Source organism: Mesoplodon mirus, assembly GCF_964341445.2.
Source record: "Mesoplodon mirus genome assembly, chromosome: 19".
Taxonomy (NCBI): Eukaryota; Metazoa; Chordata; class Mammalia; order Artiodactyla; family Ziphiidae; genus Mesoplodon; species Mesoplodon mirus.
This window is the reverse complement of record NC_138995.1, coordinates 49,799-178,215: the sequence shown is the minus strand read 5'-3', so window position 1 is coordinate 178,215 and position 128,417 is coordinate 49,799. Positions and strand designations below refer to the sequence as shown.

Below are 128,417 nucleotides of genomic sequence, written 5' to 3'. Positions count from 1 at the left end.
AAAAACACTGGGAGAATTTTAAACCTCAAAGTAGAAGGGGCATTTAGGAGTAATCTGTATGTTTAAGCAATGTAGGTCTAAAAAGGCTTCAGAAATGAGATATAAATAAAACCAAAAAGACCTGCAAGTGTTTTCCATTAAAATGAGGCATCAAATTCGAGGACACTGGATCTGCAGAGGGGGCTTCACAAGATAAAATGGGGAGAGTGTTTCTGCCCCTTACCTAGCTTTGGTCACAGAAACATAACATGATTTCCATGTATTGGAAGCAAGACAACTGACTGTAGAATTATTGTCAAGGTGGGACCACGAGTGCTGGTTGGGGGTCTGGATGGAGAGATGTTACCAGAAAACTGGGTTTGCCTCTTGGTGGGTGTCGAGCCAAAAGACACAACCCAGCCAGAGATTGGGAGAAGGAGGGATTTATTACTTGCAGCAAGTAAGGAGAACACCAGGGATCTTGTCAAAACAGTGTCTCCCCAAACCCCCAAACTGGGGAAGTTTTAAGCTATGGGTACATGCATGTTCATGGAGGGCCTTGGGCAGTAGGCAGAGTCCAAGCTTTAGATGATTGAAGTCTTGAGGGTCAGAAGCGGTCACCATCGGCCTCCCTTAGGTTACATTTTATCTGGCGTTGATAAATGATGTAGATGTAGATATATATTCTTTTTCAGATTCTTTCCCCTTATAGGTTATTACAAAATATTGAGTGTAGTTCCCTGTGCTATACAGTAGGTCCTCGTTGGTGATCTATTTTATACATAGCAGTGTGTATGTGTTAATCCCAAACTCTTAATTTATCCCTCCTCCCTGCCTTTCCCCTTTGGTAACAATAAGTTATAAGATTTTATACTTCTCAGAAATGGGGAAACTGAAAGAGAGGTATCATTTTCAATGGAAAAGCATTCAAAAGAAGATTGAAGCTTCAGCCAAGATTATTAGTTGTACATCCTTGGAAAAAAATCACTTAATTTCTCTAAACTTGACCTGACAAATAAGACAAAAACCCTCCACTGAACTTGCTTATAATCAAGTGATGGAAATATCAAATGGAAGTCTTAGAAACATCTTATTTTACCCGAGCCTTATACACTGCTCTATGTTAATTACAGTTTGGCTCACACGTCTGTTCACTGAAGTTACGATGTTCTCAATTTCTGTTACTGATCCTCCAGAGCGGACCCCAACAAGGGTCCCCCTGCCCAGTGTCGTTGGAGCCAACAGAACGAGACTGAGTTTGGTTCAGAAGCAAAGGAAACTTTATATTTTGATCAGAGAATGGACAGGTGAGAGCGTGCACTCCCCCGCGGGCTGTGGGCGGGGCTCCTGTGTAGGGATCCCGGCAGCCTCAGCGGGAGGGAGGGGGCGGAGCTCTCGAGGGCCGGGTTGGCTGCAGCTCAGGCTCTATGTCGCGGAGTCTGCACGGGGCCCCGCGAGCCGAGGTGTTGGCCCAGCCATTCTGCACTAGGAAATCGGGTCTGAAGTGCCGGGTGTGGGACCTCTGCATGCGGAACCCTAGGAGCACGTGAAATTAGACAAAGCACAAAGGAAAAACAGGTTAGACTTTATTTTGTTGCCCAGATTCTAATTTTATCTCCCAGGAATTTTGAATGGGCTTTGCCGGAGACAAACCCCTCCTCTGCCTTTTGTCCCGTTCCTCATTCTTGGGGTGCTGAGGGTGCAGACCCCTCTTCTGTAAGTGCTTCGTGCTGAGTTGGGAGTCCTCATACCCGGGGGGAGGGGCAGGACTTCTCCCCAGCAGCCTCCAGGTGAGGTCGATTGTCCGCAGGCCTCCCGCCTCACTGCTCGTCCGCCTGAGCACCAGCAGTGGGAGTGTTATAGATTGTAATGACCTCTAAGGGTCCAGGAAAGAGATGCGCAGAGACGCTGGGGGGGGGGCAGGTTTCACCCCGCCCCACAGTTGTTCGGCCACCTTAGGCTGACGGTTTCTGCCAGCCTAGATGCTCTGGCCAGTAGTCTGCGCTTTCTTCAATTAGGTCCCTCAATTAACGTACAAACAGCACCAGGTGTCGGAGCCCTGCCTGCTCAACTCCCAGACAGTCCAGGGCCGGTGGTGATCCAGGACCATGACGGCCACTGAGTCAACGGCCTTTTGAAGTAGCCAGGAGTCCAGCCGGACTCATTGGCCGCCGTCACCGCGGTGTCTGTAGGCTTTTCTATGGTGACAGCGTGATATACGGTTCCCCCGCCAAGCTTATTAGCTCCCCTCTGGGTGCAGTAAGTCCTGCAAGCAGTAGTCTGCTCTTTCGGGGCACACTCTTGTTGTTTTCTGAGAGAAACTCCAGGTCAAGTGATGGTCACACGAGTCGTCATGGGGGCCCGTTGCCCCCGTTTGTCTCTCTGGAGGTTGGAGTTGGAGGGCCTCCTCACTCGAGGTCAGTGTGTCCACGGAGCGACCCCTGCAACTTCAGGGCATGATGGGTGGTTAGGATCACCACGTGGGGTCCTTTTCCCTTAGGAGGGAGCTGGCCTTGCAGGCTGCTGATTTCCAGGTTTTTAGATACCCCCAGTATCCTGGCTTGATGGGGCGGCGGGCCAAGCCCTTGGTGACCATAGTTTATCCTACCTGGAGGGCATTCTTGCGTTGCTCCATTTCAGGTGGTCCCAGTTTTTGCACTAATGCTCCAAGGGCGATTCACCTTCTGCCGGGAATGTAAAGGTCAAAGGGTTCAGCTAAATTAGGGAGTTCCAGGGCAAGGGCCTGAATTAACTGCTCTTTTAGTTCTTGAAAGGCTGCTTCTGGATTCTATTCAAAAGGATCATCCTCTTTTTATGTCAGTGTTTCATATAGAGGCCCAGCTATTAGACTGTAGTTAGGGATCCAGATGCAGCAAACCCCGGCCTCCCCAGGAACCCCTAAGCCGTCTTCTAGTTTTAGAAGGGGTAAGGCTGCAAATGGCTTCTTCCCTTTCCTGGGATGGGCTTCTCCGACCTTCTGTGAGAATGAAGCCCAGGCAGGTCACCTTAGTCTGTGATATTTGAGCCTTTTTCTTGGACACCTTCTATCCTTTCTTGGCTAGATAGTTCAGAGGCCTGCTTAGTAGGGCTGGCGATCAGAATGTCGTCTGCATATTGAAGGAGGGTTCCCTTCTCCAGAGGTAGAACTTTTAGGTCTTTAGCTAACGTTTCCCCAAAGATGGTGTGGGAATTTTTGAACCCTTGGGGCAGGACGGCCCAGCAGTATTGATTTTGTTGTATGTTGAGTCCTGTCAATTACAAGCCAAAATTTCTTGTGACTCTGGGACTAATGGAATACAGAAGAAGGCATCATTGAAGTCTAATACAGAATACCATGTCCTGGTGGATGGTAGAATGACCAGCAGGGTGTAGGAATTAGGAGCTACTGGATGTATATCCTCGGTGGCTTCACTGACTGTCCTGACGTCCTTTACCAGGTACCCAGCAGCTCACGGGGCTCTCGTGGTCAGGCCCCTCCCAGGATATGGAGCTCACCTGGGCAGGTACCCAGCAGCCCACGGGGCTCTCGTGGTCAGGCCCCTCCCAGGATTTGGAGCTCCCCTGGGCAGGCACCCAGCAAGTCTGGGCACACAGGAACCGTGCACATAGCCCTCATTGCAGGGCACCCCCAGCTCACCTGTCGCTCAGAGCTGACACAGAGCACCTCAGAGCAGGACCTGAACTAACAAACAGCAGCTCCGACAGGTCTGTGACCCTGGGCTTCACTCTGTGCGGCCTCCCTCTGCCTGGTCTTCCAGAGGCTTCCACTGCAGCCGGGGCACCAGGCCTCTGTCTCCACCCACCACCCCTCCTCTCCCTGACTCCTGGGTTCTTCTCATTAGGAGAGGGTCTTCTTGAGGTTGTCTCCCACTCATGGACCAGATAAAATGATTAGAAAACAAGCCAGGGCTGCAGCCCCTTGTCTATGCTGACTCTCAGGAGCCCACACCTGTTCCTTGGACCTGGCTGGTGCAGCAAGGCCCATTTTCTGCAACTGTGAGCCCCTGATGGGGCGAGGATTGGCTGACCTGGGCAGCCTGACCCTGCCGGCCAGCCCTCCCCAGGTGTGCCTGGGTTGAGGTCAATATAAACACCGCTCCAGGCAGCAAGAGCCCCTGCAGCTGTGCCTGACGCCATATTCTCTGCCCCGTCGGCAGTCTCGGGGCTGTGCTGGTGGGAGGGAGTGAGGGGCCATGGCTTTGTGGGTGGCCCGGTGTGAGTGGGGCTCTGCTGGACTTTCTGCAGGAGTTGCCAGGCTGCCACCTGCTAAAGAAGAGGATGTGTCACCCATACCTGCCACTGGAATTTCTCCCCGGACAGAGGTGAGGAAGGAAAAAAGCAGTGGGGGCCGGGACAGGATGGGTATCTAAGGCAGGGAAATGGAAAGCTTCCAGAAGAGCGTCTGGGGCCAGGACCATCCTGGCTGGCCTGCAGGCACCAAGTCGGCCTGCCCGCTGTCACTGGTGTGGCTCCACGGCCCTTCCTCTAGGCTTTCAAGTCCTTGTACATATTCAGGTGTTTTACCTGGGAAGGGTGGGAACAGTTCAGCAGCAGCTGGCCTGGGGCTCAGCTCACGTTTACTCACAGCCGCCTCGGCACGGTCCCCCAGCTTTGCAATTAGGACGCTCCTTGCGGGGTGGGGGGGGGCTGCTGGCTGCATGGGAGACGGTTCCCCACCTCTGACCAACTTAAGAATATTTTACCACTGGAGCAAGTGCCCTGATAGGGTTTTCCTCTGTATAACTGGTGGGTTCTGGTTTTTTTTTCTTTTCTTTTTTGGTTCAAGGTAGGTTTTATTCCTCTTTTTTGTATTTATAGATAAAAACATGGAAATAATTCATTCATATAAATATGCCTATGGGAAGGGAAGAACTTTTTTTCTGTGTTTTTAAAAAAATGTTATTTATTTAAAAAAATTTTAAATTAAATTTAATTTTTTTATACAGCAGGTTCTTATTAGTTATCTATTTTATACATATTAGTGTATACATGTCAATCCCAATCTCCCAATTCATCCCAACCCTCCTCCCCCACCACTTTCCCCCCTTGGTGTCCATATGTTTGTTTTCTACATCTGTGTCTCAACTTCTGCCCTGCACACTGGTTCATCTGAACCACATTTCTAGGTTCCACATATATGCGTTAATATACCGTATTTGGTTTTCTCTTTGACTTACTTCATTCTGTATGACAGTCTCTAGACCCATCCATGTCTCTACAAATGACCCAGTTTGGTTTCTTTTTATGGCTGAGTAATATTCTATTGCATATATGTACCACATCTTTATCCATTCGTCTGTGGGCATTTAGGTTGCTTCCATGACCTGGCTATTGTAAATAGTGCTGCAGTGAACATTGTGGTGAATGTGTCTTTTTTTTTTGCGGTACGCGGGCCTCTCACTGTTGTGGCCTCTCCCATTGTGGAGCACAGGCTCTGGACGCGCAGGCTCAGCGGCCATGGCTCACGGGCCTAGCCGCTTTGCGGCAGGTGGGATCCTCCTGGACTGGGGCACGAACCCGCGTCCCCAGCATTGGCAGGTGGACTCTCAACCACTGTGCCACCAGGGAAGCCTCCCCGCAATTGATTTCTAATCTCATAGCGTTGTGGTCAGAAAAGATGCTTGATATGATTTCAATTTTCTTAAATTTACTGAGGCTTGATTTGTGACCCAAGATGTGATCTATCCTGGAGAATGTTCTATGAGCACTTGAGAAGAAAGTGTCATCTGTTGTTTTTGGATGGAATGTCCTATAAATATCAATTAAATCTCTCTGGTCTATTGTGTCATTTAAAGCTTGTGTTTCCTTACTAATTTTCTGTCTGGATGATCTGTCCATTGGTGTAAGTGAGGTGTTAAAGTCCCCCACTATCATTGTGTTACTGTCGATTTCCTCTTTTATAGCTGTTAGCAGTTGCCTTATGTATTGAGGTGCTCCTATGTTGGGTGCATATATATTTATAATTGTTATATCTTCTTCTTGGATTGATCCCTTGATCATTATGTAGTGTCCTTCCTTGTCTCTTGTAACATTCTTTATTCTAAAGTCTCTTTTATCTGATATGAGTATTGCTACTCCAGCTTTCTTTTGATTTTCATTTGCATGGAATATCCTTTTCCATCCCCTCACTTTCAGTCTGTATGTGTCTCTAGGTGTGAGGTGGGTCTCTTGTAGACAGCATATATATGGGTCTTGTTTTTGTATCCATTCAGCGAGCCTGGGTCTTTTGGTTGGAGCATTTAATCCATTCATGTTTAAGGTAATTATCGATATGCATGTTCCTATAACCATTTTCTTAATTGTTTTGGGTTTGTTTTTGTAGGTCCTTTTCTTTTGTGTTTCCCACTTAGACAAGTTCCTTTAGCATTTGTTGTAGAGCTGGTTTGGTGGTGCTGAATTCTCTTAGCTTTTGCTTGTCTGTAAAGCTTTTGATTTCTCCATTGAATCTGAATGAGATCCTTGCTGGGTAGAGTAGTCTTGGTTGTAGGTTCTTCCCTTTCATCACTTTAAATATATCGTGACACTCCCTCTGGCTTGTAGAGAAATCAGCTGTTAACCTTATGGGAGTTCCCTTGTATGTAATTTGTCGTTTTTCCCTTGCTGCTTTCAATAATTTTTCTTTGTCTTTAATTTTTGCCAATTTGATTACCATGTGTCTCGGCGTGTTTCTCCTTGGGTTTATCCTGTATGGGACTGTCTGTGCTTCCTGGACTTGGGTGGCTATTTCCTTTCCCATGTTAAGGAAGTTTTCGACTATAATCTCTTCACATATTTTCTCAGGTCCTTTCTCCCTCTCTTCTCCTTCTGGGACCCCTATAATGCGAATGTTGTTGCGTTTAATGTTGTCCCAGAGGTCTCTTAGGCTGTCTTCATTTCTTTTCATTCTTTTTTCTTTATTCTGTTCCGTGGCAGTGAATTCCACCATTCTGTTTTCCAGGTCACTTATCTGTCCTCCTGCCTCAGTTATTCTGCTATTGATTCCTTCTAGTGTAGTTTTCATTTCAGTTATTGTATTGTTCATCTCTGTTTGTTTGTTCTTTAATTCTTCTAGGTCTTTGTTAAACATTTCTTGCATCTTCTCAATCTTTGCCCTCATTCTTTTTCCAAGGTCCTGGATCATCTTCACTATCATTATTCTGTATTCTTTTTCTGGAAGGTTGCTTATCTGCACCTCATATAGTTGTTTTTCTGGGGTTTTATCTTGTCCCTTCATCTGGTACAAAATCCAGTGCCTTTTCATTTTGTCTATCTTTCTGTGAATGTGGTTTTCATTCCACAGGCCGCAGAATTGTAGTTCTTCTTGCTTCTGCTGTCTGCCCTTTGGTGGATGAGGCTATCTAAGAGGCTTGTGCAAGCTTCCTGATGGGAGGGACTGGTGGTGGGTAGAGCTGGGTGTTGCTCAGGTGGGCAGAGCTTAGTAAAACTTTAATCCACTTGTCTGCTGCTGTGTGGGGCTGGGTTCCCTCTCTGTTGTTAGTTTGACCTAAGGCAACCCAGCACTGGAGCCTACCTGGCTCTTTGGTGGGGCTAATGGCAGACTCTGGGAGGGCTCACGCCAAGGAGTACTTCCCAGAACTTCTGCTGCCAGTGTCCTTGTCCCCACGGTGAGCCACAGCCACCCCCACCTCTGCAGGAGACCCTCCAACACTAGCAGGTAGGTCTGGTTCAGTCTCCCCTGCGGTCACTGCTCCTTCCCCTGGGTCCCGATGCGCACACTACTTTGTGTGTGCCCTCCAAGAGTGGAGTCTCTGTTTCCCCCAGTCCTGTCGAAGTCCTGCAGTCAAATCCCACTAGCCTTCAAAGTCTGATTCTCTAGGAATTCCTCCTCCCGTTGCCGGACCCCCAGGTTGGGAAACCTGACGTGGCGCTCAGAACCTTCACTCCAGTGGGTGGACTTCTGTGGTGTAAGTGGTCTCCAGTTTGTGAGTCGCCCACCCAGCAGTTATGGGATTTGATTTGATTGTGATTGTGTCCCTCCTACCATCTCATTGCAGCTTCTCCTTTGTCTTTGGATGTGGGGTATCTTTTCTGGTGAGTTCCAGTGTCTTCCTGTCAATGATTGTTCAGCAGTTAGCTGTGATTCTGGTGTTCTCGCAAGAGGGAGTGAGAGCACATCCTTCTGCTCTGCCATCTGGAACCAATCTCCACTGGTGGGTTCTTAATTAGCAATGTGAATGGTAAAGTTGAAGGTCCTGAATCGGGATTGAAATACTCACTCCCCACATGGACAGGTGTAACAACCTGGGGAGGCCGCGTGCACACAGCACCCTTAGGGCTTCTGACTTGACCCCTCAACAGTCTGGTGTTTAGCCACTGCTTTAGGATTTCTGGGGGCCAATGCTGGCTCTAAGGGTTCCATAATCCAGCCTCTGTCTGCCTTTAGTGAGATCACATCTCCAGGATCCTACAGAGCAGGGTCTGTGTGACTGTTCTGTGGCTTCTGTAACAAATGACCACAAGCTGGGTGGTTTAAAACAACAGGAATTCATCCTCCCCAGTCCTGGAGATCAGACATCTGAGATCAGGGTGTTGTACGACTGAAGTCCCTCCAGAGGCTCCAGGATATGGTTCTCCCTGCCTTTTCCAGATTCTGGGGGCTCCAGGCTTCCCCAGGCTTGTGGCTCTATCCCTCCTGTCTCTGTCTTCACGTGGCTTCTCCTGTGTCTGGGTCTCTCCTCTTTTGTCTCTTACAAGGACGCTGTCATTAGATTGGGGGCCACCCTAACCCAAGATGACCTCACCTCGAGATCCTTAACTACATGTACGAAGACTCTTTTCCCAGATATGGTCCTGTTCACGTGTTCTGGGGGGACACATCTTTTGGAGCCACCATTCAACCCATTATCTGTGTATAAAATAACCCTCATTTTAGGAGATTACCAAGGTCTCATATAGATTGGCACAGACAACAGCCATGTGGGTGGGGGTCTGGTGACGATGAGGACCCTAGAATCACCAGGAAAGGATCAAGGCCTTGCTTCATCAGAAAGTGAGCTCTTCCACCATAGGGCCCGTGGAAACAGCCACTCCACTCTGTCCGTGGAAAGGGACCCAGTGCCAAGTCCAGAAGTGGTTACCTTGCAAAGCTGGCTCTTCATCAATAGCATCATGTAACCAATAACTGCGGGCTTGGAGGAATTGCTTTCTGGTACGTGATGACAGCACTGTCACTTTAGACACAGCAAGCCTAGAATAGGAATGTTTGAAGGAGAAGAGTTTGGGAGATTGCGAAGCTTGGTTGTCAAGGAAACAGCAGGTTTTTCAAGGTTGTCAGAGAAACTTCTCTCTTAAACTGAAGGCAGGGCTGGGAGAGCTGAACTCCAGGGATCTTTTAAAGGGGCTGCTCTGAAGCACCGTCACCTGAGTGGTGGTCTCAGCATGAGCTGGGGTTTGCAGAGTGTGAAGAGATTAAGCCTGACTTTCTGTGACAGCTGGGGAGGGGTTTGTAAAGCACCTTGGCTTTCAAGGTAAAGTTTGTTGCTGGAACAAAATGTCTCCCAAAACTGGGCTGAAGCTCAAGATGTCTCTGTCCCCTTCTTGTGAGAGTCCAGGGCAGGTGGGTGTCAGGTCCCAGGCTCTGTCCCCCTTGTTTCTCCTCCCTGCTTCCAGGTGAGGGCTCTAGCCAGCAGGGTGGGGTGACCACGGGGGCATCATGCCCTCCATCCTAGGATGCAGGCTGGCCAAGCCCCTCACCACCTCCACCTCTTCCCCTTGGTAACACGAGACACTGGGTCCCAGCTGCAAGGGATGGGAAGGCTGGGAGGTGCAGGGTAGCCGTGAACAGGAAAAAGGGAAATGGGTTCTGATGGGCAGCTGTGCGGCTCTGCTATGAGCGTCACCTGGATGCTAGCACACAGACTCTGGGGCCTGTGAAGCTTCGATGCTTTGTGGTTCTGGAAATGCTATAGGAGATGGTCCACAGCAGGTGAAGCTAATGCTCTCAGTGGAGGTGTTGAAGCCAAAGACCTGCAGTTCAGACTACAGTTGCTGATGTACCTACAGGACAAAACCATCTCGTGTGAATGGACTTCAGGCACATTTAACATGGATGCAGTCATGTTAATGCCTAGCATCTTCTATCTCATGCCTCCCCGCAGGGACCCCCTCCTCAGGTCCTGAGGCTCCTGTAACTCATGTACAGGGGAGTGGAGTGTGGGCTCCGTCCAGTCTGAGCCCTGAGTTACCCTGTGTGTGAGTCTGTTCGGGGCTGCCATAACAAATACCACAGACACGGCAGCTTGAAAAACAGACATCTCCCAGTCCTAGATGCTGTCTGAGATCAAGGTGTTTCTTTTGAGGCTTCTCTCCTTGGCATGTAGACAGCCCTCTTCTCCCCAGGTCCTCACATGGTCTATCCCTCTGCCTATCTGTGTCCTCATCTCTTCTTGTAGGACATCAGTTCTATTGGACTAGGATCCAGCCTAGTGACCTCATTTTTACCTTGATCTCCTCTTTAAAAACCCCGTCTCCCATACAGCCACATCCTGGGGTCCTGGGTATTAGAGATTCAGCATGTGAATTTGTGGGGGACGTGGCTGAGCCCACACCATCCTGCTTAGGAACCAATATGTGCCTCGGTCCCTCCTTCCCTCAAGTCTCACGGGGATCATGCGATGGCTCAGGAAGTGTTTGTGCAGAGTTTGTGTCCCAGCTGGGGAACCCTTCCCTGCTCTCTTTGATCAGTCAGTGGCAGTGCCAGTCCCCTCCGGAGGTGAGCAGTTCTGGGGTTTCCTGCCGTGTCTCCTGGCCTGCTGAGGTGCTCATTGTCAGGGAACCCAGGAGCCAGCAGCCTAGTGGGGATGCCGGGGAATCTCAGGGCCATGATGGACGCCTCTCCCACCAGACAGCCCAGCAGAAGTGGGGAAACGTTTGTGGGGGTGTACAGGTGGGAGAGAGTCAAAATCTCGTTTATGCTTCAGAAAGACCACTCTTTGGGGTGGGATGTGAGATGCACTTTGGGGGCAGGGAGCTTTGTCAGGGCCTGATGCAGGGATAGGGCTTGGGCCAGGGCGGTGCGTGTCGAGGGGAATTAGTGTGGGGTCTGGCCACAGACTCTGGAGGAGGAGCTGCCAGTCACTGGGGCACAAGGAGAGTGGGAGCCTGGGAGGCGCCACTGTTACCGAACCAAACGTGGGTCCATTTGCCCGAGTGCAGTAAAGCCAGTCTACTGACACCGGGTGTGGTGAAGGAAAGTGCAGCTTTAATTGTACAAGTGCCCATACGAGGAGGCCAGGTGGCCTGTGCTCTAAAACCCCGAACTCCCTGAAGGATTTCAGCAAAGCAATTTTAAAGGCCGAGTGAAGGAGGGGGGTCGCAGGGTACGTGGTCAGCTGGTGCACAATTCTCTGGTTGATGGTGAGGTAACAGGTGGTTAACATTGTAAATTCTTAGGCCCCAGAAGCTCCGGGGCTACCTGTTCATGATCATCAAGTGGTTAATTTCTTCCACTTGGTGGTGGAGGAAGCGTGCGTCAGACACTGTTATCCGGGTACTTCAGAGAGGACCTACAGCAGAGGATGTGGGGGAGGGCTCTGACCTGGGAAGGCCCCGTAGGGTCCTGCTCAGTTACACCTGGCGCCTGGGCTCAGCAACCTGGGAAGGTGGGGCTGCTCCTGGGTGTGGGGAGCTGCGGGATCCCAGTCCTCTGAGGGCCCTGTTAGCCCCCAAGGTGAGATGGGGATGCAGTGGCTGGACAGAGACGTCTGGCCTGGGGGAGGGGTCCAGGCTGGAAATGTCATGGGAATCATCCCAGGGAGGGAGAGGAAAGGCCAATGGGGGCAGATGGGTCACAGCAGACTACGTGCAGGTGACTGCGGTCCTGGTGGAATCAACTCAGAGCCAGAAAGGAGTGGCTGTCAGGGGCTCAGCTCCATTCTCTTGTTCCTTTGTAAAATCGCTGTGTCAGAGTTTGAGACACCGCCAGGAGATGTCTGGGCCCAGTGCTGCCATGGCTTCATCAAAGGGGCCCAGGGGGAACACAGGACCACTGCAGGCCCCGCCCATGTCCTCACTGGGAATGAACCCCATCGGGGCTCCTGGGATCACAGACTTGAGGGAACCTCTGTCCTCAGGACCAGTCTTCCTCCTTCCTCTCACCTGCTGGTCAGAGGCCCAGGAACCCCCATCCTGGCTCCACCCTCAGGGCCTGGATTCAGAGGCCCAGGAACCCCCAACCTGGCTCCACCACCAGGGCCTGGATTCAGAGGCCCAGGAACCCCCAAACTGGCTCCACCCCCAGGGCCTGGATTCTGGGACAGCTTAGGGGTAAGCAAGACCCTCATGCTCCTTTATCTGCCTAGGGGTGAGAATGTCTTAAGCGCTGCAATTGACTGATTATGGAGGGCTGAGTGTTTCCAGCAGGTATGGGTGGAAAGATGGGGTGTGAAGTTCCTATGTCTGCAGGGTCTTCCCAGTGTGAAGATTTGTCAACATCGCAGCCAGTCAGCATCCTCTCGGGAAGCCCAGATCCAGGATTACGAGGGCAGAGGCTCTTCCCTTGCTTATCTGTAACTTCCCACGCCCACAGCAAGGAGCCTGGCTCCCACCATCTGCCATTTATCTGTGCATGGCTCCTTTCCAGGTTACATGTGCAGAGGTTTCAGAATTGTTAGCTACTACACCCTGGAAAGAACTTCGTAAGATAAAGCCCACTGTTTATATACAGTGCATTTTGCCTTTAGTCTACAGATTCCATTCATTTCCAAAGGTAACTTAGGTCAGCACCTTTTACCCCATCCCCTACAGTGAGTTGTTTCCATATATTTCTAACACAGTTAGACTCTGTGACATTATGTATTCCATCCTGCAACACTCCTACATCCTAAATAACTAAATTTGAATAGATTATGATTGGCCCCTTAGGCTATGCACATCTGTGGGCTTAGACAACTGTATAGTGACAGGTATCCACCCTAGAGTATCACGTGGAACACTTCAAACCCCCCACCCCATGATCTGCTATCATCTATGTAGGTTTGTCTTTCCCAGAATGTCATCAATGGGGTCATACTGTGTGCAGCCTGCTCAGACTGGATTCTTTCACTTAGCAGTATATACTGAAGATTTATCCATGTCTTTCCATAGGTTTATGGTGCATTCCTTTCTGCTGAGTAGGATTCCACTGCATGTGTATGGGAGGAAAAACAGTTTTCCCTCTACTTTTCTAGGTTCTTGGTTGAGACCCCCTGCCCCTGTAATAAAAGACAGATTACCAGGAGAAAAACAGAAGTTTAATAACATGTATACCTCCTGCATACAGGGGAGATACCATGGAAAACTGAGTCACTCCCTGACATGGCCAAAACCATCCCCTTAAGTACCGTTTTCAGCTAAAAACAGAAGAAAGATGCTGGGGAAGGGGGGGAAGCGAGTTAAGTCAGGTTATTGTGCAAAACACAGTAAACAAGGGTATGACTGCACATCTAAGTCAGGACTTCTTCACTGATAAGAGTTGCTTGAGATTTCATTATTCTTCTATATCTGGTGCAAAGAGGGACATACCCTTATAAATGGACACTTCTCTATTGTAAATGTCCTTCACAAAAGGGCAAACTCTACTCTGTTTTCTGAGATTCTTTTTTTAAAAATCATACTGAAATAATCCTTATGCCAGATAGGCATATTTTGGGATGGCGTATTCTACTCGCCTTGACATGGATGTACCCCGGTTTGCTTATGCATTCATCTATTGAAGGACATTCTGATTTCCTCAAGTTTTTAGCCATTATGAGTAGAGCAGCTGTGCATAATTGCATCTTTGTTTGCATTTAGACATAGATTTTCAAAGCAGTTGCCTAAATACTGGAAGCACGATTGTTGGATCCCAGGGTGAGACTTGTTTAGCTTTGGAAAGAAGTGACGAACTGTCTTAAACAGTGGCTGTAACTGCATCCCACCAGTAAGCAGGGAGAGTTCCTGTTGTTCCTCACCCTCTAGCAATTGGTATTGTCATTATTTTGAGTTTGGCAGTCCTGAACTTGGAGAGGCAGCAGTGAGTGGTGGCGTGAAGTGAGATCTTAATTCCCTGCCCAGGAATTGAACCTGGATGAAAACTAGGAATGCTAGCCACCACACCCCCTGGCTCTTGCCCCCAGTGAAAAATGCATTTCTTACAGAGGCAAATCTGTAAAAACAGGTGCAAAGTTTATGATTAGAGACATAGCACAACAACAAGTGGGAGAGCACACAGAGAAGCAGTTTGTTTAGTTAAGATAGAAGCAGGGCAGAGGCGCACACCCGGAGAGAAAGGGTGTGGGCGTCCCCCCAATGAGGAGGAGCGCAGTAAAGAGGCGGTTAAGTCACTTATATAGGGCAGTTCTTCCACGTCTCTGTTCACCTCTGGCCAATTATCTGGTTTATTTTTCCACACCTGCCCTGCCCTAGGACCCTCCCCAACACGACGTGTGCAACTTTTTTCCAAGATGGATTACAGCCCAGAGACCTATGGGACGGCCTTAGCATCACCTATTATCGGGTGATGCCCCTTCTGTTTTGACCTCCAAGGAGCCTTTCTGCACATGTGCAATGTCTCCCTTGCCCCAAGGATGGGAAATGTATGACCTCTTGATCTTTTAACAGGGTTTAGTCTCACTCTGTCCTTTCCATAAAAATGTCCAGTGTCCAGTGTCCAGTTATTTACCCTGTTTCTGTTGCTGGTTTTTATACCGAGGTGCAGGTCTCGAAATATAGACAGGAGTCCAGTCATAAACATGTAGTCCTGGAGCCCGTTTGTTTCTTGCTTCAGGAAATGGAAACAGGGAGCTGGTAATGAATGTCCGGCTTGGAGCCCATCTTCCTCTCACCCCAGGAAGTGTGAACAGGAGGCCAGTTGTAAATGTCTAGCCTGGAGCCCATCTATCTCCTGCCTCAGTCCTAATAGGTGTGCTGTGATATCTCATGATTTTAATTTGTAATTCCCTAATGGTGTATGATGTTGACCATGTTTTTGTATGACTTTTACTATCTGTATATGTTTTTTGGCTGGGTGTCTGTTCAGATACTAACCCATTTTTCATGGGGTTGTTTTAGAGGTCTTTGTCTATTTTGAGTCCAAATCCTTTATCAGATACAAGTTTTGCAAATATCTTTCTCCTAGTCTGTGGCTTGTCTTTTGATTTTCTGAATAAGGCCTTTGAGAGTAGAAATTTTTAATTTCATAAAGTCCATAATATTGCTTTTTTCTTTTGTGGATTGACTTTTTGGGTTGTGTGTTAAAACTCAAAACGCATGATCTCCAGACCAAACCAAAGGTCATGTAGATTTTCTGTGTTTATCTCTGTAATTTTTATAGTTTCACATTTTAAATGTCTGTTAATAAATTTGAGTGAGTTTGGCGTATGTTTTAAAGTTTGTGTCTACAGCCATTTCATTTCATACAGTTTCCAGTTAATTGTTCCCTAACTATTTTGGAGAAGTCATGGGATACTTGACTGGATTTCAGTTTGAATTTCCACAGTCTAGTGGATGCAGCAGAAGTGCCCTCAGGGGGCGGGGCCTCCACTGAACTGGGAGGTGGCTTGGTCTGCACGTTCCCATTGGCTGGCAGGGAACGCGAGCCCGCCCCGCTGACCCTCCGCGGGAAGGCGCATTCAGCCTGCGGACTTGGCGCCGCGCGCAGCTGACGGGAGTCCCGCCTCCTCAGGACCCGCTGGGGCTTTGGCTTCCGGGACACGCGGGCCCGAGTCCATACTGACAGCCGGGCTCCGGGACAACCCGGCGTCAAGTCCACACTAACCGAAGCCGGGTCTTCTCAGGACCCACTGGGGCTTCAGCTTTGGGACACTGTGGGGTCCAGTTCATGCTGACGGGAGCCTGGTCTCCTCAGGACCTGCCGGGAGGTGACGCCGCTGAAGGAGAAGGTGAGGAAAAGTGGGGAGAAGGTTCCTGTGCGTGGCTGACCGCTGAGGGTGTCTGTCTTCAGAGGACCCAGGAGAGGAGGGGCTTGATGTGGAAAACTGGGTCTTTGGCCCCTTTTGTGTGTGTGTGCAGTGTTCTTTGGCATGTGGCGTCTGGTTTTCCCAGCACCGTTCACTGAGGGGACTGTCCTTTCCCTGGTGTATGTTCTTGGCGCCTTTCTTGTGAAGGAACTGACCACATACCTGTAGGTTGATTTCTGGGCTCTCTGCTCCGTGTGCCTGTTTTTGGGACAATTCCACACTTTTTTGGGACTGTAGCTTCGTAATGAAGTGTGGAGTCGGGGAGCGAGATGCCTCCAGCCTGTTCTCCTTCCTCAGGGTCGCTTTGGCTCTTCTGGGTCCTTTGTGGCTCCACACAGATGTTAAGATTGTTTGTTCTGTTTTTATAAAATGTCATTGAAATTTTGGTGGTGGTTGCGTGTATGTGTACATTGCTTTGGGTAGCATGGCCGTTTTCACAGTATTTTCACCCATGCGCACGGGATATCTTTCCACTGATTTGTGTCTGTTCAGTTTCTTTCATCAATGTCTTAGTTTTCAGTGTGCAGGTCTTTCAAGCCCTCGGTTGAATTTATTCCTAGTTTTTTGGGGGCTGAGATTATAAATGGAATTGTTTTCTTAATTCCTCTTTCTGATAGTTCATTAGTAGTGTACAGAATCACAAATGATCCTGCGGTTTTACTGAATTCATTTTCTTAGTTCTGACAGTTTTTTTGGTGGTTTTATGTAGAAACCTAGAATTCAGAAATCCCACTGTTTTCCACTCCATCCAGGTCATCCACAGCACCCAAGACCTAGTGGCTCCTAATATTATCCCCCACGCTGCCTCTCAATACCATGTGGACAAAGTGATTAGCATCACCACTTTGCTTGAATTTGGTCTGGGTAAGTCTTGGCCTCTCTAGCAATGTTTGATGTCGTCTCTGATTTTCTGGCATGTTACTGACATGGTTGCATTGAAAGGTATTTTCTAGTAAATTTCAAATGTTTAAACTTTAAGTAACAGTACAAAGTTTTCTACATTCACACCAAATACTGCAGTGTGTTTTAGCCAAAACAGGGCCAGTCTCCCAGGGAACCAGGACATAACCCCCAAATGAGGGATAAGTATGGTCTCCACATTATAATCCTACCCACAGGACCACTTCAGCTTTCACCAGCTGCCCCAACTTTGTGGAAATGTCTTTTTCCATTCTAATCCAGGTTTCTTTTTCTGGAACCATCACTGGGGTTTCCCTCATTTTAAAAACCTTCATGGATTTAAAGTGTACAAGATGAGTATGACCTCGGTGGATTTTCCTGTATGGCTTCTTTCACTTAGGATGCTTTCAGTGTTTATCCATATTGTAACATGTATCATTTTTCTTCATTGTGATTGAAAACACATAGAATTTATCATTTAAGTCATTTTAAGTATACACTTCTATAGCATTAAATACATTCACATTGTTGTAAAAACATCCTCACCACCCATCTCCAGAACTTTTTCATTTTCCCCAAGTGAAACTGTAACCATTAAACACTTATTCCCCTCAACCCCTGGCAAACTTATTCTACTTTTTGTCTTTGAATTTGACTTATCTGGATACCTCATACTAGTGGAATCATAGAATGTTTGTCCTTCTGTGTCTGGCTGGTTTCACTTAGCATAATGACTTCAAGGTTCATCCACATTGCAACCTGTGTGGGAATTACCTTAGTTTTAAAGGTTGAATCATATTCCATTGTGTATATACTACACTGTACTTATGCATTCATCGGTTGAAGGACACTTGTGTTGCTTCCACCTTTTGGCTATTGTGAATAATGTTGCTGTGAATATGGGGTACAGATATCTGTTCCAGTCCTTGCGTTCTAATATTTTGGGTGTATACCCTGGAGCAGAATTGAGGGATCATATGTTAATTCCATGTTTAAGTTTTTGAGGAGCCGCCATACTGTTTTCCACAGCAGCTGCACAATTTTACTTTATTCCTTTATATGACAGAATAATGCAGCTTATGGATCTACCTTATTTTGCTTATCCATTCACCCGTTGGTGGACATTTTAATTGTTTCTACCTTGGGCTATTGTGAACAGTGCTGATATGAATATTGCTGTGTGTTTGTTTGTTTGTTTGTTTGTTTGTTTTGCGGTACGCGGGCCTCTCACTGCTGTGGCCTCTCCTGTTGCGGAGCACAGGCTCCGGACGCTCAGGCTCAGTGGCCATGGCTCACGGGCCCAGCCTGTCCGCAGCATGTGGGATCCTCCCGGACCGGGGCACGAACCCGTGTCCCCTGCATCGGCAGGCGGACTCTCAACCACTGCGCCACCAGGGAAGCCCATTGGTGTATAAGTTTTTATTTGAACACTGTTATCCGTTCTTTGGGTATATATCTAGGAGTGGAGTTGTTGAAACATATGATAATTACATTTTTATATTTTTGAGAAAATGCCGAAGTTTTGTACACATAGATTGCACCATTTTACATTTCCATAAGTAAAGTTTAAGGGTTCCAATCTCCCTACATTGTTGCCAACATTTGTTATTTTTATTTATTTTTAATATAACCATTCTAGTGTGTGTGAAGGGCTATCACATTGTGGTTTTAATTTGCATTTCCATCATGACTACTGACGTGTGACATCTTTTCATGTGCTTGCTGACCGTTTGTATGCCTTGTGTGGAGAACAGTCCATGCAAGTCCTTTGTGCATTTCAAAAATTGGGTTGCCCATTTACTGAGTGGTGAAAAGTTCTTGATATATTCTGGATAAAGACTCTTATTAGATATATAATGTGCCTATGTTTTCTTCCATTCTGTGGGCTGTCATTTTACTTTCTGGATAACCTCTTTTGATGTACCAAGGTTTGTAATTTTGAGGAACTCCAGATTATCTGTTTTCTTCTTTCATTGCTTGTGTTTTAGTGTCAGACCTGAGAAACTATTGCTAAATGCAAGGTCATGAATCCCTTGGTTTATTCCAGAGTACCATCATCCCTCGGTATCCACTGGGCTAGGGTTTAGGTCTGGGGTTTGAGTCAGGTCAGGGTTTAAGGGCCAGGGGTCAGGGTTTGAGAGTCAGGGTAGAGGGTCTAGGGGTCTGGGATTAGGGTGTTAGGGTTAGAGGTTAGGGTTCCTTAGGGTTAGGGTGAGGTTTAAACATAACTGGGCCCCATTGCCCTTCCTTTCTCTTCTCTGAGGTCTCCCGGATGGATAGGATTTGCCCAGGGTCACACATGAGTCAGGGAATTGAGCTGGACCACTGTCTTTCTACCCCCCAGTCCTGGGCGCTGAGAGAAGAATGAAATGTCTGTACTGTCTCTGAGTGTTTCACATTGAACTCGATGTCAGTCATGGGTTGTGGAGGGTATCTGGAGTCATGCCTGGTTCCTTCCTGCCCTCCCATCTGGGAAAGGTGGTATTGGCCCTGCTCTGCCTGGGCAGGCCCAGTTCCAGCAGAGTGCCCAGACAGGAGGGTGCTCAGTGGACATGTGTGGATTAATGCAGGACTGGGTGTAGCAACCTGCCAGCCCCCTGACTACTTGAGGGCTGGTGGGGCCCTCCTGGGGCTCAGGCATCCTTTGTCCCATCTGAGTGGGTAGCAATAGACAATCAAGTCTCAGGCAGGACAGTCCTTGACCTCTGACCATTCAGGCAGGCATCTGTGGTCCTCTAGCTCAGTTCAGCCTGGGCCCTGTCAAGACCCCACGGACAATTAGTGAGCTGACCATGCTACTGAGCAATGGAACAGCTACCTGGGCAGTGTAGACATTCCTTTGAGATGTTTCAACTACCAGCATCCATGTGGTTGAGAAAAGGGCCTCCCCTTCCCAGCCTTCACAGCCTCATAGCCTGCCAAGAGAGGTAATAACCCTCTAAATATTTGAGTGTGTCCCTGACGCAACAACCATACAGCACACCATGGCCCTTTAATCCTTTGTCCTTTTAGGTGTTAGAAAAATTTTTTAAAATTATAATGGAATTTTATTAAGAATTTATGTTCATCAAGACAATCATAATAGTGTCTAAAAGCAGCCCATGGGCAGAAAAATATATTTATAGTATATTTATCTGACAAAGAACTTATACCCATGATATATTAAAAAAAACTCTTACAAATCAGTAATCTCTTGCAAATTACACAACACATAAAAAACTGTACAAAAAGAGTTGAACCCTTCACATAAGAGAATGTCCAAATGCTTACTAAATATCCAAAGATGTTGAACTTCATGGACCACAAAGGAAATGAAAATTAAGACACCCACAATGGAAGATGATATATTTGTAATATAGTTGCATGGCACAAAACTAGTACCCAGAATATAATACAGTATTTCTTAAAAGCAAATCAGTAAGACAGACTACCCAATAGAACAACTGGCAAAAGACTTGAACAGGCTTTTCACAGCGAAGAAAATCCAAAGAACCAATAAACCAGTAAAGGTGTTCAACTTCCCCCATCATCAGGGAAATACAAATTAAAAACCACAATGAAATATTATGACATAATGACTAGGTCAAGTAAAGTCTACCAATAAAAAATGTGTGTAATAATTTAGAACAAGTTGTTAGAAATTTTGACATTCATATTCATTAAGAATCAAAGTTATGGGAGAAACTGGGCCTCCCAATGGGAGGTTTACACTGACACTGCATTGTCTTGGAGAGCCATATGCATCCATGTGGCCTCTGGAAAGCCTGCCAATTATGGGTTCCATGGCATGGAATAATTCTTGAGCCTCCCGTTACTTCATTGCACAAGAGTTTCCTTACCACCCTAGCATTTGGTTTCTTCCCTTAGAAAAGGAGAGAGAAGAAACTGGAAAAGGAACAGTATTGTTTTTCAGGGATGGGTAAGTTAACATGGCCAGGGAGGTGGCATAGCTCAAGGGCTCCCACCTCTTAGGGGCAGGAATGAGGTCTGTGTATGTTCTGAGGGCACATGGGCTGATCTGGGCCAGCCTCTGAGATGTGAAGGCCTGATGCCCAAGGCAGGAGACTTGAGTTTACCAACAAAAATGATCCTGCCTTTTCAACAAGTGAGAGAACTTCTTGCAGTCTTGGGAGGACAGTAAGAGCACTGGATGAGTAGCTGTAGCCCCTGAACCTAAGTGAACCCCTTTCTTCCCTTTGTGTCAGATTCTGTGTTGTGCTGTGAGCTGTCATGGACATAGAACCTGCTGCTTTCTTCCAGCCAGCATCTGTCCTCATGTCCAAGTCTAGTGCCTCAGTTTTCCTTTGGGAATTACATCTCACCTGCTTCCAGTCCAGATAGTTCCAGAAGGATGAGCCCATGTTCCACCCAGCTCGAAGATGGGTTTACAACCCACATCTAGCCAGTCCCATTTTCCATCTTCTGGTGATGGGTCAAGGATGAGAGTGAAACCCAAGCCAGGTCAAAGGTATTCAAAACCATGACTTTTCTTAGAACCCAAGAAAAGGAGAAACTTTTTCTTGGAAAAAGAATGGTGAGTGGTTGTCAGCCTAGAATTGCTGTTGGCCCGAGGACAGTGAGAGAGCCTGTGCCTGTGAATGGGGTCCCCCAAAGGCACTGAGCAGGACAAAGGTTTGGAGAGAAATAAGGTCACCCTGAGACAGTGTGAGACACTGGACCTGCCAGGTCCAAACCCATTCTTCAACTTGCCACTTGCAAGTATTAAATTATTTCTACCCTTACAATAAATACTAATTTATTTTACTTCAGTAAGTGTGTCCAGTCGCTGAGAATAAAAAAAGTCCTAGTTGAAACATCGAAATCAATAATCCCTGACCCTTCCTCAGGTGTCCTCACTGGGTAGGCGTGGCTGGGGGAGGTGAAGACACTGGGTGGGGTCATATACTAAGGGAGCTGCCAAACAGCTCTGTCCCTGCTCCTTCCCTGTCCCGGGAGAGGGAAAGCCTGGAACAATGATAGGATAACCAGTAGGGGAAGAGGTTCCTCAGTGATTAATTGGCCTTTTTGTGTTTTCCTTAATTTAGGGTCCATTTTGGTAATGTGTTTTTACAAAGAAATCACCCGTTTCCTCTAGATTTCCAGTTTGTTACAATAGGTTTCTCTTATTTGACTTTTAATTTTTCCAGTCTAATTTTCTACAGAATCATCACAAATAATGAACAAATATTGGTACTTTATTATTAACTGAAGTCTCTATTCTTGTTCCCTTTGTTGTACCTTTCCTTGTTCCAGGGTCTCATAGGACATGGGGTCATCATGTCTTTTTAGTCTCTTCTGGGCTCTGACAGTTGCTCAGACTCTCCTTGTTTCCATGACCTTGACAGTGTGGAGGAGGACTGGTCAGGTATTTTATAGACTGCTGGGCACTGGGATTTGCTTGGTGTTTTTGTTGTGGTTAGACTTGGCTTTGAAAAAGCAGATCACAGAGGTGAAGTGCTTCCTCTTTGCTATATATCAAGAGGACAGGCTCTTAAGGAAACTTCTCACTTGTATTCTTAACTTTGGTCACCTAGCTGAAGTAGTGTTTGTAGTGTTTGTCAAGTTTTCCCACAGGTTAATTTTTTTCCCATGTCCATCCTGTGTGTCTTATTTAGGAGGAAGTCATAATGCAGAAGCCACACTTGAGGAGAGAGGGGTTAGCTTCACATCCTTGATGGACAGCTGAGTGTCTATATGAATTGTTTAGAAGCTTTGTGCATAGGAGATTTCTATTTAACACCATTCATCGAAAACTATGTAATTTATTTTTACCAGTTTGGACACGTGAATGATTATTGTAAACTTTTGTTTATAATCCAGCACTACATTATTAGACTGCTTAGTTCATTCTTGCTTTGGCTGTTGAGAGCTTTTTCCATTTGCTCCTGTTTTCATTTTACATAATTTTCCTTTTGTGGGTTTTTAAAATTTTGGGTACTTCTTTACTTTCTGATATTTTAAGATTATCCTGTTTCATATATTTACTGTCTCAGTCCTAGCATCAGCCCTTTCTTCAAAGAGCCCTTGTTCCTTTTATTAGAGAATGGTATTAAAAACTTACATGTGGGAGCTAAATATGCTCAGCTGAAGGTGCATGGAATTATATGCATGTATCCCAGCCTCTGCATATACACATAATTATAAAGATTTCCATGTGGATCTATGTGTATCTCTGTTAGGCTAAAGATAGTTTATACTGATGTCTCCAACCTGATCTGTTATGACATGGATATTGTAACCTTCCTTTGTTTGTGACTTCTCACTCCAGTGGTTAAGAAACCTGGCTTCCACCATTTGTCATTAAGTTCAGTGCTTGTTCCGTTCCATTACTGATATAGTAGTTTCAGTACTGTGAGCTGCTGCTCCCCATGGGAAGGAGCTTACAGAGTCCTCTGTGTATGTCTGGCATATTTCGCCTTTGGCCTACAGAGTCCTCCCATTTCCACAGTTGACTTAGGTCAACCCATTCTGTCCCACCACCAACAGTGAGTTTTTTTCATACTTTTCTAAATCAGTTAGATTGTTTGTTACATTCTGTATGCCAGTCTTTGACACTCCCATATCCGAAGTAACTAAATTTGAATAGATTATAATTTACTTGTTGGGCTGTAAAAAAAAAAAAGTCTGTGGGTGTAGACAAATGCATAGTGACAGGTATTCACTACTAAAATATCATACGGACCTTTCAATCACATATTCCATAAACTGCATACCATGTCTGTTTTGCCTTTTCTAGAATGTCATATAAATGAGGTCATACAGTGTGTAGCACTTCAGACTGGATTCTTTTACTTAGCAATATAAGTGTTAGATTCATCTATTCTTTTTTGCACGGGTTGATGATTCATTCCTTTATATCTCTGAATATTTTTGCATTGCATGTATAGGAGAGGAAAAATCATTTTCCCTCTACCCTTCTGTGTTCTTCATTGAGATCCCCCTTGTAATGAAAGGGAGATGAACTGGAGAAAAACAATCAGAAGATTAATATATACCATGCATACCTCCTGTATACTTGAAAGATACCCAGGAAAACTTAGTCTGGCCCAAGCCATTACCTTAAAGGCTACCTTCAGCTAAGAACAGAAGAAAGATGTTAAGGAATGGAGGAAGCCATTTAAGGGAGGTTTTAGGCAAAGCACAGTAAACAAGGGTATGGTTGTTATGCAGATTTACATCCAGACCTATTTCATTGACAAGCTTTTTTTAAAAATTTTAAATATTTATTTATTTGGCTGCACCAGGGGTTAGTTGCGGCATATGGGATCTAGCCCCCTGACCAGGGATCGAACTGAGGCCCATGCATTGGGAGTGTGGAGTCTTAACCACTGGACCACCAGGGAAGTCCTGACAAGTCTTTCTTGATATTTAGTCATCATTCAATTCCTGGTCCAGAGAGGAACATACCCTTACAAATGGAGATATCCTTAATAAATGTAAATTTACCTCATAAAAGGGCATTTTCTACTTGGTTTTCAAAAATTCTCCTGGGTCTGCTCTTCTTAAAATTAATCAGTCCAAAATAATCCTTTTGTCAAAGGGACATATATTGGGGTGGTGTATTCTGCTCCCCTTGACATGGATGTGCCCTAATTTGTTTATGAATTCATCTACAGAAGGACATCCTGATATCTTTAAGCTTTTAACCATTATGAATAGAGCTGCTGTGCATTACTTGATCCTAGTTTTTGTTTGAACACAGGTTTTCAAAGCAGTTGTCTAAATACAAGAGGTACGCTTCTTGGATCCTAAGGTAAGACTATTTAGATTTGAAAAAAACTGCCAAACCGTCTTCCGAGCTTGGTTGTACATGCATTCCACCAGCATCTTGAGTATATTCTTGTATGCTTTTTTAGTATCTGTTTATCTTCTTTGGTCACGTGTGTGTTTCAATCTTTACCAAATTTTAATGGCATTGTTTGGTATAATTTGAGTACAAACCTTTTATCAGATATGTGTTTTGGAAATAGTTTCTTCCAGTTTGTGGTTTGTCTTTTGGTTTTCTGAATAAGTTCTTTCATAGAATAGAAAGTTTTAATTTTATAAAGTCCACATTATCAATTATTTTTCTTTTGTTGATTGACTTTTGGTGTTGTGTGTTTAAAACGCATCACCAAAAGAAGATGTGGCACATATATACAATGGAATATTACTCAGCCATAAAAAGAAATGAAATTGAGCTATTTGTAATGAGGTGGATAGACCTAGAGTCTGTCATACAGAGTGAAGTAAGTCAGAAAGAGAAAGACAAATACCATATGCTAACACATATATATGGAATTTAAGAAAAAAAATGTGATGAAGAACCTAGGGGTAAAACAGGAATAAAGACACAGACCTGCTTGAGAATGGACTTGAGTATATGGGGAGGGGGAAGGGTAAGCTGTGACAAAGTGAGAGAGAGGCATGGACATATATACACTACCAAATGTAAAGTAGATAGATAGTGGGAAGCAGCTGCATAGCACAGGGAGATCAGCTTGGTGCTTTGTGACCGCCTGGAGGGGTGGGATAGGGAGGGTGGGAGGGAGGGAGACACAAGAGGGAAGGGATAAGGGAACAGATGTATATGTATGACTGATTCACTTTGTTATAAAGCAGAAACTAAAAAAAAAAAACACATCACCAGACCCAAGGTCATGTAGATTTTCTTTTTTTAAAAAAATTATTTATTTATTTATTTATTTATGGCTGTGTTGGGTCTTCGTTGCTATACGTGGGCTTTCTCTAGTTGCGGCGAGTGGGGGCTACTCTTTGTTGCTGTGCGTGGGCTTCTCATTGCGATGGCTTCTCTAATTGTGGAGCATGGGCTCTAGAGCGCAGGCTCAGTAGTTGTGGCCCACGGGCTTAGCTGCTCTGTGGCATGTGGGCTCTTCCCAGACCAGGGGTTGAACCCATGTTCCCTGCATTGGCAGGCGGACTCTTAACCACTGCACCACCAGGGAAGCCCCATCCACTGTGCCTCTTAATACTATGTGGACTCCTACAAAGGAAATAACAGTCACAATTTTGGTTGAACTTTGTCTGGGTAAGTCTTGGCCTCTATAACAAAGTTTGTTGACTGCCTTATCTGATTTTCTGGCATAGTACTGACATGGTTGTTTTGAAAAGTAATTTACTTTCCAGTAATTTAAAATGTACAGAAAAGTTTCAGTAATGGCAAAAGTACTCACATTTGCCACTTCACACAAAATTCTCACAAAACCATGACTAGTTTTGGAGAAGTCGTGGGATAGGGAGAGGGACACTCTCCTGAGGAATCAACACATAACCCCTAAATGAGGAAATCATGATGTCTACATTATAATTTAATACTCAGACCCACTTCAAATTTCGCCTGTTGTGCCAACTGTATGAAAATGTCTTTTTCCATCCCAATCCAGTTTTCTTTTTCTGGAACCGTTACTGAGTTTTCCCCTCATTTGGACAACCTTGATGTATTTAAAGCAGACAAGATGAGTATGGGATCTGGGTGGCCTTTTCTGTATGGCTTTTTTCACTAAGGATGCTTTTTTTTTTACATCTTTATTGGAGTATAATTGCTTTACAATGGTGTGTTAGTTTCTGCTTTATAACAAAGTGAAGCAGTTATACATATACATATGTTCCCATATGTATATGTATTTCCCAGGAAATTGAGTAACACCCTGACATGGCCCAAGACATCACCTTAAATACCACCTTCATCTAAGAGGAAAAAAAAGGAAGGGTATAGTTGTTTCTGTCTACGTTCATTTAATTGCATATGGTTTCCAGTTGATTGTCGTATGACTAGTTTTGGACAAGTCATGGGATATTTGGCTCATTTCAGTTTGAATTTCCAAATTTAGTGGATTCTGCAGGCTTGATACAGATTTACAAACTTGATATTAGATCAGGACATCCCATAGTGTAATTAGTATTAATGGTTTGTTCAACAATTAAAGTTCTGTGTGATATGAGTTCAAAATGGAGTAATCCTGGTTAGTTTCTATCTGTTATACATTTGACCCAGGATGAAAGGACAAGAAAAATAAGGCCTACTTTATAAAAGTGTCTTCACACTAATTGATGGTATAATATCAACCTAGTTTTCTAAAAAATTATTTCATTGAAGTATAGTTGACTTACAATGCTGTGTTAATTTCTTCTGTACAGCAAAGTGATTCAGATATATATATATATATATATATACACACACACGTACTGTTTATTACATATATACATATGGTTTATTACAGGGTACTGAATATAGTTTCCTGTGCTGTACAGTAAGACCTTGTTGTTTATCCATCCTGTATATAATAGTTTGCATCTGCTAATCCCAAGCTCCCAATCCATCCCTCCCCCATCTTCCCCTTGACCACCACAAGTCTGTTTTCTATCTCTGTGAGTCTGTTTCTGTTTTGTAGATTCATTTGTGTCTCATTTTATTTATTTTTTATTTTTTATTTTTTTGCGATATGTGGGCCTCTCACTGCTGTGGCGTCTCCCGTTGCGGAGCACAGGCTCCGGACGCGCAGGCTCAGCGGCCATCGCTCACGGGCCTAGCCGCTCCGCGGCATGTGGGATCCTCCCGGACCGGGGCACGAACCCGTGTCCCCTGCATCGGCAGGCGGACTCCCAACAACTGCACCACCAGGGAAGCCCTGTGTCTCATTTTAGATTTCACATATTAGTGATATCATATGTTCTTTGTCGTTCTCTATCTGACTTCACTTAATATGATAATCTCTAGGTCCATCATGCAGATACAAATGACATTATTTCACTCTGTTTTATGGCTGAGCAGTATCCCATTGTATGTATTTATCACCTCTTCTTTATCCATTCATCTGTTGATGACATAGAGGTTGCTTTCATGTCTTGGCTATTGTAAATATGGCTACAGTGCATGTTTGCCTGGCTGTGTTTTTCCGATTCTGGTCTTCTTAGGTTATAGGCCCATTAGTGGATCAGCCGGATCATGATAGCTCAATTTTTACCTTTTAAACGCAGCTTCATTCTGTTCTCATTATTAGCTGTTACCAGTTTATATCCAACCAACAGCATATAGTGGATATGCATTTCTCCACAAATCCTTCAGCATTTCTTGCTTGTAGATATTTGCTGATGGCATTTTGAATGTTGGGTGGTGATACCTTTTGGTAGTTTGGATTTGCATGCGACCAATAATTCCTGATATTGAGCTTTTGTCCATGTACTTTTATTAAAAAAAATAGAGTGAGTAAAACTTACGTCTTCAAATTATTTTCTTGAAAAATTTTAGCTGTTTTGAATTTTTTTCTGGCCATTACATATGCCAGGACACTTTTTGAGGGCAGGTGTCATTTACAAGCCATGCAATAATTATGAATATTAAGTGACCATTAGCACTGGGTTTAAAGCTGCTGTGGTGGGAAAAGGCCACAAGGCAGCAGCATTTCTCCATTCCCAAATCTGGTTACTAGGGCAGAAGAGCCTTCCTAGAAGTTGTGTTCCTAGGTGGTAAATTAGAAATGAACGTGCCAGGAAAAACGTCCATAAGTTTATGTCTCATTACTTGTTGTCCGTTGTTCTAATTTTTTTTTTTTTTTTTGCGGTACGTGGTCCTCTCACTGTTGTGACCTCTCCCGTTGCGGAGCACAGGCTCCAGACAAGATGGCTCATGGGCCCAGCCGCTCTGCAGCATGTGGCATCTTCCTGGACAGGGGCACAAACCCGTGTCCCCTGCATTGGCAGGTGGACTCTCAACCACTGCGCCACCAGGGAAGCCCTAATTTAATTTTTTTAATCGGGGTAATGATTACAATATTGTTTGTTCTAGGTGTACACAATCTGGTTTATTTGCACATTATATATATCCATTCATGTACAGATCCTCTTCCCATGTACATTATTACAGAGTGTTCCGTAGACCTCCCTTGCTATATGGTCGGTCTTTTTCATAAATGTATTTAATATGTATTTGTATACGTATGGTAAACCTAATCTTAATTGATCCATTCCTCCCACCTTTCCTTTTAGATAACCATAGTTTGTTTTCTAAGTCTGTGAGTGTCTTTCTCTGTGGAAATGTGTTCATTTGTGTCAGTTGTTGGATAACACCTATAAGTGATATCATAGGATATGTATCTTTTCCTTTCTGACATACCTCATGTTCTGTGATTATCTCTAGGCTCATCTATGGTGCCTCAAAGAGCAGTGTTTCATTGTTTTCCATGGCTAATGTTCCATTGTGTACGTGGACCACTTCTTCTTTATCCATCACCTGTTGATGGACATTTTAGTTGCTTCCGTGTCTTGGCTATTGACAATATGGACGCAGTGCAGCTGTTGCAGCCTGTGCCTTCTCGACTCTCTCAGGTGAGAGGCCCAGAGGTGGGCCTGCTGGATCGAATGGTAGCTCAATATTTACATTTAAATGCAACTCCTTTCTGTTCTCATTATTGGCTCTTACCACTTTACATCTCACCAGCAGCTAGATAGGACACAGTTCTCAAAAACCAATTCAGCATTTAATGTTTGTAGACATTTTGCTAATGGTCTTCCCAGTGGCGTGAGTTGAAACCTTTTGTAGATTAGATTTACATGAGTCTAATAATTCCTGATGTTGAGCTTTTATTCATTTTCCTTTTTTTTAAAGAGTAAAACTTTCCCCTTCATAGGATCTTCTTGAAAAATTTGCTGTATGTTGAGTTTTTTTGCCATTCCCTACCTCAGCACAATTTTTGAGGGCAGGTGTCCTTTACAGCCCTGAGTCCTTGTGAATGTTAAGTGACCGTTAGCTGTGGGTTTAAAGCCGCTCTTGCGGGAAACGGCCACAAGGCGGCAGCATTTCTACATTTCCAACTCTGGGCTTTTGGGCAACAGAGCCTTCCTGGAAATCGTGTTAGTAGGCTGCAAATTAGAGAGGAATGTGCCAGGGCAAACCCCCAAGAGCTTGTATCTCTTTACTTCTTGTTTGTTATTTAAATTTAATTTTTACTTATTATCAGAGCAAATTTGATAAAAATGTTGTGTGTGTTCTAGGTGTACAGAATCTGGTTCATTATATCTATGTATCGATCAATTCATCTTTGGATCCTTTACCATGTAGGTTATTACAGAGTGTTCAGTAGACCTCTCTTGGTATTCCATAGGTATTTTGTGATTATATATTTCATATGTATCAGTACATGTCTGTTAACCCCCATATCCTAATTCATACATTCCTTACACCTTTCCATTTGGTTAAACATAATTTGGTTTTCTGAATCCGTGCGTGTCCTTCTCTTGGAAATAATTTCATGGGTATCAATTTTTAGGTAACACCTATAAGTGATATCATAGGATATCTGTCTTTTGGTTTCTTTCTTCATTCAAGTTGGGTGATTATCTCTAGATCCTTCTATGATGTTGCCAATGGCACTGTTTCATTCTTTTCCACGGCTAATATTCCATTGTGTACATGGACCACTTCTTCTTGGTGCATTTTTCTGTTGATGGACATTTTGGTTTTTTCCAAGTCTTAGCTATGGTACATGTGGCTGAAGTGCAGGATTGCCAGCCTGTGTCTTTTTGATTCTGGTCTACTCAGGTGATATTCGCATCAGTGGGCCTACCAGATCACATGGTAGCTCAATTTTTACCTTTAAACGCACCTCCATTCTGTTCTCACTACTGGCTGTTACCAGGTTACATTCCACCAGCAACTAGTGGGTACACAGTCCTCTAAAACCCCTTCAGCATTTATTCTTTGTAGACTATTTTCTGATGATCATTCTGACGGCTGTGAGGTGAACGTTTTTGTACGTTGGATTTGCATGTCTTTATTAATTCCTGATGTTGAGCATTTTTCCATGCCCTTTTTTTAAACAACAACAAAAAAAGAAGAGACAAAATGTGCTTAAAATATGCCTCGTGAAAATGTCTTTTGAAATGTTGACGTCTCTTGAATTTTTTGGTCGACTTATGACCCCAGAAATTTTTGTGAGGGCAGGTGTCATTTACAGGCTGGCAGTTATTTTGAATATTAAGTGACCATTAGCGCTGTGTTTAAAGCTGCTGTTGTGTGAAAAGGCCACAAGGCGGCAGCATTTCTCCTTTACCAAAACTGGTTACTAGGGCAACAGAGCCTTAGTGGAACTCGTGTTCTAGGTTGTAAATTAGAATTGAATGTGCCAGGAAAAAGACCCTTAATTTTGACTTTTTATGACAGCAAATTTGATTACAGTGTTTTGTTTGTTCTAGGTGTGCAAGATGTGGTTCTTTTACACATATACATATATCTATTCTTCTTCGGATCATTTTCCCATGTAGGTTATGACACTATGTTGAGTAGTCTTCTCTTGGTATTCCATAGGTCTTTGGTGATTATATGTTTCACATGTGTTTGTATATCTCTGTTAACCCCAATATCCTAATGTATCCAATCCTCACACCTTTCCATTTGGTGAACAGTAAGTTTGTTTAATGAATCTGTGATTGCCTTTCTCTGTGGAAATATCTTCATTGGTATCAATTTTTAGGTAACACATATAAGTGATATCATAGGATATGTGTCTTTTGCTCTCTGACTTACTACCAGTTGCGTGATTACTTCTAGACTCATCTATGGTGCTACAAATGGCATTGTTTCATTTCTTTCCTTGGCTAATATTCCATCTGTACATGTACCAGTTCTTCTTTGTCCACTCATCTGTTGATGGACTTTTTGGTTGCTTCCATGTCTTGGCTATTGTAATACTGCTGCAATGCTGATTTGCCTGCCTGTGTCTTGCCAACTCTGTCTTCTTAGGTTATAGGCCCAGGAGTGGGCCTGCTGGATCATATGGTAGCTCAATGTTTACATTTTAAAGGCACCTCCATTCTGTTCTCATTAGTGTCTCTTACCAGATTACGTCTCACTTAAAGTTGAGGGTATGCATTTCTCCACAAGCGCTTCAGCATTTATTGTTTGTAGTTTTTTTGCTGAAGTTTATTCTGACTGGTGTGAGTTGATACCTCTTTGTGGCTGGATTTGCATGTGTCTCATAATTCCTTGAAATTGAGCTTTCAGGCATGTCCTTTTTTAAAAAAACTGAGTATATCTTACATCTTAAAATAGTTTTCTTGAAGTATGTGCCACATTTTGAAATATTTTGGCCATTACATCCCTCAAGACATTTTGAGGGCAGGTTTCATTTACAGCCCTCCTGTACTTGTGCATATGAAGTGACCCTTAGCACAGGTTTTAAAGCTGCTGTTGCAGGTAACGGCCAGAGGGCGGCAGCATTTCTGCATTCCCCACTCTGGTAACTAGGGAAACACACCTTCCTGCCAGTGTAAGTTACGCATTTCTGCACAGCCCCTTCAGCATTTATTTTTTATTTTTTATTTTTTATTTTTGCGGTATGTGAGCCTCTCACTGTTGTGGCCTCTCCCGTTGCGGAGAACAGGCTCCGGATGCACAGGCTCAGCGGCCATGGCTCACGGGCCCAGCCACTCCGCGGCATGTGGGATCTTCCCGGACTGGGGCACGAACCCGTGTCCCCTGCATCGGCAGGCGGACTCTCAACCACTGCGCCACCAGGGAAGCCCCAGCATTTATTTTTTGCAGAATTTTTGCTGATGGCCATTCTGACTGGTGTGAGCCGATAGGTTTTTGTAATTTAGGTTTGCATGTCTTTAATAATTCCTAATGTTCAGCATTTTCCCACGCCTTTTTCTTTTTTTTGTTAAAAATAATTGTGAGTAAAATATACCTCTTGAGGGCCTCCCTGGTGGCGCAGTGGTTGAGAGTCCGCCTGCCGATGCAGGGGATACGGGTTCGTGCCCCGGTCTGGGAGGATCCCATATGCCGCGGAGCGGCTGGGCCCGTGAGCCATGGCCGCTGGGCCTGCGCATCCGGAGCCTGTGCTCCGCAACGGGAGAGGCCACAACAGTGAGAAGCCCGCATACCGCAAAAAGAAAAAAATATATATATATATACCTCTTGAAACGTTGCCCTCTTTTGAATTTTTGGGTCAATTTTCGACCCCAGGACTTTTTTAGAGGGTGGGTGTCTTTCACAGGCCTGCAATGATTGTGAATATTTAGTGACCATTACCACCGTGTTTTAAAGCTGCTGTTGTGGGAAATGGCCACAAGGCGGCAGTATTTCTCCATTCCCGAATCTGATTACTAGGGCAACAGAGCCTTTCTGGAAGTCGTGTTCGTAGGTTGTATATTAGAATGGAATGTGCCAGGAAAAACCTCCATAAGTTTATGACTCGTGAGTTCTTGTGCGCTGTTGTAATTTTTTTAAATGGGGTAATGATTACAATATTGTTTGTTCTAGGTGTACACAATCTGGTTCATTTGCACATTATATATCTATCTATTCATGTACAGATCCTCTTCCCATGTAAATTATTACAGAGTGTTTAGTAGACCACCCTTGCTAAATGGTCGGTCTTTGTGATATATGTATTTAATATGTATTTGTATAATATGGTAAACGTAATCTTTATTTACCCATCCCCTCCACCTTTCCTTTTAGATAACCATAGTATGTTTTCTAAGTCTGTGAGTGTCCTTCTGTTTGGAAATATGTTCACTGCAGCAGTATTACACTAGCTAAGACATGGAAGCAACCAAAATGTCCATCAACAGAGGAATGAACAAAGAAGTGGTCCATGTTCACAATGGAATATTACTCCAATAAAAAATATAAATTCAATTTAAAAAACAAACATAAGTAAGGAGACATCAGCTTTTGGGGGTTTATCCGGGCACATTCCACTCTAATTTATAACCGAGGAGCACCACTGGCAGGAAGGTGTGTTTCCCTAGTTACCAGAGTGGGGAACGCAGAAATGCTGCCGCCCTCTGGCCGTTGCCTGCAACAGCAGCTTTAAAACTTGTGCTAATGGTCACTTCATATGTATAAGTACTGGAGGGCTGTAAATGAAATCTGCCCTCAAAATGTCTTGAGGGAGGTAATGGCCAAAATGTTTCAAAATGTGGCACATACTTCAGGAAAACAATTTGAAGAGGTAAGCTGTACTCACAGTTTGAGGAAGAAAAGGACATGCCTGAAAGCTCAATTTCAAGGGATTATGAGACGCATGCAAATCCAACCACAAAGAGGTATCAGCTCAAACCAGTCAGAATAAACATCAGAATAAACTAGTCAGAATAAACACCAGTCAGAATAAACTTAGTGTAGCTGAAGCCAAGCATTCACCTATTAAGTTTTGTATTATTTCAATAAAATGTGTTTATCTTTATTTCTATTGTAGCTAGAGATGCATACACACATATACCTAATTATACTTAAGTTATATGGGTAGAGAGATTATCTAATCTCTGCATCTGATTTCAGAAAGTGAGGGGAGCGTTACAAAGTACTTGATATAAAAGGGGTGAGGGTCTGATGGGCTGACAGAACACCCAGGACATGGCATTTCATTCCCACTAAGGTGCTAGACTCCAAAAGACAGACGATCAAAAGGGAAGAAATTGGAACATTCAAACACCATTAGTGGGAATGTGAAATGGTGCCACCATTTTGGAAGACAGTCTGGCAGTTCCTCAAAATGTCAAACATGGAGTCACTACAAGACCCAGCAATCCCACTCCTATGTATAAACCCAAGAGAAAGGAAAACACATGTCCACACAAACACTTGTACATGCATGTTCATAGCAGCATGACTCACAACAGCCAACATGTGGAAACCACCCAAATGACCATCAACTGGTAAATAGAGAACAGATACGCACAATGTGGTCCATCCACACAATAGACTGTTACTCAGCCATGAAAAAGAGTGAAGCACTGACACTCGTTACAATGTTGACAAACCTCGAGAACACAATGCTCAGCGAGAGAAGCCAGACACAGAAGGACACTGTCTTAGTCTGCTTGGGCTGCCATAAGAAACTACCAGGCTGGGGGCTTCAACAACAGAAATGTGTTTCCTACAGTTCTGGAGGACAGAAGTCAGAGATCAGGGTGCCACTACGGTCAGGTTCTGGTGAGGCTCTCTTCTTCGTTGTACGTGGCATCTTCTCCCTGTGTCCTCACACGGAGAAGATGTGAGGGAGCTCTGTGATGTCTCTTTTATAAGGACACTAATCCCATGATAGGGGCTCCACCCTCATGACCTAATCACTTCCCAAAGGCACCACCTCCTAATACCATCACCTTGGGGGTAAGGATTTAAACATGTGAATTTTGGAGGGACACAACATTCAGCCAAGAACAGCCACAAACTGTATGATTCCATTTATATGAAATGTCCATTAGAGGCAAAGCCACAGAGACAGGAAGTGGGTTAGTGTTGCCAAGGGCTGGGGGGGAGGGGTCTCCTTTTTGGGGGATGAGAATGTTTTACAACCAGAGGGAGGTGGTGCTGGCTCCACACTGTGAATGTGATCAATACCACTGAGTTGTTCAAGTTAATGGTAAATGGTGAATTTTATTTTGCATAATTTTTTTTTTTTTTTTAGATGTTGGGGGTAGGAGTTTATTAATTAATTTCTTTATCTTTGCTGTGGTGGGTCTTCGTTTCTGTGCGAGGGCTTTCTCTAGTTGTGGCAAGCGGGGGTCACTCTTCATCGCGGTGCGCGGGCCTCTCACTATCGCGGCCTCTCTTGTTGCAGAGCACAAGCTCCAGACGCGCAGGCTCAGTAGTTGTGGCTCACGGGCCTAGTTGCTCCGCGGCATGTGGGAATCTCCCAGACCAGGGCTCGAACCCGTGTCCCCTGCATTAGCAGGCAGATTCTCAACCACTGCGCCACCATGGAAGCCCCTATTTTGCATAATTTTAATCACAATTAAAAAAAACAAAATTCATCACATCAACAACTTGACACCTCAGGGAATTTCCATTTCTGCCAGGAGACCCTGTCTGCTTGCCCAGGTGATTCCTGGGACCCCGGGTGACCTCGTGGGGGCCGTGGAGTGTAAATGCGAGTATGAACAACCCCACACAGGGACGGTCCAGAGGCAGACCCAGGGCTCATCCCCAGCAGCACAAGACAGAATCCGTTTGGATTTGTCATTGCACTGTGAACAGTCCCATGGGGCTGGTGGCCGGGCACTGCCTGACTGCAGCCCTGGACACCGGGACCGTGGCCCGATCTCCCTCGCCCCAAGGGTGGGACCTGCCAGGTGAAGCCAAAGGCGCTGCAGTCAGTCCTCGGGAGCTGCAGGAGCACGGGCCCAGCCACAGAGTAAGGCCGGAGCACTTCCAGCTACCTGAACACCCGCATGTTAGAAACAGGATTTTCCCGTAATGCACGGGGGACCTGAAAGTGTGTTTTCTCAGATAAACTGATAACACTGCCCCCTCCATGTGTGGACGCCGCCCTTACGGTGGCAGAGTTGAACCCTCGCCCCTCCCCCACCAGAATTGACCTCCAAGGCCTCCTGGGGTCCTCCCCAAACCCGGAGGATGTGTCCTGCCTGAGGCTCCTGACACAATATACTCCCACTCAGGACGGCCCGCAGAGGTCACGCAGAGGTCGGGCCCCATGCAGCAGGACGTGACCCTGGACACAGGCGTGTCCACCCTGAACAGAGGGGTCCCTACGAACAAGTGTCAGGTCACTTCTTAGGGCCACGTCCCTGTCCCATTCGAGGTGCAAGGCCCACCCCACTGCCTGGCCTGCGTCCATTTCTCTGGGGCACCTGTGGGACTCAAGCCCACACCTTCCCCAGGCCTGCCTCCCTGCCATGTAAGGCTGTTAGCATAACTGATGCCATCCTGGGCTTGTCCTTCCGCTGACCTTACCCAGGACTGTACTGTATGGTCGATCATGTCTCTGTCCTCAAGGCTTTTCTAGTTAATAGAGGCTGTTTAGTAATTATCAGGACCAGGTGGCCTCTATACTTTGTTAGTCCCCAAACAAGGAAGACCTTCACTGACGTGTTCCCAGCACCCACGAGGCCAGTTACCCATTCATGAACCTTGACTTAGGAATGTATGTCCTGTTTCCAAGCACACCCCGCCCACAAGTTAACCATAAGTTGTCCCGGTGACCCCTTGGCCATGCAGAGCACGGTGGCACACGCTTCCGATCGCTGTCCACCTCATCCCAGTCCCACCCTGTGAGTAAACTACCCAATAATAAACGGATCCATTAATTACCTGGAGCTGCCTGCCTCGCTTTTCGGTCTCATGATGCCCTGTCAGTTCGGTGGGCACTTCTTGTTCCCTCCATCCGCTAACACCTCACTTACTACTGTGGGTTCAGTAGTGTCCCCCCCGCCCCCAATTTATATCCATTCTGTCCCCAGAATCAGGCCTTATTTCTGAAACAGGGTCTCTGCAGACGTGGTTAAGATGAGGTCATGCTGGATTAGGGAGAGCCCTAAATCCAGCAGCTGGTGTCCTTATAAGAAGAGGGAAATCTGGACACAGACACAGAGGAGAAGCCACGTGATGATGGAGGCAGAGATGGGGGTGATGCAGCCCCAAGTACAGAGGCGCCAAGGATTTCTGGAGACCAGAGAACCTGGGAGAGGCCAGGGCAGATTCCCTGAAGTTCCAGAAGGAACCAACCGCACCTTCATTGTGTATTTCCAGCGTCCAGAGCTGCGAGAGAGAAATCTCTGCTGTTGTGACCCCCCCCCGGCTTCCAGCAAGTTGTCACGGTCGCCCCAGGACCCTCACACCTGCCAGATGATGAGACACGAGGCATCAGAGGAAAGAGCCCCTCGGTATCTGGACGAGCATCTCTACACACACGTCTGGTTGCTGAAGATGGAGGACACGCAGCCGCCTCCCCACCCGAGCTGGGCGTCCGGCTGCCTTGCTGTCCCGCTCGCTCCTGTCCTATGTCCAGTGGATGACCCATCTCTGTTGATGCGACCTCCCCATGCACATCCCACCCACAGGCCGTGCTCTGGCCCTGGCTGCTCAGCAGCCTCAGCTTGGCTGCAGTGACGGGTCAGGGGACCCGCTGGCCCCGCCCAGCCCAGGGGCGGTGCTCGAAGCAGGAGGCCCTGGGCAGCCACCCTCCATCCCGGACCAGGTGAGGCCTGGAGCATGCACCTCGAGCTCCTCAGGGCCCTGATGCAGCCCCACGTGCCAGCAGCCCACACACTCCCCAGCAGGCTGGAGGCTCCATGTCCCCAGGCACAAGGCACTTCTCGAAGGCGGCCCTGGGGGGTGTCTTCAAACCGCTCCACGTTTGGCCCAAGCTGGCTGGGAGCCCGCGGCCGGCCGCCTTCGTAGGAGCAGACAGGGCATCCTTGAGGCCCCCGTGCCCCTGCCCCTAAGCGACCCCGCCCGTCGCAGCCCAGGCCGCCCGCCTCTGACCGCCGTGTCTCCCTGCCAGCTCCGGCCCGGACCTCTAGAGACTCCCCACTCCCCAGAGGGCAGGGCTGACTGCCCCTTGGCCTCCCTGAGTCAGGACACCACTTCCTCCGTGAGGCTCCTGGATTCCGGCCTGGGGGGCCCACACGCCCCCACAAGCTGTGTCGACCACGAGGAGTCTCACCTCAAGAGGCCCCGGAAGACGGACTCCTCGGGACCTCAGAATGGGGTTTTGTGTGCAGATGGGCCACCGCAGAGCTGCCCGGGGTGAGCCGAGGTCACTGACCTGTGTGCAGGCGTCCTCATGGGGGGCATTTGGGCCCAGACACACGGGGGAGAAGGCGATGTCATGGCAGAGACGGAGATGGGGCTGGGAGTGGCCTGGGACCGACTGACCCCAGATCCCGCGGAGGAGCGGGCCCCCAGCACATTGACCTCGGGCTCCAGGCCTGAGAGGAAGCGTCCCCTGTCCCAACCCCACACCCCGTCTGGTGTTCTGTGCCGGGACCGCAGGAATCACACACCCGGCCTGCGGGGCGGGGCGCGGCGCTGTGCTTGCTGACACCCAGGACCGTCACCGGCCTCCCCTCTCTGGGCATGACCCCCACTCCTCCTCGGGGAAGGACCCAGGGTCCAGGACCTCTGTCCCACAAGTCCCAGTCCCAGCGACCTCCGGCCCTCCCCCAGCCACCTCTGGGGCATCTCAGACCCCAGAAAGGAGCTGCAACGGCGTGGAGACCTTGGCGAGTGGCCACAGGCCACCGCACCCACCCCGAGACCTGAGTATGGCTATCTGAGAAGGGACCCACCAGCCCCCCGACCCAGGCGCCCCGTTTCACAGGGCAGGTCCACTTGCCGAGTCCCTGAAGGGGGTGTCGAGCAGGGGTGACTGAGGCCTGTGAACATGTTGGCCGGGGAGGTCCTCCCCAGGAGCCCAGGTGCATTGAGCCCAGGACGTGTCCATCCCTCCCCTCCTGTACCCCACGGGGTGAGGAGAAAGCCCCAGTGACCCCCAAGAAGAGACATGACACCCAGAGGACTAGACCATCCACAGACCGGGGACCGAGTGTCCGCCTCATTTCCCCGGAGAGAACAACGTCTTCACCAAGACTGCAGACTGCCCCATGTCCCCCAAACACCCAGCTTCAGTGAGCCAGCCACACAGAAAACCCCCTTCCAGGGTCCCCTGTGTTAATAGACCCAGCCTTCAGGGGAGGGGGGCCGGCCGATGGAGGATGGACGTGCTGCAACAACGGACACTCACTGGTCCTCGACACGCGCCTTGTCCTACGTGGTCTGAGGTCCCACGTGGCTGTCCTTTCGCCCACCGTGTTGGGGGAAGATGAACCAGAATGTCCGGCCCTGTGTGTCTGAAATGCCCCCGCTGGTCCCCCTGGAAATGCGGCTCCTGGTGGGAGAAAGCGCAGCCCCTCAAGTCCTTCTCTTTGGTCTCAGGTGCAGAGACCAGCCCTCTGCGGCCCGGATGCCTTGGTACAAGCAGGCACTGGCAGGGGCACCCCCGCTGAAGCAGCAGAAGAGGAAGGTCGCCGTCACCACGGAGGTGACCCTCTTCAAGAAGTACTTGCCCAGGCGAAGTACTCTGCGCAGGTGCAGCCACTGCGCGGCTGCGGACGTGGGAGCTGCTGGGGCACGTGGTGGGGGAGGGATGCTCCACACCAGGCAGGGTGGGTGGCTCGAGCCCGTGGCAGCACTGCAGCCCTGTGGTGCCCTGCCCGCTAAGATGCCATGTGAACCTGGTCATGTGAGTGTGTACCGCCCCTGATCTCAGACATGTGTACTCACTGCTGACCCGTCACGTGTGCCTGATGTCACACACACACACGTGCTCACCTGCTCACTGCAGGCCCGTCACATACACTTCATCACACGCCCACTCACTGCTGCCTGTCGCCCCCAGTCCACGTGGGTCGAGTCCCCTAAAGAGCTCGGGGTTGCCCTGCCGGACCTCATCAGCTGGTCCAGTGCTGCTGCTGCGAAGAGGAGCCTCACACGGGAGCTTCCCGGTGTCCTTCACACTCGGGTCCTGAGCCACACTCTCCTGCCCAGTCAGTTTCCAGGAGACCAGGCAGGCTCAGACCTCTTCGAGGGGCTGGCTTAGGTAAGGGGCTGGCTTGTTTCCTGGGCAACATTACTGTTACCTCAGACTGAAGCGGGATTGTGTACCCCCCAGGGAAAGGGACATCCATGTCCTGACCCCAGGGGCTCAGGACATGACCTCATTTGGAAGCAGGGCCTGGTCATGTAACTAGGTGAGACAGGGGCCCTAGGGTGGTCCCAATCCTGTGTAACTGCGTGCTTATATGATGAGTGGAGGCACGGACATGGGGGAAGCCACGTGAAGATGAAGGCAGAGGTGGGAGGGATGCAGCTAGAAGCCCAGGGATGCCTGGAGCCCCAAGAAGCTGGAAGAAGCAGGAAGGACCCTCCCCTGGAGCCTCGGCACTTGCCAACTAGACAGTTAGTGTGAGTGAGCCTGAGCTGAAGGCAGCACCGTGGCCCCTGACCAGCCTGTCTTGCCCGCGTGGCATGGTGGGGAGCAGCTCTCACGAGACGCTGATGAGCGAGTTGGTTTCCCATGAGACCGTAGGACGCTGGTCCTGTGAATGGGCAGGCCAATCTCACCCTTCCTCCTGGGCTCTGGTCACACAGGGCAACTGTGCATCGTGTGGGGCTGGGCTCTCAGCCTCTGCACAGGACCCCTTGGTGTTGGTTCAAAGTTCAGCTTACACCCCAAGAATGACAGAAGGTGAAATCCTCCTCAGCCGCGTGCGGTGCAGGCAGGGAGACACAGTTAATTATAGAGTTAAAAGCAGAGAGGGTCAGGGCGACTCAGCCATGGGAAAGGAGTGAAGCACTGACACAGGCTCTGATGTGGATGAACCTCGAAAACATGATGCTCAGTGAGAGAGGCCAGACAGAAAAAGACACTTAGTGGATTCCGCTTACATGAGACATCCAGAACAGGCAAGCCCACAGAGACAGAAAGTGGACTGGGGATGCCTGGGCTGTGGGAAATGAGGGGTGACCTCTAAAGAGTGGGGTTCTGGGGGGATGATGGAAATGTTGTCAAGTGCCTTGTGCTGGTGGCTGCACAACCCTGTGAGTATGCAAAACACAACTGAGCTGAATACTTAAAATGGGTTAACTAACTGTGTGGTAAAGAAATTCAACGTCAACAAAGATGTTATCAAAAGCAAAAACCTGGAGGCTTCCAGGCCCACCTCCAGATTGTGACCCCAGAGGTGCGGGGTCGGACAGGACCTGCGTGTCTGAAAGCCCCATGTGTCCAACCAGGTGGTCTGAGGTCACCTAGCGAAATTCTCCCTGTGGCATCAGAAGCGTGGGGCGCTAGTGTGGCCAGGCCTCAGGCAGAGAGGCTGGATTCTGTGGCCTTGCTGTCCTCTCTTAGGGAGTGTGGCATCGTCTCTGTAGAAGGAAGTGGGTCAGCTTGAAGCCCGGTTCCCTCTTCTGCACGTTTCTCCTTTTTCTCCCAGCGATGGTGCCGGCCGAGCTGTGCCAGAGCAGCCAAGGCAAAAGGGTCGTGCACAGAATGACTGAGAACTTTGACCAGGTGCCGTGGGCTCCTCAGAGGCAGTGACCCAGGACTGAGGCCCCAGAGCCTCCTTCTGAGTGTCGTGGCCCCGGTGCCCCTCTCACGGGAGTTGTTGTCAGCCTTGATGGTTGAAGCAGCCATGGTATCGCGATTTCACTGGTAGAAACTATTCCTTTTCTTCCTTGGGAGAAGCAGGTCTCCTTCTACTTTGGACGCCCTTCTTAATAAAGAATAATGATAAGCTGTAAGTACATATTAAGGATTAGGTTATATACATGTAAAGAATAATCATAAACATCAAGAAACAGAACATGGGGCTTCCCTGGTGGCGCAGTGGTTGAGAGTCCGCCTGCCGATGCAGGGGACACGGGTTCGTGCCCCGGTCCGGGAAGATCCCACATGCCATGGAGCGGCTGGGCCCGTGAGCCATGGCCGCGGAGCCTGCGCGTCTGGAGCCTGTGCTCCGCAACGGGAGAGGCCACAACAGTGAGAGGTCCGCGTACTGCAAAAAACAAAAAAAAGAAACAGAACATGATGAGTGGACACCCAGGAGTGCCCTTCCCTCGTCCCAGCCTCCTCCCCACTGTGTGGTAGCTGTTCTCCTGATTTTGCGTCAGTGACTTGTCCTCATAGTTTACACATAAGCACGCATCCCTAAACAATGCAGCCCAACTTTGCCTAGTTCCAAAGTCTGTAAGGGGATGTACCGTGCTTGCTGCTTTATTGCTCGCTCTTGATGGCTCAGCATTGTGTCCATGAGATTCTTTCATCTTGTGAATATAGTTTTTTAAAAAATAATTTTTATAGTTTTACTACCTTTAAACAAAATGTACTCCATTACTGTGGAATATTCCTTCCTAGGAGCGTGCATGGTTCATTTCTGCATCCGCTTCTGATGGCCTTCAGGTTCTTTCAGGTTTGGCTCCTGTGGCTGCGGAGTCCATGACCATGTGTCCTGGTGCAGGGCTGAGGGGTTTGTGTTCAGCTGGGAGGAGCACTGTGGGTAATGCAGGGCAGGAAATAAAACCAGCCCTCAAAATGTCTTGAGGGAGGTAATGGCCAAAATTTGCAATATGTGGCACATACTTTAAGAAAACAAGTTGAAAAAGTAAGCTGTAATCACAGTTTGAAAAAAAAAAAAGGAAATGCCTTAAAGCTCAATTTGAACGGATTATTAGACATGCAAATCCAACCACAAAGAGGTATCAGCTCACACCAGTCAGAATAACCATCAGCAAGAAAACAAGAAACACTGAATGCTGAAGGTGTTGTGGAGAAAAGCATACCCTCAAGTTTAAGAGGGATGTAACCTGGAAAGAGGCACGAATGAGTACAGAATGGAGCTGCTTTTAAAAGGTAAACATTGGGCTTCCCTGGTGGCGCAGTGGTTCAGAGTCCACCTGTCGATGCAGGGAATGCGGGTTCGTGCCCCGGTCCGGGAAGATCCCACATGCCGTGGAGCGGCGAGGCCCGTGAGCCATGGCCGCTGAGCTCCGCAACGGGAGAGGGCACAAAAGTGAGAGGCCCGTGTACCGCAAAAAAATAAAAATAAAAAAGGTAAACATTGAGCTACCATATGATCCGGCAGGCCCATTCCTGGACCTATAACCTAAGAAGACAGAATTGGAAAGACACAGGCAGGCAAATCTGCACTGCAGCAGTATTACAATAGCCAAGACATGGAAGCAACCAAAAAGTCCACCAACAGATGGGTGGACAAAGAAGAACTGCTACATGTAGAGATGGAATATTAGCTAGTGAAAAAATGAAACAATGTCATTTGCAGCACCGTAGATGAGTCTCGAAGTAATCACACACTTGTAGTAAGTCAGAAAGTGAAAGACACATATCCTGTGATATCACTTATAGGTGTTACCTACAAATTGATACCAATGAAGATATTTCCAGAGAAAGTCAATCACAGCTTCATTAAACAAACTTATGGTTCACCAAATGGAAAAGTGTGAGGACTGGATACATCACGATATTGGGCTCAACAGAGATATACAAACACATGTGAAATACATAATCTCCAAAGACCTATGGCATACCAAGAGAAGACTACTCAACATTGTGTCATAACCTACATGGGAAAAGGATCTGAAGAAGAATATGTGTGTGTGTGTGTGTGTGTGTGTGTGTGTGTGTGTGTGTACTTTTACCTCATCTTGCACACCTAGAACAAACAGAACAGTGAAATCAAATTTGCTCTGTTAAAAAATAAAAATTAAATTAAGAAAACGAACAAGAATTAATGAGAGATAAATTTAAGGGGCGTTTTCCTGGCACATTCCATTCTAATTTACAACCTAGAACACGACTTCCAGAAACGCTCTTTTGCTCTAGCAACCAGATTTGGAATGGAGAAATGCTGCCGCCTTGTGGCCGTTTCCCAAAACAGCAGCTTTAAACCCAGCGCTAATGGTCACGTAATATTCAAAATAAATGCAGGCCTGTGAATGACACCTGCCGTCAAAAAAAATCCTGGCGTCATAAATCGACCAGAACATTCAAAAGACGTCAACATTTCAAGAAGACAACTTCAAAAGGCATATTTCATGCACACTTTTCTTTTTTTTTTCTTGTTAAAAAAAACAGCCATGGAAAACTGCTCAACATCAGGAATTAATAAAGCCATGCAACAGAAACGTTCACCTCACAGCCAACAGAATGATGATCAGCAAAAAGTTTACAATAATTGCTGAAGGGGTTTCAGAGGACTGTGTACCCTCTGGATGCTGGGGGATGTAAACTGGTAATAGCCAGTAGTGAGAACAGAATGCATGTGCGTTTAAACGTAAAAATTGAGGTAGTATGTGATCTGGTAGGCCCTTTCATGGGACTATCACCTGAGCAGAGCAGAATCAGAAAGACACAGGCTGGCAATCATGCACTGCGGAACATTTACCATAGATAAGACTTGGAAGAAACCGAAAGGTCCATCAACAGAACAACGCACAAAGAATAAGAAGTCAACGTACACAATGGAATATTAGCCATGGAAAAGAATGAAACAGTGCTCATAGATGAGCCTAGAGATAATGACGGAACATGAGGTAACTCGGAAAGCAAAAGACACATATCCTAGGATATCAGTTATAGGTGTTATATAACAACTGACACAAATGAACATATTCCCACAGAGAAAGACACTCACAGACGTAGCAAACAAACTATGCTTAGCTAAAAGGAAAGGTGGTGGGAATGGATAAATAAAGATTAGGTTTACCATATGTATACAAATACATATTAAATACATATAACAGAAAGACTGACCATATAGCAAGGGAGATCTACGGAACACTATGTAATAATTTACATGGGAAGAGGTACCGTACATGAATAGATATATATATATATATATAATGTGCAAATGAACCAGAGTGTGTAGGCCTTGGAGAAACAACATTCTAATCATTACCCCAATTAAAAAAACAAACAAGAAGTAATGAGACATAAACTTATGGGGGTTTCTCCTGGCACATTCCATTCAAATTTACAAGTTAGGAAAACGACTTCCAGAACGGCTCTGCTACCCTAGTAACCAGTTTTGGTAAAGGAGAAATGCTGCTGCCTTGTGGCCGTTTCCCACCACAGCAGCTTAAACCCAGTGCTAATGGTCATTAAATATTTGCAATCATTCCAGGCCTGTAAATGAAACCTGCCCTGAAAAAAATATCCTGGGGACCAAAATCCACCAGAACTTTCTGAAGGAGGGGAACCTTTCAACAAGAGACTTCAAGAGGTATATTGTACTCACACTTTTTTCTCTTTTTTTTTTAACAGAAAAGAAAAAGGCCTGGAAAGATGATAAATTTCAGGAATTTTTAAAGACAGGCAAACCCAAATTACAAAAACCTATCAGCTCACACCAGTCAGAATGGCCACAGCAAAAATGCTGCAAACAATAAATGTGAAGGGATTGTGGAGAAATGCGTACCCTCAGTTATAAGAGGGACATGGTAAGAGCCACTAATGAAAACACAATGGAGGTGCTTTGAAAAGGGAAACATTGAGCTACCAGTGAATCAAGCATACCCACTGCTGGGCCTATCACGTGAGAAAATGAGAATCAAAAAGTCACAGGCTGGGAAACTTGCACTCCAGCAATATTTACCATAGTCAACACTTGGAAGCAATGAAAATATCCATCAACAGAGGACTGTACAAAGAACAAGTGGTCCGTGTACACAGTGGAATATTACTCCACTAAAAAATATAAATTCAATTTTAAAAACAAACACAAGTAAGGAGACATAAGCTTTTGGGGATTATCAGGGCACATTCCACTCTACTTTATAACTGAGGAACACCACTGGCAGGAAGGTCTGTTTCCCTAGGTAGCAGAGTGGGAAAAACAGAAATGCTGCTGCTCTCTGGCCGTTATCTGCAACAGCAGCTTTAAAATCTGTGCTGACGGTCACTTCATATGAACAAGTACTGCAGGGCAGGAAATAAAACCTGCCCTCAAAATGTCTTGAGGGAGGTAATGGCCAAAATTTGCAATATGTGGCACATATTTTAAGAAAACAAGTTGAAAAAGTAAGCTGTAATCACAGTTTGAAAAAAAAAAGAACGTCTTAAAGCTCAATTTGAACGGATTATTAGACGTATGCAAATACAACCACTAAGAGGTATCAGCTCACACCAGTCAGAATAACCATCAGCAAGAAAACTACAAACACTGAATGCTGAAGGTGTTGTGGAGAAATGCATACCCTCAACTTTAACAGGGATGTAACCTGGAAAGATCTACTAATGAGAAGAGAATGGAGGTGCCTTTAAAAGGTAAACATTGAGCTACCAAATGATCCAGCAGGCCCATTCCTGGACCTATAACCTAAGAAGACAGAATTGGAAAGACACAGGCAGGCAAATATGCACTGCACAGTAATACAATAGCCAAGATATGGAAGCAACCAAAAAGTCCACCAACAGATGGGTGGGCAAAGAAGAACTGCTACATGTAGAGATGGAATATTACCTGGGGAAAAAATGAAACAATGTCATTTGTAGCCCATAGATGAGTCTCGAAGTAATCACGCTACTTGTAGTTAGTCAGAAAGTGAAAGACACCTTTCCTATGATATCACTTATAGGTGTTACCTAAAAATTGATACCAATGAAGATACTTTCACAGAGAAAGGCTATCACAGATTCATTAAACAAACTTATGGGACACCAAATGGAAGGTGTGAGGATTGGATACATTATGATATTGGGGTAAAACAGTGATATACAAAAACATGTGAAATACGTAATCACCAAAGAACTACGGCATACCAAGAGACTCTCAACATTGTGTCATAACCTACATGGGAAAGGGATCTGAAGAAGAATACATATATATATGTGTGTGTGTGTGTAAAAGAACCTCATCTTGCACACCTAGAACAAACAGAACAGTGTAATCAAACGTGCTCTGATAACAAATGAAAATTAAAGTAAAAACACGAAGAATAAGTGATGAGACATAAACTTAAGGGGCTTTTTTCTGACACATTCCGTTCTAATTTACAAGCTAGGAACACGACTTCCAGAAAAGCTCTGCTGCCCTAGTAACCAGATTTCGTAATGGAGAAACGCTGCCTCCTTGTGGCCGTTTCCCACAAGAGCAGCTTTAAACCCAGTGCTAAAGGTCACTAAATATTCTCAATAATTGCAGGCCTGTAAATAACACGTGCCCTCAAAAAAGATCCTGGGGTCGAAAATCGACTAAAAAATTTAAAAACGGCAACCTTCCAAGAAGAAAATTTCAAGAGATATATACTACTCACACTATTTTTTTTTAAATAGAAAATAAAAAGGTGTGGGAAAATGCTAAACATTAGGAATTACTAAGGACATGCAAATCCAAATTACAAAAACCTATCAGCTAACACAAGTCAGAATGGCCATCGGCAAAAATTGTGCAATGAATGCTGAAGGGGTTGTGGAGAAATGCGTACCCTCGGTGCTAAGTGGGACGTGGTAAGAGCCACTAATGAAAACACAATGGAGGTGCTTTGAAAAGGTAAACATTGAGCGCCCAGTCAATCAAGCATACCCACTGCTTTGCCTATCACCTGAGAAAATGAGAATGAAAAAGTCACAGGCTGGCAAACCTGTACTCCAGCAATATTTACCATAGCCAACACTTGGAAGCAACAAAAATGTCCATCTACAGAGGAATGCACAAAGAAGAAGTGGCCCATGTACACAATGGAATATTACTCCACTAAAAGGTATAAATTAAATTTTTAAAAAAACAAGCATAAGTAAGGCGACATCAGCTTTTGTGGGTTTATCCGGGCACATTCCGCTCTAATTTATAACAGAGCAACACCACTGTCAGGAAGGTCTGTTTCCCTAGTACCAGCATGTGGAATGTAGAAATGCTGCCACCCTCTGGCCGTTACCCGAAACAGCAGCGTTAAAACCTGTGCTAATCGTCACTTCATATGAAAAAGTACTGCACGGCTATAAGTGAAACCAGCCCTCAAAATGTCTTGTGGGAGGTAATGGCCAAAAAATTTCAAAATGTAGCACATACTTTAAGAAAAAATTTGAAGAAGTAAGTTGTAATCACAGTTTGGAAAAAAAGGATATGCCTTAACGCTCAATTTCAACGGATTATTAGACGCATGTAAATCCAACCACAAAGAGGTATCAGCTCACACCAGTCAGAATAACCATCAGCATGAAAACTACAAACACGGAATGCTGAAGGTGTTGGGGAGAAATGCATACACTCAACTTTAAGTGGGCCGTAACCTGGAAAGAGCCACTAATGAGAACAAAATGGAGGTGCCTTTAAAAGGTAAATATTGAGCTACAATATGATCCAGCAGGCCCATTCCTGGAACTATAACCTAAGAAGACAGAATCGGAAAGACACAGGCTGGCATATCGGCATTGCAGCAGTATTACAATAGCCAATATATGGAAGCAACGAAAAAGTGCATCAACAGATGGGTGGACAAAGAAGAACTGGTACACGTACAGACGGAATATTAGCCAAGGAAAAATATGAAACAATGCAATTTGCAGCACCGTAGATGAGTGTAGAAGTAATCACATTACTTGTAGTAAGTCAGAAAGAGACACATATCCTATGATATCACATATAGTTGTTTTCTAAAAATGATACCAGTGAAGATATCTCCATAGAGGAAGGCAACCACAGATTCATTAAACAAACTTATGGTTCACCAAATGGAAAGGTGTGAGGATTGGACACATTATGATATTGGGGTTAATAGAGGTATACAGACACATGTGAAATACGTAATCACCAAAGATCCACGGAATACCAAGAGAAGACTACTCAAGATTGTGTCATAACCTACATGGGGAAAGGATCCAAAGAAGAATACATGTATGTATATGTGTAAAAGAACCACATCATGCACACCTAGAAAAAACAAAACATTGTAGTCAAATTTGTTGTGGTAAAAAATAAAAATTAAATCAAAAAAACTAATAAGAAGTATTGAGACATAAACTTAAGGGGCTTTTTCCTGGCACATTCCATTCTAATTTACAACCTAAATATTCACAATCATTGCAGGCCTGTAAATGACACCTGGCATCAAAAAAAAATCCTGGGGTCGAAAATCGACCAAAAAATTCAAAAGAGGGCCATCTACCAAGAAGAAAATTTCAAGAGGTATATTGTACTCAAACTTTTTTCTTTTTTTTTATAGAAAAGAAAAGGGTGTGGAAAAATGTTGAACATTAGGAATTATTAAAGACATGCAAATCCAAATTACAAAAACCTATCAGCTTACACCAGTCAGAACGGCCATTGGCCAAAATTGTTCAAACAATGAATGCTGAAGGGGTTTTCGAGAAATGCGTACTCTTGTTGCTAAGTGGGACATGGTAAGAGCCACTAATGGAAACACAATGGAGGTGCCTTGAAAAGGTAAACACTGAGCTACCATTCAATCAAGCATACCCAGTACTGGGGCTATCACCTGAGAAGATGAGAATCAAAAAGACACAGGTTGGCAATCCTGTACTCCAGCAATATTTACCATAGCCAACACTTGCAAGCAACGAAAATGTGCATTAACATAGGAATGCACAAAGAAGATGTGGTCATGTACACAATGGAATATTACTCCAATAAAACATAAAAATTAAATTTCAAAAACAAACATAAGTAAGGATACATAAGCTTTTGAGTGTTTATCCGGAAACATTCCACTCTAATGTATAACCCAGAACACCACTGGCAGGAAGGTCTGTTTCCCTAGTTACCAGAGTGGGGAACGTAGAAATGCTGCCGCCCTCTGGCCGTGAACTGCCACAGCAGCTTTAAAATCTGTGCTAATGGTCACTTCATATGCACACGTATTTCAGGGCTGTAAATGAAACCTGCCCTCAAAATGTCTTGACGCACGTAAAGGGCAAAAATTTCAAAATGTGGCACATACTTTAAGAAAAGAAGTTGAACAGATAAGCTGTACTCAGAGTTTGAAAAATAAAAAGACATTCCTGAAAGCTCACTTCAAAGTATTATGAGACACATTCAAATCCAACCACAAAGAGGTATCAGCTCGCACCCCTCAGAATAACCATCAGCAAAAAAACCTACAAACAATAAATGCTGAAGGGGTTGTGGAGAAATGCATACCCTCAATTTGAAGTGGGACGTAACCTGGTAAGAGCCACTAATGGGAACAGAATGGAGGTGCCTTTAAAAGGTTAACATTGAGCTACCATAAGATTCAGCAGGCCAACTCCTGGGCCTATAACCTAAGAAGACAGAATTGGGAAAACACCGGCAGGCAAATCTGTGTTGCACAGTATTACAATAGCCAAGACATAGAAGCAACCAAAAAGTCCATCAACAATTGAGTGGACAAAGAAGAACTGGTACCTGTTCAAATGGAATATTAGCCAAGGAAAAAAATGAAACAATGCCATTTGCAGCACCCAAGGTGAGTCTAGAGGTAATCACGCAACTTGTGGTAAGACAGAAAATGAAAGACACATATCATATGATATCACCTATAGGTGTTAGCTAAAAACTGATACCAATAAAGATATTTCTACAGCAAAAGGCAAACACAGATTCATTAAACAAACTTATGGTTCAACAAATGGAGAGGTGTGAGGATTGGATACATTAGGATATTGGAGTTAACAGAGATATACAAACACATGTGGAATATATAATCACCAAAGACTTACGGAATACCAAGAGAAGACTACTCAATATTGTGTCATAACCTACATGGAAAAAGGATCCGAAGAAGAATAGATATATGTATATGTGTAAAAGAACCACATCACGCATAGCTAGAACAAATAAAACATTGTAATCAAATTCGTTGTGATAAAAAATAAAAATTGAATTAAAAAAACGAACAAGAAGTAAAGAGACATAAACTTAAGGGGCTTTTTCGTGACACATTCCATTCTAATTTACAGCCTAGGAAAACGACTTCCATAAACGCTCTGCTGCCCTAGCAACCAGATTTGGGAATGGAGAAATGCTGCTGCCTTTTGGCCGTTTCCCACAGCAGCAGCTTTAAACCCAGCGCTAATGGTCACGTAATATTCAAAATAATTGCAGGCCTGTAAATGACACCTGCCATCAAAAAAAAAATCCTGGCGTCATAAATCAATCAGAAAATTCAAAAGACGTCAACATTTCAAGAAGACAATTTCAACAGGCATATTTTACGCACACTTTGTCTCTTTTCTTTTTTCTGTTTGTATAAAATAAAAAAGAGGCATGGAAAAATGCTCAACATCAGGAATTAATAAAGCCATGCAAATCGAATCTACAGAAAGGTTCACCTCACAGCCATCAGAATGATCATCAGCAAAAAGTTTACAAAGAATAAATGCTGAAGGGGTTTCAGAGAACTGTGTACCCTCTGGCTGCTGGGGGATGTGAACTGGTAATAGCCAGTAGTGAGAAGAAAATGGATGTCCGTTTAAACGTAAAAATTGACGTAGAATGTGATCTGGTAGGCCCTTTGATGGGCCTATCACCTGAGAGAGCAGAAACAAAAAGACACTGGGTGGCAGTACTGCACTGCACAAACATTTCCAATAGCCAGGAATTGGCAAAAAACAAAATGTCCATCAACAGAACAACGCACAAAGAAGAAGAGGTCCATGTACATAATGGAGTATTAGCCATGGAAAAGAATGAAACAGGGCTTACCTGGTGGCGCAGTGGTTGAGAATCTGCCTGCTAATGCAGGGCACATGGGTTCGAGCCCTGGTCTTGGAGGATCCCACATGCCATGGAGCAACTAGGCCCGTGAGCCACAACTACTGAGCCTGCACGTCTGGAGCCTGTGCTCCTCAACAAGAGAGGCCGCAATAGTGAGAGGCCCACACACTGCAATGAAGAGTGGCCCCCGCTTGCCACAACTAGAGAAAGTCCTCACACAGAAACGAAGACCCAACACAGCAAAAATAAATTAATAAACTCCTACCCCCAACATCTTCTTTAAAAAAAAAAGAAAGGAAACGAATGAAACAGTGCGTTTGCACCACCATAGACAGAAATTAAGATCATCACCCAACTTGAAGTAAGAAAGAAACCAAGACTGATAATCCTATGACATCACTTCTAGGTGTTACCTAAAAATTGATACCCAAGAACTTATTTCCAAGAGAAGGACAGGCATGGATTCAGGAAACAAAATTATGTTTAACCAAATGGAAAGGTGTACGGAATGGATGAATTAGGATGTGGGAGTTAACAGACATGTACTAATACATATGAAATATATAATCACAAAATACCTATGGAATACCAAGAGAGGTCTACTCAACATTCTGTAATAACCTACATGGGAAAGCACCAAAGATGAATAGATAGATACATAGACATAAAAAACTGGATACTGTACACATCGAACAAGCACAACATTTTTATCTAATTTGCTCTGATAATAAATAAAAAAATTAAATTTAAAAAACAAACAAGAAGGAGATATAAGCTCTTGGGGATTTGCCCTGGCACATTCTACTCTAATTTTCAGCCTACTAACACGATTTCCAGGAAGACTCTGTTGCCCAAAAACCCAGGGTTCGAAATGTAGAAATGCTGCCAACTTGTGGCCGTTACCAGCAAGACGAGCTTTAACCCCACAGCTAATGGTCACTTAACATTCACAAGGACTCAGGGCTGTAAAGGCACTTGCCCTAAAAAAATATCCTGAGCTAGGGAATGGCCAAAAAAATTCAAAACAGGCAGGCTTCCCTGGTGGCGCAGTGGTTGAGAATCTGCCTGCTAATGCAGGGGACACGGGTTCGAGCCCTGGTCTGGGAAGATCCCACGTGCTGTGGAGCAGCTGGGCCCGTGAGCCACAACTACTGAGCCTGTGCGTCTGGAGCCTGTGCTCTGCAACAAGAGAGGCCGCGACAGTGAGAGGCCTGTGCACCGCGATGAAGAGTGGCCCCTGCTTGCCACAACTAGAGAAAGACCTTGCACAGAAACGAAGACCCAACACAGCCAAAAATAAATAAATAATTAAAAAAAAAAACGAACAAGAAGTAATGAGACCTAAACTTAAGGGGCTTTTTGCTGGCACAGTGCATTCTAATTTACAACCAGAACACGACCTCCATTAAGGCTCTGTCATCACTAATAAAGCAGCTTTATAAGCAATGTTGAAGGTAGCTTAAAAGAAGTCTGACTAACTATTGATAGTAACAAGAAAACAAACAAAAGTAAAAATCTCACTGCAAAAAGTACACATAGAGTAAGGGTAGTAGATCTAACACTTATTAAGCTTCTGTAAAGAATAAAAGACAACAGTAGTATGTTTTTTTAAAAATGGAGGGCCAAAATAAATCAGAAATGAAAGAGATGATGTTACAGCAGACACCACAGAAATACAAGGTATCCTAAGATACACACAGGGAAACTCAGAGCTCAGACTGGACAGATCCCACTCTCCATTCCCCTGTACATGACTTACAGGAGCCTCAGGAACTGAGGAGGGGGTCCCTGAGGGGAGGCACGGGATAGAATATGTTAGGTATTAACATGACTGCATTCATCTTAAACGTGCCTGAACTACATTAACACGAGATGATTTTGTTCTGTATGTACATCGGCACCTCTAGTCAGAACTGCGGATCTTTGGCTTCACCATCGCTACTGACAGCATTAGCTTCACCTGCTTTGGACCATCTTCTATAGGATTTCTAGAACCACAAAGCATCGAAGCTTCACAGGACCCAGAGTCTGTGTGACTCCACTCAGAGTCTCAGAGTCTCAACTCCACTCAGAGACTCAGATTCTCAACAGAGACTTCACTCTTGGAGGGCACACACAAAGTAGCGTGCATATCAAGACCCAGGGGAAGGAGCAGTTTTAGAGGGTCTCCTGCAGAGGCGGGGTGTGGCTGTGGCTCATCGTGGGGACAACAACACTGGCAGTAGAAGTTCTGGGAAATACTCCTTGGCACAAGCCCTCCCAGTGTAGCCTTTAGCCCCACCCAGAGCAAGGTAGGCTCCAGTGCTAGGTTGCCTCAGGCCAAACAACCAACAGGGAGGGAACCCAGTCCCATTCATCAGCAGACAAGTGGATTAAAGTTTTATTGAGCTCTGCCCACCAGAGCAACACCCAGCTCTACCCACCACCAGTCCCTCCCATCAGGAAGCTTGCACAAGCCTCTAAGATAGACTCATCCACTGGAGGGCAGACAGCAGAAGCAAGAAGGACTACAATTCTGCAGCCTGTGGAAGGAAAACCACATTCACAGAAAGACAGACAAAATGAAAAGGCAGAGGACTTTACACCAGATCAAGGAACAAGATAAAACCCCAGACAAAAGACGAAATGAGGTGGAGATAGGCAACCTTCCAGAAAAAGAATTCGGAATAATGATAGTGAAGATGATCCAAGACCTTGGAAAAGAATGGAGGCAAAGATCAAGAAGATGCAAGAAATGCTTAACAAAGACCTAGAAGAATTAACGAACAAACACCTAGAAGAATTAAAGAACAAACAGAGATGAACAACACAATAACTCAAATGAAAAATACACTAGAAGGAATCAGTGGCAGAATAACTGTGGCAGAAGAACGGATCAGTGACCTGGAAGACAGAAAGGTGGAAATCACTGCCATGGAACAGAATAAAGAAAAAGAATGTAAATAAATGAAGACACCTTAAGAGACCTCTGGGACAAGGTTAAACGCAACAACACTCACATTTTAGGGGTCCCAGAACGAGAAGAGAGAGAGAAAGGACCAGAGAAAATACTTGAAGAGATTACAGTCGAAAACTTCCCTAGCATGGGAAAGGAAATAGCCACCCAAGTCCAGGAAGCACAGAGAGTGCCGGGCAGGATAAAGCAAAGGAGAAAAATGCCAATACACATAGGAATCAAAATGACAAAAATTAAAGACAATGAAAAATGATTGAAAGCAACAAGGGAAAAATGACAAATAACATACAAGGGAACTCCCATAAGGTTAACAGCTGATTTCTCAGCAGAAACTCTAGAAGCCAGAAGGGAGTGGCATGATATACTTAAAGTGATGAAAGGGAAGAACCTACAGTCAAGATTACTCTATCCAGCAAGGATCTCATTCAGATTTGATGGAGAAATCAAAAGCTTTACAGACAAGCAAAAGCTAAGAGAATTCAGCACGACGAAACCAGCTCTATAACAAAAGTTAAAGGAACCTCTCTAAGTGGGAAACAGAAGAGAAGAAAAGGACTCACCAAGACAAACCCATAACAATTAAGAAAATAGTAATAGAAACATACATATCGATAATTACCTTAAACGTGAATGGATTAAATGCTCCAACCAAAAGACACAGGTTTGCTGAATGGATGCAAAAACAAGACCCATATATATACTGCCTACAAGAGACCCATTTCAGACCTAGGGACACATACAGAGTGAAAGTGAAGGGATGGAAAAATATATTCCATGCAAATGAAAATCAAAAGAAAGCTGGAGTAGCAATACTCATATCAGATAAAATAGACTTTAAAATAAAGAATGTTACAAGACACAAGGAAAAACACTACATCATGATCAAGGGATCAGTCCAAGAAGAAGATATAACAATTATAAATATATATGGGGCTTCCCTGGTGGCGCAGTGGTTGAGGGTCCGCCTGCCAATGTAGGGAACGTGGGTTCGTGCCCTGGCCCAGGAGGATCCCACGTGCCGTGGAGAGGCTGGGCCCGTGAGCCATGCCCCCTTAACCTGCGCGTCCGGAGCCTGTGCTCCACAGTGGGAGGGGCTGCAGCGGTGAGAGGCCCGCGTACCAGAAAAAAAAATATATGTATGTATGTATGTGTATATATATACATATATACATATATATATATATATATATATATATATATATACATATGTATATATTCCCAACATTGGAGCACCTCAATACATAAGGCAACTGCTAACAGCTATAAAAGAGGAAATCGACAGTAACAAAATAATAGCAGAGGACTTTAACACCTCACTTACACCAATGGTGATCATCCAGACAGAAAATTAATAAGGAAACATAAGCTTTAAATGACAGAAGAGACCAGATAAATTTAATTGATATTTATAGGACATTCCATCCCCAAACAGCAGATTACACGTTCTTCTCAACTGCACACAGAACATTCTCCAGGATAGATCACATCTTGGGTCACAAATAAAGCCTCAGTAAATTTAAGAAAACTGAAATCACATCAAGCAGCTGTGCCGACCACAATGCTATGAGGTTAGAAATCAGTTACAGGGAAAAAAACGTAAAAAACACAAACACATGGAGGCTGAACAATACGTTACTAAATACAAGAGATCACTGAAGAAATAAAAGAGGAAATCAAAAACTACTTAGAGACAAATGACAACAAAAACACGATGATCCAAAACCTATGCGATGCAGCAAAAGCAATTCTAAGAGGGAAGTTTATAGCAATACAAGCCTACATAAAAAAACAAGAAAAATCTCAAATAAACAATCTAACCTTACACCTAGAGAAACTAAAGAAGAACAAAACCCAAAGTTAGTAGAAGGAAAGAAATCATAAAGATCAGAGCAGAAATAAATGAAATAGAAACAAAGAATACAAGAGCAAAGATCAATAAAGCTAAAAGCTGGTTCTTTGAGAAGATATACAAAAATGATAAACCTTTAGCCAGACTCAAGAAAAACAGGGAGAGGACTCAAATCATTAAAATTAGAAATGAAAAAGGAGAAGTTACAACAGACACTGCAGAAATACAAACCATCATAAAAGACTATTACAAGCAACTCTATGCCAATAAAATGGACAACCTGGAAGAAATGGAAAAATTCTAAGAATTCTTAGTCAGTTCCAAGACTGAACCAGGAAGAAATATAAAATATGAACAGACCAATCACAAGTAATGACATTGAAACTGTGATTAAAAATCTTCCAGGGCTTCCCTGGTGGCGCAGTGGTTGAGAGTCCGCCTGCCGATGCAGGGGACGCGGGTTCGTGCCCCGATCCCGGAGGATCCCACGTGCCGCGGAGCGGCTGGGCCCGCGAGCCATGGCCGCGGAGCCTGTGTGTCCGGAGCCTGTGCTCCGCAACGGGAGAGGCCACAGCAGTGAGAGGCCCGCGTACAGCAAAAAAAAAAAAAAAAAAAAAAAAAAAAAAAATCTTCCAACAAAAGCCCAGAACCAGATGGCATCACAGGTGAATTCTATCAAACATTTAGGGAAGAGCTAACACCCAACCTTCTCAAACTCTTCAAAAAAATTTCAGGGGAAGGAACACTCCAAAACTCATTCTATAATGCCACCATCACCCTAATACGAAAACCAGACAAAGATACTACAAGAAAAGAAAATTATAGACGAATATCACCGATGAATATAAATGTAAAAATCCTCAACAAAATACTAGCAAACAGAATCGAACAACACATTAAAAGGATCATACACCATGATTAAGTGGGGTTTATCCCAGGGATGCAAGGATTCTTCAATATACACAAATCAATCAATGTGATACACCATATTAACAAATTGTAGAATAAAAACCATATAATCATTCAATAGATGCAGGAAAAGCTTTTGAGAAAATTCAACACCCATTTATATAAAAACTCTCCAGAAAGTGGGCATAGAGGGAACCTACCTCAACATAATAAAGCCCATATATGGCAAACTGACAGCAAACATCATTCTCAATGGTGAAAAACTGAAAGCGTTTCCTCTAAGATCAGGAACAAGATGAGGATGTCCACTCTCGCCACTATTATTCAACATAGTTTTGGAAGTCCTAGCTGCAGCAATCAGAGAAGAAAAAGAAATAAAAGGAATACAAATTGGAAAAGAAGAAGTAAAATTGTCACTGTTTGCAGATGACATGATACCATAGATAGAGAAGCCTAAAGATGCCACCAGAAAACTACTAGAGCTAATCAATGAATTTGGTAAAGTTGCAGGATACACAATTAATGCACAGAAATCTCTTTCATTCCTTTACACTAACAATGAAAGATCAGAAAGAGAAATTAAGGAAAAAATCCCATTACCATTGCAACAAAAAAATAAAATACATAGGAATAAACCTATCCAAGGAAGTAAAAGACCTGTACTCAGAAAACTATAAGACACTGGTGAAAGAAATCAAATATGATATAAACAGATGGAGACATATACAATGTTCCTGGATTAGAAGAATCAATATTGTGAAAATGACTACACTACCCAAAGCAAATTACAGATTCAATGCAATCCCTATCAAATTACCGGTGGCATTTTCTACAGAACTATAACAAAAAATCTTAAAATTTGTAGGGAGACACAAAAGACCCCAGATAGCCAAAGCAGTCTTGAGGGGAAAAAAAAGAGCTGGAGGAATCAGACTTCCTGACTTCAGACTACACTACAAAGCTAAAGTAATCAAGAAAATATGGTACTGGCACAAAAACAGAAATACAGATCAATAGAACAGGACAGAAAGCCCAGAGGTAAACCCACATACCTATGGTTAACTAATCTATGACAAAGGAGGCAAGGATATACCATGGAGAAAAGACAGTGTCTTCAATAAGTGGTGCTGGGAAAACTGGACAGCTACATGTAAAAGAATGAAATTAGAACACTCCCTAGCACCATACACAAAAATAAACTCCAAATGGATTAGAGACCTAAATGTAAGACCAGACACTGTAAAACCTTATAGGAAAACATAAGCAGAACAATCTATGACATCAATCACAGCAAGATCCTTTTTGACCCACCTCCTAGAGAAACGGAAATAAAAACAAAAATTAAAAAATGGGACCTAATGAAACTTAAAATCTTTTGCACAGCAAGGGAAAGCATAAAAAAGACGAAAAGGCAACCCTCAGAATGGTAGAAAATTTTTTCAAATGAAGCAAATGACTAAGTATTAATGTCCAAAATTTACAAGCAACTCCTGTAGCTCAATAGCACAAAAACAAAAAACCCAATCCAAAAATGGGCAGGAGACCTATATAGACATTTCTCCAAAGAAGGTATACAGGTTGCCAACAAACACATGAAAGGATGCTGAACATCACTAATCATTAGAGAAATGCAAATAAAAACTACAGTGAGGTATCACCTCACACCAGTCAGAATGGCCATCATCAAAAAATCTACAAACCATAAATGCTGGAGAGGCATTTATTGGAGAAAAGGGAACCCTCTTGCACTGCTGGTGGGAATGTAAATTGATATAGCGACTAGGGAGAATGGTATGGAGGTTCCTTAGAAACTAAAAGTAGAACTACCATAGGACCCAGCAATCCCACTACTGGGCATTTATCCTGAGAAAACCATAATTCAAAAAGAGTCATGCACCACAATGTTCACTGCAGCTCTATTTACAATAGCCAGGACATGGAAGCAACCTAAGTGTCCATCGACAGATGAATGTGTAAAGAAGATGTGGCACACATATACAATGGAATATTACTCAGCCATAAAAAGAAAGGAAATTGAGTTATTTGTAGTGAGGTGGATGGATCTAGAGTCTGTCCTACAGAGTGAAGTAAGTCAGAAAGAGAAAAGCAAATACCGTATGCTAACACACATATATGCAATCTAAAAAAAAAAAACTTTATGAAGAAACTAGGGGCAGGAAAGGATGAAGGACACAGACGTAGAGAAAGCACTTGATGACACAGGGAGGGGGAAGGGAAAGCTGGGACAAAGTGAAAGAGTGGCATGAATATATATACACTACCAAATGTAAAATTGATAGCTACTGGGAAGCAGCCACATAGCACAGGGAGATCAGCTCGGTGCTTTGTGACCACCTAGAGGGGTGGGATAAGGGGATGAGAGGGAGGTGCAAGAAGGAGGAAATATGGTGTTATATGTATACGTATAGCTGATTCACTTTTTTATACAGCAGAAACTAACACACAATTGTAAAGCAATTATACTCCAATAAAAGTGTAAAAGAAAAAAAATAAAGAAAGCCCAGAAATAAACCTACACACCTATGGTCCACTAATCTATGACAAAGGAGGCAAGGATATACAATGGAGAAAAGACAGTCTCTTCAATAAGTGGTGCTGGGAAAAATGGACAGCTACATGTCAAAGAATGAAATTAGAACACTCCCTAACACCATACACAAAAATAAACTGAAAATGCATTAGAGACCGAAATGTAAGACCAGACACTATAAAACTCTTAGAGGAAAACATAGGAAGAATACTCTTTGACATAAACCACAGCAAGATCTTTTTTGATCCACCTCCTAGAGTAATGGAATAAAAAACAAAAATAAACAAATGGGACCAAATGAAACCGGAAAGCTTTTGCAAAGCAAAAGAAGCTACAAACAAGACGAGAAGACAACCCTCAGAATGGGAGAAAATATTTGCAAACGAATCAACAGACAAAGGATTAATCTCCAATATATATAAACAGCTCATGCAGCTCAACAGTAAAAAAACAAACAATCCAGTCCAAAAATGTGCAGATGACCTAAATAGACATTTGTCCCAAGAAGACATACAGATAGCCAAGAAGCACATGAAAAGCTGCCCCATCCACATCACTAATTATTAGAGAAATATAAACCAAAACTACAGTGAGGTATCACCTCACACCAGTTAGAATGGGCATCATCAGAAAATCTACAAACAACAAATGCTGGAGACAGTGTGGAGAAAAGGGAACCCTCTTGCACTATTTGTGAGAATGTAAACTGATACAGTCACCTTGGAGAACAGTATGGAGGTTCCTTAGAAAACTAAAAATAGAATTACCGTATGATCCAGCAATCCCACTAATGGGCATATACCCAGAGAAAACCATAATTCAAAAAGACACATTCACCACAATGTTCATTGCAGCACGATTTACAATAGCCAGGTCATGAAAGCAACCAAAATGCCCACAGAAAGACGAATGGATAAAGATGTGGTACATATATAAATGGAATATTACTCAGCCATAAAAAGGAATGAAATTGGGTCATTTGTAGAGACGTGGATAGATCTAGAGACTGTCATACAGAGTGAAGTAAGTCAGAAGGAGAAAAACAAATATCGTATATTAATGCATACATCTGTAACCTAGAAAAGTGGTACAGATGAACTGGTTTGCAAGGCAGAAATAGAGACACAAATGTAGAGAACAAATGTATGGACACCAAGGGGGGAAACTGGCAGGGTGGTGGTGGTGGGATGAATTGGGAGACTGGGATTGACATATACACACTTATATGTATAAAACAGATAACCAATAAGAACCTGCTGTATAAAAAAATAAAATAAAATTCAAAGTTAAAAAAATAAATAATATTAAAAAAATAAAACAGAAAAAATGTTCTTTCGTTCACATAGACGTATTTATATGAATGGATTATTTCCATGCTTGTATCTATAAATACAAAAAGAGGAATAAAACCTACCTTGAACCAAAAAAGGAAAAAAAAAAAAAAAACAGAACCTACCAGTCATACAGAGGATAACCCTATCAGGGCACTTGCTCCAGTGGTAAACAATTCTGAAGTTGGTCAGAGGTGGGGAATAGTCTCCCATGCAGCCAGCAGCTCCCCCGCAAGGAGCGTCCTCATTGCAAAGCTGGGGGACCGCGCCGAGGCGTCTGTGAGTAAACTTGAGCTGAGCCCCAGGACAGGTGCTGCTGAACTGTTCCCACCCTTCCCAGGTAAAACACCTGAATGTGGGCAAGGACTTGAAAGCCTAGAGGAAGGGCCGTGGAGCCACACCAGCGACAGCGGGCAGGCCGACTTGGTGCCTGCAGGCCAGCCAGGACGGTCCTGGCCCTGGGCGCTCTTCTGGAAGCTTTCCACTTCCCTGCCTGAGGTACCCCTCCTGTCCCGGCCCCCACTGCTTTTTCCCTTCCTACCTCTGCCCGGGGAGAAATTCCAGCGACAGGTACGGGTAACACATCCTCTTCTTTAGCAGGTGGCAGCCTGGAAACTCCTGCGGAAAGTCCAGAAGAACCCCACTCACACTGGGCCACCCACAAAGCCGTGGGCCCTCCCTCCCTCCCACCAGCCCAGCCCCGACACTGCTGACGGGGCAGAGAATATGGCGTCAGGCACAGCTGCAGGGGCTCTTGCTGCCTGGAGGGATGTTTATATTGACCTCAACCCAGGCACACCTGGGGAGGGCTAGCCGGCAGGGTCAGCCTGCCCAGGTCAGCCAATCCTCGCCCCTCAGGGGCTCACGGTTGCAGGAAATGGGCCTTGCTGCACCGGCCAGGTCCAAAGAACAGGTGTGGGCTCCTGAGAGTCAGGATAGACAAGGGGCTGCAGCCCTAGCTTGTTTTCTAATCATTTTATCTGGCCCATGAGTGGGAGACAACTTCGAAAAGACCCTCTCCTAATGAGAAGAACCCAAGAGTCAGGGAGAGGAGGGGTGGTGGGTGCAGACAGAGGCCTGGTGCCCCGGCTGCAGTGGAAGCCTCTGGAAGACCAGGCGGAGGGAGGCCGCACAGAGTGAAGCCCAGGGTCACAGACCTGTAGGAGGTACTGCTTGTTAGGTAAAGTCCTGCTCTGAGGTGCTCTGGGTCAGCTCTGACCAACAGGTGAGCTGGGGGTGCTCTGCAGTGACGTCTATGTGAATGGTTCCTGTGTGCCCAGCCCTGCCGGGGTAACTGCCCAGGGGGGCTCCGTATCAAGGGAGGGGCCTGACCACGAGAGCCCCGTGGGCTGCTGGGTACCTGCCCAGGTGAGCTCCCTATCCTGGGAGTGGCTTGACCACGAGGGCCCCGTGGGCTGCTGGGTACCTGCCCAGGGGAGCTCCGTGTTCTGGGAGGGGCCTGACCACGAGAGCCCCGTGGGCTGCTGGTGACCTGGTAGAGGACTTCAGGACAGTCAATGAATCCACCGAGGATATACATCCAGTAGCTCCTAATTCCTACACCCTGCTGGTCATTCTACCATCCACCAGGACATGGTATTCTGTATTAGACTTCAATGATGCCTTCTTCTGTATTCCATTAGTCCCAGAGTCACAAGAAATTTTGGCTTGTGAGTGGCAGGACACAACATACAACAAAATCAATACTGCTGGGCCGTCCTGCCCCAAGGGTTCAAAAATTCCCACACCATCTTTGGGGAAACGTTAGCTAAAGACCTAAAAGTTCTACCTCTGGAGAAGGGAACCCTCCTTCAATATGCAGACGACATTCTGATCACCAGCCCTACTAAGGAGGCCTCTGAACTACCTAGCCAATAAAGGATAGAAGGTGTCCAAGAAAAAGGCTCAAATATCACAGGCTAAGGTGACCTGCCTGGGCTTCATTCTCACAGAAGGTCGGAGAAGCCCATCCCAGGAAAGGGAAGAAGCCATTTGCAGCCTTACCCCTTCTAAAACTAGAAGACAGCTTAGGGGTTCCTGGGGAGGCCGGGGTTTGCTGCATCTGGATCCCTAACTACAGTCTAATAGCTGGGCCTCTATATGAAACACTGACAGGAAAAGATGATGATCCTTTTGAATAGAATCCAGAAGCAGCCTTTCAAGAATGGAAAGAGCAGTCAATTCAGACCCTTGCCCTGGAACTCCCTAATTTAGCTGAACCCTTTGACCTTTACATTCCCGGTCGAAGGTGAATCGCCCTTTTAGTATTAGTGCAAAAACTGGGATCACTTGAAATGGAACAACGAAAGAATGCCCTCCAGGTAGGAGAAACTACGGCACCAAGGGCTTGGCCCGCCGCCCCATCCGGCCAGGATACTGGGGGTATCTAAAAACCTGGAAATCAGCAGCCTGCAAGGCCAGCTCCCTCCCAAGGGAAAAGGACCCCACGTGGTGATCCTAACCACCCACCATGCCCTGAAGTTGCAGGGGTCGCTCGGTGGACACACAGACCTCGAGAGAGGAGGCCCTCCAACTTCAACCTCCAGAGAGACAACCGGGGGCAACGGGCCCCAGTGACGACTCGTGTGACCATCACTTGACCTGGAGTTTCTCTCAGAAAACAACAAGAGTGTGCCCCGGAAGAGCAGACTACTGCTTGCAGGACTTACTGCACCCAGAGGGGAGCTAATAAGCTTGGCGGGGGAACCGTATATCACGCTGTCACCATAGAAAAGCCTACAGACACCGCGGTGACGGCGGCCAATGAGTCCGGCTGGACTCCTGGCTACTTCAAAAGGCCGTTGACTCAGTGGCCGTCATGGTCCTGGATCACCACCGGCCCTGGACTGTCTGGGAGTTGAGCAGGCAGGGCTCCGACACCTGGTGCTGTTTGTACGTTAATTGAGGGACCTAATTGAAGAAAGCGCAGACTACTGGCCAGAGCATCTAGGCTGGCAGAAACCGTCAGCCTAAGGTGGCCGAACAACTGTGGGGCGGGGTGAAACCTGCCCCCCCCCCAGCGTCTCTGCGCATCTCTTTCCTGGACCCTTAGAGGTCATTACAATCTATAACACTCCCACTGCTGGTGCTCAGGCGGACGAGCAGTGAGGCGGGAGGCCTGCGGACAATCGACCTCACCTGGAGGCTGCTGGGGAGAAGTCCTGCCCCTCCCCCCGGGTATGAGGACTCCCAACTCAGCACGAAGCACTTACAGAAGAGGGGTCTGCACCCTCAGCACCCCAAGAATGAGGAACGGGACAAAAAGCAGAGGAGGTGTTTGTCTCCGGCAAAGCCCATTCAAAATTCCTGGGAGATAAAATTAGAATCTGGGCAATAAAATAAAGTCTAACCTTTTTTTCCTTTGTGCTTTGTCCAATTTCACTTGCTCCTAGGGTTCCGCATGCAGAGGTCCCACACCCGGCACTTCAGACCCGATTTCCTAGTGCAGAATGGCTGGGCCAACACCTCAGCTCGCAGGGCCCCTGCAGACTCCGCGACATAGAGCCTGAGCTCCAGCCAACCCGGCCCTCGAGAGCTCCGCCCCCTCCCTCCCGCTGCCGGGATCCCTACAAAGCAGCCCAGCCCACAGCCCGCGGGGGAGCGCATGCTCTCACCTCTCCATTCTCTGATCAAAATATAAAGTGTTCCTTTGCTTCTGAACCAAACTCAGTCTCGTTCTTTTGGCTCCAACGACACTGGGCAGGGGGACCCTTGTTGGGGTCCGCTCTGGAGGATCAGTAACAGAAATTGAGAACATTGTAACTTCAATGAACAGATGTGTGAGCCAAACTGTAATTAACATAGAGCAGTGTATAAGGCTCGGGTAAAATAAGATGTTTCTAAGACTTCCATTTGATATTTCCATCACTTGATTATAAGCAAGTTCAGTAGAGGGGTTTGTCTTATTTGTCAGGTCAATATTAGAGAAATGACGTGATATCTTTCCAAGGATGGACATCTAATAATCTTGGCTGAAGCTTCAATCTTGTTTTGAATGCTTTTCCACTGAAAATGATACCTCTCTTTCAGTTCCCCCATTTCCGAGAAGTATAAAACCTTATACCGTATTACCAAACGGAAAACGCGGGAGGAGGGATAAATTAACAGTTTGGGATTAACACATACACGCTGCTATGTATAAAACAGATCATCAACAAGGAACTTCTGTATAACACAGGGAACAACATTCAATATTCTGTAATAACCTATAAGGGGAAATCATCTGAAAAAGAATACATATCTATATCTACATCATGTATCAATGACAGATAAAATGTAACCTAAGGGAGGCCGATGGTGAGCGCTTCTGACCCTGAAGATTTCAATCAACTAAGCTCGGACTCTGACTACTGCCTAAGGCCCTTAATGGACATACGTGTACCCATAGCTTAAAAATTTCCCAGTTTGGGGTTCGGGGAGACACTGATTTGGAAAAATCCCTGGTGTCCTCCTTACATGAAAGGGACGCTACCTACAGCTAAAACATGCCTGACACCCAGAGGATGGTACACCGTTTTGACCCGGAAGAGTTTGGAAAAGGCACCTCATCTCCTCTCCTGGTAGTCGGGTTCACCCCTCCAGCCTCTTTTCTAACAAGCTCCCCACTTGCAGAATCAGCAGCTTTAACCTCCTGTTTCGAACAGTTAGAAATTTGTCCGGAGGATGAACGGGAAGAGGGGGAACCAATGAGAGACCAGCCCTAGGTGTTTGGACAGACACATGTCACTCTAATTTCCAAGCAGGAAGAAGAACTAACTAAAGTCTCAGCCTACACCCCGGAACAAGAGTAGGGCCTGAAGCAATCCTGGGGTTTTGTGGCCAGTGCCCAAAAAAGGGACTTAAAAAATGGAGCTCAGGGGCCCTGCAATTGACAAACCTGCAGGGTTATAAATGATAACAATCTTCCAAAAATATATTGAGGTAAGGCAACGAAAAGGATTTGAGAGCAAGGCAGAATTGCAGGAAACAGTTTTCAAGAGATAGTTTGGAGTCGCCTTTAAAGCACATGAAAAGCGGCAGAACTTAGACAATGGTGCAGTTAGCCAAAAAGGGCCTATGAGTTTTTCCTGAATATATTTAGTAAAAAACGCATACGCCCTTTTTGGCCAACCAAGCAAGTGGGCAATGCAAATCAGCACTACAAAGAAGTCTCACTCGCATCTGTCAAAAGGGCCATCCTGGAAAAGTGTAAAAACCAGAAATGCAGGACAAGCCATGGAGAAAAGGGAGCCTTGTTACACTGATGGGCGGGATGTAAAATGCCAACAGCCACTCTGGAGAAGTGTATGGTGTTTCCTAAAACATCTAAAAATCAGAGCTACAGTGCATAGGGCACTTCCACTCATGGGCGTGTATATTCGGAAAACCATAAATCGACAGGACACAGGCACCCCAAAGATTAGGGCTGCTCGGTTTACAAGGACCTCGACTCGGGTACACCTTAAATATCCCAGGAAACAAAAAAATGGGTAAACAAGTTGTGGTACTTATGTACAATGGAATATCACTCGAAATCAATGTCCTAAGGCCTGTAGCAGCATAATGAGTGATTTAGGTACGATGATACTAAGAGAAATAAGTCACACAGGTAACGAAACTTATATCACTTATAGATGGAATGTAAAAATCTCTACACATGAACTGTACAAAACAGAACAGAGTCACACATTTAGAAAACACACTATGGCTGCTTACGGGGAAGGATGAGGTGGGGTGATGCATAAAACAAGAGTTTGAAATTAGCACAGATACCGTTCCATCAACCAAATATGTAATAGACAAGACCTACTCACTGCTCAGTGAACAGGACTCAACACACCCTATTCACCACAGAAGAATATATCCGCGTAGTAAGAATCTTAAAAAGTATTTATTGATATCTCTCTGTAAGTGAATCAAGTGGGTGTAAAGTGGCATAAACACAGCATTGAAAATCAGCTAAACCCCATTATAAATATAAATTACAAAAAGAAAAAAGAAAAAAAAGATAGTGAAAGAGAAATTCTTACAAAATTCGTTCAGGAGCTGTGATGCAACCTGGATTGACCACATCTAGACCCACAGCTGGAAGAGACATAAGGCTGGACACTCTTGGGTCCGACAGGATTGGTGAGGTTGGGTGAGCAAATGCAGACCCTTTAAAGTAATACTGTGTGCTACCCATTCCATGGGTCCCAAATCTCCAGGTTCAAGGGAATCTTCCGACAGCTAAAACATGCATGGGAAACCCAGAGGATGGTACACCCAGTGATCGGGAAAGGTTTCTAAAACGCACGTTATTTTTCATCTTCTGGTGCTCGGGTTTGCCATTCCAGCCGCTTTACTATCAATCTCCCCACTTGGAGAATCAGCACCTTTAACCTCCTGTTTCGTACAGTTTGCAAATTGTCCAGAGGATGAACGGGGAGAGGGGGAACCAATGAGAGACCAGCTCTAGGTGTTTGGACAGGCACATGTCACTCTAATTTCCAATCAAGAATAAGAATTAACCAAAGGCTCAGCCTGCCCCCCGGAATCAGAATAGGGTCTGAAGCAATCCTGCAGTTTTGCAGCCAGCTCACAAAAAAGCGAGTTGAAAGATGGAGCTCAGGGGCACTGCAATTCAAAAACCTGTACAGTTATAAAGGACAACTATCGTCCAAAAATATATTGAGGGAAGGCAACGAAGAGGATTTGAAAGCAAGGCAGAATTGTAGGAAACAGTTTTTAAGAGGTAGATTGGAGTGGCCTTTAAAGCAAGTGAAAAGAGACAGAACTTCGGCAATGATGCAGTTGACCAAAAAGGGCGTATGCATTTTTTTCTTGAATATAGTCAAGACTGAGTCCCCAGAAGGGCCCTCCTACTGCCAGGCACAGCCCAGTTTGGGTCCCTCCTCTTGCACCAGGGAGTTGCAGGTGTAGACAGTTCGAAAGAACCTCTTTCTAGGCTCTTGTAGCAAAGTCATGGCCACCAGTCAGACTGCCTCCTGGCCATCCTGCAGAGCACAGAGCACAGCAAAGGGTATCCACCCCTTCTACAGCAATGTCAGTTGGCTCACCGGCTTGGCAAGGTAAGTACCCGGGTTCCATACCCTGCCCCACATGAATGTACAGCCCCGCCTGTTCCCTACAGATAAATGCACACAAGATAAATGCAGCCCTGATGCCCTCTCCCCATCCTGTTCCTGTAGAAGGCGGTGGCAGAAATGAACCGCCTGGGCATGATGGTGGACTTGTCCCATGTCTCGGATGCTGTGGCATGGCAAGCCCTAGAAGTGTCACAGGCACCTGTCATCTTCTCCCACTCAGCGGCCCGGGGTGTGTGCAAGAACACTTGGAATGTTCCTGATGATATCCTGCAGCTTCTCGTGAGAGACTGCCCTGGTCCTAATCCCTAAAGCAAGAGGTTCAAACCAGGAGCCCTTGAACCTGAGCCTCTTCTCCCTCAATTTCCTCAAACCCCAGGTTAAATATCTTCTGCCCCCAAAACCCACGGTCCACAACCCCTGAACTCTTGAGCCCTAGGTGGGGGTCTAGGTGGTAAGATACTACTCCAAACCCGGAAACCCAGGGCCAAGACACCACCCAGACCCGGGCTGCAGCTCCTCCATTCACACAAACCCAGAGAGGAGACGACTCTGACCTCAAGGCCAGGGCTGAACACCTTTCTCACAGGGGCCGAGAGAGTGAACAGGCAGGTGGCTGTGCTGGGGGCCAAGCTGAGTGTCCACCGGTCCGCCCCTGCAGAAGATGAACGGTGGCATCGTGATGCTGTCCTTGTCCGTGCGGGTGCTGCAGTGCAACCCGTTAGCCAACGTGTCTACTGGGGCAGGTGAGCCTCGCCCTGGGCTCTCTGAAAACTCTGATTTGGAGCTGAAGCTGGGTCCAAATTTGGGGAGGACTTCAGAAGAGCCCCAGTGGTTTGACCCACCTGTTGGCAATTAGGTACAGCTCCCCAAAACCCAATAATGGATGGTACACAGCACCTTGGTGCCATGTGGAACTGGAGCCATGGAATCAAAACTGTGATAATGATGGGTATCAGGGAGGCTGTCAGACACAGAGCCCGGGTGTTGCCCATCTGTGCCTCTGCAGGGACTCCTAAAGCACACTGCCCCTACCTCTGGCCAAGGGACTGGACAGCTCCTTAGGTCTCTGGGGTCTTCACCAGTTGTACTCTTGTTGCTCTCTCATCCTCCACACCCAGGGAAAGGAGCCCCCACAGGTTCTCAAGGAGACTGGGAGGCAGGGTGAATCTTGGGTGGGAAATGACCCAAACAGGGGGCTCTGGGGTCCACTCCAAATCTGAAGTCCAGTTCTAGAGCCAGCTGGGATCACTTCAGATCAAACCTCAGGGCCCTCTAGTTGGTACTCTCGGTGCCAGGCCATGAAGGAACTGGCCTGTTTGGCCTACAGGCTGCAAAAAGGGGAATTAACAGAGGTCAGTCATCACCCCACCCCTGCCCTGGAAGCCCCACACTGCTGACTCTCCATTCTTCAGATCACTTCGACCACATCAGGGCAGTCATTGGATGCAAGTTCATCGGGATCGGCGGAGATTATGACGGGGCTGGCCGGTGGGTGCTTCCCCATGGCTTGTCTCGGGCTGGCTAGGCAGCAGTGGGGCTTTCACAGCCACTGTGCCCACCACACTGTGGTCCTCATGGCCTTGACCATAGCCTCAGGTGTGCTGGCCCAAATGGTATCTCCCCTCTCCCAGGGTCTGCTTCCTGGGCTCTCCTGTCTGTTTGACCCTACTCTAGGTCATCATATTTGTCTAAAACACCACACAGAGATCAACTGCCCAGCATCTGCGCCCATCCAGTGCCAGCAGACCAGACCCATGGCCTCTGAGAAGACTCTTAGCAAGGTCTGGGCTGACCATCTTCTCTGCCTGCGGTTGGGTCTGTGCATGCAGGGGGCTCAACCCAGTTCTTAAAAAGCTTTTCTTCTCTTTATAAATGGAGGCAAAAAGTGCATTCAGTGAAAGGCATAGATCTTAACAGTACAACTCAATGACTTTTGATGAATAGTCGAGGCGCTTTTGGGGTCTTCCTCTGAAGGATGAAGAACAGGAGTGAATCATTTACTCTCTCCAAGTCTCCATTTTCCATATCTGACCAAGGCTGGGGTTCAGTGGACCCTGGACACATAGGGCTTTGGTTCTGACTCAGGACCAGGGAACAGGTCTGGGGCCCAAGAGCTGGCTGGCTGGCAGCCACACAGGTTCCCACAGGGGCTGGAGGACGTGTCCATATACCCGGTACTGATAGAGGAGTTGCTGGGGCGTGGCTGGAGTGAGGAAGAGCTCTGGGGTGTGCTTCGAGGAAAGGGGCGGCGGGTCTTCAGGCAGGTGGAACAGGTGGAACAGGTGTGCTGGGCTGGGCAGAAGAGTAGCTCTGAGCAGGTGGTCTGAGCGGGTGTCCGCGGGGGTGCTGTGAGAGGTGCTGCCCGCTGACTGCCGCCTCCAGGTACGGGAGGAGGACGAGGGACAGAGTCGCTTGGAGGAGGAGTTCCCAGACGAGCAGCTGGGCAGCTCTTGCCGCTCCGTCCTCCCACGTCTGCATCAGAGAGAGGATCTGGCTCCAGACCAGAAACTAACCAGAGCTGCGGTTCGTGGGAATCCCATGTTGTCACCTAAGTGGTCATTCTCAAAATCTTGCCCCCACATGGGCCCAGGCCTCACAGTTATTGCCGCTTTCCCAGTCCTCACTGTTTGGTTCTGGTGATCCAGTTAATCCTGCCAGATGTCACTTTGGCAGCCACAGATACCCCACAAAGTTTCCTTGCATACGAGCACAAACATTTCCTGAAAATAAATGTTTTAGAAATGGAATCAACATGAGTGTCCATCTCCGTGGTGGGGTCTGTGGTGCAGGCTCCCAATACTGGGGTTTGGTGGGGGACCCTGCAGTTTAGACACCGGATACTAAAGGAAGACCTGTTGGCAGTGGCCTGAGGAAACCCAGGTGGCTTGCCTCAGCACTGGAAGAAGACAGTGGGTGGCTCTGGCTGCAGGAGGGTGGACCTTACTCGGTTCCCTCTGTGTAGCTCACCTCCATCCATATCCTGAGCCACTGAGTACCACCTGGGGATCTTTCAGGGAATTCTGGTTCAGGTGCCCAAGAAGAGAACATGCCTAGATCACAAATGATCTTTGTACCTATTTGGACACAGACCAGAATCTCAGGCTACTTAATGAGCCATGGACCTCCAATGGCTAGACTGCTCTGGATGTGGGCACACCTCCTCCCCTGTGCCTCAGGGACTTTCTCTCTAGTCAGTTCAGGCTACTTAGACAACCACCAGATCTTCCGCCAGTACATTAATGATAATAGAAACTGCACTAATTATAGCCAAAACTGAGTTAATACATTGAGTTAATAATGAGAGGTAGGGCTTCCCTGGGGGCGCAGTGGTTAAGAATCCACCTGCCGATGCCGGGGACACGGGTTCGAGCCCTGCTCCGGGAAGATCCAACATGCCGAGGAGCAACTATGCCCGTGTGCCACAACTACTGAGCCTGCGCTCTACAGCCCATGCGCCACAACTACTGAGGCCACGTGCCGCAACGACTGAGCTCACGTGCCGCAACTACTGAAGCCCACGCACCTAGAGCCGGTGCTCCGCAACAAGAGAAGCCACCACAATGAGAAGCCTGTGCACCGTAACGAGGAGGAGCCCCCGCTCACCGCAACTAGAGAAAGCCCACGTGCAGCAACGAAGACCCAACACAGCCAAAAATAAACAAACAAATAAATAAATGAAATGAAAAAAGAAAAAAGATACAATACAGTATTGTTAACCATAGTTGCCATGCTGCACATTACATCCCAGAACGTATTTGTCTTGTAACTGGAAGTTGGTATCCTCTGACCACCCTCACCCATTTCCACCCCACCTCATCCCCATAGGTTAAAATTTTAAATAGAGGAGCCCAGATAAACTTCAATGAGCAGGTGACATCTGAGCAGAGATTTGAGTTAGCCAAGTTGGTATCTAGTGGAAGAGTACACAGGAGAGGAAAGGGCCAGTGCAAAGACCCTGGGGCAGGAGCTTGTCTGGTGTGTTAGAAGAACAGGACGGAGGCCACTGTGGTTGCAGCACGGAAAGGAGAAGAGGGTAACGGAAGTCAGATACACAATGGATGGAGAGCAGTGAGCAGGTAGGACACAGTGGTCGGACCCCGAATGGCCTTGTCGGACGCTCTGCGGGCTGTGTTAGCGCTTCACGGTAGGAGCCAGTGAAGGGTTTTAAGGAGAGGGGTGGCATGACTGATCACATTCCCCATGATCACGGTGACTGCTGTATGAAAAACAGACTGTGGGGGCCACGGTAGACACTGGCAGATCATCAGAAGGCTCTTCTGCCACCGATGTCAGAGATGATGGTGGCTCCGGATGGAGAGATAGTAGGGGAGGTGGTGAGAAGTGGTCACATTCTGAAAATATTTTGAAGGTAGAGCAACAGGAGTAAAACGAAGAAAATCAAAATCCCACGGCCCAGAGATAACTGTTAATTTATTTATTCTAAGCAAACACGGTCCCCTCTAAAAATCACAAAGCTTGCCAAGGATGCTCTTCTCAGAGGTACTACCTTTGTACTGCTCAGCCCACTCCGGCATGCCCTCCCCCTCTGCCACTCTCCCAAAACTGCTCTGATTAAAGTCACCAATTACCTCGAAGTGGCTCAGTCTATGAGACACTGACCCGTCCTCAATCTTGTTCTCCTAGCAGCACATGGCACGGTGGAGCCTCCCCTCTTGCTTGATCTCTCTCCTCCCTGGGTTCGTCGACCGCACACTCTCCCAGTTTTTCTCTCTACCCCTGCTTTTCGGTCTCTTTTGCTGGTTTCACCTCCTGCCCTCACATGTTGAGGCTGCTCCTCAGTCGTGGGCCCTCTTCCCTGCTAATTTCACACATCCTCCCTCACAAATTTATTCACTCCCATGGTTTAAAATATTGGCCATGATCATCTCCAAAGGCATCCCAACCTCACACCAACTGCTCAAAACACATCCCCACTCGGATGTGTTAAGGGCATCTCCTACTCCACATGTAGAAAACAAAGCCTTGATCTCCCCTCCTAAGCCTTGTCCTCTGTCTCCAATTATTTATTCAACAGACACTTACTGAATCCCTAAGATATGCCAAGCACTGCTAGGCACTAGAGACAAAAAGATGAGGCAGGAGGGTAAGGTTCAATAGAACAGAGGGTTATAGAAAGGGAACTTACAAATATGTGTGAAAATAAAGGTGTGCATGGTGCTATGACGGAGCACTTACGTAAGGCTGTGGGAGTCTAGCTCAGCAGGGAAGAGACTGATGGGGGTTGAGGAGGGTCTCCCTTAAAAAATAATCTCTGTGGACTTCCCTGGTGGCACAGCGGTTCAGAATCCGCCTGCCAGCACTATTTACAATAGCCAGGACATGAAAGCAACCTAAGTGTCCATCGACAGACGAATAGATAAAGAAGATGTGGCACATATATACAATGGAATATTACTCAGCCATAAAAAGAAACGGAATTGAGTTACTTGTAGTGAGGTGGATAGACCTAGACTCTGTCATACAGAGTGAAGTAAGTCAGAAAGAGAAAAACAAATACCATATGCTAACACATATATATGGAATCTAAAAAAAATAAGATGGTTCTGATGAACCTAGGGGCAGGACAGGAGTAACGACGCAGATGTAGAGAATGGACGTGAGGCCACAGGGAGGGGGAAGGGTAAGCTGGGACGAAGTGAGAGAGTGGCATGGACATATATACACTACCAAATGTAAAATAGATAGCTAGTGGGAAGCAGCGGCGTCGCAAAGGGAGACCAGTTCAGTGCCTTGCGACCACCTAGAGGGGTGGGATCAGGAGGGTGGGAGGGAGATGCAAGAGGGAGGGGATATGGGGATATACGTATGCATAGAGCTGATTCACTTTGTTATACAGCAGAAACTAACACACCATTGTAAAGCAATTATACTCCAACCAATATATTAAACCCCCCCCCCCAACAAGAATCCGCCTGCCAATGCAGGGGACACGGGTTTGCTCCCTGCTCCGGGAAGATCCCACATGCCTCGGAGCAACTAAGTCTGCGAGCCACCACTACTGAGCCCATGCGCCACAACTTCTGAAACCCGTGCACATAGAGCCCGTGTTCCGCAACAAGAGAAGCCACTGCAGTGAGAAGCCCGTGCACCGCAACGAAGAGTAGCCCCTGCTCGCCGCAACGACAGAAAGCCCAGGCGCGGCAACAAAGACCCAACGCGACCAAAAATTAATTAATTAATTAATTAAAACTTATATTTAAAAAAAACAAAGAAAAAATCTCTGCTGGGAATTCCCCGGTGGTCCAGTGGTTAGGACCCTGTGCCTCCAGTTCAGGGGGCCTGGGTTCAATCCCTGGTTGGGGAACTAAGATCCTGCAAGCTGGCATCGCAGCCCAAATAAAAATGAAATAAAATAAAATATATTAAAATAAAAAAAGAAAGAATCTCTGATTCAAGGTCTGAAGGGTGAGAAGGTGTTTATCAGGCCAATATGTGGGGAGAAAATTTTTCCCATTTCAGTAAGTAGTGCCTCCCTTTACCCAATTACACATCCTTAACCCACATTCCCCACATCTAATTCATCACTTACTCCTATTCGCCTCCAAGCCATCACTAACCTTCCAAATATGACTCTAACCTGCCTGCTTTACTCCATCTCCAAGGCCACCACTGTGCACAAAGCCAGTCTCATAATGAGTCTCCCCAAATCTTCTCCTGCCCGCTCCTATCCATTCTCTTACAATAGCCAGTATGGTGTCTGAAAAAGGCATCTCTGCTAACACCACTTCTCTGTTTATACCCTGCAATGGCTTCCCAGCAAGTGTAGGATAAATCCCAAACAGATGATGGACTGGAGGTTGAAAGACCAGAAGGAGGTAAGGTGTTAGGTTAGAAAGAGGGATAAAGGGTCTAGGCAAACAGCGAAAAGGGCTGAAAAGAAAATGATCGGCACTTGTACAACAGTCCTGATGCAGGCAGGAGAATGCGGGAATAGCGAAGGAATACCAATAGCCACTTTTTATTTCTGCAATGCCTTTGCAATTCCCAAAGTGCTTCACTTATAACTGTGATTCTCAAACCTAGTTGTACATTAGAATCATGTGGAGAGATTTTTAAAACTACCAATGGCCAGGCCTCACCCCAAGCCAATTAAATCAGAATATACAGTTCACTAGGGCAGGAATTTTGTCTGTTTCATTCACTGTCCATATGAAAAGTACCTGACACATACATAGTGCTCAAAAAATATATACTGAATGAATAAATGAAGGAAGGAATGTACCACTATCACCTGAGATCCAAGGAAGAATTCTTTTCAAAACTTAGGGGTTAACCAGGCAACGTCAGTTACCATGGCAGCCCTGGGAAAATCATTACCAAGTGACACTAACACTCCCGGGGCCTACATTTGTTTCCACAATAAGTAAACCTTTCTCATTTCTAAAGTACTATACTGTGAAATATGCATCTCAGTCACAACCAGAGGTTACTCAATGTCTGCTGTGAGCGGGAGGAAAAGAGAAGGGCCTTACACAGTACCTAAAGCAATGACAAGAAGAAACTAGGGGCCACGGGCAGAGACAGACAGGCTCAGACAGGCTCCAATCCCTATGACATTCTGAGGTGATCACGTTGTAAGGACTCGAGCACAAGAAAGCAGCCACTAACCAGCTACCCTGTCTCAAATACTTGGAGAAAGTCAATGTAAATGCTTACCTATGTATTATTCTTTTCTGATCATTCTTTCAGTGTATCCCTTCTGGCTTTGTGCAAAGCGATTCTTTGTTTTGTACCTGAAAGATGAGTGGCACATGTAAATGGATGAAACATGTCAGAGCAGACATCCAAGGAGCTCTTCAGCTAACGAACGAAGAGCTCCGAGTTCTGGGAAAGAATCGTAAAAGCAGTGTAGAATCACAATATCTTAGAGCATCCTTTATATGAAATCCCCTCTTGCATATCACCAGTCACTGGTCATCAGCCTATACATGAACTTTGCAGTGACAGAAAACCCAGCACTGTCTAGACAGGTCTAGGCATTTCTAGTTGCTACAGCAGTCTATATCAAGTTCAGAATCTGACTCCCTGTCGCGCATCAGTCCCAGTCTGCCTTCTGCAATGGTACACCCCATGGCACACCTCATCGCTTTTCCATCTGGCACATTTCTCAAACACATGAGGACAATTTTGTTCTTCCTAAAGCTCTCTTCTCCCACGTCACCCTCCTAAATCACTCCTTCCTGTGTTTATGACTCTGAGGAGCCCCCACGGTTTTCTCATCCCAAGGACATGACAAGCAATGGCATCAGTGTGCCTGCTACACATTCTGGGAAAGGGGCAGGGCCACACAAGGGTCTGGCAAATGTGACTGACTACCTGAAGTGAGAGTACATGTGAAAACCTCAGCCTCTCTTCAGTCCTCAGCCTCTATCCAAGGTTTCTCCATAGCATGCTATTGACATTTTGGGCCAGATAATTCTTTTGGGGTGGTGGGGAGGACTGTCCTATGCCTTGTACGATATGTAGTAGCATCCTGGCCTCTACCCACTAGATGCCTGCAGCACCACCACCCTCCCACACCCCGGATGTGACAAAGAAAAATGTCTCCAGCCATTGTCAAACATCCTGGAGGAAGGGTGAGGGCAAACTCACCCTCACTCAAGAGCCACTGCTCTATCCAATGGGTGACTGACTATACATGGGTGACTCTGTTCACCCATGAGTACTCAAACCTCTCTTCTCTGCTGGCTTAACAGGTAACTCTCCAGAAAGTCTATCGTGTATCAAAATGCTATTTGAAATTTAGTAGTATTTATCTCTGTAACGGTATCTGATGAAAGTAAAACTCTTTCTCCAGATGTTAAGAACCTCCCAGGTGGTTAATCCACGTTTACCTTATCTCCTACCCCAGGCCCTGGAAATTACAGAAGTGATCGGACACCCGTTTTCGGGATCCGTTCAGGAAGTACCAGTAGTGTAAGGCTTTTCGGCAACCTGAACAACTGAATTCAAGTAAAATATTCTGCCTGACCGTGGCTTTGTGAGACAAGCCACAAACCTGTAGCAGGACCCTCCTCGCTGCTATTTACGGAATTGAGGTATCTGACTGGAAAGCCGGTGGAGGTGAACTACCCAAGAAAGCAGTGGGTTCAGGATGAGAAGTTGTTAAGGGTGACAAGGGAGGGGAGAATGAACCTCAGCTGAAAAGAAAGGGGAAAAGCACCAAGAGATGAGTTCTCTTGACTTTAGAGAAGATACGCTGAAAGCCATCAGCTTGCCCTCGGGGCCCTCAGCTCTCTGGGGAGCTCTAAGGGAAGGGTGAGCCTGGACCTACGACTCCGGACTCCTGGTCTCGGCTCCCAGGCCTGACCATTCACTCAGACTCTCAATAAATACTTGTATTTAAAGACCTTACACGGGGACCACATCTGGGAAAACATCGCCGCACCCTCATCATAAGTCACAGGGGGGAGACCCGAACTGGCCGAGCCATGACAGGAGCTGTGAGGGCGACGAAAGAGCACGGCAGGGATCGGACATCGGATCGCCAGAAGCCCTCCGCCCTCCTGGTTCGTAATGCCAGGGCCCCATCGCCGCGTATCGCCAGACCCCGGTCCTGCCTCCGTCGCGCACCCTTCCCCAAGGTTGGCCGGGGTCTGGAGTCACCATCCCCTGTTCGGACCTACAGACCTCGCCGCTGCTGAGCTCTACAGATCCCGCTCCTTCCACACAGTTCGCCGATTCCGCGGGCCTTACTGAGCCGCGCCGGCCACCGTCCGCGAGGCCTTGGCGCGCCTGTGACGTCACTGCCGTGCGCCTCTCCCGCGAGAGGTGTATGGCTCTGGCACGGCGGGTGGGGCTGTGGTCGCTCGCGGTTCAGTTGCTTCTGGCGCCTCGCCGGGACCTGACGGTCCGCGGTCCCAACGAGCCCCTGCCCGTTGTATGCATCCCGCGGGCTCTACAGCGGCGGCAGGAAGAGCGGCAGAGCGGGCAGCGGAGCCCCTCGCGGCCGGTGCTGGAGCGACCGGGGCCGCTGCTGATGTCAGCGCGGCGACTGGAGTTGAACCAGTGGCACACCTCACGCTGGGCCCTTGGGAGCCCGCGCCACTCGCTTCGTGCGGCTGGAGGAATCAGCGCGCCCACGCGGACCATTTCTCCATCGAGCGCGTGCAATATGAGACTCCAGCGCTGCGGAACCTCTCGCCCAACGGCAGCTGAACCGAACTGGGTCTGGAGCTCCGCGTTCTGAGCGCACTACAAGAGGCTGCTCCCGAAGTTGTTCGGCCCACAACCGTGCAGTGGAGTACCATTCCCCCACTCCTTCGCGGCCGCCACATCCTCTGCGCCGCAGAAACCGGCAGTGGCAAAACTGTCAGCTACATGCTACCTCTCCTTCAACGGCTCTTGGGCCTGCCAAGCCTGGACCCCTGTCGTATCCCTGCTCCTCGAGGCCTGGTTCTTGTGCCTTCTCGAAAATTAGCCGAACTGGTGCGGGCCGTGGCCCAGCCCTTGGGCAGCTCCTTGGACCTCCAGGTGCGGGAGTTAGGGAGAGTACATGGCATGAGGAAGATCAGGCTGCAACTGTCCAAACAACCTCCAGCAGATATTCTGGTGGCCACTCCGGGGGCTCTGCGGAAGGCCCTGAAAGCTCAACTGATCAGCCTGGAGCCGCTCTCCTTCTTGGTGTTGGATGATGCAGACACGCTGTTGGATGAAATCTTCCTGGAACTGGTGGATTACATCTTGGAGGGGAGCCATATAGCAGAAGGCCCAGCTGACTTAAAAGACCCCTTCAATCCCAAAGCTCAGTTAGTGCTGGTGGGGGCCACATTTCCCGAAGGTGTAGGCCAGCTGCTGAGTAAAGTTGCCAGCTTAGACTCTCTAACCACCGTTACCAGTGACAAGCTCCACTGCATCATGCCTCATGTCAGACAGACATTCATGAGGCCGAAGGGAACAGAGAAGGTGACTGGGTTGGTGCAGATCCTCAGGCAGCATGACAGAGCATATAGGATTGGCCCCACAGGAACTGTTCTGGTGTTCTGTAATTGCTCCAGCACTGTGAACTGGCTGGGGTATATATTCTGGATGACCACAAAATCCAACACTTAAGACTGCAGGGACAGATGCCAGCCTCAATGAGAGCAGGCATCTTCCAGTCCTTCCAGAAGGGCTCCCGAGACATTCTTCTCTGCACAGACATTGCCTCTCGGGGCCTGGACAGCACCCAGGTGGAGCTAGTCATCAATTATGATTTCCCTCTCACCCTGTAAGACTACATCCACAGAGCAGGGAGGGTGGGCCGGGTGGGGGGCGAGGTGCCAGGCACCGTCGTCAGCTTTGTGACCCATCCCTGGGACGTGAGCCTGGCTCAGAAGATTGAACTGGCAGCTCGCTGGAGGAGAAGCCTTCCAGGACTGGGGTCCTCAGTGAGAGAGCCTTTGCACCAGCAAACCTTATTGCAGCAGGCTTATATATGATGCCGTAACAGGGACCTTTCCCTCTGTGCTGGACGGGTGAGCACACTTGTCAGTGGGGTGCTCTGGGCTGCCTAGTCACCTTCTGAAGACCCGGGCTGCAGTCTGGCTTCAAAAGGTAAGTTGCTGGCCAACACTGGAGGGTGAACTACTGAGCTTGGCTCTCTGCAGTCTTTCACGTGAAGAATAATGTCGATCTTGGCTCTGTATTATGTCGTGGTTTCTAACAATAAGCGATGTTTCTATGGGTGCCCCTTAATAACAGTTTCCACTGCGGCAGAATTCAGTAGACTCTGAGAAGATTCACACTCCAAACTACCACACTTAGGACGAAGGCTCTTTCAATTGATGTTTTAGTGTAAATTTTGTTTCCTGCCCCCAAACATCCATTAAGCCCCCAGGAGAAGGAAAAGGGGATGTGACTAGCAATAGAGAGAAACTTTCTTCACAACAATGGCCATGGCAAGCTTAGGCACTTTTGGTGAAATCTCTCTGGGAAGTACTGGCAGAGGAATAAAAGGCAAACTGACACCGAAGTATTGCTTGGTGTGCATTTCCAGGCTCTGCCTTCTTTCTCATCTCTTGGTGGCAGGTGGAGGAAGAGGAGAAAAGGTTAAACTTTTTTATAAACCGGCAGAATAAGCTTATAACATCCTCTCACTATCTCTGCATAGGTTCTAGTCTCTGCAGCATTATATAAGCTTTGCCCAAAGTAATGAACTGTTGAAAGTCAAATGTAATACTTCACCAAACAACTTAAAAATGCTTGCACACTGGAAAGGGTTAAGTTGCAGAGAACACAAATGGACCCAGAGCAACCTTTGCCAAGAGAGAATATTGTGCTAAATGTACAGTCATAGCTCTATTCCATATGAAGAAACAGTCAGAAGGATAAAAGAACTTGGTCAAAATCACCCAAGTAAGTAGAAAAGAATCTGGTCTGTCTGTCCTAAGGGTTGTGTTCTTTAACCACCAGGCTAGCTTTTCTCAAATCTGATTCATGCATAGAATAACTATACACCTCTGCTTGCCTTGAATATTCCCTGTTTATACGTATGCCTGCTGCAGTTTTTAATATTGCCCACTTTGACTCCCAAAAGCAACCGAGAATACACAATAATTTGGTCGCTCTATCCATGGACCACTGTGGTGGGACTGCCCAGGAAGCTTATTAAAAGTGCAGCTTCCTGAGCCCTACTCCAGATCTAGATAAGTTTTCTGAGGGTTGGCTCAAGAATCCAGGTACAAGGCTTTTTAAGTGGTTTTGTGGAACCCCCCAGGTGATTCTCTTGTTCTCTTAAGTTAATAAACCGTTTATTCTGCCTCCCCCAGATGCCCAGCCAGGTCCTGTTAAGGTAGGAATCCCCACACCACATCAGAGGGATGCTCCCAGCCATGTAATCTCTGGAGCCTTGGAGATTCTAAATGGTCTCATGCTGGCCCACCTGCCATGACAAACCTCCGCCAGAGCAAGCATTCCCCTTCACATTTACCTTCTACCACTCCCAAAGGCAGTCTGCTCCAATGAGGCCTGACTTCGTCTGTCCTAACGGGCACCCAGATTCAAGCAGTTTAGGGATAGAAGGTGCTGTGGTTCTCGACCAGGGTGGCCCAACCTCTAAAAGGGTAGTCCAAGCAGTCTCTACCTCCTGGGCACATCCCTTCTGCAACAGCCCTAGTAAACGAAGGTCCCATCTTTGCTTTTTCAAGGTCGGCAACAGGGAGTCCCCTCCTAAAGAAGGTTCTCTTTCATTACCACACTATCAAAGGCTGCCCCAAGTGTGGTTCCTTCCTGTGGGCCTGATCAGGCTAAGGGCAGAGTTGTCTCTTTCCTTCTCTGAGTCGGACCAAGTCGTCTTACTAACACCTCTTCACAGTGTTGACCATGTTTTTCACAGGGGCTGCTGCTGAGCCTTTATCTCATCCTTTCATGGTGGAGAGAGAGAGGATTATAATGATTTTTACTTCTAGGGGAGAGGGGAGTGTAATGATTATGTTGTCATTTTGTATTATGTCCTTTTGTCATGAATTTGTTTTGAATTTCATATTAAAATGGGCCCACCATTCCCACTTTGTGAGGTCATTCAGCACCCTCATTTTGAACGTTTAACATCTCTCTCAGTATCACTTGGAAATGTTTGAAATGGCATGAGCTTGTTCTCACATTCCTATCAGCTGTAAATCCGGTGCCCCAACATGAACGTAACCATTGAGCAGAACCCCTCTCCACTACCTGTGTAACAATGGGTAGGCCCCTTAACATCCTGTTTTTTTTAAGCCCTCAGGTGTAAAAATGTGAGGGTTCTATGAATTTATATTTGGGGCAGGACAAGGTCGAGAAGAGTGTGTCTTTCCTTTTATTCTTCCAAACTGGAATGTCTTCTCTCTCTTCCCCATGGGTCCAAATCTCACTTGTCCTTCAGGCCCACTGCCAAGGAGCCTTCCCTGATTCCCCAGTCCACACAATTCTCTGCTTCTTAGGGTCAGTGCCATACAACCTAGCTGTCTCTTAACGTTAATCTTGCCTCTCAAGCCAATTTCAGAATGTGGGTCTCTCTTGCCCTCCTGGGGCCCCTGGGGCTGTACCAGCCCACCTGCACGCCCCACGTGGGGTGTCTACTAGACTAGGGCATGGGTGGGGAAGCCCAGGTGTGAGGGACCAGGCAGAGTACCTCTGCCTCCACCCTGCTCTCCTCCACAAAACTGCCCCTCCTCCTGAAGCCTGACCCGCAAGTCACAGGTTCCTTATTATGACCTCACTGGGTATTGATGACCTCACAGGCCTTCTCACAGTTTCCATGGCAGCATAACTATGGAAATGTGCTGCCCTCAGAGAAACTTCCCTACCAGTTCTCCACCAGATACCAATCTCTTTGGTTGTCTGAGAGAGAATGTCTGACCGGATCGTCTATATTTACTCAAACCTGTGCTCTGTTCCCTGGCTGGGCAGTGCAGCAGGTACACCGAGACCGGGCACCTGTAGAAGAAGCATGGTGTACACACAACCTCACCTGGCTGCCACATGTTCCTGTGGGGCTTGCCCACTACGTAAACCTCAGCCCTTTCCCAGCTGTAAGTAATACCAGTGACCTGGGACACCTTCAGGGTCCCACAGTGCTCACTGCTGAGGACAAGTGAAAGGTCATCCCTGAACTAGTGTGCAGGAAGCTTCTGAACTTTATAAATGTAGCCTTCCGCTTTGGGCTACAGGATGCTTCCATTCAGACCCTTTCCTGATTGGCCTCTTAGCAAAAGACAAGTGCGTTTTTGTTGGCAGATGGTAAACGGAGCAGTTTGAGGAAGAGGGCCACTCTTGAACCGCACCTTCAAACCCAGGCACCTCTGTGCTGTCATGTACACATCTATATCGGTCCCCTCAGACACATCCCATACTGAGCTGCTGAGTACTAGGGGAGAGGGTGGTGCCATATTCATGGGAAGACCGGAAGAACCAAGGGGGGTGATGAAGTGCTAGTGAGACTGGAGGGCTGAGCAGATGGTGTCCCAGGAGGCTGGGTGGATGTGAGCCTACACTTGGTACCCAGAACCCGGTTCTGAGTCTCCTGATCACTCTGCCTCAGTATTTGGTCTTGTTCTAATCTAGATAAAAGTATCAGAGGGCTAGAGTTCAGTGTGGTTGTAACAGGCAGTATAAATGGGGCCCAAGACGGGTTGCCAAAGTGGGAGGGGTCCTTAACCAATTTATATTAGATTATCTTTTTCCAAAACTTGAAAGACGTTTCCATTAAAGCCTCAGAAGTGACACACTGCAAGAAATGTTTTCTCTGTTGTGGAAGGGAGAGGTGGAGAGGATCATGATTGCAATTTCTTTCGGGTTCTACTGTTTTCCCTGGCAACGGTGAAGAGACTACCTCACCTGATGCAACTGTAGGCTCTAGGAATTGCTTTTGTAGCCAGTGTCCCTTCTCTAGGGACTCATAGAGGTGATGGGCCAAGTCTGTGTTTTGGATGTCAAGTAGATTAAAGGTCTTCAGCCAGAAACTGGGAGAGACATGAGAGAGGGAAATTCTGGCAGGAGACTGTGTACAGCAGAAGTGACTGATCAGCTCTGCTTTTCTTTGCAGCAGCTGTGGCTCCCGTTTCTCCTCCTATACCTGGTCACTACCATATCCTCAACTGAGGGTGTGGAGAAACACAGTTGGGCTGGCATGGGGAGACATACTGCCTGGTTGGTGGCTACCAGGCCTACGGGGATGCTCCTTTGGCCACGCCAGCAAAGGTGGAAGCCAAGAAACCAGTCCCCAGATGTGCTCCCGAGAGAAAGCACACTCCGGAAGAGTCAGACGAAGATCTCGGTTGCTCCAGACCCAAAATCCGGCGATTGTAGCATGATGCCAGGAGGTGGACTCCACAGAATCTTGCTGGCTGAACCATTCTGAAGACAGGGCAATGGTTTAACTGCCTAAGGCAGCGAATGCCTCTTCCTGCAGTGACCCCTCCCGCCCCCCCCCCACTGCCCACTACCACAGATTAGAACCTGCGTCGTTCTGTCTGAGCCTTCCTCAGCCAGGAGCCTCCTTGCACACTCAATGGCCATAAGCCAGGAGCTTCAGAAAGTGAGGTTTGAAATGAGAGTCTGCCCCGAACATCCCAGGGCGGAAGCTGGCCTGGAAGAAAACCTGGCATTCCTCTGCTCAGTCCTCACGGGCCCCTTTGTGAGCTGAAGAAAGTGAAGTCTGCACTCTGCGAGCCGAGGAGGATGCAGGAGCAGATACAGGGTGCAGAGAAGCCTTAGCAGTCTACCACATGGGCTCCTGCCCTGAGCTATTGTCAGCGGCCACCACCACAAACCAGGGGGGAGCTGGGCTTTTTGAAACTGAAAGCAGCAATCTGTGGCTTCCCAAAGAGCCTCCTGCCTGGGGCCACAGGAGGCAGGATAGAGAGGCCCAGGAAGCCCTGCTCCCTGAAGCAAGAACAGGATGGAGAGTCAAGCAGCACGCACCTTGCCCCGAGGTTCACATGCTCCTTTATTGCCAGCCCTTTCTGTCCCCAGTGGGGTCCCTTACTGCTCAATAAAATGTTTTTCTGTAACAGATTTGTAGGGTCGCCAGTGCACAGACTTAGGTCACTACCCCTGTGCTAGGCACTCCTGCCACCTGGGAAAGGTTCCAAAGGTGGAACAGCTCCAGGGGGTGCCAGGGATCAGAGCAAAAACTTGAGAGGCTGGGGATGCAGGAGTTTGGGCACAGTCCCCAAATCATCTCAGTGGTTGAGCTTCTGTGAGAAGGCACATCCCCAGTGTGTGTGTGTGTGTGTTGGGGGGGAGGGGGTCCCTAGAGGAGGCAGCTAGCGGGAGGGCCTGAGGCTGGAAATGGGGAATGGCGTGTGGCCTCTGAGCAAGCACAGGCACTTAGCCCTTGAGGTTTCTGGGAAAGCTAGAGCCACAAGGGCCACGAGATAAGGCAAGTGTAGCAGCAGAACCCAGGTGCCAGGTCTTTCTTCAGAACCTACACTTCTCCACGAGGCCGGGCCTTCCACGCTGAGGTAGGAGGGATCCTGGCCAGAAGGTCAGCCAGCAGCTCTGGGACGAAGGTTGCTGCGGCGGGGGCTCTTCTGCCATGGAAGCGACTTCATTTCCTTCCACACAAATAGCCTACTGACTGAGTTCCTGCCCTGTGAGTAAAAGGGTCGTTGACTCTCCCCAGAAGGTTGTTCAGTTCACATCCCCAAAGTCCCTCTATTCAGGCCCTGGGGAGGTGTAGCAACTCCTGAGGGCGCTCTCCTGAGGCTGGCTGACAGAAGTGGGGGAGGTTCCTGATAGTTCCCAGGTGCTGGTTCAAGTCCCCAGAGAATGGTCATGCAGGTTGGGGAGTCAAGTAGGAGGAGAGAGAAGGTTGGGGGCAGAGGGCCCCCTCCTGAATCCAGAGCTCACAAGGTTACCCCCCCCCCATTTCCAGAAACTATCTCTTCCCCCACACCAGCCCCCATGGCCCAGTCCCGGGAAACCGGGAGCCCAGAGCACTTGTGGCCACAGAGACCCTTGCACGCAGCCCTCGGGGTGGGCGGGGCCGGCTGCAGGCAGATGGGGACGAGGTGTGCTCCCGGGAGGCCACGGGCTGCAGGTGGCCTTCTGAGAGAAGCACCCCAGCTTGGACAGGAAGGTTAGAGGTGGGGGAGAGCAACCCAGGGCGCCCCCTCGGAGCAGTGGGAGTGGGAAGAGGGGCGGGGGTGGAGGGAACCCACGATGGGAGGCGAGTGGGCTCTCAGCAGAGGCCAGCTTAGCCCGCGGGAGCTGCCTCTGAGCAGGGGGTGGGAGGGTAGTGCCGCCCTGTGGCTGCCGGGCTTCCTGGATCCGGATCGCGGGTCTCCACACACGGGTCAGGGTCCTGTGACTCTGTATCCCCTCCCTCACCCCGCCCCCCTCGCGAGGCCGTGCCGCTGGGTGGCCTGTGTCGACGGGCAGAACCCCATCGCCCGCCCCTCTCAGACCCGCCTCGGCCCGCCTGCCTTGCCCTGCACAGCTTGCGGCCCGGGGGCCTCGAAGGTCCCCGTGCACGCAGCCAGCGGCCTCTGCTGTGCCTGCTGCTCCTGCTGAGTCTGCTGCTGCGGCCGGTAACCCGCGTGCAGACCAAGCCGGGCACCTCCAGCACCCCAAGTCCGCGGGAGCGCACGCGGGCCCTGATGCGGGACTTCCCGCTTGTGGAAGGGTGGCTGCAGTGTGTGCGGGCTGCTGGGGGCCGGTGGGGGCCTAGCCTGGCCCTGGGCAGGGGAGGAGGTCTGGAGCATGCAGCGCTAGTGGGGAGGCTCCCTCACACCAGCCCTGGATGTCCTCTCCATCATCTATGGATGCCCTTCCCCTTCTCTGTCATCCCCTCCCTGGCGGGAACCCCTCAGCCCAGGGCTCAGCTGCTCCTAGTATAGTCTGTGTGACAGTGTGAGGTGGGGGACCCCCAGGCTGGCCCAGGCCAGGCAATGTGTCCTGCCTGATCCCAAGACCTAAGGAGCCCACCCATTTGCCTTGACCTCCCTCCAGCCACACCAACATGCCCCTGGTCCTGAGGCAGTTTTACCACAATGGGCTACAGCATGTTAATCTGCGCAATTTCAGCCATGGCTAGACCAGCTTGGACAGGCTGAAAGACAGTCTCGTGGGTGGCCAGGTACCAAAGGGACACACAAGGTGCCACCATGGCTGCTGGGGAATGTGGGGCACTTTGGGGGCCTCAGAGACCACAGGTTACTCACATTGGAACGGTTACCATAGTGACCTAGAAAGTGCCATGCCATGGATGCTGGGGCCTACAGGGGTCACAGTGAGCCCACCTGACGGGCTGCCAAGTACCACAGAAAAAGCAACGCATTACATGTGACTTCTGGGCACAGTGAGTGCTGTGCCAGTTGAGGAGGCTATGAGAAGCCCAAGGAGTTCCAAAGCCCAAACTAAGCCCTGGCTTCCCTCAGTTCTGATCAGCCTACGTCCCATGCCAGACCCACGAACGGGATGCTGGGCACCTCACCATGGAACAAATTGACCTCATCCGCCTCATGTGTGCCTCCTATTCTGAGCTGGAGCTTGTGACCTCAGTTAAAGGTAGACGGGGGACTTCCCTGGTAGTCTAGAGGTTAAGACAACACGCTTCCACTGCAGGGGGCTCGGGTTTGATCCCCGGTGGGGAAACTAAGAGCCCTCATGCTGCGCGGCATGGCCAAAAGAAGAGGTAAACAGACTGGTGGTGGTGGGTGTTAAGGACTTCAGTAAGCTACCCCTGCCTCTGAAAATGATCATCTGACCTACGTGCCCCCAGCTCTCAACAATACCCGGAAGTTGGCTTGCCTCACTGGTGTGGAGGGCGGCCACTCACTGGACAGTAGCCTCTCCATCCTGCGTACCTCCTATGCGCTGGGTGTGCGCTATGTGACACTCACCCACACCTGCTACACACCCTGGTGAGCACCTGAATATATTCAGGAAAAAACGCATTCGCCCTTTTTGGCCAACCAAACAAGCGGGCAATGCAAATCAACACTGCAAAGAAGTCTCACTAGGCATTGGTCAAAAGGGCCATGCTGAAAAAGTGTAAAAACCAGAAACGCAGGACAAGTCAAGGAGAAAAGGGAGCTTTTTTACGCTGATGGGCGGGATGTAAATTGCCAACGGCCACTCTGGAGAAGTGTATGGTGTTTCCTAAAACATCTAAAAAACAGAGCTACAGAGCACAGGGCACTTCCACTCATGGGCTTATATCTTGAGAAAACCAAAAATCGACAGGACTCAGGCACCCCAAATTTTAGGCCTGCTGTGTTCACAAAATCCTCGACTTGGGTACACCTTAAGTATCTCATGAAAGAGTAAAATGGATAAACAAGTTGTAGTACTTATGTACAATGGAATATCACTCAGCCATGAAATCAATGTCCTAAGGCTAGTAGCAGCATAATGAGTGGATTTAGGTACGATGATTCTAAGAAATACGTCACACAGATAAAGAAACTTATCATAGATATCAGTTATAGACGGAATGTAAAAATCGCTACATGAACTAAATTACAAAACAGAACAGAGTCACACATTTAGAAAACACACTTATGGCTGCTTAAGGGGAAAGGTGAGGTGGGGTGATGCATAAAACAATAGTTTGAAATTAGCACAGATACCGTTCCATCAACCAAATATGTAATAGAGAAGACCTACTCATTGCTCAGTGAACTGGACTCAACACACCTTATTCACCACAGAAGAATATATCCGCATAGTAAGAATCTTAAAAAGTATTTATTGATATTTCTCGGTAAGTGAATATAGTGGGTGTAAAGGGGCACAAACACAGCATTGAAAATCAGCTAAATCCCATTATAAATACAAATTACAAAAAAAAGCAAAGATAGTGAAAGAGAGAGAAATTCCTACAAAATTCGTTCAGTGGCTGTGATGCAACCTGGATTGACCACATCTAGACCCACAGCTGGAAGAGACATAAGGCTGGACACTCTTGGGGGCGACCGGATTGGTGAGGTTGCGTGAGCAAATGCAGACCCTTTAAAGTAATACTGCGTGCTACCCATTCCATGGGTCAGAAATCTCCAGGTTCAAGGGAATCTTCCTACAGCTAAAACATGCATGGGAAACCCAGAGGATGGTACACCATATGATCGGGAAACGTTTCTAGAACGCACCTCATTTTTCATCTCGTGGTGCTCGGGTTCGCCATTCCAGCTGCTTTACCAACAATCTCCCCACTTGGAGAATCAGCACCTTAAACTCCTGTTTTGTACAGTTTGCAATTTGTCCAGAGGTTGAACGGGTAGAGGGGGAACCAATGAGAGATCAGCTCTAGGTGTTTGGACAGACACATGTCACTCTAATTTCCAATCAGGAAGAAGAATTAACCAAAGGCTCTGCCTGCCCCCTGGAACCAGAATAGGGCCTGAAGCAATCCTGCGGTTTGGAGGCCAGCTCCCAAAAAGGCGAGTTGAAAAATGGATCTCAGAGGCACTAAAATTCACAAACCTGCAGGATAATAAATGATAACTTTCGTACCTTATTGAGGTAAGGCAACGAAGAGGATTTGAAAACAAGGCAGAATTGCAGGAAACCGTTTTCAAGAGGTAGATCGGAGTCACCTTTAAAGCACATGAAAAGCGGCAGAACTTCGACAATGATGCAGTTGGCCAAAAAGGGCGTACGTTTTTTTTTTCCTGAATATATTCAGGAAAAAACGCATAGGCCCTTTTTGGCCAACCAAGCAAGTGGGCAATGCAAATCAGCACTACAAAGAAGTCTCACTTCGCATCGTTCAAAAGGGGTTTTACCATGTTTGAAATTCCAATATTTTAGCCTGACACGTTTTTGGATTTTAGAAAAAAATATATTTTAAATGAGACAAAAAATCTTTTTTATGACCCAGAAAGACAGCAATAGTTTTATATTTTTATCTATTTCACTTGCACACAAAAGTCTCATGGGGTTATGTAAAGCAGTCCTGTTGGATGCTGTGCGTGGTGCAAATATGGATTAAAGCTTTGGAATCTTAAGCTTCACTCACCTGAAACTTTTAAATTAGGATGCAAGCAATCCTTTCCAACATGTGAACAGAGAAAGACACTGTCTTTATTTTATTTGTCAGGTAATTAATCTGTCTTTTGCCCCAAGGAGAGAAACACCTGGCACTTCTATCAATGTGTTGTACAAAAATCTTTGAACACAGAGTGCAAGCAGAGGCTGATACAAGATGTGAAAGAAAAAAAAAAAAAAGAGAGAGACCCCTGTGGCATTTTCTCCTAACTTATTGCAATCTCCCATTTAAAATGTGGGAATAATCAATCTTCTGAGGAAAAAGGCCCAAGGAAGCTTTTTGCTTTTGTGGAATAATGCAATGCCTAAAGATTTCATGAGGCAAGAAGAATTAATGAGAATGACCATGAGAAATCAAGAAAAGTCAGATCCATGGATGAAGTGATGTTTACCTCTGTGAATCAATGAGAAGTAGGAGCAAATGAAAAGAAAGCTGAATACAACATTTTCTGAATAAATGTAACCTTTCAGCTGTCACAGACAAATTAATGCTCACTATGATACAACATATTTAGTTCAGAAAGTTAACTTAAATTTAAAGCTTAACAATTAGATTTATTGAAGAAACGAAAACATATTTGTGGTTTAGAATATATAATGTGTTCTGCAACAGATAAGAAGATTACATAAATAAATAGAAATAAGACTAAATAGAGGAAAATAACAAATTAGATGTTATTAACATTAAAAACTGACACTCATCTAAAGAAAGAGGAGACAGAAAGACAGAAGAACTTATATCAAGTATATATTTAAAACTCCTAAATAAGAAGTCTCAGATGTTAAAAAAAAAAAAGTCTTCAATAAGAAGATAATGTAATAGCAAAGATGGGAAAAATATACCAAAAGATATTTCAAGAAAGAGAGTACAGAACGTTAAGTAAACATATCAAAAGATGCTTGGCTTCTTAGTAGTCAATTAAATGCAAAAAAGTCATACCTGGAATTATCACTCACCAACCAGAAAGTTCAAATGAAAATGACAGGTATTATCAAGTTTGACAAGAATGTGTGTAATCCTTGAATCTCATTCACTGCTGCTGAGGATGAAAAATCATACAAATGTTTTGAAAATATTTAGAAATATCTAAAAAGATAAACAGATGAAAGCTATGAGTCAAAAATTTTACTACTACATGTATATTGAACAATAATTTATACACATACCACCAAAGCTCAAGTTCTAGTATGTATATACCAGCGCAATTCTCAATAGACCCAAACTGAAAATCACTCATATTGTAATACATTTTGGAAAAAATTAATTAATAGTTAAATATTTACACTATGGAATCCTATGCAACAGTGTCAGTGCATGACAACAACAACAGGCAACCATATAGGCGTATTCATAAACAACATAAAATAAAAAAGCCCAATCCAAAAGTGATTTTACTGTGCCATTACATTTATATAAAATGCAAAATACAGGTAAAGTGATCTTTTTGTTAGATACCAGAACAATATTAAACCTTAAGGGGAGTCACTAGAATTGGACAAGGGGGGCTCTGAGTATCTGGCAATTTTCTGTGTCTGTATCTAGAAGCTATGTATAGAGTGTATGCAGATTCTGAATTTTCTGAAATTTGTCATTTCCTTACAAACCATGCATATTTTTAGTTGTTTTTTATACATAACAAAAAGTAAAAATGATAGACTAGGGAAGGTAATTATATTAGCACTTTAATATCCATGCTTTTCAAGGTGGAAGTGAAAGGTATTAAATACTTGACATTGTGATTACTTCTTAAAAGTAAGGTGAAAATTTCAGATTAATAAATAAGACATACTTCTTCATATATCATCCTCAAAGAGGAGGGGTAGAAAGGAGTATTATTTTTTTTATTTAATATAGAACAGTTAAGATAGAAAATAATGAAAACAGACTAGGTTTAAAAAAGAGCACACTGGACTTCCCTGGTAGCTCAGAGGGTAAGAATTTGCCTGCCAATGCAGGGGACAGGGGTTCAATCCCTGGTCTGGGAAGATCCCACAGGCTGTAGAGCAACTAAGCCCATGTGCCACGACTACTTGGCCTGCATTCTAGAGCCTGCAAGCAACAACTACTGAGCCTGCGTGACACAACTACTGAAGTCCATGCACCTAGAGCCCATACTCCACAAGAAGAGAATCCACAGCAAGGAGAAACCCATGCACCACAATGATGAGTAGCCCCTGCTCAACACAACTAGAGAAACCCTGTGCAGCATCGAAGACCCAACACAACCATAAATAAATAAAATTAAGTATTGTGACTGGTGAGATGACTCACTCATGTGGCTGTAAGTAAGAGGCCTCAGCTCCTTGCCACATGAATCTCTCCTTAGGGCTGCTTGAGTGTCCTCATGACATGGCAGCTGGCTTACCCTAGGATGAGTGATCTAGCAGAAACCAAAGCAGAAGCTCCAATATCTTTTATACCTTTGGAAGTTGCACTTTGTCATTTCTGCAATGTCTTATTAGTTAAAACATCAGCCCTTTTCAACTGTGAGGAGGCACACAGGTGCATGATGACTGGGAGATAATTAGGGTATGATTAGGGCCTTCTTGGAGGCTGGCTACCAAGGTGGCTGACTCACCGAACACTGAAATTTGTTTTCTTCACTGATGGAGAGAAAATGGTGAGTGAATCTCATTGGTGTTCTTTGAGATGTACCAAAGCTAGCTCTTGCTCTCTCCCCCAGCTGTGTGGCTGAGAGGGTCTTGGTGCTCCAGCCAGGTGTCAGGCCTGTGCCTCTGAGTTGGGAGAGCAGAGTTCAGAATATTGGTCTACCAGAGCCCTTGGGCACCTTGTAATATCAAAATGGCGAAAGCCTCCAAGAGATATACGTCTCAATGCTAAGACCCAGCTCCACTCGAAGACCAGTAAGATCCCGTGCTGGACATCCAATGCCAAACAACTAGCAAGACAGGAATGCAGGCCCACCAATTATCAGAGAGGCTGCCTAAAATCATAATAGGTCACAGACACCCCAAAACACAACACCGGATGCGGACCTGCCCAACAGAAAGACAAGATCCAGACAAACCCACCAGAACACAGGCACCAGTCCTCTCCACCAGAAAGCATACACAACCCACTGAACCAACCTTAGCCACTGGGGGCAGACACCAAAAACAACAGGAACTACGAATCTTCAGCCTGCGTAAAGGAGACCCCAAACACCGTCCACAAAGCCAAATGAGAAGACAGAGAAACACAGAGCAGATGAAGGAACAAGGTAAAAACCCACCAGACCAAACAAATGTAGAGGAAATAGGCAGTCTACCTGAAAAAGAATTCAGAGTAATGATACTAAATATGATCCCAAATCTTGGAACTGGAATGGAGAATATACAAGACATGTTTAACAAGGACCTAGAAGAACTAAAGAGCAAACAAACAATGATGAACAACACAGTAAATGGAATTAAAAATTTTCTAGGAAACAATAGCAGAATAACTGAGGCAGAAGAATGGATAAATGACCTGGAAGATAAAATAGTGGAAATAACTACCACAGAGCAGAATAAAGAAAAAAGAATGAAAAGAATTGAGGACAATCTGAGACACTTCTGGGACAATGTTAAACACACCAACATTCGAATATAGGGGTCACAGAAGTAGAAGAGAAAAAGAAAGAGACAGAGAAAATATTTGAAGAGATTATAGTTGAAAACTTCGCTAATTTTGAAAGGAAATCGTTAATCAAGTCCAGGAAGTGCAGAGAGTCCCATACAAGATACACCCAAGGAGAAACATGCCAAAACATATATTAATCAAACTATCAAAAATTAAATGCAAAGAAATAATATTAAAAGCAGCAAGGGAAAAACAACAAATAACATACAAGGGAATCCCCATAAGGTTAACAGCTGATCTTTCAGCAGAAACTCTGCAAGCCAGAAGGGACAGGCAGGACATATTTAAAGTGAAGAAAGGGGAAAAGCTACAACCAAGATTACTCTACCCAGCAAGGATCTCATTCAGATGCAACAGAGAAATTAAAACCTTTACAGACAAGCAAAATCTAAGAGAATGCAGCACCACCAAACCAGCTTTACAACAAATGCTAAAGGAACTTCTCTAGGCAGGAAACACAAGAGAAGGAAAAGACGTACAATAACAAACCCAAAACAATTAAGAAAATGGTAATAAGAACATACATATCAATAATTACCTTAAATGTAAATGGATTAAATGCTCCAACCAAAAGACATAGACTGGCTGAATGGATCTGAAAACACGACCTGTATATATGCGGTCTACAAGAGACCCACTTCAGACCTAGGGACACATACAGACTGAAAGTGAGGGGATGGAATAAAATATTCCATGCAAATGGAAATCAGAAGAAAGCTAGAGTAGCAATTTTCATATCAGAAAAAAGAGACTTTAAAATAAAGACTATTACAGGAGACAAAGAAGGACACTACATAATCATCAAGGGATCAACCTAAGAAGAAGACACAACAATTGTACATATTTATGCACCCAATATAGGAGCACCTCCATACATAAGGAAAAGGCTAACAGCCATAAAAGGGGAAATCGAAGGTAACACAATCATAGTAGGGGACTTTAACACCCCTCTTTCACCAATGAACAGATCATCCAAAATGAAAATAAATAAGGAAACACAAGCTTTAAATGATACATTAAACAAGATGGACTTAATTGATATTTATAGGACATTCCATCCAAAAACAACAGAATACACTCTTTCTCAAGTGTTTGAGGAACATTCTTCAGGATAGATCATATCTTGGGTCACAAATCAAGCATTGATAAATTTAAGAAAATTGAAATTGTATCATGTATCTTTTCCGACAACGCTATCAGAATAGATATCAATTACAGGAAAAAAATCTGTAAAAGAATACAACCACATGGACACTAAACAATACACTACTTTATAACCAAGAGATCACTGAAGAAATCAAAGAGGAAATTAAAAAATACCTAGAAACAAATGACAATGGAGACACGACGACCCCAAACCTATGGGATGGAGCAAAAGCAGTTCTAAGAGGGAAGTTTATAGCAATACAATCCTGCCTGACGAAACAAGAAACATCTCAAATAAACAAGCTAAACTTACACCTAAAGCAATTAGAGAAAGAAAGAAAAAAAAACCCAAAGTCAGCAGAGGAAAGAAATCATAACGGTCAGATCAGAAATAAATGAAAAAGAAATGAAGGAAACAGCAAAGATCAAAAAAACTAAAAGCTGATTCTTTGAGAAGATAAACAAAAGTGATAAAACCATTAGCCAGAGTCATCAAGAAAAAAAGGGAGAAGACTCAAATCAATAAAATTACAAATGAAAAAGGAGAAGTAACAACTGACACTGCAGAAATACAAAGGATTATGAGAGGTTACTGCAAGCAACTATATGCCAGTAAAATGGACAACCTGGAAGAAATGGACAAATTCTTAGAAAAGCACAAACTTCCAAGACTGAACCAGGAAGAAATAGAAACTATAAACAAACCAATCCGAAGCACTGAAATTGAGACTGTCATTAAAATCTTCCAACAAACAAAAGCCCAGGACCAGATGGCTTCAAAGGCAAATTCTATCAAATATTTAGAGAAGAGTTAACACCTAACCTTCTCAAACTCTTCCAAAATATAGCAGAGGGAGGAACACTCCCAAACTTATTCTATGAGACCACCATCTCCCTGATACCAAAGCCAGACAAAGATGTCACAAATAATGAAAACTACAGGCCAATATTACTGATGAACATACATGCAAAAATTCTCAGCAAAATACTAGCAAAAAGAATCCAACAGCACATTAAAAGGATCATACACCATAATCAAGCTGGGTTTATCCCAGTGATGCAAGGATTCTTCAATACATGCAAATCAATGTGATACACCATATTAAAAAACCTGAAGGATAAAAACCATATGATCATCTCAATACATGCAGAAAATGCTTTCAACAATATTAAACAGCCATTTATGATAAACCTCTAGAAAGTAGGCATAGAGGGAACTTTCCTCAACATAGTAAAGGCCATATATGACAAACCCACAGTCATCATTGTTCTCAGTGGTGAAAAAGTGAAACCATTTCCACTAAGATCAGGAACAAGACAACGTTGCCCACTCTCACCACTATTATTCAACACACTTTTGGAATTTTTACCTACAACAATCAGATAAGAAAAAGAAATAAAAGGAATCCAACTCGGAAAAGAAGAAGTTAAGCTGTCACTGTTTGCCACTAGATGACATGATACTATATATAGAGAATCCTAAAGGTGCTACCAGAAACCTACTAGAGTTAATCAATGAAGTTTGTAAGGCTGCAGGATACAAAATTAATGTACAGATATCCCTTTCATTCCCATACACTAAAAATGAAAAGTCTGAAAGAGAAATTAAGGAAACACTCCCATTTACCCATGCAACAAAAGGAATAAAATACCTAGGAATAAACCTACCTAAGGAGACAAAAGACTTTTCCTCAGAAAACTATAAGACACTGATGAAACAAATCAAAGATGACACAAACAGGTGGAGAGATATACCATGTTCTTGGATTGGAAGAATCAACACTGTGAAATGACTATACTACACAAAGCAATCTACAGAGTCAATGCAATCCCTATCAAAATACCAATGGCATTTTTCAGAAAACTACAACAAAATATTTCCCAATTTGTATGGAAACACAAAAGACCCCGAACAGCCAAAGCAATCTTGAGATGAAAAACAGAGCTGGAGTAATCAGAATCCCTGACTTCGGACTATACTACAAAGCTACAGTAATCAACACAGTATGGTACTGGCACAAAAACAGAAATATATATCAATGGAACAGGAGAGAAAGCCCAGAGATAAACCCAGACACATATGGTCACCTTATTTTTGATAAAGGAGGCAAGAATATAGAATGAAGAAATCACGGCCTCTTCAATAAGTGGTGCTGGGAAAACTGGACAGCTACAGGTAAAAGAATTAAATTAAAAGACTCCCTAACACCATACACAAAAATAAACTCAAAATGGATAAAAGACTTAACGTAAAGCCAGACACTATAAAATTCTTAGAGGAAAACATAGGCAGAACACTCTATGACGTCAATCACAGCAAGATCCTTTTTGACCCACCTCCTAGAGAAATGGAAATAAAAATAAAAATAAAAACATGGGGCCTAATGAGACTTAAAAGCTTTTGCACAGCAAAGGAAAACGTAAACAAGATGAAAAGACAACCCCCAGAATGGGAGAAAATATTTGCCAATGAAGCAACTGACAAAGGATTAATCTCCAAACTTTACAAGCACCCCCTGCAGCTCAATATCAAAGAAACAAACAAGCCAATCCATAAATGGGCAGAAGACCTATTAGACATTTCTCCAAAGAAGATATACAGATTGCCAGGAAACACATGAAAGAATGCTCAACATCACTGATCATTAGAGAATTGCAAATCAAAATTACAATGAGGTATCATCCCACACAGGTAAGAATGGCCATCATTCAAAAAATCTACAAACAATAAATGCTGCAGAGGTGTGGAGAAAAGGGAACCCTCTTGCACCGTTGGTGGGAATGTAAATTGATACACAGACACTATGGAGAACAGTATGGAGGTTCCTTAAAAAACTAAAAATAGAGCTACCATATGACACAGCAATCCCACTACTGGGCATATACCTGGAGAAAACCATAATTCAAAAAGAATCATGTTCCACAATGTTCATTGCAACTCTATTTGCAATAACCAGGACATGGAAGCAACCTAAGTGTCCATCAACTGATGAATGGATAAAAAAGATTTTGCACATCTTCAATATAAAATGGAATATTATCAGCCATAAAAATAAATGAAATTGAGTTATTTATAGTGAGGCGGATGGACCTAGAGTCTGTCATACAGAGTGAAGTAAGTCAGAAAGACAAAAACAAATACTGTATGCTAACACATATATATGGAATCTAAAAAAAGAAAAAAAATGGTTGGGAAGAAACTACGGGCAGGACAGGAATACAGACGCAGACGTAGAGAATGGACTTGAGGACATGGGGAGGGGGAAGGGTAAGCCGGGACGAAGTGAGAGAGTGGCATTAACTTATATATACTACCAAAGGTAAAATAGATAGCTAGTAGGAAACAGCTGCATAGCATGGGGAGATCAGCTCAGTGCTTTGTGACCACTTAGAGGGGTGGGAAACGGAGGGTGGGAGGGAGATGCAAGAGGGAGGAGAAATCGGGATATATTTATATGTATAGCTGATTCACTTTGTTATACAGCAGAAACTAACACACCATTGTAAAGCAATTATAGTCCAATAAAGATACTAAAAATAAATAAATAAATAAATAATTTATACCTCCCCCAAATTAAGTCTTTTTAAAAATAAATAAATAGAGCTTCCCTGGTGGCGCAGTGGTTGAGAGTTCGCCTGCCGATGCAGGGGACGCGGGTTCATGCCCCGGCCTGGGAAGATCCCACATGCCACGGAGCGGCTAGGCCCGTGAGCCATGGCTGCTGAGCCTGCACGTCTGGAGCCTGTGCTCCGCAACGGGAGAGGCCACAACAGTGAGAAGCCCGTGTACCGCAATAAATAAATAAATAAACAAATAAATAAGGGTACTCAGTAACATGGTAACTCTAAACCTAAGCATTTTCAATACTACAGCAAAGGTAAATGGATTAATGTCTCCTATTAAAGTGTATTTTTTTATATTATGTGCAACAAAAATTTTTTCCCAATATACAGGTAAAATAAAATAATTACTTTAGAAAGGTGAAAACATTCCATGTATTTAAAAACAGTAAAACGATAAGCATATGATATGCATCTTAGATAAAGTAGTGTTTAATTTCAGAACAATTTGTCATTATTGTAACTAGTACTATTATCCCAATTTCTTAAAAATATTTCAATACTTTTTCTATTTGAAAAAGTACTTTAATATTTTTTTCTTTGCTCTTTTGTGGTCTAATACATGGTAAGTATTTAGCTGCTAACATAACTTAAAAATATATGTTGTTTTTTACAGCCAAACAAAACTGAATCAAGAAGAAATGGATAACTTGAACAGACTGATCACTACAAGCAAAATAGAAACTGTAATTTACAAAAACTCCCTACCCACAAAAATCTAGGATCAGATGGTTTCATAGGCAAATTCTACCAAATATACAAAGCAAAACTTACACTGATTCTTCTCAAACTCTTCGAAAAGATTGAAGATTAAGGAATACATCCAATGACATTCTATGAAGCCACCATCACCCTGATATCAAAACCAGATGGGGGGGGGGACTTCCCTGGTGGCACAGTGGTTAAGAATCCATCTGCCAATGCAGGGGACATAGTTTCAAGCCCTGGTCCAGGAAGATCTCACATGCCGTGGAGCAACTAAGCCTGTGTGCCACAACTACTGAGCCTGTGCTCTACAGCCCACGAGCCACAACTACTGAGCCTGATAGCCACAACTACTGAAGCCCACGCACCTAGAGCCCATGCTCTGCAAAAAAGAAGCCAGTGCAGTGAACAGCCCGCACACCACAACGAAGAGTAACCCATACTCGTCACAACTAGAGAGAGCCCGTTCACAGCAACAAACACCCAATGCATCCAAAAATAAAGAAAGAAATTTACTTAAAAATAAAAAAACACAGATGGGGACTTTTCTGGTGGTCCTGCAGTTAAGATTTTGCCTTCCAGTGCAGGGGGTGTGGGTTCAATTCCTAGTGGTGGAGCTAAGATCCCACATGCCTCACAAATAAGAAACCAAAACATAAAACAGAAGCAATACTGTAACAAATTCAATAAAGACTTAAAAAAAAAACAACACAGAGAAAGACACTAGCAAAAAAGAAAATTGCAGGCCAATATCTCTGATAAATATGGATGCAAAAATTCTCAACTGAATATTAGAAAACCGAATCTGACAGCACATAAGAGGATCATACACCATGATCGAATTTGATTCACCCCCGTGTCACAAAGTTGTTTCAACATATGCAAATCAATCAACATGATACACTCCATCAACAAAGGAAAAACACAAAACAAATGATCATCTCAATAGATGCCGAAAAAGCATTTGAGAAACTTCAACATCCATTCATGATAAAAACGCTTACTAAAATGGGTATAAAGGAAACATATCTCAACATAATAAAAGCTATTTATGACAAACCCACAGCCAATATAATATTCAATGCTCATGACAAAATATCAAAGAAGCACGGAAAAGTGATGGAGGAGATGGAGAAACTTCTCAGTGTGCAGGTGCAGGATCAACATCAGCGCTAAATCCTGCTCAGCTTATGGTGATTCAAGAGAAAGCTAAAAGCCTTTGTGAAGACTTGAAGAAGAAACACGGGAAAGAATCAGAGGGCATATTTTTTAATGCCAGCCATGGCTGTTTTCATCGGTTCAAGAGTAGAGCCAACCTCAACAAGGTAAAAGTAAGTGGAGAGGCAGCAGGTGCAGATAGGGTAGCTGTCCAGGAACTTCCTGAAACACTTTGAGAAATTATTGATAATGGTGTGCATTTACCCAACCAGGTGTTTAATGTGGATGAGACACAACTGTACTGGAAGAGGATGCCAGACCGAAGCTACATCAGTAAGAAGGAAAAGTTGATGCCGGGCTGTAAAGCAGAAACAGATAGGCTAACTGTTGTTTGGTGGCAATTCTTCCAGTGATATGAAGCTGAAGCCTCTCTTAGTTCATCATTCAGAGAACCCAAGAACCCTTAAAAACATAGCCAATGACTCTCTTCCTATTGTGTGGAAGCGTAACCCCAAATCCTGGATTACACAGGCCACGTTCCAGGACTGGTTTTGCCAACACTTTATCCCAGATGTAGAGAAATATTGCTCGGAGAAGGACGTCCCAGAAAAACGTTCTTTTGCTGCTTGACAATGCTCTGGGCCACCCCCCTTTCATGGATGACTTTTCCCAACGTCAAAGTAGTGCATCTGTCACCGAATACTGCATTGCTCATCCATCCCATGGACCAGGGAGTTATAGCGACTTTCAAGAAATATTATTTATGTCACACTTTTTGTCAGGCAGTAAAGGTAAGTGAGAAATCAGGAAGAACCTAGGGACAATTTTGGAAGGACTATAACATCTACAAGGCCATAAAAAACATTGACTTTGCATGGTGTGAGTGTATGGTGGTCACCATGAATGGGGTTTGGAAGAACCTTTGCCCACAGTTTGTTCATGATGTTTGTGGATTTGAGAAGGCAGATCAGAAGTCTGAAGAGGTCTTCAGCAACGTAGTGACCCTCAGCGAGAAGCTGGAGCTAGATCTGCAAGAGGACGATTTCATTGAACTCCTTGCTGTGCAACACGAGGAGCTTACTGATGGAACTGGAGGCGCAGAGAAAGGATGAAGAGGGACAGGAGGAAGAAGAAGTGACTGAAGAACTGAAGAGATTCACGACACAGAAAATGCCAAGGGCATCTTCTAAATTTGAGGAGGCACTGTTAGTTTCTGAGGCACAGGGCTCGAACCTACAATGGTACCCAAAGGTGGCAGCAGCCATTCAGAACACAAACCAGTGCTACCACGTCATCATCTATGATGAGAAGAAACGAGCTACAACCCAGACATCAATGGAGCATTTTTTCAAGAGGGTAGATAGAATTAAATCCAGCAAGGAACCAGAACCTGTGTCATCAATGTCAGGTATGAGTGAAATTGGAGCTTGCCCCCTGTCTCCCACTGCTGATACTCCTTCACCTCTACCATCTCCCACCTCCGCTCCCTCCTCCAATCAGTAACTCTTCTCGCCTGTTCCCTCGATGCCAGCCTTAGTATCCCAGCTGTTGTACTGTATTACTGTACTTTTCAAGTTACTGTACTGTAAGACTAAAAATGTTTTCTTTGTTTTTGTGTTTGCTTCTTATGTATTGTTTCTGTGAAAAGTATTATAAACCTATTACGGTACAATACCGTATAGCTGACTGTGTAACCTGGGTACCTAGGCTAACTTTGTTGGACTTACAAACAAATTGGACTTACAAACGCACTCTTGGAACAGAACTTGTTCATATGCAGGGGACTTACAGTAAAAGCAAAAAAGAAACAGGAACTCATCAAACTTATAAGCTTTTGCACAGCAAAGGAAACCATAATCAAAATGAAAATACAACCTATGGGCTGGGAGAAAATATTAGTAAATGATGAGACTGACAATGGCTTAATTTACAAACTATACAAACAGCTCATACAACTCAATAACAATATAACAAATAACTCAATGGAAAAATGGGTAGAAGAACTAAATAAACATTTCTCTAAAGAAGACATACAGATAGCCAATAGGCACATGAAAAGATGCTCATCATCACTAATTATTAGAGAAATGCAAATCCAAATTAAAATGAGGTATCACTTCACACTGATCAGAATGGCCATCATTAAAAAAAATCTACAATTAACAAATGCTGGATGGGGTATAGAGAAAAGGGAACCCTTCTACACTGTTGGTGGCCATGTAAGTTGGTGCAGTCACTATGGAAAACAGTATGGAGGTTCCTCAAAAAAACTATAAAGAGAGTTGCCATATGATCTAGCAATCCCACCTGTGGACATATATCTAGACAAAACTATAATTCAAAAAAATACATAAAACCCTATGTTCATAGCAGCACTATTTATAATAGCCAAGACATGGAAACAACCTAAATGTTCATTGAAAAATGAATGTATAAAGAAAGTGTGGCATACGTATACAATAGATATTACTCAGACATAAAAAAGAATGAAGTAATATCATTTGCAGCAACATGGATGGACATAGAGATAATGATACAAAGTGAGGTAAGTCAGAAAGAGAAAGACAAATACCATATAATATCACTTACATGTGGCATCGAAAACAGGACACAAATGAACATGTCAGCAAAACAGAAACAAACACACAGATATAGAAAACAGAGTTGTGGTTGCCAAGGAGAGAGTGATGGAAAGATTCGGAGTTTTGGAATAGCAGAAGCAAACTATTCTACATAGGATGGACAAGCCACAGAGACCTACTGTGCAGCAGAGGAATCTATATTCAGTATCCTGTGATAAACCATAATGGAAACGAATATATATGTATATATATATATGACTGAATCACTTTGCTGCACAGCAGAAATTAATACAATAATATATAAAGTCTGCAGAGGGTGTGGAGAAAAGGTAACCCTCCTGCACTGTTGGTGGGAAAGTAAACTGATACAGCCACTATGGAGAACAATATGGAGGTTCCTTAAAAGCTAAAAATAGAACTACCATATGAGCCAGCAATCCCACTACTGGGCATATACCTGGAGAAAACCATAATTCAAAAAGAGTCATGTACCAAAATGTTCACTGTAGCACTATTTACAATAGCCAAGACATAGAAGCAACCTAAATGTCCATCGACAGAGGAATATAGAAAGAAGATGTGGCCTATATATACAATGGAGTATTAACTCAGCCATAAAAAGGAACAAAATTCAGTTATTTGTAGTGAGGTGGTTGGACCTAGAGTCTGTCATACAGAGTGAAGTACGTCAGAAAGAGAAAAACAAATACCGTACGTGAACACATATATATGGAATCTAGAAAAATGGTACTGACGAACCTAGTGACAGGGCAGGAATAAAGACACAGATGTAGAGAACGGACTTCAGGACACAGGGCTGAAGGGGAGACAGGGACGTGGTGAGAGAGTAGCACTGACATATATACACGACCAAATGTAAAAGAGCTAGTGGTAAGCTGCCGCATAGCACAGGGAGATCAGCTCGGTGCTTTATGTCCCCCACAGGGGTGGGATAGGGAGTCTGGGAGGGAGCCTCAAGACGGGGGGATATGGGGATATATGTATACATATAGGTGATTCACTTTGTTGTAAAGCAGAAACTAATACAGTGTTATAAAGCAATTATACTCTAATAAACATGTATTTTAAAATACCACAACGTTGTAAATCAACTACACTAGAAAATATTTCTTAAGTGAAAAAGATTTTCTGAATGTAAGTTTTATTGTGTGTGTGTACCACAGGTTCAATATATATGAATTATGTCCAATTGATTACATTGTTTTTCAAAATAAAGAATTTTTGATATTCTACATCAGCTGCATAATATAAATGCAGAAAAACTATATTATTCTTTTCTAAAGTTAAGAAATACCCATTTTGCTCAATCGGTATACTATAAACCACTAACTGTTAAAAAGGGATTCGTGACCTCTTCCTTCCAGAGAAATATTTCTGCACTCACACAAGTTTAATAGAATGTTCCGCCATGAACTGGCTTCCCACCTTAGAAACACGAGATTTGCATCCTGAAATCTTTCTTGCAAAAATGTCCAATTAACATCCTAGCATTACAGAAAGAAATGCTTTTTTCCAGATCTCAAATTACATACAACTTTATCAAGATATCATGTATGTTTTCTTTCTTCCACACACACAGACTGCATTTTATTTTTACAAGAGAAAAATCAACTGACACCAAGCATTGTAAATGGATGACCACAGCAAAAGCAACAATGATTGTAATTCCCAAACACGAAACACACTCATACTATTGTCATAATATTGACATTCAGTCCAGGAATCCTCCACCGTAACAGCTCCTTTATTTTGCAGTGAAAGACATCATGTTATTTTTGTTTTGTTTTGTTTTTGTTTTTGTTTTTTTTGTGGTACGCGGGCCTATCACTGTTGTGGGCTCTCCCATTGTGGAGCATAGGCTCCGGACGTGCAGGCTCAGCGGCCATGGCTCACGGGCCTAGCCGCTTCACGGCATGTGGGATCTTCCCGGACCGGGGCACGAACCCATGTCCCCTACATCGGCAGGCGGACTCTCAAACACTGCACCACCAGGGAAGCCCGACATCATATATATTGATATTATCAGCACTCACCTGAGATCTTCAAAAATCAACAAAAACATAATTTTGTGCTCTCTTTCATTTATTCTGGTTCTAAACGGTCATTTCTAAATGAAAGTATTTAAGCATGTTAACGTCGTCTTATAACATCATATTTCAAATGACTACCGTCTCTCCAAAGATGCCATATGAGGAACTCATAAGTAGGCTCTCCAAAGTTTTACTCTCTGAATCTGTATTACACTTCTGCTGAAATTCACAATGTTCATTATTCTCTGAGAATATTCGTTTTCTTTTTTTTTTTTAAGTGTTTAACATTTTATTCCTTGTCATCTTACTACTAAATCTTTTAAATTTTGAACAACTGTAATCCATAATCATCTTAATATTACATCAAAGTCAGAATGTAAAATTTGTGGTAGCACAATGATTTCCATGGTTACATTCAAACTTGTCATGAACACTGCAAGAGATAACAGTATTAAAAGGTAGTTGGACACAAATGTTCGTTTTCTTGTATGTCCATCTCACATACTCTTTCATTTCATGAAGTTTTTTCCTACAATTTTACGCCTAGTTTATTTCTGAGAAAATGCATTATTCCACATTGATATTTATAGACACAAAGACTTCTATATAATTCCCTGAGAGTTTCAAGAACTCCTTATTGTTTTTTTTTAAATACCTAGCTTCTGAAGCTCTCCACAAAGCATTACTAAAATTGTATTTACATAAGTATCTACATATTAATCACACATTAATGCGTTTACAATTGTATTATGCTTTATTGATAATTTTGGAGCATAAACATAGCTGTCTTATTTACCACCCTCTTGGAAATCACTTTAATATTTGCACTTAGGACTTGAAAGAGAATGGATAAATAAAAACCTGAAGAATATGCAAATACAATTTATATATTTCTCATAAAATTAGGTGATTATCTAACCTTTATCCAGAAAAAAGAAGAGCCCACATACTCTGCAGTCATGATACTCGAGAACGTGTGGTCTTCCAGCAGGAAAACATGCAGCAATCCACGTGGCAGAGTTTACCTGTGACCAGCTGGGGTTAGTGTCCTATGCATTCCTTACATGCAACATATCGGCAGTGGCCAAAGGGAATTTGTCAGTTGTGGCAATAAGTATAATGAAGATTTGTAGCAGCTCATATATTCAGCACAGGTACAATCAACATCTTGCTCAATTCTGGTAGATCTAAATCTGTATCTGTTACCTTGTCTTTAACGAGGAAATGTCAGAACTAACTTACAGAAAAAGGTGTTTTGTTTGTTTGTTTGTTTTAATTACAGTCACGGTGAGTAAGACATAGCTCAGAACAGCTAATGTGACTTAGTGATTCTCTCATCAGGAAATACAGTTTCTACTTCCCTGTTAATTCTCCACATTCTGTAGTAAGTTAAGTTTCAGTGAAAGATAAATCTACAGGGCAAAAAGAAAAGAAAACTTACATGTGTTGATAGGATCATTCTGACAGGTTTTACCACGTATGTCAGTGTTTCTGGTGATGGACACAAGCTAGAGCTCCCTACTCTGACATTTTCACTGATGTCATTCCCCTTGATCCTCAATTTGAAAGTGGATAAAAATGTTTTCTGTTTTCTTCTTTAAGAAATTAAATAAAGAATGCTGTCTAGACATGATCCTCTAATGACTTTCAGTCAGTGGTCATCAAGAGAAGAAAAGCACAGAATCTCATCCCCACAGAAGGGTGACATTCAGTCAGGTAAGAAAATTCTCCCCAAAATCAGAGCTTCATCTTTAACATTCAATCAAAGGCTTTCACAGGTTCTTCATACTCTGCACTCAGCCTTACCATATGGGATTGGCTCTGAGAACCTCACACCAGATGACTAACACACATGTCATAGGACACTGATCTGGGACCAGATCCTGCCTCTCTTAATGATCTCCCTCAGGGACATTGCAATATTCTGGGATATTTCCTGGAGCCCTCTACTCTATACAGGTACACTTCCAAGTAGAAACAGAAGCTTTGATTCTCACTGGGACCCCTGCTCTGTCCAACCAACCTCTCTAGAAATATGATGTTCTAATCTCTCCTGATTAGAACATTGCACGGTCTCTCCCTGTGCTAATTTAGTAAAGGTAAAAGAGAAACAAGAAAGGGCAAACTATGCAGGGAGCAATATATAAGATTCCTTTACTTAATGTATTTATCTGATATACACAAACATTGAGAAATATAGATTCATTTCATAACGGTCAAGAAAAGAGGAGGAGGAACCTCCATGCCAACAGTATATATAGATTGGAATCAATCCTGCATAAGCTCCAGCTAAAGCTTAGCTACGAGGTACTAACTCTTCTCATAAAGAAGCAATAGTTCTCCATCATTTGAAGCACACTGAGGACTCAGACAGCTGGGCACTGAGGGTGTAGTCTCCTCACTTGAATTCTGTACCTGCATCACAGAGCAATGAAATATTCCCAAAGAATTATTAAGGATGAGGTGGGGAGCCGAAATAAAAAAGGTGAATCCATAGTCTGCCTTACCATTCGTTCTGCTGGATGTTACCACCATCTTGGCCCAGTATGACCTTCCCACTTTTCTCTGGGCCTCCCTACTTCCCACCTCCAACCTCTCATTATATCTTACCTACACTTGGAAACGACTCTAGTTTTTCCACTGATCTTCATCAACAAGCAATCCAAATAGCAACTGTGTATATAACTCCTTAGAAACCTCAGGTCTGACTCAGTAATACATGACCTTCGAAGTCAAAAGTTTTCCTAATTCCCTTTATTATTATTTTTTCCAATTTCCATGTACTTACACTCTCAGGACCTCCACTGTTCTCAGGTTTGTCTTCCCTGCAAAATCTGTCAACCTAGACATAGACTTAAGTACCACCCTCTAATCATCTCCTAGGGAATCCAGTTTTTAAAAAAGCCTCAGCAAGCCTTATGGACTTTAGTAAAGACTCTTAAAGATAACCCATGGGAGATAGCAGTACACCCACAGATATCTATTTAATACACCCTCAGAGTAATTTTTTTTCTTTTTTATAAAGTCTCTTCTGTCCAATGAAGACTCTCAGCTCTTCTTCAACATATGCAGTGTCTCACCCTTCTGATTACTCTCTGCTCTATCCCAGGGCCACTCCCTTTCCTGATATTACATTCTTTCCCAATTTTGTATGTTGGTAAAATCAAATAACATAAAATATAACATGTTAATTATTATAAAGTGCACCGTTCAGTGATATTAAATACATTCATATTATTGGGCGATCAACATCGCCATTTATCTTTCTAATTCTTTTCCTACGTTTTAAAACTGTAACTCTATATCCTTTAAACATAACTTTCCTTTTTGTTCCATAACCACCTGAAAAGCATCATTACCCTCCCAATTTCTATGGTTTTGACTACACTAAATACCCCATATAATTGAAATAAGTAGTTGCATTGTTATGACTCACTAAAAGTCACAAAAATGGCATATTTGGTAGCTAAATTTCCTCAGGATTCATCCATGTTGTAGCATATTCCCAGATCTTTTCCTTCTTAACACTGAATAATATTGTATTATATGGGTATACCACACTTTGCTTATCCAGGAACTAGTGGATAAACACTTAGGTTGCTTTCATATTTTAGCTACTGTGATTATTACTGCTCTAAACACTGGAGTACAAATATTACTTTAAGACCCTGATTTCAATTCCTTTGGGTATACCTCATAGTACAATTCCTGGATCATGTAGTAAGTCTATTTTTCAATATCTGAAAAATTGCCATACTCTTTTGCAAAGCAGCTATATCATTCTACACTCGCACTGACAGAGCACAATGCTTCCAACTCCCTCACATCCTCACCAATACTTGTTTTCTGCTTGTGTATGTGTGTGTGTGCTTGTGTGTGTATGCATGCACACAAATATATAAACATGCATTTAGTGATATGGAGCATCTATTCAAGCACTTAGTCATTTGTACATCTTTTTGAAGAACCATCTATTCAACTCTTTTATCCATTTTTGAATCAGGGTGTTTGCTTCTTGTTGAGTTGTAGGAATTCTCTGTATATTCTGAATAGGAATCTCTTGTCAGATAGATGGCTTTCAAATATTTTCTCCCATCTTGTGGGTTGCCATTTTATTCTGTTTACATTTCTTTGATACACATTTTTAAAAATTATGTACTGCAAATTGTTTATTTTTTTGTTAGCTGTACCTTTGTTGTTCCTTCATTTCATATTGAGGAAAACTGCCAAATCCAATGTCACGAAGCTCTTGTCCTGTGTCCTCTGCTAAGACTTTTAATTTTATTAGGCCTTATATTTAGTTTCTTGATATGTTTTCATTAATTTTTGCATATGATGTTAGGGAAGGGTCCATCTTCCTTCTTTTGCATGTTGACAACAAGACTTCTCAGCACCATTTGTTAAAAATACTGTCCTTTCTACTTTGAAAAGTCTTGGCAACTTGTCAAAAATCATTTGGCCATATATCAGGGTTTATTTCTGATTATTCTATTCTATTCTCTTGGTCTTGAATAAGGGAGAAAATAGTATAAACTATCCAGGTTGCTGAAGAGCATAAAGAAAGACCAGGACTGAGAATAAGGAGGGCAATATAAAACAGCAGGGAGTAAAAGACAGTGTGAGAGACGATCTTGTATTTGTGAGTTCATGGAAATATGATCAGGCTAAAACCACTAAACGCCTGACTTTGAACAATACGGTAAATGTCCTAGCAAGAAACATAACACTTACGCATCTCTGGGAAATATAATATGGGCATAAAGATAAGCTACACACAAATATATTAAAAAGGGAAGGGTTTTCATGGTGTGAGAATACTGTGGGATTTGAAATACAATTTACTTCTGTTCTACCATTCTCTCTAAAATTTATCAAAGTGTATATACAAGCAATTCCAATTCTTGTAATGTGCTTGACAGGTTTAATATGAACTTCAGCAGACCAGTAAATGTACATTCATAGTAGGACTCTACCCTAATCCAAAAAACAAAACACAAAATCTGGAAACACTACAGTTCACTTTGTCAACACACATACAGATGCAGTGATGGTTAACAGTCTAAAAACAGAAGGTGAGCATGGGTGCAAGAGGTTAATCCCCAGGCTGGGGTGGGGTGCAGAGTTTGAGGGTAACACAGGTAGAAAAGGCTTTTGTCCTATCCTTGATTTTTGAGGTATGGAAGTTCACAGGTCACTACCTTCATTTCAAAATGAATGAATGCACTATACAATTTTTAAAAACAGGTGAAGTAAACATGAGTGATAATAAATTTCACACTATCACTAATCAAATAAGATACTAAGAAAAATTGAATAATATAATTTAAGAATGAAGCAGAGAGATTGTCCAAAATGGTAGCATTCAAAAACCCAGAGCTTGATGCCTCTCATGGGCACACCAAAGTCACAACTGTTTACAGAACAGCAATTCATGAAAAAGGCCGGGACCTACCATAAAAGATGTTTTAGAGCTAAAGATAGAAGGAGGGCACCTCGGCAAGACAGGGAGGAAGGGCAAAATCTCAACAGAGCCAAGACCCAAACCCCCAGGTGGGTGGCCCACAAATGGGAGAATAATTACAATTTCTGAGGTGCTCCCAGGTAGCAAGGGGTATGAACCCATCATCAGGCTCCCAAGCCCAGGGACCCTGTGCTGGAAAGAAGAGTTCCCAGAAAGTTGGGCTTTGAAGACCAGTGGTGCTTATTTTCCAGAGAGCCAGAGGGTTGTGGGAAATAGAGATTCCACTCTTAAAAGGTGCTCACAAAATCCCACATGATCCGAGAATCAGAAGAGAAGCAGTCATTTGAACGGATCCTGGGTCACACCTACGTCCTGATCTTGGAGAGTCTCCCAGAGAGTCCAGAGGCAACTACAGCACAGCCTCAGGGACATAGACACTGGCAGAAGCCATCTGGGGGAGCTCCTTCTACCTCGTGGCCACTGGTACCAGCAAGCATAATTTCAGAATCCTCCCTCTATCTTTTTAGCCTCAGGACCTGGCCCTACCCATTTCCACCAGACTATAGACACAAGTACTAGGATGCTGCAGGCCAAGAAACTAACTGAGAAGGGGCATAGCCCCATCCACCAGCAAACAGGCTGCCTTCAGACCCTCTCAATGCACAGCTGCCCCTGGACATGGGCCCAGCCACCAAAAGCCCCAGGACCAGCCTCCACACCTCAGTGGACAGGCACCAGCCCCAGAGTCCCTGGCCCCTCTGATAAGTGAGCCTGTTCTGGCCTTGGAATCAGCCTCACCATCAGCAGCTGATCACTGCACAGGGACTCGATGGAGCTTGGACCTACCCAACAGAAAACCTGCTCTAGCAGTGGGATCAGCCTCATACACCAACAGGCACACACCAGCTCCAGGAATACCACAACCCAGCATCCTGTGTGACCAGAACACTTACCTGCAGGCCAGAAACAGCCATGGACTCAGCTAGGCACTGACCCTGCCCATCAGAATGCAAACACAAGATTAGGGGTACCCCAGATCCTGCAGATAGCTGTGTCAGGAACAGTGATCCAACACCAACTCTGCGACTCCTGGGCCCTGCAGCCAGAACTCAGGACCTGTGTCTTCCTCCCAGTAGCCAGCATCGCCCCAAGACCAGTGACTGGGCACTAGCCCTGATATCACCTGGACTGCAATTCTACCCATAAGTGAACCAGCACTAGATTTGGTGTCCCCCAGAGTTGTGCAGCCAGCTGCCTTTTGATTTAGCCTCACCAAGAAGCACAGACAGCTTCCATACCAGGCAGAGTCTGGCAAACAAGCACTCTGGGGGCAGCCAAGATTACCTGACCACCAACAGTAGTCAGCCCACCAAGCAGCCCACATAGGGGGTACACTTAGAACATATAGCTCTGGTGACCAGGGGACAGTGGGCTGCTGGGACACATAGGACCTCTCCTACAAAAGGCCACTTCTCCAAGGTTCAGGAAATGTAACGAACCTACTACATACATAACAATAAAAACAGCAAGTTAAGAAAAATGAGGTGACACAGAAACACGATCCAAATGAAGGAACAAGATAAGAACTCAGAAGATCTAAGTGAAGTGGAGATAGCCAATCTGCCCAACAAAGAGTTCAAGGTAATGACTGTAAAGATGATCAAAGAACTCAGGAGAAGAATGGACGACCAGAGCAAGAAGTTAGAATGTTTGAAAAAAGAGTTAGACAATTAAAGAACAACAAAACAGAGATGAGGACTACAATAACGGAAATGAAAAATACACTAAAAGGAAACTACTGTAGACTAAATGATACAGAGGAATGAATCAGAAAACTGAAGGAGAGAGTACTGGCAATCACTGAAGATGAACTGTAAAACAATAGATTAAAATGAAATGAGGAAAGTTGAACAGACTTGTGAAACAACATCAAGTGTACTAATATTTGCATTATACTGGTCCCAGAAGCAAAAAGGAAAGAGAAAGCAGTGTAGAACATACCTGAAGACATAAGAGCTGAAAACTTCCATAACTTGGGAAAGAAAACAGACATCCAAGTCCAGTAAACACAGCAAGGCCAAAACGGGATCAACCCAAAGAAGACCACACCAAGACCCATTGTAATTAAAATGGCAAAAAAATAAAGATAAAAAGACACTATTAAAAGGAGCAAAGGAAAAGCAACAAGTTACAAACATGGGAACTTGCATTAAGTTATCAGCTGGCTTTTCAGGATAACCTCTGCATTCCAGAAGGGAGTGGCATGGTATATTTAAAGTCACGAAAGGGAAAAGCCTATAACCAAAAATACTCTACCCAGCAAGGCTCTCCTTCAGATTTGATGGTGAGATCTAAAGTTTTACAGAGAAGCAAAACTAAAAGAGCTCAGCATCGCCAAACCAGCTTTATGAGGAATCTTAAAGGGGCTTTTCTCAGTGAAAAAGAAAAGGCCACGACTGAAACATAAAAATTAGAAAAGGAAACTTACTAAAGGAAAAACCTCATTGGATAAGGCAAATATTCAACAAAGGCAGTAAATCAACCATGTACACAGCTAATAGGAAGGACGAAAGAAAACAGTAATAAAATCATCTATATTCACAATAAGAAGTTAAGGGACACACAAAACAAGTAGATGTAAAATACAAGGTCAAATTCAGTAACTGTGGGGGAGCAGAGTAACAGTGCAGGGTTGTTAGTGTCCACGTGAAACTAAGAGCTCAGCAACTGAAATAATCACACACACACACACACACACACACACACACAACTGAAAGAAATCCAAACATCATATTAAAGATAGTCCTCACATCACAGACGAATAAAAGGGGAAGAAAGGAACAGTGAAGAAATTAAAGAGGGATTCTAAAAATACCCAAGAGAAATGAAAATGAACACACAGTGATCCAAAATCTATGGGACACAGCCAACGCAGTTCACAGGGGGAAGTTATAGTGATACAAGCTTATTCTTAGGAAACAAGAAAAATATCAAATAAACAACCTAACATTACACCTGAAGGAATTAGAAAAAGAAGAAAAAAACAAAACTCAAAGCTGTCAGAAAGAAAAAAATTAAGAAAACAATACCATATGCAATCACACCAAAAAGAATAAGATACCTAGGAACAAACACACCTAAGCAGGTAAAGACATGTACTCAGAAATGTATCAGCCATTGGTGAAACAAGTTGAAGGCAACAGAAAAAGATGAGAAAATATAGCAGGTGCATGGACTGGAAGAATTAATACTGTTAAAATAACCATACTGCCAAAGACAATCTACAGATTTAATGCAATCCCTATCAGAATACCAAAGCATTTTCATAGAGCTTGAAAAAGTAATTTTAAAATTTGTATAGAAACACAAAGACCCCAAATAGCCAAACAATCTTGAGAAAGAACAGAGCTGGAGGCATCAGGCACCTTTACTTCAGATTATACTGCAAAGCAACAGTAATCAAAGAGCATCGGACTGGAGCAAAAACAGACACAAAGATCACTGGAATAGAATAGAGATCCCAAAAATAAGCCCACACGCGTATATTTAATTGATTTATGACAAAGCAGGCAATATGGAGAAAGAACTGTCTCTTCAATAAGTGGTACTAGGAAAACTGGTCAGCTACATGGAAAAGAATAAAATTAGAGTATTTTAGCACACGGTATATAAAATTAACGCAAAACTGAATAAAAACCTAAATGTAGGACCATAAAACCCAGAGAGGAAAATACAGAACATTCTTCAACATAAATGATAGCAACAGTTTTGCGTTCAGTCTACTAAGGCAAATGAAACAAAAGCAAAAATAAACAAATGGGACTTCACTAAACTTAAAAGATTTTGCACAGCAAAGGAAACCAAAGACAAAATGAAAAGACAACCTGCTGAAGGAGAGACAATATTTGCACATGATAAGAGGTTAACACCAAAAAGATGACCAAGCAAGGGTTCATATCTAAACTACAGAAACAGCACATACAACTCAATATCAGAACTGCACCCAAAATATTTTTTTAAAAAATGAGAAGACCTAAATAGACATTTTTCCAAGGAAAAAATACAGATAGACAGCCAGAATGCACAAAGATGCTAAACACAGCTAATCGGCAATAAAATGCAAATCAAAACTATGAGATATATCACCTCAGTCTTGTCAGAATGGCTGTCATCAAAAAGGTCACAAATAACAAAGGTTAGTGAGGATGTGGAGAAAGGGAAATTCTTGTAAACTCTTGATGTGAATGTGAAGTAGTGCAGCTACTGTGGAAAGAAGAATGGAGGTTCCACCAAAAACTAAAAATAGAACTACCATAATATCCAGCAATTTCCCTCTTGGGTATATCAGAAGAAAACAAAAACACTATTTAAAAAAAAAAATAACTGCACACCAATGTTCATAACAGTGTTATTTGCCATAGCCAAGATATAGAGTCAAACTGAGTGTTCATCAATAGGTTAGGGGATAAAAAATGATATTTATGATGACTTCAGCAAAAAATGAAATGTTGCTATTTGCAAGAACATGGATGGACTTGGAGGGTATTATGCTTAGTAAAATAAGCCGCAGAGAAAACAAGCCTGGTAGGTTATCACTTACACGTGGCATCTAAAACATTGAATACAACAACAACAATGAAACAGACTCACAGATTAAAGAACAGACTAGTGGTTACCAGCAGCGAGAGACAGGGCGGAGGAGCAAAATAGTGGTAGGAGGTTCTGAGGAAGAATCCACTATGTATAAAATCAATCATCTACAGTGACGTTCTGCATAGCCTGGGGAATAGAGCCACTCTTTTATAATAAGTATAAATGGAGAAGAACCTAAACATTTATGAGTCACTATGTTGTACCTCTGAAACTAATATAATAATGCAAATTAACTATAGATCAATAAAATATAAAGTAAGAAACAATAAAGGAGAGACAGATTATTAGATAGAAATCAATTAAATAAACACAAGTTTCGGAAATCAAGGAATTAAAAAACAACATGTAAGACAACATTGGCCTTTAAAGTGTACGATCTATTCATTTAAAAGAAATCATTTAAGTGGTGAAAAATGGTACCCATTCTCACAATTTTGTATATCTAGGATAAATTATTATCTACAAAAATATGTTACAAATATTCACTCAAAAAGAAAGAGAAAATTTGGATTAACCTATTTTAGTATACAAATTTAATATCAAAGTCTCTATGTGACATTGATGTGAATAAGTTCTGTTAACCACTTCTAGTTTCTTTGTGATGTAAAATCTTTTAAAGCATAAAAATCAGCCTTTCTACATCATTCTATTAGACATACATAGAAGTTAAAAGAAATGAGAAGACAGAAAAATCAACCAGGAAGGTGAATTTACTGAGAAACAGCCATTCGTTCTCCCTCCTCCTTTGCTTTTCCTCCTTTTCCAGGTCTCTTTTGGTTCCAATCAAGAGAAGTCTTGAGAATTCTGAGAATATTTCTTCGAGGGCTTCAAACCACCATACCTATGTTCTCTGCCACAACTACACACACGGGAACAAAAATAAACCTCTGCTATCTACTCATGTAGGAGAGATTCATGCAAAATAAACTCCTACATGGAGACCAACAGGTGAGTTTTCTACCTGTTCTTTATAATGTCCTTCCATTATAGTAAATCCCACACATTATGAGGCAGAAGGGGTTATGTGAGCTCTTCCTTGAAGTCAAAAACCTTGCATTCATTTCAAGTACCTGGTGATCATAGGGTACAGCCAGGGAAGGTGCCATCACCCTCGGGGGGTGGGGGGGTGGGCGGTGAATGGGCTTCCGCAACCATGCACCTCCTGATGAACAGATTCTGAAGAAACAAAGGGCGGTCACACCGCAGCCAGCCTGTCAGACTGTCGGGCCACTGGGCAACCCCACCAGTCTGGAAGTGCCCCATAAGTTGCTCAAAGCAAAACTCTGCCCCCCCGTGAAGCCAGGCAATTTGGGCCAGAGAGTCAGAGGAGACCGGTAATCAACTCCTCCTCTCTGCTCACCTCCTTGGGGTTACAGCAACCCCACCTCCAAACCCAACTCTGATCCTGGAGTGCCAAGGTGGGAGCGCAGGTGGGTTCTGCCGGTGCTTCAGCGCCTTCTGGGAAGCCCCCTAGTTTGAATATGATTTGAGTTTGATCCTGAGAAACCATCAGAACTTCCCACCAGAGATAAATGAGGAGATTCTGGCCTTTATTAGTACGCACGGTGAACCCGGTTGTCCTGGCTGTACTTGCCAACCCTCCTATTTTACGCACCTATGTTTATCCACCTTCCTCCCTGTGAGTACCTTTGACTAACCCTGAGCTCAGACTCCTGACCTATTACAGTGACTTTTTCAGTCTTTCTTTAAAAATGTACAGGTAGGGCTTCTCTGGTGGCGCAGTGGTTGAGAGTCCGCCTGCAATGCGGGGGACACAGGTTCATGCCCCAGTACGGGAGGATCCCACATGCCGCGGAGCGGCTAGGCCTATGAGCCATGGCCGCTGAGCCTGTGCGTCCGGAGCCTGTGCTCCACGATGAGAGAAACCACAACAGTGAGCGGCCCGCGTACCGCAAAAAAAAAAAAAAAAAAAAGACAGGTAATAAAATGAATTTAACCTAGAAGCAGCAGCTCAGTAAGGGAAATAAAATCATCAGAAGTTATCTAATCACAGCCACAGCCATCCAGGGCCCTGTCTTATCTGCTGGGGCATAAGAATGGGACCTTCCTAAACCTGAAGGGCATCCAATCAAATAAGTTGATTATGCTCACCTCTGGCTCTTGGAGGGATTGCTAGGCAGTCTACCCAGGGTATACTGACTGCAAAACACGGTCATGGTTTTGAAACACCTATGCTCCAGGAAAGATTTTTGCGGTGCATGGGGAAGGTTTCTTTTTGACATCAAGCAAAAAATAAGTCACCAAGCCCTTTGAGCACAGGGCTTCTTAAGAGGGAAGTAGAAGGAAGGAATGGGCAGAAAACATGATCTCCTCGGAAGTGCAGGGCGTTTTTCCAAAAGAGTAGGATTTAGTCTCAGTTTAAGGAGAACACCTTTAAATAGCTGGGACAGCTCCAAACTGCAGTTTAGGGAACGAGTGCTCCAAAAGAACAGTGCTTTACAAGTCCTGGCCAGGCAGCAAGAGGATGAAGAGTTGGTTTTGCATAGTTTTGAACGCAGGAGTAAAGAAACCGAGGCATCTCTGACTAAAAGGGCCTGAGATCCTATGGCATCAGTGGGTCAGTCAGTTGCAGGGGGCAGGGGGTGTGGGGGGCGATATTTCTCTCTCAACATCTCCCAGGGCAGCCACCCCTCCCAACCCCACCCCCCTACTCCCTTCACCCTTCCTCCCTCCACTGTTGGGTCCCCAGGGACAGCACTTCTTAAGCTGGAGCGCTCAAGCACCATCTCTGCAGTCTGGATTCTTCCTGGAGCCTGGCAAGTTCTGGGACAGGAAGCCAGGTCTGCAAGGCCGCTGGGGTGCAGTCAGCCCTGGAGGTCTGGAGGGGAAATGGAGCCCTGAAGCCCACCCACGTCCTTGAAGCCGAGGGAGGAACACATCCTTCTAACAGTACTTCTCAGGGGTCAGCATGCTCCCCACCCGGCGGTGATCCATACTCACTTGAGGCAACAAGGACTGCCTCTAACCGGCCCCCTCGATTGCGCCTTAAGGGTCCTCGCACATGTGTGATAGCGCAGGCCCTGGATCTCTTTAGTCAGCCTAGGCCAGTGCTGCCGGGGTCCCTCCAGTCCCATCCCCCAGCCCCTCCCTCTGGGACTGTATCTAATAGAAGAAAGAGCACAGAGGAATTGGCTAAATCAAGGGACCGGGGAGCCTGGGTATGAGTTTGAAGACCGAGAACCTAAGGCACAATTACATATTATTGGAGACTCTTGTGGGGTGTGTGGGGTGAGGTTAGGAGGCTGAGAGGCTGAGTCGACCTGGTGAGTCCAGCCCCAGGACACCACACAGCCCCATCCCCCCTTCCCTGCCATCAGACAAGGGGTGCCGCAACTCCAGCCGGGACTCTGCACTTCCCCCTCCCTGATTCTCCTCCAGAAGAGCAGGTGGTCCCGCTCTGAGGGCAGCGGCAAGACAACGGACCAAGTCCCCCCGCACTAAGGCACTCCTGGAAGCTCTTCCTGCACAGCAGTGCCGGCTTGGAGCGAACCCGAGCACCGCCAAAGTTGGTCTCGTCCTGCAGCGGAGGGACGCAGGGTTTAAGCCAGCTGCCCTGGCTTTAAAGCAATCAGCCCCCCCTTTAGGTCAGGTGACCCGACTTTAAATCACTGTGTGCCCCTCGAGCCTGCAACTTCAAAAGTTGGGAACTTCACTTTGATCCCAGCACCTCACATAGCTGAAGGCACACTAGTCACCCCCAAGCCTGGCTTAGAGGCAGGATATAAGGTAAGGGGATGGGCGTGCACTCCTGGTGATGAGGGTGCACTTCATGTACCAGAAGGGTCCAGGCACCCTGGGGTACAGCTACCAGTGCACGGTACAGCAGCTCCCTGGCAAAGCTGGTGAGGCCCAGGGAGAGCAGGCACACCCATGCGTGCAGAGGTTCCAGGACGGGAGCTGGGGCACAGCCAGCCGGGAGGGTGTGAAAGTGGAGGATCTGAGCCTTTTGTGAAAGGCAGACACAGAGGATGGATGAGAAACAAAGACCAGATGAAATATGGATTTGAAAAACACACCCTGCTCTTGAAGTTGGGGTGGGGGGCACCCCAGACTTGAGACTTCTTACTCCCCAGTACCTAGTGCTTTGGCCTTTGCCCAATTACTTATAAAATTTACTGATAATATCTAACCCATAGAATACCGCATTTGTAGTGGTATTGCATGTTAATGTTTCTATAGTGGAAAAATCTTTTCTACAAGAAACATGTACACTATCTGAAATCAATTAAAACCCCTCTTTATAAAGTACTATATTGGACTTCCCCGGTGGCGCAGTGGTTAAGAATATGCCTGCCAACGCAGGGGACATGGGTTCGAGCCCTGGTCAGGGAAGATCTCACATGCTGCGGAGCAGCTATGCCCATGCGCCACAACTAGTGAACCTGCAGGCCACAACTACTGAAGCCCGTGTGCCTAGAGCCGGTGTTCCACAACAAGCGCAGCAAGAGAAGCCACTGCAATGAGAAGCCCGCGCACCACAACAAAGAGTAGCCCCCGCTCGCCGCAACTGGAGAAAGCCCGCGCACAGCAACGAAGACCCAACACAGCCAAAAATTAATTAATTAATTAATTAATTTTTAAAAGTACTATATCCTTCTGTACAACTTCTCTGGGAAGCACAGAGATGGCGTGGGAGAGTGAGAAAGACCAATATTTACTGCACATCTCTCATGCAGGTGCTCTGCTGGCTCAGATACATTTATCCCCACTTTACAAAGGAGGAAATAAGCTCAGAGAGGTTTAGTAATTTTCCCAAAGCCAAACAGCTATTGAGTGGCAGAACCAAGATCTGAACCAAGTCTGTTACCTCCAAAGCCTAAGTCCTCATCACAACAAAACTCAATTAATATTTACATTTATCGAATTACATTGCAGCCTGGGGAGTTCTTGGCACAATCCTGAATAAGAGTGAGAAAGAAAGAAATAGCATTGTTCCTACAGTCAACCAAAATTTTTGGAGCAGCGGCTAGATGCCTGGTCCTTTTTGGGGTTCAGCAGTGATCACGACAGGAAAAGTCGTGCTTTCATGAACCATGTAGTGGGGAGGAGAGACGGGTGCAACTTGGGTGAGGGATTTCACCTTGCTGGGCCTCTGTTTTCTCATCTGGAAAATGGGATGGGTGTTCCTCATTTTCTGGGATTGTCCGGCTGGACATTCTCTGATTCCATAAGAAGCATTTGTTTTCCTGTTTCTTTAAAATTCATTCAAGCCATGAGCCATGATGCATGTTGTTAGCTGCTCCCCAAATCACTCTTCCCCACCCTTTTCCTGTGATCAGGTCTTTCCCCAAACATGACTCACAATCAGTCAAGTCACAGAACCTAAGGGGCACCCAGCAGAAAAATTCCAACCCTTGCTTCTCAGGAGCTCTGCGGTCTACCTGCCAGGTAAACTTAACTCACCTGGGACAAGGTGGCCATCCCTGGTTTCACATCAACATGATCTCAGGCACAAACCTCCTTTTTTTCCATTTGGTCTTTAAGTTACTTGTTGAAACAACTGTACAAATATGACAAAGGTATAAAATCAGGCATCTTCTGCCCCCAGCGCCTACTAATACATGATGTTCTGCCACTTTAATGATAAAGATAGAACATTTCAACATTCTGCTGCCCTCATTATTTGTCATTTTTGTTGATATTTCTATTGAATACATCTTTCAATATTTTAACAATGGAACATTTATTTAGGTTGCTCCAGACCCAGCCTTTAGTGGTAAGGGATTTGTTGTCATATTTCTATTATGTTTCCTTTAAAAACCATTATCCTATTTAAATGGATTAAGTCAATTCTATAGGCATTTATCTTATGATATTCATGAAGTTAATCCATAGAGGGCAGTGGTACAATTGATCGCACTTGAGAACCTCTAGTAACACAGTTAAGTGTACATATTATCTACATGTAAACCGAAGTACATGCCGAGTGAGATTCTCCTACCCTCTTCACTCTGTGCCCCTCAAGCCTGTGAGAAATGGAATATTTCTTGCCATCTCAGTAAACAAAGGATATCACAGTCATCAGCCCTTGCAGCCCTCCAGTGTGAGCCGCGAGCCCTGAGGATCTCAGGATATGCAAATACAGAATGCAGGCCCCAGAGCGCTGAGGTGCATATGAAAGGAAGGAATTCAGGGAGCCCAGCCTCTGGCATCTCCGCAAACAAAGAAAAGCGCTGCATTCCTCACGTTGGGAGAGCCGGTTTGCCTTAGTTAACAATCACCTGCTGATGGTCCCCATTACCTGCGCCAGTGCCCTGCCCTGTCCCCTCCCCCGGTCCTTTAGCTCAGGGAGGAAGGAGGGCAGAGGGACTCCGCTGAATAAGGGGCCTGCGAGCCTCGGGAGGAGTTTTTAGCCGCCTTCCCCGCAGTCGGGGGGAGGCGCGCTGACGCTGCAGCCGGGCCCTGCGCCTCCCTTGCCCCGTTTCCCCTCAGGACACTCAGGCCGACCCCCTCCCCACGCCCCCCAGGCCCCGCGAGCCAGGCCGAGGGCAGGGGCGAGAGGAGGGACCGAAGTTCCCCGGAACCAAACGCTGGGGGCCGCCCTTTCTGCACAGCAGCGGCGGGTGGCAGCGAACCCCTGCCCCTCAGAAGCTGGTCTTGCCCTGCCGCCCGGGCACCTGACCAGGCGGAGGGTCGGCGCCCGCTTACCCGGCCCGCCGTCCGCACGACTGTCGCGGCTTCGGCCTCCGGGGCCCCTCCAGAGCCGGCAGCGTCAGTGAGGCCGCCCTCGCCGCGGGCTCCGGGGCAGTTCCGTGAAGGCGGAGGGAAGAGATCCCGAGCCGGGAGCTCCAGCTCTGTGGAAACGCGGGCTCCGTTCTGGGCGCAGCGGGTGGGACCGCTCTGCCCCGAGGCCTTCTGGGAGGGACGGAGGCGCCGGGGGAGGGAGCCGCCAGGAGCGCAGGGCCCCGTCGGGGGTCCTGGAGGGGCGGCCCGGCCTGAGGGCCCCGCCCACTGTGACCGCAGCCCAGGCATTTTTCCTGGAGTCCTACACTACAAAGTTAGAAAGATACACGGTCTATAGTAAATATTCACAAATGATTGTTGCTGCTGTGCTTACTATCCTATTAAAGGTGTAAAATCCATAAAACACTTTAAGTTCAAAATTAAATATGAATTTTTACCTTTCTAATTATGTCTCTGCTATTCACAATTGTCGTTAATGAATCAGAGACTGTGGCATCACTAGTTAAAAGTGAGCTTGTTAAAAAAATAGAACTCAGGCCCACCGGACCTACTGAATCACAATCTGAACTTTTACAATCTCCCCAGTGTCCTTGTGTACCCATGAATAGTTGAAAGGTACATTTCTACCTCGACACGTCTTTTCTGTCTGAGAAATACACACATTTTATCCAATTTGATATAAATAAAACACTCAAAAATGCATATGCCTGTATTGAAACCATCATTTTATCATTTCTTTTCCAGATAAGTATAGTCTCTATACTGGTTTTGTGGATCACATGCCACACTCTTTTCTTGTAGTTAGAAATAAGATAGAGAAACTTACTTTGTAAAAAAAAAAAAAAATAAAAAATAAATATATATATATATATATATATATATATATATTAGTGAGTAATTGAAGACACTCTTCTAAATTAAAACCAGTTCTCTTAACTTGCTCTTTTCTTCTTGGGTCACATTATGAACTCTTCCCGTGGCCACACGGTATGTGTACTTTTAATTTCAGGGACCGCTGACATTCCAGGATATGGCCATAGTTTTCTCTCAAGAGGACAGGCAATGCCTGGACCAAGATCAGTGGGAACTGTCCAGGTATGTGATGTTAGACAAGTATAGGAACCTGCTCTCCTCGGGTGAAGATACCTTCCTTCCAGAATTCCTTATCCAACCACAGGGTTTAGAGTCCTTCATTTGTAGAATGTCTCCTGGAATCTTCTGCTTCCTACAATAGGGTTCCAGATTGCAACGTTTCAGGAAAGATTGGGAGTTTGTGGGTATAATTTATCTTATTCTTTTAACATTGCAGCCTCCCTCAGCCACATAACACAGGGAGACTAGCTGGGTGCTTTGTGACCACCTAGAGGGGTGGGATAGGGAGGGTGGGAGGCAGGGAGATGCAAGAGGGAAGAAATATGGGAACATATGCTTATGTATAACTGACTCACTTTGTTATAAAGCAGAAAATAACATATCATTGTAAAGGAATTATACTCCAATAAAGATGTTAAAAAATAATAAAAATAATAAAATAAAATTGCAGCCTCCCTTTTAATATACTTTGTAACTGCTTGGGCTGTGTCTATATGAACTGTGTACTATATGCTTCTGTTACAGTCCTTACAATATTTTATTGTCTTATTTTCTGTAACAATTCTCCATGGATTCTTTGGGCTTAAAGTATACTAAAAGGGAGACTGCGATTCTGGGACTTCCCTGGTGATGAAGTGGTTAAGAATTTGCCTGCCAATGCAGGGGACACGGGTTCGATCTCTGGTCTGGGAAGATCCCACTTGCCACAGAGCAACTAAGCCAGTGGGCTACAACTACTGAGCCTGTGTGCCACAACTACTGAAGCTGGTGCGCCTTGGGCCCGTGTGTCATTTATTTTTTGGAGAAGCAACCACCTCTGAGTGATCAAAATTTAGACCAACTAGTCAAAATGCTTTATCACCTGTTCTAAAACACTGATCAACAGAACAAGTTTTACTAGGGATAACAGTGTAATTGTATTCTGGAGTTCATAGCGGCAATATGGTTTATGACCTTGATGCTGGATCATGACATTTCAATGGTATAACTGCTTTTAATTGTTCAACGATTAAAGTCTCACGTGGGGCTTCCCTGGTGGCGCAGTGGTTGAGAATCTGCCTGCTAATGCAGGGGACACGGGTTCGAGCCCTGGGCTGGGAGGATCCCACATGCCGCGGAGCAACTAGACCCGTGAGCCACAACTGCTGAGCCTGCGCGTCCGGAGCCTGTGCTCCGCAACGAGAGGCCGCGATAGTGAAAGGCCCGCGCACTGCGATGAAGAGTGGCCCCTGCTTGCCACAGCTAGAGAAAGCCCTCGCACAGAAACGAAGACCCAACACAGCAAAAATAAATAAATTAATAAACTCCTACTCCCAACATCTAAAAAAAAAAAAAAAAATCTATTAAAGTCTCACGTGATCTGAGTTCAGACTGGAGTCATCCTGGTTGCTTTCTGTCTATTGCAGATTTCTTCCAGTAGGAAAGGACAAGAGCATTATGGCTTACTTTACAAAATGTCTGGAAACTAAATGATGATATAATCTACATTCAGTTAATTTATACATACCCTACTGTAGAACCATGTTTGTTAAGGTGGCAGAGCCCGGTAATTATGTACAACTGAAACCTTTATCTGCACTGGTTCAAGTCCTCTTCCTAAGAATATGTTTATAATCAACATTCTTTCACAAATGACCCAATTTAATTCACCATAGCATTCCTCATATTAATTAAATGGAAAATCCTAGGCTATATACAAATCCAGAAAGGGCCAACAATCCTCAGCCCCCATGGATGATTACAAACCATTGCTGAGGCATACAAATTACTTATTAAAGAACCATTATGTCCATCAACATCATCAATTTATATATTATTGCCCCAATGCTAACCTTAACCCTGGCTCTCACAACATGAATTCCTCTTCCCGTATCTTTTCCACTAATTAATATAAATGTTGGCCTATTATTTATATTAGCCATATCACACCTAGCCATTTATTCCATCCTCAGATCTGGATGAGCTTCACATTCAAAATACTCACTCACTGGAGCCCTAGGGACAGTAGCACACACAATCCCATATGAAGTAATGTAGCAGTTATTCTATTCTCAGTCTTACTGATAAATGGATCATTTACACTTTCAACAGTAATTATTACACGAGAACGCCTATGACTAGTTTTCTCCTGACCCCTACCCAGAATTTGATTATCTCCGCGGTAGCAGAAATCCAATGAAGCCCCTCTTGATTTAACAGAAGTAGAATCAAAACCTGTATATGTCTTCAATGTAGAAAATGTAGCAGGCCCATTCACCCCGTCCTTCCTAGAGAATATGTTAATTTCCTTATAATAAACATTTCCACAACAATCTATTTTTAGGAGCATTCGACAATCCTTAGGTGCCAGAATTATAGATTCTTTCATCTTTTGAATATAGTTTTTTTTTAAAAATAATTTTTTATAGTTTTACTGCCTTTAAACAAAATGTACTCCATTGCTGTGGAATATTCCTTCATAGGAGCGTGCATGGTTCATTTCTGCATCTGCTTGTGATGGTCTTCAGGTTCTTTCAGGTTTGGCTCCTGTGGCTGCAGAGTCCATGTCCGTGTGTCCTGGTGCAGGGCTGGGGTGGTTGTGTTCGCTCTCTGAGGCCCGATTGTTTCAGAAGTGGTTGCACCCCCCGCTGCGCACCAGGCTTTCCATTGCTCCACATCCTGCTGATATTTGATACTGTGCCTTCATGTCTGCCATTCTGGTAGGTGTGTGCACAGTAGTTTTCTTATGGTTTTAATCCCTCCGTTGTTAGTGAAGTTGTGCATCTTGTGTTATTCACGCACTACTTCCTGTTGTTTTTTTTAAAGTTTTAAAAATTGTGGTCCAATACACAAAACATAAACTTTACTATCTTAACCATTTTTAAGTGCACATTTCAGGGTCCAGAAGTAATTCGCACTGTTGTGCAAACCTGACCGCCATCGTCCTCCAGAATTTTTTCATCCTGCAAAATTGAAACAGTCCCCATTAAACACTCAGTCGCCATTGTCCCTCCCTCAGCCCCTGGCACTCACCATCCTACTTTCTGTCTCTATGTTTCCGACTGCTCTAGGGGCCTTGTATGAATGGATCAAGCACTGTTTGTTTGTTTGTGTCTAGCTTACATCACTGAGCATTAATGCCCTCAAGGTTCATCCCTGCTGCAGCCTGTGTCAGAATTGCCTTCCCTTTTAGGCTGAATAACATTCCCTTGTATTGATGGACCATGTTTTTCTTCTCCATTCATCCATTAGTGGACACATGTACTATCTACATTTATTTCTCCTGTCATAATATTTGTGGAATAACGTCAGAAAGTCCTATGAATCAAAAGTCATTTGCCATTAACTTTTTCCTTAAACTTTTTGTTGTGAAAAACATCAAAGCTAAGAAAAGGGAAAAATACATGTCAGCTTCACTTGTGTTCAGGACTTAATGCTTTACGGACTCACTTTATGGATTCACTTTATTCCCTGTGTGTGTGCTATGTACATGCGTGTGCATGTGCCTGTTTGCATACCTATGCTGTGCATGTGCATAGGTATGTGCACTTGCACACGTTCGTTAGTGTGCACTTGCTCAAGTTAGTGTATGCATGGGCATATGCGTGCATGTGTGTTCATATGCTAGTGTGTGAATATATTTGTGCTGTGCACCTACATATGTTTGTGTGTGTGCTGTGCCCGCCTGTGTGCACAACTGTGTGTTTGCTGGAACCACTTGCAGATATATCCACACGCAGATGCTCTAACAATCCTGCGTAGCCACGTAAAGGTCACAGATCTCAGGGATTTAAATGGATGGAGCAGGATGTCCTGACACAGAGTCTGTCTTCCAATGACTGTCACGGTCTCAGTAACATCCTTCACACCTTCCTTAAGCCCCATTCAGGGTCCAGTTTAGACCCCCATTACATTCAGTCACCTGCCCCAGGTCCCCTAAAGCTACAATGTCACAGTTGGAGAGGCCGGCCAAGGCTGGGGATGCCCCTCCTGTTGGCCTGGCCTCCAGGCCCTGCACTTGGCTCCTGTGTTCCCATCTCTCAGCCAGGCCCCGACTTGGATGGGGCCGCCACCTCTTTCCTCACAGTGTCCCATCGCCCAGTCAAGGGGGTTCATTCTCCCAAAGTCAGCATCAGGAGTGGGGGCGTGACAGTCCCCACTGGGTCTCCTTCATGTGAGACCTTGTCCTTTTGAAAGAGCAGGGGCCCTGCCCTCGGGGGTGGGGGCTGGGGGGTGACATGCGGCCCACGATGGGCAGGCGGGTCACCAGGTGGGGCGAGCCAGTGTGCAAGGAGCTCCGCGGTGGGTTCTCCTCTCCAACAGCTTCTGTGCCCCTACCTCTCCCCGTGACTCCCCTCGAAGACAGCGCGGTGCCCGGGACGGGAGCCATGGGAGCCGTCAGCCACCGCCCCCTCTACACACACCCACACACACACGCACACACACACGCACACGCACATGCACATGCACACGCTGCAGGGAAGCAGGACCTGAGTGCAGGGCTCTCAGCGGCCCTGAGCGCCCCGCCCGGAATTGGCCAGTGGAATGGACAGACCGGATCTCCCGGCCCGGACCATTCAGGACTGTCCTGCCTGGGTTCCAGTGCGGCCGCCTCCTTCTGGAAGCCTGGGAGGCTGGAATCAGGCCACTTCTTGTCTGTCCTGGCAGCAGACGGGGCTGCACTCTCAGAAGTTCATGGCTCACCCATGGATCCTGACCATCAGGTGGCCAGAGAAACTGGTAACATTTCTGTTTTGCCTGTTGAAATGTTTAATGACAAAGATTTTGTTCAGTTTCCTGATGTGGGTGTCCAAAGACGAGAGACCCATGTGTGTGATCTGTGCCTCCTATGAGATCAGCCCTAAGCTAGTTTAAACATGGTCAAGTTCTGTCTACACGGTAGATTTAAACCTCTGCATGTCCTTTCTACTGATTATGTTCAGAGCTGACCATGTGTTGTCTATAAGAAGAAGATTTAGGCCTGACCATGTTCTGTGTACGCTAGGACTATGGGAACCTGGGTAGAAACCCGGCCTGGCCTCAGGACTGGGAAGCTCCGTGCCTGCATCTGAAGGTGAGTGCTTAAATGTCTGGGGTCTGGAGCTGAGGTGGGTTTGTCTGAGTAACAGCCTCTCTTCTGAGTGTGGTTACCTGGTCCTCCCAAGGGTCAGTGCTATGGTCGGGGCCTTAGTCTTAATCCCTGTAAGGTTCACCTTCCCTGGGGCTCATGGAGAATCCGCAGGAGGGCTACCGGGCAATAATTCCAATTCACCAGCACGTGCATGGTGCGTAGGGAGGCAGGTTTAGCTGGTGAATTGATTGCAGAGCACGCAGATCGGGCAAAAGGCCGATGGGTAACAGCTGAGGCTGCTGCTGAGCTCTCCTTCCATTCTACCGTCCCTACTCAGAAGCATCCAGAGCTGCCCCTCTGCTTTCAGCCCTGCTGTCCTGTGAGTTATCTCAACAAGCATGTGAGACAAGAAAGGACTGAGCCTGCCAGAACCAAGTAGTGTGTTCAACTTTAGCATGAAAGCTTTAAAAACAGGTAAAATCAACAGAATCAAACTGAAAAGAGGAGGACTTCTCTGGTACAAGTGTGGGGAGAGGAGACCCACCTGCCACATTCTCCCATCCCAGGAGGCCCCAGGAACACAGCTTGTTTCCACATGAGGGGAGCCACCAGCAGAGCCATGGTGTCCTGACCAAGGGGACATGTC

At 45.1% G+C, this 128,417-nt stretch overlaps 1 protein-coding gene and 1 pseudogene across 11 annotated transcripts; one reads left to right on the top strand and one right to left on the bottom strand.

Annotated features, from left to right (window-relative positions):
- Positions 1-40,933: 40,933 nt before the first annotated feature.
- LOC309795521 (uncharacterized protein) lies at positions 40,934-122,086 on the bottom strand. Of its 10 annotated transcripts, XR_014292262.1 has the most exons (5): positions 121,594-122,086; positions 76,132-76,208; positions 65,002-65,113; positions 61,929-62,005; positions 40,934-41,834 (listed from the first exon to the last, which is right to left on the bottom strand). XR_014292262.1 is itself a non-coding variant. In XM_082607907.1 (4 exons), exons 1-3 carry the CDS (start codon positions 121,915-121,917, stop codon positions 42,596-42,598), a joined length of 417 nt encoding a protein of 138 aa, XP_082464033.1. In that variant the 5' UTR covers positions 121,918-122,086; the 3' UTR covers positions 40,934-42,116; positions 42,431-42,595. The 10 variants fall into 10 exon arrangements, 3 of the variants coding, with proteins under 3 accessions (XP_082464033.1, XP_082464031.1, XP_082464032.1); XR_014292261.1 differs by lacking the exons at positions 65,002-65,113; positions 76,132-76,208 and adding an exon at positions 120,349-120,445; XR_014292264.1 differs by lacking the exon at positions 65,002-65,113 and having other exon boundaries at positions 121,594-122,082.
- Positions 78,251-79,895, top strand: LOC309795142 (putative ATP-dependent RNA helicase DDX28; annotated as a pseudogene). The gene has a single exon. The product of its transcript is annotated as a putative ATP-dependent RNA helicase DDX28 (transcript).
- Positions 122,087-128,417: the final 6,331 nt, after the last annotated feature.

What these genes read in the sequence shown, in the direction of transcription:
- LOC309795521 (XM_082607905.1), bottom strand. Translation starts at nt 121,917, where the DNA reads ATGCCTGGGCTGCGGTCACAGTGGGCGGGGCCCTCAGGCCGGGCCGCC. An exon ending in TCGTGCGGACGGCGGGCCGG is followed by an intron (nt 62,006 to 121,593) that starts GTAAGCGGGCGC and finishes GACTTTCCGCAG; the next exon opens with GAGTTTCCAGGCTGCCACCT. An exon ending in GAATTTCTCCCCGGGCAGAG is followed by an intron (nt 41,857 to 61,928) that starts GTAGGAAGGGAA and finishes ATGTACTTACAG; the next exon opens with CTTATCATTATTCTTTATTA.